The 113,661-nt window shown below is 40.1% G+C and overlaps 4 protein-coding genes across 9 annotated transcripts; 3 read left to right on the plus strand and 1 right to left on the minus strand.

Moving 5' to 3' along the window:
• The first annotated feature begins 6,344 nt into the window (after positions 1-6,344).
• LOC135465607 (calcium-responsive transactivator-like) lies at positions 6,345-27,507 on the plus strand. Its single transcript, XM_064742880.1, has 6 exons — positions 6,345-6,482; positions 11,639-11,715; positions 12,390-12,471; positions 15,097-15,223; positions 22,726-22,983; positions 23,351-27,507. Exons 1-6 carry the CDS (start codon positions 6,411-6,413, stop codon positions 24,103-24,105), a joined length of 1,371 nt encoding a protein of 456 aa, XP_064598950.1. The 5' UTR covers positions 6,345-6,410; the 3' UTR covers positions 24,106-27,507.
• Positions 27,508-44,944: 17,437 nt separating this feature from the next.
• On the minus strand, positions 44,945-47,496 carry LOC135465575 (turripeptide Lol9.1-like). Its single transcript, XM_064742827.1, has 3 exons — positions 47,364-47,496; positions 45,689-45,845; positions 44,945-45,045 (listed from the first exon to the last, which is right to left on the minus strand). The coding sequence occupies exons 1-3, from the start codon at positions 47,428-47,430 to the stop codon at positions 45,003-45,005; spliced, it is 267 nt and encodes an 88-aa protein (XP_064598897.1). The 5' UTR covers positions 47,431-47,496; the 3' UTR covers positions 44,945-45,002.
• Positions 47,497-49,240: 1,744 nt separating this feature from the next.
• Positions 49,241-57,165, plus strand: LOC135465898 (uncharacterized). Its single transcript, XM_064743269.1, has 6 exons — positions 49,241-49,364; positions 51,124-51,238; positions 53,188-53,322; positions 54,168-54,381; positions 54,888-55,118; positions 55,733-57,165. The coding sequence occupies exons 2-6, from the start codon at positions 51,128-51,130 to the stop codon at positions 55,834-55,836; spliced, it is 795 nt and encodes a 264-aa protein (XP_064599339.1). The 5' UTR covers positions 49,241-49,364; positions 51,124-51,127; the 3' UTR covers positions 55,837-57,165.
• Positions 57,166-63,744: 6,579 nt separating this feature from the next.
• LOC135465395 (Wilms tumor protein 1-interacting protein homolog) lies at positions 63,745-112,142 on the plus strand. Of its 6 annotated transcripts, none has more exons than XM_064742624.1 (9): positions 63,745-65,830; positions 88,102-88,203; positions 97,470-97,537; positions 98,540-98,602; positions 104,229-104,359; positions 105,601-105,646; positions 106,573-106,641; positions 107,407-107,437; positions 109,768-109,905. In XM_064742624.1, the coding sequence occupies exons 1-8, from the start codon at positions 64,054-64,056 to the stop codon at positions 107,422-107,424; spliced, it is 2,274 nt and encodes a 757-aa protein (XP_064598694.1). In that variant the 5' UTR covers positions 63,745-64,053; the 3' UTR covers positions 107,425-107,437; positions 109,768-109,905. The 6 variants fall into 6 exon arrangements, with proteins under 6 accessions (XP_064598694.1, XP_064598691.1, XP_064598693.1 ...); XM_064742623.1 differs by having other exon boundaries at positions 63,746-65,830; positions 105,601-105,652; positions 107,407-107,426; positions 109,768-109,908; XM_064742622.1 differs by having other exon boundaries at positions 63,746-65,830; positions 105,601-105,652.
• Positions 112,143-113,661: the final 1,519 nt, after the last annotated feature.

Here is a 113,661-nt window from a genome sequence, read left to right on the forward strand (position 1 = left end):
TGCTTGTTATCATTGTGGGTATCAACAACCTAATTCAGATTCAGAATACCTTTTTCCTTCTCCTATTCTTTTTAATATTCCCTTCTTAATGCAGGCTCAAAAAGTTAGTTTGCTTAAATTCACACCTGACAAAATTCCATTAATTAGAAAACTAAAATGTCCCCTGCACAAGAACGTGAACCTGTAGCATCTCGTATTGAAATACAGAAGATAACACACACGTAGAGATAAATATAACAGCACTATGGGTACAGTGTATTTATTGTTATCCAGCTAAACCTTAATTAATCTTAACCCATGCCTGTAAGCACTCATATACAATGATTATGGTAGCCTAATGTATTAAATCTTCTTACAACCACTTGTATAGAAACTGAACGTTCAGTTGTATTAAACGTATTAATTATCACAATTGCACCTGTTAGAATGAATGAATGAGTACTTGGGGTTTAAGGTCGTGCTTAGCAATTTTTCTGTCATATGACGACGAAGAGTCATTATATGTGAGGAGTATATATACTGTGTCTTCTTGTGGTCTTGGACAGTTAGCATGCTGCCAAAGTGATGCTGCCCCTGAAATATCATGCCAAAGACACCACACACGACACTTCACCTAGTCACATTATACTGACACCGGGCCAACCAGTCCTGTTTCCTTGCTCTACCATCTCAGTGCTGAGCACCAAGTGAGGCATGCAGCAGTATGCACCATTTTTAAAGTCTTTTGGTTTGATTCCAGTCTAACGACTTTGAGGCGGACGCTGTAACCATTAGGCCTCCAAGTGGCTCTGTTGGTTAGCTAGAGGAGCATCATGACCCAGGAGCCTCTCACCAATGCGGTCGCTGTGAGTTCAAGTCCAGCTCATGCTGGCTTCCTCTCCGGTGATAAGTGGGAAGGTCTGCCAGCAACCTGCAGATGATAGGGGGTTTTACCCGGGCTGTGCCCAGTTTCCTTTCACTATAATGCTGGCTGCCGTCGTCTAAGTGGAATATTCTTGAGTACGGCGTAAAATACCAACAAATAAAATAAATAAATTAGGCCAACAAAGCAATGTTTGATGAAACAGGAAAACACCCTCAAATAAAGTATAACCTGTTCCAATCTTACATCTCTCCCAAGTCAGCCATATTATTGATTTGGTGTAACACTTACAGTATTACAATTCTTCAAATTAATTAAGTTCATTTCATGTTACAAATGCAGTCTGCCTACTGTACATTCTTCTCATTCAAATTAGTTAGTGAATGTTTAACAGTCCCATAGTAAATCCAACCGATTCAACTTATGACTTGATGTTACATCCATGGTACATCAAACTGATTCAACTTATGACTTCATGTTACATCCATGGTACATCAAACTGATTCAACTTATGACTTCATGTTACATCCACAGTACATCAAACTCATTCAACTTATGGACTTGATGTTACATCCATGGTACATCAAACTGATTCAACTTATGACTTCATGTTACATCCACAGTACATCAAACTGATTCAACTTATGACTTCATGTTACATCCATGGTACATCAAACTGATTCAACTTATGACTTCATGTTACATCCACAGTACATCAAACTGATTCAACTTATGACTTCATGTTACATCCACAGTACATCAAACTCATTCAACTTATGACTTCATGTTACATCCATGGTACATCAAACTCATTCAACTTATGACTTCATGTTACATCCACAGTACATCAAACTGATTCAACTTATGACTGGATGTTACATCCATGGTACATCAAACTGATTCAACTTATGGCTTGATGTTACATCATGGTACATTAAACTGATTCAACTTATGGCTTGATGTTACATCCATGGTACATCAAACTGATTCAACTTATGACTTCATGTTACATCCACAGTACATCAAACTCATTCAACTTATGACTTCATGTTACATCCATGGTACATCAAACTCATTCAACTTATGACTTCATGTTACATCCACAGTACATCAAACTGATTCAACTTACGACTTCATGTTACATCCACAGTACATCAAACTGATTCAACTTATGACTTCATGTTACATCCACAGTACATCAAACTGATTCAACTTATGACTTCATGTTACATCCACAGTGCATCAAAAGATTCAACTTATGACTTGATGTTACATCCACAGTACATCAAATTGATTCAACTTATGACTTCATGTTACATCCACAGTACATCAAACTGATTCAACTTATGACTTCATGTTACATCCACAGTACATCATACTGATTCAACTTATGACTTGATGTTACATCCATGGTACATCAAACTGATTCAACTTATGACTTGATGTTACATCCAGGGTACATCAAACTGATTCAACACACTGACTTACTGTTGCTCCAAGAGTATATCCAACTGAATCAAATTATTGATTTGATGTGCAAACTTGAGAATCCCACTCAATCATCTTACTGTTTTAAATTTACACGTTAAGTATCCAGCGTCGTTAAACTTGAAAATCAAATTAAAAAAGTGAATGTTACACATGGAGTATTCAACTTTGTATTTTAATATTTAACCTTGAATATTGCTTTCATTAATCATACTGGTTTTGTGTATACTGTACAACTGGAATGTCCCAACAATAATTTAACATTAATTGAATGTGTAATTAATGCTGTACACAAACAGCATCTCATGTACAGGCACGTACATCTTTGTGATTTCATGTTGTTTCATGCTTTTGATATGCAATGCACATATTTACTGTAATTCCCCTGAAGTTTAGTATATACATGTATAAATGCATTTTCAGAACATGTAAAAACGTTAAAATAACACTTGCAGTTCTGATGCCAACAATAAGTCTTTCTGATAAGAAATTTAATAAAACTTCTTTTAGCCAGCCCTATTACATGTAGATAATGAATCGATCAGAATCAAGCAAAATGTGTGAATGATTTGAAAAATGCGAAACTTTAGGTGAAGGACAGTATATGCCATATAGGATAGATATGGTTTAGAATACTTGATAATATAACAGAAAATGTAATAAAAAAGAAAAGGGTGCTAAAGTCAGGTTAATTTAAAGCCTCTTGGCCTGGTTTTCCAAAACTGTATCAAGATTCAAGCTTGGTATGACCTTATGTATTACGAAGGGAGTGGTAGAAACATATTAGTCTGAATTAACTATCAATGCACTTGTGAAAAAAACTCCTGACATGATCAATCAACGTGAGAGCAGGTGTGCTAAGTGTGGTATTCATCTAATTCAAAGATTGAACATTTAAGATTTACAGTGCAGGTAAAGATTGACAGTGCATGCATAAAGATGGATTACAAGTCTCTGACAGAGTTAAAGCTGGCCCAACAGGTAAGGGGAGACTACTGTGTAAGGTTACAGTAGAGATGCCCTTAAACTGCACCTCACAGTCAGAGAATGTCACAGTAAAGCCGTCAGAGATTAGCTTTAATACAGATGTTTTTCACAAAAGAGGTTGTATCTATTTCCATACTTTTCAGACAAGAGGGTGTCAGGTACCTTGATTTTCACACAGAAGGGTCTCAGCCTCTCTGGTGCCTTGGGCTCCATATAAGAGGGTGTCAGGAACCATGAGTTTCACATAAGAGGGTGTGTCAGGTACCTTGAGTTTCACATAAGAGGGTGTGTCAGGTACCTTGAGTTTCACAAAAGAGGGTGTGTCAGGAACCTTGAGTTCCACAAAAGAGGGTGTGTCAGACACCTTGAGCTTCACACGAGAGGGTGTGTCAGGAGCCTTGAGTTCCACAAAAGAGGGTGTGTCAGGTACCTCGAGCTTCACATAAGAGGATGTGTAAGGTACCTTGAGTTTCACACAAGGGGGTGTGTCAGGTACCTTGAGTTTCACACAAGAGGGTGTGTCAGGAACCTTGAGTTCCACAACAGAGGGTGTGTCAGGTATCTTGAGCTTCACACAAGAGGATGTGTCAGGTACCTTGAGTTTCACACAAGAGGGTGTGTCAGGTAATTTCAGTTTCACACCAGAGGGCGTGTCAGGTAACTCGAGTTTCACACAAGACAGTGCGTAAGGTAGATTTACAGGTGTGACATCATAGTTTCAACCAGATTCCCATGCCATATCCATGAGTACTGGTATGGGGCAAACAATCGTACAAATAAATAACACAGCTTAATAGTAGCATTCATGTTTTCATTCTAGAAATGAATGTTTTCTATGATAAATGCACTGAACTGAATTTATTAAAATTTCAAACTAATGTGTCAGTTTAATCTTAGAAATCACACATATATGCATGCTAAATTGAATCCCATTACCCTCGACCGTTTCCATATTACATATAAAGAAGACGGTCAAAGAATATAAATCTCATGTTTTATTCCCTTTCGTGCGCATGCAAAACACTTGTTCGATGAGGTGCATAGAACGGACCAGTCTGTTATAAAATGGGACAATAATAGATAGATACTTAGAAGTAACAGAAGTAATGTCTGGCGATACTTCCGTCCGTCCTCGATAAAAGCTATTGTGATGTTATAATGTCACAGAAAGGTTATACATATGTAATCAGTATATGGCGAACAATTTGCAAATTTGTATTTTATATCCAGTGAATGCAACTACATCCCAGAAAGATTGAACACATACAATGCACTAACCAGTATGCTGCACATTATATGTAAGCAGTGTTCATTTCACTGTGAGAAATGTGTCATTGTTGAAAATTCAAGCAGACCAGTACAAACGAATGTTTCACCATTCAAAACATTTCACAGATTATTTTCAACAGCCGCATTTGCCATCAGTGTGATGTTCATTTGAACTGAAATCAGTGACTATACAGACTGATACCCCTTTTGTCCAGAAACAATGGTTTTGCCATGTGTGCATTTCGTTACATAGCCTGAGAGCTATGTGGGCCAATTCTGGTATAATGCTTAGCTACCTCCTCATTCTATTCTGATGCAGGCACGTTACATTTGTCCTGAATACACTTAAAGCACGGAAATTCTGATAGGTAAAATTCTACTATTATTCTACACCATTACCTTGAGACAATTGCAAATTCGCACCTCCTCAGTAAAATGGCTTTGTCTGTCAAAACTGACAGCCAGCTAGTGTCATGTAACAATAACTGTGAATAACATCACATGACTGGACAGGTTAAGCTAGTGACACCGGTGTTTCCATATTAGGAACAACCCAATTCCTTAGGTCATGATGTTGATATGGCATGTAGGTGTAAGTCACAACTGTGAATTATCTTGGATTTACTGGTCGTAAAGGCTACAGAATGTGGAAAAAAATTTGCAGAGGAACAGAGAATGTCTTGGTGAACACACTTTATTAGGGTTTTTCCCAGTTAATGCATGTAGTGGACCATTTTGCAAAGATTTTTGTTGTGCAGAGTTTAGCACTAGGCTCTCCGTGCTAAGGCTGTTCTTAAATACCGATATTTTAACCTGGAAGACTCCTAAGCTGTGATCTATGCCTAGCCCCATATTAAAAGATCACAGCTGAGATCCTTGGCTATGAAATAATGTTTCCTTGCAGCCTTATAGTTAATGAGGTGGACAAGGTAAAAACAAAGAAACAAAAAAACAAACAAAAAAAAAACATAAAGTAACCTGGTCCATCTTAGTGAATATACAACTGCCGCTAAACACCCATAATGGGAACATTATTTTTTAAATCGGAATGTTTTAAAGGCTGTCATTAGAGTAAACTTATGAGAACTGATTTTCTATAAAGAGGAGTTGACATACTTCTCCACGGTTTATCTAGATTTCCCACACAATGCTAAACATTACTTTTCCAAAGTTAAACGCATTCAAAACAGTGCGATTCTGCATGCGAAAACGTCGGATTTACATATACTTCAAGATCTGTTTATGCTTTCGCGGGTAAAAAAACTGGATGTGACACGTGCACATGTTGTGCTAAAATTCTGCAACAATCCGCAGTAACAAATAAAAAATATATCCCATTAGCTTATTTTCTTAAGTCAAGGAACGGCTTGATGTAGCAAAGGCAAATGTTTTTCCCTGTCAAATAACCTTGTTTTCTTCTCAACGCCTTCCATCCATCGTCCGACACCTGTCAAATAATAGACGGACTATTTTTCTCCTAGCTCAGCAAACGGACTCGTACATTGTTATGTAGAGTGTAAAAAGGATTGAGAGAAAGGTACTAGTCACGCGGTGTAGCATCCCACTCAAAATGTACCCTATAAATTTTAAAATTAACACAAACATCAAAAATGTAAGCCCGTAGATTTTGTAGTTTTCATTTCTGAACGAAATCAAATGGTTGTATAAATGCAGTGATAAAGCGAAAGGGGTTTAAAATTAACAACGGTAAATCTTCAGTGCGGACATCCAAAAACCACTTCCTGGCGGAAAACAGGAAAAAAAAGTGTGATAATAATACGCTTCGAAATTTATCGCGGAAAAGATGTCTATGGTTTTCGCGCCCCAAAACCAGAGGGGTAAAAACCCTCCTCCAAGTCACGCAACAATACAGAAGGTATGAGATAACATCCATTTGCCCTGATTTATTGAATGTAAAAGTGGCCGACTTATAAGCAGACAACCATTGTTGTTGTTGTTGATGCTACATGTTCACGTTTTCATCTTTCTCAGTGTGTGACAGTCTAGTTATCATGATTCTAGATGGGAGTTGGGCGGGTGAGGGGTAGCAATTCGGAATTTGGATTTATTAGATGATAGTTGTGTAAGTAGATCAGTATCTGAGTGTTGGAAGTGTGTCAGGGTATTGTGGGGAGCTTTTTCGTGATGATTTTTTGGATAAAATTTTTGGATGAAAACTGAATTGCAGTTGATATATGGGTAACAAGCCGAAGTAGTCAGCAGTGATTTTCACGATGAAGATGGCTAATAAGATGGCTTAATTGTGCCGACACGGGCTGAGTAAGTGGATTCAAGCCGTGTTGTACCGGCCCGGATAGCACAGTTGGTAGAGCGTCCGCTTCGGGACCGGTAGATCCAGGATCAATCCTTGGTCGAGTCACACCTAAGACTTTAAAAGAGGAAGTTGTAACTTCCTCGCTTGGCGTTCAGCATGAAGGGGATAGTGCAACGACTGGTTGACCCGTATCAGTATAATGGCTCGGGCGGGGCGGCTTACTTGCCTTCGGTAAGTCGTCTCAGTGATGCAGCACTAAATAAAAGAGCGGTGGAAATCCGTCCTGCAACAAGGAGGCACATTACACGTGCATGCACCCTAATGATTCCTTCGTCGTCATATGACTGAAAAATTGTTGAGTACGACGTTAAACCCCAAGCACTCACTCACTCACTCAAGCCGTGTTGCTTTCCAGACCTACAGTGTTTATACACAGACCGCCATCACAGAAGATTTGAGATCAAGCATCCTTTTAACACGTAATGCTAATCACATAACCATCTCTTTTCAACATCTTTATGGTCAGTCAGGCAGAATCAGGTCAGTCTGGCTGCCTCATTAAATCTGCATGTTGACCTGCATAACTCAAGCACAGAGCCCTGTCCGCTTAGCTTATGCAGTGTGATGTTATCGTATATTTACAATTTACAGATTCTTTGTATCACAAAAAACACAGCATACAGTGAAAAAAATACAGTGTATAGCAATCAAACTTCGCACATGTATCGGTTTTTATATAGGGAGCAGACAACTGTTTGGATTAATTACTGAATCTACGCTTTGAATTTACTATTTCTGATTTAAATTAGTTTAGTAATGGACGGGTGTATATCTCTGTGGGCCAAGAAATCATTGTGACAAATGGAAACTGATTCATGTAGATCTTAAATTTTGTACTAACAGGCTCAAATGGAAGATTTTTGCATCAAACCTATGTCATCAAAATATCCCCAGGAGTGCCCTCTTTTTAATTGGGCACGTATTGTTCTACTGATACATTGTTGCAACAGTAGAGGCACTTGCATTGTCAGACCTGTGCATTTTCCAAATACATACTGGGAAGTTCATATACAAAGACAAGGCTGATATTTCGCCCTAACACTGCATGCAACACAACATGATCTTGGCTCCCCACTGCCTGAAGTCTTAAGTGTTTTGCGGGCAATGTAAATTAGGGCAAATCTATTCAGTAATCTGAGGCGAGGCTCCCATGGGTGCTTACAACATAGCCAAGCATAAAGTGTACCTGTATGGACGATTTTCTAGTGCTTCTTTGTTTAACATAACAACCAACAACTGAACATTGATGGTTCCCCACTCTTTTATTATAATTATACATGTATTCTTTGTATCACAATTATAATTCTGATTCATGTAATTCATGTATTTCTGATCAGGATAATCCCTTTCTTTTTTGAAGACATGTAGGGCTTGTAACTGTTTCAGAATGTACCTCTAGTCTGAACAGCATAAGCCTCATGTCTGTATTTTACATGTTTATTTTTGATATAATGTTTGTTAGTTCCTTTCTTTTGTTTAGTATAGCAACCAACAACTGAACATGCATCACCATGGTTTATATCTGTTTTATTTTACATTTTGTGTCTCTTATCAGGATAATATACTTGTAAAAGTGTGTACCAACAAATAAAAATTAAACTTTATATGTATATGTATATTTCATACATACTTTCACGTTCACAAAATTACCGGTAGCTAAAGTGGAATTAAACTCAATACCAGGTTAAAGTCGACAAATAAAATATAAGTTAACTCCATCTAACCAGAAAAAAACAACTCAATTTTAAGTTTCTGGTTGTGAAGATTTGGACTTCTATGAATGCTTGGTACACCAGTGTACATTCCAGTCTCCAAGACCAAAATGTTGTCAATTTCAAGCCTATTCACCATTGTGACCCGTCAGACAGATGTGGCCCCATCTGTAAGGTCATCCCTGGCCTTCCTTACCTTCAGGTGTAGAAAAGGGGCTCCTTACCTTCAGGTGTAGAAAAGGCCCTCCTTACCTTCAGGTGTACAAAAGGCCCTCCTTACAGTACAAGTTCTGTCAAAAGGCTCAATGCCACAAAACCAATGAGAGCACACCAATAGTATGCCCTTATTGTTAATATGTCAACAATTAGTCATCTCAGAAGACGTCATGACGGCTAATCGCCTGCATGCCCAGCGCCAGATGCACGACCATCGACCAAGACCGCCATATTCGCCTCCTCAAATGGCAGATGTAGGCGGTACTGAAGTGTGGAATTTCCCAGACTGACCATTTACCATTTTATGTACGCTTCATCACTTATGGAAAAGTATTGCTAAGTGCCATTCCCCCCCCCCCCTCCCCCCGAAAAAAAAGCACTAGTGAAAGGAATTTGATAACGCAGTTAATTTTATCAAAATATTGTGTGTTGCATGTATATTTTTGTTCAGTATAAATGTAACAATTCAGCACGCAAACGTATTTCAGCAGTAGACTTTACTGATAATTGCCTGACATAAAGCTCCTGTAAAATGCAGTTGGAAGGTTTCCAAATGTCACACACATGGTATTTCATCATCCCATTTCAGAAGAGTTCCATATTCACTCAACAAAGTAACTGTGCAAGAGTTGTTCTTCCATTTTCGAATAGATACTATTTCTATTTATTTTCTATTCATTAAAGAACAGCTTATTGCCAATGAGCAGACAAAGATTGGTTATTCAAGACCCATCACTAAATAATATGTTTTCAAGGTCACTGAGGGAGGAAAGGTCAAAATGAAGGTTGGTAAGCTCACAGACGGGTGTGTCCACTTCAAGCATCAACGATTTCTGTGCATCTCCGTCTCATTGAGGTCACCAGACGAGCAAGGAATGCTTGCAGAATCTCCGCCAAAGTCCTGGTTAGGTCTCTAGCCATAGCGTCATCATTTTTTTGCTGGCGTCATTGCATTTGAATGTTCTTGTCTCCCGAGCCAAATGCGGGCCAATTTTGAAAATCCTCAGCATTCAAGTTATAGTCAACAATGAAAACAAGAGGAATACTGGCAACGCAGGCTTCAAGTCAGAATGGGAAAGGTGGAAGTGTGATTCATCACCAGTGTGGGCAGCATCCGACATGTATGTCTTTCCCACTTCAACCTTGCTTGATGATGATGTGTTGTCAACGATGGACATATTGCAGGACGACATGCGCGAAACTCACTCTCCTGCAGACGATTTCTTGCGGTGTGTCAAACGAATCCACCGATCTTGCGAAGGCGTCATTACTCATGGACGTCTGAGTGCAGACAATCCCTTGCATCCTGAAAACTTCTCTGGCACCAGGCAAGTGCTGCTATAGTGTTTCTGTGACAGTGCATCAGCCTCAAGACCTCCTGTTGCCTTAGTCCTGCAGCAAACAGACCAACTGCCTGTATCTCATTACCTTCATTTTATGTCAGTCTTGACACATTGACATAATGCCTTCATGACTGAATGGTTGAAGATTTGCAATGGCTTAAGTGTAAAGATCCAATGGCACACAAAACTGCCAAAAAAGAGTATGCACACTTGCAGGATCGCTAAATCTTCGCCACATGGCAAGTGTAATGCATATTTAATTATGTGAATGTGAGGTCACCTGTAATGGATATTAATGTAGGTATTCAAATTCTGCAAACCGTAATGCACAGTATTTTTTTTTTAACCAAGTATATTTTCCCGTCATTTTCAATTTGAAATCGGTCAGTGATAGATAAGATGTAAACACACTGGGAGTAAGGTTTTGGAACTACCACATGTTCAAACCTTGTTCTAACCTTGTTGTGACAAGCTAAAAAAAAAAGTAAAAGCTAGAGTGAAAAATAAGTGACTACGGGTTAAAAATATTTTCTTGAACATTCTCCTACTAGAAAAGATAGGTTGCATTGATGTAGTAAATGTTGCATGTCCTTAATAAACATTAGGTACACCTAATCATATCTGAAGACTTTGAAATCAGAAAATTTGACACTACCTGGCCTGAAGCTCAGTCTAAGAGTAGGTGAAGTACTGGACTGCACAGTGTGTGTATAATGTGGTGATAATACATCTAACATGGTGCTGGATGGGTTTTCATGTCTGGTGTCATCGGCATGGTGTTCCAGTAAGGCAGCACCATGAATATATCAGCATTGGACCTGGTCTCCTAGTGTGAGATAACATCATAATATGACCACAGTAACGTTGAAAAGACATTAAACCCCAATCAAACCATTTTACACGTGCGAACACACTTACTCGCTCACACAAGGCTGTGAAAACATTCTCTAAATAACGTGGGAGATAATGCAAAACTCTGCATCACGGCCTCGTAAGTCCAAAACCATGATTTTGTTGACGGTCACGGATTCAATTGATATATGCTGTTCACATTGTTCGGTTTTCTTACATGCTATAATTTTCGGACTATTATCAGCCGTACTTGTGTGAATATTGTCAGGTGTTGTTCATATCCATATGTCCCTATGCTGTCTTCCCATGTCATCTTTCACCTCATTGCTGCTTGCCGCTGCCTCATACAAGTGAGGAGCCCAATGTCCGTGGTCTGGAAATTATTGTGTAGTCAGAAGGAAAGCAACTTTTGTAAGTTCACATTAGTGTATACAGCAAAATTTGATGTAACGGATATGCATGTACGTGTACACTTGTTTATATTGTAGAGGTGTAGATTTTAATATTAGGAATATCATTTGTCTGCTTTTTCTTCAAAGAAGAAAATAACAAATATGTACGTTTTGTGTTTCAGTTGTTGGATGAAAACAGCCAGCTGATACAGGCAATCACTGATTATCAGAACAAAGGCAAGGCAGCAGAGTGTGTCCAGTAAGTTGAAACAGTGGGAACTGTTATGACAATCGCATTAACAATATATGTTCTCAACCTGATGGTATAATCAGGTAAACTCCTACTTCTCCATTGAATACTGTTTACACTATGATTGAAGTAGTTTATCATCACAATGATTGATTCAAAAATCTATTTCTTATTTGGGAGCCGGGGGACTCCATGGCTGAGAGGTTTAGCACACCAGCATGGAGCAATGACCCAGGAGCCTCTCATCAATGCAGTTGCAGTGAGTTAAAGTTCAGCTCATGCTGGCTTCCTCACTAACCATATGTGATGGTCATGGGTTCCCCTGGGCTCTGCCAAGTTCCTGCCATCATGTATGTAATGCTGGCGGCCGTCGTATAAGTGATATATTCTTGAGTGTGAATTAAAACACTAATTAAAAATAATAAATATTTTGAAGCCATTTGGCAATAGAAAACATCACTCGCTTAGTCAGCAGCTGATAAAGTGTATTTACTGGCCGTAACATTTCAGTCTGTCATCATTCGTGAGTTACCAACCTTTTAAGCCCAGAATGACAATGCTGATATATTTATGTATTAAGGCTCTTTGATTTAGGAGAATGTCTCGAAAAAAATGACTGTATGTGCCGCTGTTTGAATTACCTTCCTTGAATGTGCTTTTTTGTGTTTTTTTCCCTTTTTCAGATACCAGCAGGTTCTTCACAGAAACTTGGTTTATCTTGCAGCTATTGCAGATTCCAATCAAAATGTTCAGGCCCTGTTACCGGTAGGTTGATGCATGTAGCCAAGGATGTAGCCCCATGTAGCCAAGGATCTGGGCTATGATCTGTTAATGTGGGGTTAGGCATAGATCACAGCTCAGAAGTCTTCCAGGTTAAAATAGTGGTATTTAAAAACAGCTAAGTGCCCAAATACTCCGCGGCACAAAAATCCATGCAAAATGAACCAATAAATGCGTTTGCCGGACAAAACTCCAATAGATTGTGTTCATCAAGACATTGTCTGTCTGCCAATATTTTGCCATATATAAGGCCAGTAAATTCAAGATAGTTCAAGACTGACTTAAGCCCACATGTCAACTCGACATTGCGACCTAATAAATCGGGTTGTTGCTCAACATGCATGCATGGTTGACCTTTCAACACATCTGTTTTGATCAGCTGGCCGTCAGTTCTGAGAGACAGAAATCCATGTTACTGCGGAGGCGCTAATTTGCAGTTGTCTGAATGCTATTGAGCAGAATGACAGACCCCACAATTGTCGAAAATGCCAAATGTGCGAATGTCAAATTTATCTTCCACAACCGTTCCATACTAAATTTCACGGAAAGGTCAACCACTGCTGCGCATGTGTGCCTCGCAGAGCCAGATTTTAAAAACATGGCAGCACACGGCGACTTGCTAAATATGAACCTATTTTCTACTTTGGATAAGATTTGCAGGTGATGTAAAGGCAAGTAGAGATTGTGGCAAAATGTGTGTAAATATTTTAGCTTTCAGAATTGCCGTGCTATATGTGTATTCAGGATGAGTCTTAAGGCACATGAATCGGAATTGAACTAGGGGGAAGCATTATACTGGAATCGGGTCCACATAACTCTCAGGCTATGGGTGTCCATTAGTCCCTGTGTTTCAGTATGTATAAGTCGCCTTTAGACCGAGGTTTTGGACTAAGTCCCATGGAAAGAAATTCTCAAAATATATTACAAATCTGTTAAGCACATATAAAAACATTCTTATTAGAAATTCATGTAGTTATCCCATCTAGTGAGGTAGCAGCGGTTACATGTGAGCACACATTTAATGAGGTAGCAGGGGTTACATATGAGCAAACATCTAGTGAGGTAGCAGGGGTTACATGTGAGCAAACATCTAGCGAGGTAGCAGGGGTTACATGTGAGCAAACATCTAGCGAGGTAGCAGGGGTTACATGTGAGCAGAAATTTAATGGGGTAGCAGGGGTTACATGTGAGCAAACATCTAGTGAAGTAGCAGGGGTTACATGTGAGCAAACATCTAGCGAGGTAGCAGGGGTTACATGTGAACACATTTAATGAGGTAGCAGGGGTTACATGTGAGCAAACATCTAGTGAAGTAGCAGGGGTTACATGTGAGCACACATCTAGTGAGGTAGCAGGGATTACATGTGAGCACACATTTAATGAGGTAGCAGGGGTTACATGTGAGCACACATTTAATGAGGTAGCAGGGGTTACATATGAGCACACATTTAATGAGGTAGCAGGGGTTACATGTGAGCACACATTTAATGAGGTAGCAGGGGTTACATGTGAGCACACATTTAATGAAGCAGGGGTTACATGTGAGCAGACATCTAGTGAGGTAGCAGGGGTTACATACGAGCACACATTTAATGAGGTAGCAGGGGTTACATGTGAGCACACATTTAATGAGGTAGCAGGGGTTACATGTGAGCACACATTTAGTGAGGTAGCAGGGGTTACATGTGAGCACATATTTAATGAGGCAGGAGGGGTTACATGTGAGCACACATCTAGTGAGGTAGCAGGGGTTACATGTGAGCATACATCTAGTGAGGTAACAGGGGTTACATATGAGCACACATTTAATGAGGTAGCAGGGGTTACATGTGAGCACACATTTAATGAGGTAGCAGGGGTTACATGTGAGTACACATCTAGTGAGGTAGCAGGGGTTACATGTGAGCACACAAATAAGTTTGATCCATTATTTGATTTTTTTTTAATGCCTTTAAATTTTTCATGTATGATGGCGGTCAGTTTCATGGGTAGAAGGAACTGTAGTGCCTTAGATGAACCACTGACATTAGGCAAGTTATGGATGAACTTTCCCATAAATAGCTAATCTATGGGCTTGCACATCATATGTATGAAAGATCAGTGGCCCTCAGCAAGCAGCCCATTAAACTGCTTATTGTAACTAAAGGGCCCTTGAACCTGGGCCCTTTTTAAGAACAAAAAGTCTAAAAACTCCTTGTAAGAGCCTAGTAATTAGCCCACACCTCATGTGTGAGAGGGTGATAGTCCATGGGGGTGTTTCTCATGTTACTCTGATCACCATGATGACGCATACTGAAGGCATATGCCACCTTGGTATTTGAGACGGGCATAACGTTATGACCCCTTTGAGAAACAGCCCCCTGCTGCTGACCACTGAGCAAGGTTCCACTTCCCTTTGTCAGTTTGAATTTCTCTCAAGAATACAGCTGATTTCAGTGAGACAGATTATATGAATTTATTGTTTCAAACAATTACATGTATCATTTCCCTGTTTTTGTTGGTATATGACTTTATTGTGGCTACTGTGATTGGTGGTAAAGCTGTATTTCTTGGTTGACACTGCAACTGTGTCATTTTACTTACTGTACCTAATGAGTGTGTATGTTCCAGGCCCCAGGTCAGGTACCACCGTCAGGTCAGCCCCCGTCACAAGGTGGCCCAGGATTGCCTCCTGGATCAGGACCTGGTATGAATGCCATGAGAGGGCCAGTCTCAGCGTCAGGTCAGATGCCACCAGGTCAGTATCTGCCCTATCAAAGGTCAGGAGAAATCCGGCAGCAAAAGGCTTAGGTACATGTCATTCACTTTCTGGTGGACACTGAATGAGATGTTAACAACAGAGGTGTGTCAGTTGAGAATGTGTGGAAAATGTTCCAGCTTATTAGTTCACGGTACTTCAGGGACATGGAGGGGGCCTCCCTGGTTCAGTTGGTTAGCACGCTAACGCAGTGTAATGACCCAGGAGTCTCTCACCATTGCGGTCGCTGTGAGTTCAAGTCCAGCTCATGCTGGCTTCCTCTCCAGTTGTATGTGGGAAGGTCTACCAGCAATCTGCGGATGGCCGTGGGTTCCCCCCGGGCTCTGCCCGGTTTCCGCCCACCATAATGCTTGCCGCCATCGTATAAGTGAAACATTCTTGAGTACAACGTAAAACACCAATCAAATAAATAAATAAATTCAGGGACATGGAACATTACACAGTGTGTCCTGGTGGCCATAGAATCTGAATCAGATTGACAAATGGAACGAAACCGGTTCTCGCCATATTGTGGCATGTTGCTACATGAATGTTGCTGTCATAGAGTTAAGGAGGAAGGAATGGAGTAGTCTTACTGAAGTTTATGTGATGAAGAAGTAACATGCTCAAGGCTGTAGTACGACATGTACAGTTCTGAACTGCAACATGCATACAGCATACTTCTAGACTGTAACATGTACAATTCTTGGCTGTATCATATTCAGCTCTGTAGTGTAACATGTACAGTTCTGTACTGTAACATGCATACAGTGTACTTCCAGGCTGTAACCTGTACAATTCTTGGCTGTAACATGTTCAACACTCTAGTGTAACACGTACAGTTCTGTACTGCTAGTCATTGCGGGTGGTTGATGGAAGATACAAAGTATTGACGCAGTGAATAGTGCTATACACCCTTACCATCTAAATACCCTTCGACCAACCATGATAACAAATTTATCATCCCGAGAGCTTTAAAGATTTATGAAATTTGTGAAGGGATGAGTGGCTATTAGCTTCACAGACTCTCAATATCTCGACATCTGTTTATAGCTCACCTGAGCTGCAACATTACACATCCCTATTTGCATATAGATTGGTCCTGTGTCAGATTTTGAAGGAATGTGGAGCAGAAAACTTGTGATTAAAGTTGAATACTAGTCCACTAGGGCAAAAACAGATGTTAAATAGCAGTTACGACTAAATATTTACAGGGAAAACTTGCTGACATTCAAGCTGGTTTGATTCCTATATCAAAGGAGACGCCAGTTGTCATTTCTGGTTTATAACTATATTTAACAGAGCATGTCTGATGTGTAGTTAAACGCTGTTTGCTATGAAATGTGCTGTAACATGTGCAGCTCTTGGCTGTAACATGCACAGTTCTGTTGTGTAACGTGCAGTTCTTGGCTGTAACATACACAATCCTGTGTGTAACGTACAGTTCTTGGCTGTAACATACACAATTCTGTAGTGTAACTTGAACAGTTCTTGGCTTTAACATGCACAGTCCTGTGTGTAACATGTGCAGTTCTTGGCTGTAACATGCACAGTCCTGTAGTGTAACATGAACAGTGCGTGGCTGTAACATGTAAAGTCCTGTTGTGTAATGTTTTCAGTTCTTGGCTGTAACATGCACAATCCTGTTGTGTAACATGAACAATTGTTTTATGTAACATGTGCAGTTCTTTTCTGTAACATGCACAATCTTGTTGCGTAACATGTACATTCATTTTGTGTAACATGTGCAGTTCTTGGCTGTAACATGCACAATCCTGTGTGTAACATGCCCTGCTCTTGGCTGTAACATGCACAGTCCTGTTGTGAAACATGTACGGTTCTTGGCTATAACATGCACTGTCCTGCAGTGTAACATGTACAGTTCTTGGCTGTAACATGCACAGTCCTGTATTGTAACATGTACAGTTCTTGGCTGTAACATATACAAACCTGTTGTGTAACATGTGCAGTTCTTGGCTGTAACATGTACAGTTGGGTTGTGTAACATGTGCAGTTCTTGACTGTGACATGCTCATTTCTGTTGTGTAATATGCACAGTTCTGTTGTGTAATATGTACAGTTCTTAGCTGTAACATAAACAGTCCTGTATTGTAACGTACAGTTTTTGGCTGTAACATATACAAACCTGTTGTGTAACATGTGCAGTTCTTGGCTGTAACATGCGCAGTTCTGTTGTGTAACATGTGCAGTTCTTGACTGTAACATGCACAGTTCTGTTGTGTAATATGCACAGTTCTGTTGTGTAATATGCACAGTTCTTGGCTGTAACATGCACTGTCCTGTAGTGTAACATGTACAGTTCTTGGCTGTAACATGCACAATCCTGTTGTGTAACATGTGCAGTTCTTGGCTGTAACATGCACAGTCCTGCTATATAACATGTGCAGTTCTTGGCTGTAACATGCATTGTTGTGTTGTGTAACATGTTCAGTTCTTGGCTGTAACATGAACAATCCTGTTGTGTAACATGAACAATTGTTTTATGTAACATGTGCAGTTCTTTGCTGTAATGTGCACAATCTTGTTGCGTAACAATCCTGTAGTGTAATGTGTGCAGTTGTATTGTATACAGTGTACTTCTAGGCTGTAACATGTACAGTTCTTGGCTGTAACATGTACAGTCCTGTTGTATGTGCATAACATGTGCATTTCTCTACCATAACATACACACGGTATGCTCATACATGTCATGTAAACTGTAGTTTCAAACATTCATTCTCATCAGGGATACTGAATGTAAGCAGTGTAAAGACATGATTATTTTCACTATGGTCAGTCTTTACTTGTCTCTTAAATGTGTATATACAGTTGTTGGCTTGTAACTTGCACAGCTATGAGACCTGTTCTGTAAAGTGTGGGTAACTTTGCCACAGGTGCAGCTGTTGTGGCAACTTACAGTACACCAAACCCAGGATGCACGTGCAATTTTCACACCATTTTTAGCATGCCACTACCATTTACATGTACTTGTATCACTTGAGCATATGTTTCATGTACCGTAACAGTTACACAAGTTTGCGCACACTGTGTACAACAGGTCCATGAGCTATAACTTTCAAACCTATTTTCATGTGCCTAGTCCTAGACTTCAGCAAGCACAATTCTCCTCTCTTGTAATTAGTACGTGGAGGGTGGGTAGTCTGTACATTATAATGTTAACAAGCATAGATCTCCTCTCTTATAATTAGTATGTGGAGGGTTGGTAGTCTGTACATTATAATGGTAACAACCACAGTTCTCCTCTCTTATAATTAGTACGTGGAGGGTGGGTAGTCTGTACATTATAATGGTAACAACCACAGTTCTCCTCTCTTATAATGAATATGTGGAATGTGGGTAGTCTGTACATTATAATGTTAACAACCACAGTTCTCTTCTCTTATAATGAATATGTGGAATGTGGGTAGTCTGTACATTATAATGTTAACAACCACAGTTCTCTTCTCTTATAATGAATATGTGGAATGTGGGTAGTCTGTACATTATAATGTTAACAAGCACAGTTCCCCTCTCTTATAATGAATATGTGGAATGTGGGTAGTCTGTACATTATAATGTTAACAACCACAGTTCTCTTCTCTTATAATGAATATGTGGAATGTGGGTAGTCTGTACATTATAATGTTAACAACCACAGTTCTCTTCTCTTATAATGAATATGTGGAATGTGGGTAGTCTGTACATTATAATGTTAACAACCACAGTTCTCTTCTCTTATAATGAATATGTGGAATGTGGGTAGTCTGTACATTATAATGTTAACAAGCACAGTTCCCCTCTCTTATAATGAGGGTGGGTAGTCGGTATATTATAATGTTAACAACCACAGTTCTCTTCTCTTATAATGAATATGTGGAATGTGGGTAGTCTGTATATTATAATGTTAACAAGCACAGTTCTCCTCTCTTATAATGAGGGTGGGTAGTCTGTATATTATAATGTTAACAACCACAGTTCTCCTCTCTTATAATGAATATGTGGAATGTGGGTAGTCTGTACATTATAATGTTAACAACCACAGTTCTCTTCTCTTATAATGAATATGTGAAGGGTGGGTAGTCTGTATATTATAATGTTAACAAGCACAGTTCCCCTCTCTTATAATGAATATGTGGAATGTGGGTAGTCTGTATATTATAATGTTAACAAGCACAGTTCTCCTCTCTTATAATGAGGGTGGGTAGTCGGTATATTATAATGTTAACAAGCACAGCTCTCCTCTCTTATAATGAATATGTGGAATGTGGGTAGTCTATACATTATAATGTTATACCTGTGTGTAGCTTTGAACTAACCCCTGGCTTCTCTGTCGCAAGGTGGACAAATGACTAGTGCAGGCAGCACCCCTGGGAGTGGTAACAGCGGCACCCAGCCCAGCTATAACACCCTCTCGCCTGCCTCCTCCACCTCCACGCCCAGCAAACCTGGCCCCTCCCTGACGGGACCTTACCCCCGCGGTCCCATGCCCCAGCAGCAGCCCCAGGGCATGATGCCACAAGGTGCTGACCAGAGCCTTTTTAGGCTCTCACTCCGTGCATACTCATTGTGTAGAAGTAAATGTTCTAGGGTTGGTGCTTGTTGAATAGAACTACATCAAAAGGTGTTCTTGTGTCAGTGCTGGTTGTGTAGAACCACATGTATGTGTAGATGTTCTTGGTGTTAGTGCTTGCTGTGTAGAATTATGTCATTGTGTAGATGTTCTTAGTTTTAGTGCTTGTTGTGTGCAACTGCATGGAGATGGTTTTTAGTGTTCTTGGTGTGTAGAACTACATGTGCACATGCTTTTAGTGTTAGTGCTTGTTGTAGATTGGCTGCTAGTGCTTGGTGTTCGTTGTATATGTACACATACAGTGATGATGAGGATGATGATGATGATACATGTATTTAGCTTTCATCAGATTTTGATGGGCCCTATGTATGTCATGTACATGTACAATCTAGGTAATTGGGCAGGGAAAGTCTACATGTATATACATGTACAAAATACATATAGCCTGATTAGAGGCACTATCTGTCATTTGTAAACCAACAAACTTTTCATACATAATCAAATGTTCAGTTTGAATACAATGTTCACAACTTAAAAACTTCTGGCTCGAAACATTAAGTACAACGTTAAACCCCACTGCTACTCACTCACTCTGGCTTGAAACTATATTGCTGAACTGTTCATTGTCCAGGCTTCTTAAAAAAAAAGAAACTCTTAAATTGTGTCAGTTTTAAAAGAACATTGATAGTCTTCTAAAAAAAAACACCAGTCAATACACAGTGTAACCATCTGAAAAGAGGTTATTTTACATGAATACAGGGAGCACATTTTGTCCAGCATGCTTCTATTTCACCATCAGTTTGTGACCAGTCAGATTTTAACATTCATTGGTTCCACAATGCTTAAATTATTTCTGTTTGTGATATTTATAGGAAAAGAACACATGCACAAAAACTATTTTACTTTTTAAAGAGGTAAATAATAGATTTTGTGTTGCGCAGCATGCCAAATTTCAAGGGTTAGGCGTGACCGGTTGCCAACTATCACACTTTCATCTTCTTTTACCCTCCATGCTGTAGACATTTATATTTAGTTTCCTTCAGTATTTTGGGATTTTGCCCACAGTTAATTTGGATCATTGCCAACTAAGCATTAGTCTGGATTTTCCTGAAATGTTTTTCCAATAACTAGATGAAATGTGTAGCCTGTTGTTTGCTGTAGTTATATAGTGTGTGTTTGACAGTAGCTGTAGGTTGTGTTGCATGTTATCGTGGTACTAATGTATCATGGTGTATTCTGTAAAAGTTGGCTGCTGGGAGAATAGGGAGTCTGCTCTGGACTCCTGAATCATGCAGGAGATAGGTATGAAACTTTAGCTTATTGTACTAGAACAAAATGACACAAACTTAATGAAAAATAGGACATGTTTATTTATTTAAGTGGATGTTCTTTTCTAGATGGCTAAAACAAGGGTAGTGAAGCTGCCTACTCCATTTGCTTTGTTCTGTAAACTGGCAAGATACATGTAAACAGCATTGTGGCCATCAAATAACACATTCTGAAACTCTGTCCAATATTCCTTCACTTGGTTCAGTAACCATACCAAAACCCTGAGGGGTTTCTCCCAGGCACTTTTATATTCTCCTTCCATAAAACCGACTTTTATGTTGTTTGATAGAGCACATGTTTATCTTTGGATCCGTCCATTTAAATCTCAAAAGAGACAAAAAGTGTTTATGTTGAATGAAATCTACCACAATTTGAAATTTTAGGAACAGATTGTTTAAAAATTATGAAATTGCTAAAGCGTTATGATGAATGTATACGCTGGCTTAGGCTTACCGCAGTGTGGAGTATGATCAGATTGCTTGCTCTCGGTACAAGTTTGGGTGTTGTTACATGTGTTCGCATGAGTAGCTATAGTAGCTGTATGAAGCTCAGGGCCTCTGTGGCTGATATGGCCTCTCACCAATGTGGTCGCTATGAGTTCAAGTCCCGCTCATGCTAGCTTCCTTTCTGGTCGTAGATGGGAAGTTCTGCCAGCAATCTCCGGAAGGTTGTGGGTTTCCCCCTAGTTTCCCCGGGGTCTGCCTAGTTTCTTCCCACCATAATGCTGAAATATTCTTCAATATAGTGTAAAACACAAATCAAATAAATACATGAATAAAGAAACAATATAGCCCCAACATGGATTTGAAATTGTAAGTGCATACTGTATTTATCTTCCAAGTTTCTGGAATTTTAACAGCTATTTTATATGATAAGTATTAAAGTAATAAAACCAGTGGTTTTGTTTATACTTTAATGTAGTTTTGTTGTGTAACATTGTCAAGATATAAGGTTCAAATAAATAGTTACCATAACAACAGAAATCTTGGTACATTTCAGACTGTCATGTTTGCCAATAGTTATTGTTATCATAGCAACTGATGAACAGATTCTTTATTGTAGCTTATATCAATATGATACCATTGTATGAGTGAAATATTCTTGAGTGTAGCATAAAACAGCAATTAAATAAATAGATCAGTATGCAATGTGAAAATGAAATTTGTTAGTTGAGTGTGTGAATTTTAAGAAAGAGTTTCATTTGATGGCAGCAAATTGACGACCTGATGTAGTTAGAGAAGGGCCGTACCCTGGAAGCAACCTGGGGATGGTCATGGGTTTCCACCGGGCTCCGCCCGATTTCCTCGCACCACAATGCTGGTCGCCGTCATATATATGTGAAATATTCTTTAGTAGGGCATAAAACACCAGTGAGATAAATAAATAATTATAGAAGAGCCATAAAAGTGTCTTCTGTGCAAGAAAATGTGCATGAATTGTCTGATTATGAAACATAATGCAAACTTCAATGAGAAGGAAATGAATGTTCGTGCTCCTTATTTTGTTAAAGAGTATGACAAATCATTCCTTGAAAGTAATGGGAGACTGGGTGCTTTCGAAATTTTTAAATTTAAATTCGCATACATGTAATCCTTTTTCACAGGTCAGATGGGGTCACAGGGACCAAGCATGGGCAGTCAGCAGTACCCTATGCAACAACAACAACAGCAGCAGCAGCAAGGCCCTCCTGGGTATCAGTCAAACCAGCAGAACCCAATGATGTCACAACAACCACAGCAGATGATGTCCCAGAGTGGTCCCACCCCTATGATGTCTAATCAGGCGGGTAATCCCAGCAACCCCATGGTGGGCAGCAGACAGATGATGCCCCCCAACTCCTACAGACGGCCTCCAAATCAGGGTAAGATGTCATTAGTTAGAATCACTTGTATTTGCCATGAAAATTTTGAGGCAAGTTAAAGTGGTAGAATATTAATTGTTGCATTGAGGTATACATTTTTCTGGTAGAATATCATCCCATCTTACAAACAAATTTCAAAACACTTTCCTAAGCACTAAGCAAAGTGAGCACCTCACTCCTGAACTTAATTAAGGTCACTTCCTGAGACCCTCTGCAAAGCATGTGCAAAGCTGGGGAGTATTACCACGTTTTCAGTTTTGATAGGTGACCTACATGTAAGCTCAGCATTGTGGATGAGGTACTTGGTAGAAAAGTAAAGTGTTCCAGGATGCATTTTGTAAGACATAACCATATATGTGTGTTTCAGGAGGCCAGCAGTACAGCTCAGGACAGGGCCAGAACTTCCCTCAGCAGCAGTACAGTAATCAGGCCTTCAGCCAGGGACAGTCACACCAGGGGTTTCCTCCCCAACAGCCAAACTACAGTCAGGCGTCCAGCGGTATGCAGCCAAACCAGTATAATAACTACCAGAATCAGAGCTCACAACAACGCTTCAACCCCTACAACAGGCCTCAGGGCAGCATGGCTAATTCCATGGGGAACCAAATGGGTGGCCAGATGAGTGGACCAAACATACCAGGAGGTCAAATGTCAGGAGGTCAGATGCCAGGAAGTCAAATGCCAGGAGGTCAGATGCCAGGAGGTCAGATGCCAGGAGGCCAAATGTCGAGTAACCAAATGTCAAGTCAAATGTCTGGTAACCAGATGCAAGGAGGTCAAATGTCAAGTAATCAGATGTCCGGGAGCCAAATGTCAGGTAACCAAATGCCAGGTCAAATGTCAAGTAATCAGATGCCTGGAGGTCAAATGTCAGGAAGTCCTATGCCAGGAAATCAGATGGGTGGAGGACAGATGCCCAGTCAGATGCAAGGTCAAATGTCAGGAGGACAAATGTCAGGGGGTCAGATGTCAGGGTCTAATCAAATGAGTGGACCCCCAGGAAGTTCCTCTATGCCCCCTGGTGGCATCATGGGAAATCAGATGCCTCAAGGACCAATTGGCAATCAAATGTCTGGTGGACAGAACCAAGGCAACTATGGCTTCAACCAAAATCAATTCTAGACAATCTTTCTTGCAAATGTTGGGTATAGGGACCAAGTATTTTGATTGGAAACATGTTATGTGTGTGATGTTCAGTGGCCATACTGGACTGACAGAACTGGATGATGATTGCTCTGTTTCTCTCTGTGGCAGTGGCAAGTGCTCTTTGTATATTTGCTGTTTTATAAGTGCGCAGCTGTATGTCCGCTGTAGTAAAAATAGAATGGAGAAAAAAAAAACTGGTACGGTATGTCAACATTTGGGTGGGAGAGCATAGTAATCGGCTGAAGTTTTCTAACTTTCAGAGGCGAGTGACTGATATATACCAATTAAATGTATGTAGTTACATGTTTACTTGGATGTTTAAATTGTACAAAACAGTTTTTCAGTCATAAGACGAGGAGGAGTCATTCGGTGTATATGATAATACTCTTTTTTTTCTTGAGGAAGGGAGAGCCCATGCCACCAAAGTGCTGCCACCACTAAAGTGTTATATAAACACTAGACATGACAACCCACCTGGTCACGTTATATTGACACCGGGCAAACCAGTCCTGTTTCCTTGCTGTACAGGGTTTCTGCTAGATCAGTTTTGCATCTGGTAAACAGACCCACGACTCGTAAGATTTGGCACGAATTTTTGTTTCGCCAACTTGCTCATTGGAAGGCTCTGATACAACACAGGAATTTTAGTACAGACATTGTAAATTACACAATATCAAAAGACTCAAAACTGAAGGCTGAAAACCACCCTCTCGCTAACTCCCCACCCCCCTACCACCAACCCTCATACTAAAACGAACTCACAAATTTATTTTTTGGCAGAAACCCTGCTCTAACTTGTCAGAGGTGATCCCAAAGCGAGGCAGCAACGGGTACCATTTTTTAAGTCTTTGGTATGAAACAACCCAGATCAGTTAAATGACAAAGCACTTTTACATGTTTTTAGAGTTATTGAGTCTGGGGATATTGCTTTGGTTGGGTGGTATATGTCCATTGCCTTAACAAAGAAAGAACCAGATGATGATGTTTCTTGAGACTCCCAGGATACTGATTATGGTTGGTTTGGTGCTAGACATTAAACGATTTCACAAATTAAATAAGATATTTAGGTTTCTTGACATGGGTGGTTTGGTACTGCATGTTGATTACTCGACATATCTGCCAGTTTATAAATGGCAGTTTATAAATGACAAGATATTTAAGTTTCTTCAGAGTATGTGGATATTAATGAAGACTGTTCCATATGTTGATGACTTGACAAGAGACCACATGCTCAAATCTGTCTGTTCAGCTAGAGCTGCGAATATTGAGATCTGTCAGGTATGTATACTCAGCCTGACTTCCACCAGCCATAATGCTGACTGCCATCATACAAGTTGAAATATTTATGAGAATGGTGTTAAACCACAGTCAGGCATATCATCCCACCTGGCACCATCCTTTCGCTGTTATCCACCAGACCTCCGCATGATCCTACTACTGTACCCCGCTCTGTGGATATTTTGTATGCCAATCTGATGATTTCTTGTTCTATTTGTAGTTTGTCTGTGTGAAGTTAGCTTTGGCAGTTTGCTGTCGTAATAACTTCACAGACTTCCTCATTGGTTAATTCCGTCTACTCAAGTGTTGAACATTTAGCCAATAAAATCACATGTATGAATATAAATGGTATAAATGAAAATTTCCTGAGTATGGGAGAAATTACTGTTGAAGTTAATGAATAAATCCCCAGCTCACCCACCTAGCCTGGTAAATCCCGCCTTCGCAACAGTAGGACCCTTGTCTGAATTGAACCTTACAGATAGTTTCATAGTTAATCTTAGCTATGTTAGCCAGTGATATCTCCCTACACTTGTCGTCAATTACATATTAATTGTTGGTATAAAAAAAATAATACAAATTGCGTGATCATGTGAAACATCAAGTCTGCCGTGCACACTTGAGACAGATTATCTGATTGGCCACAGCAGCTCCTTGGCGCTTGATTGGTTGAAACATAACATGTATTTGAACCACCAAAGACACCAGAGCTACCACTGCATCCTCTGGTATAGCCAGAATGGGTACGTCACTGATTAGCAATCTTTAGTGAGACACTGACACATTGTACATAATCATTTCTCTGCTATATCCAGAATGGGTACGTCGCTGACCAGCAGTCTTTTGAGGCCAACACTGACACATTGTATATAACCATTCCATAAATTATTTGTCGGAATGTTCCTGGTCTATCATTGGGAATGTTACTTTTTCGCCGTTCTGGTGTTTTGTATATTTGAATACAACTTTTTTTTTTTTTGATATTTTGATAAGATGTATGAAATGCCAGATCAGTAGATGCATTTTTTCCTTGGTTGACGCTGTCGTTTAGCCTTGGTGCACGAGAAAACCTTTTACTGTGGTCTCCTGCTCATAAAACGAACATGAGCTTGGTTTCCGGTTTTTATCATATCAGCATTGAATGTCCACTATTTTGCATGAGCCTACGATGTCATAAAACATTGTTTTACATTTTGTAAGTCATCATTTCAGTAAAATGTTCAGTTTGTATATATATTTCTCATAAATGCAACATTTTGTAAGTGTTTCATGCACTTTCACTGCATTGATGTTTTCATGGATTGATGCGCGTGTGCGAATATGTACTGGATGTTTAAAAGAAATTAGAATATTTGATTGTTGGAAGACGCCTTACGTTGATATTTTTTGTGACTTGCTTTGACCACAGTGCAATTTGATTATCATTTCACCAGATAGAATGAATCTGACTTGTAAATTTTCAGCAAGGTGGTCTGCATCGCTTGGTGTATGTGTGACAGAAGAGTTACGGTTAGAAAGTGGCATTTTCTGCTTCTACATACACACACCTCTAAAGGGATGACAAGCCAGTGAATTGCTCATGATAGATACACGTAACTCCAGGGTTTCATACCACTCCCCTTGAAATATACCAGGTACCGTGTTTGACGTCGCGTTTGGATGATTTTTTTTTTTAAGCTAGGATGTTGTCCTGCTGGAAACATGTAAGTTTAAGTACAAAAAGCAATATTTTATGACCTTTATTTGGCTTTTCAATCCCTCTTCAATTTGTACTATCAGCCTGTATGTAGTTAAGACAAATTTGTTTTTTGTTTTGTTTTGGGGTTTTTTTTAGCTGGGGGAGGAGGGGGGAGTTAAAGAGCTACATAAATGACAAACTGTTCTTGTAAGTCTTTCCAATTGCTGATAAGATTTCTAAAAGTTGCGAGCACAGCGCTTGTGTTACATTTACGTTAAGGTGGCTATTTTTGAACATCGTCCTGGTTAGTATTTTTGTAATGACGCTGCACTTGTCAGTATTACTGGTTCTCTGTTAGTTTGACCGTGGTTCTGCTGCGATCAACCTTCTTAAGGGCCTGACCACAAATGTCTGAAAATAAATTGTTTGCCTTGTATGTTGTTGTTTTCTGTTGGGTTGATGCTGCAATGTCATGAGCCGATTGGCATGTACACGTACGTACCTGATAAAGCTGGGTGGATTCTTCCCGAATCTTCCGGTGTCCTTTTCCTGTAATTCCTGTGTCATTTTTATTCCGTAAAACACCAGCTTTCCTGTGGGCTCAATCATATTGTCCTGACCTATTACTCTCAATCGAACAAATAAATCTCCTCAGTCTTGGCGTCAAAACATTAGTATACCAGACGTCAGCCAAAATGGTCAGTCCAGTACAATAGTCAATATCAATATAGTCATTGCAAAGCTGTCAATATTATTAAAGACTTACAGTGTGATCAGAAATGCCTCTGATATGCAAACACGTTAAACACCACCCGTTGGTCATATTTGTCAACGGTGATGTGTAAAACACTCGGCACGTACGCGTCAAGCGCACGGCACACCTAGTCGTTACTGCTCACTTTCAAAACACAGATGTGTAACGTATTGCACACCTGTGATGTGAGGCGCGGACAGGGCCTCATCTCTTTAAAATTCGGTTTCAGAACTTTTATATATTTGATAGATATCACATTACCAGCCAGTTTCTCTTCATCATACGTTAAACCCCAAGCACTCACTCGTCTTCATCATATGCACTTTTTACAGCGTTATGTGGACAGTATGACAGTTTGGATTGTCCAGCACAACAGTGTGGCAGCTTGGATTATCCATTCAGACAGTGTGACAGTTTCGATTGTCCATCACGACAGTGTGACAGCTTGGATTGTCCATCACGACAGTGTGACAGCTTGGATTGTCCATCATGACAGTGTGACCGTTTGGATTGTCCATCACGACAGTGTGACAGCTTGAATTGTCTATTAGGACATTGTGACAGTTTGGATTATCCATCGCGACAGTTTGGATTATCTGTCACGACAGTATGATACTGGATTGTCCCGGACATGTGTGACAGCTTGGATTGTCCATCATGGCAGTGTGACAGCTTGGATTGTCCATCACGACGGTGTGACAGCTTGGGTTGTCCATCATGACAGTGTGACAGCTTAGATTGTCCATCACCACAGTTTGACAGCTTGGATTGTCCATCATGACAGTGTGACAGCTTGGATTTCCCATCTTCACATTGTTGCAGTTTGGACTGACCATAACGAAAGTTTGGATTGTCCAGCACGACATCCATGACAAGATGCATTTAAGAACCTTAAATAATTCCACAAGTGTTTATTTTTGTGTGCAGCTTGCGTTTCTAAGGCCTTATCATTAGTGCGATTTTGTCAGGGATCAGAATAAGATCATTTTGTTGAATTATTTTAATTCCTGGTGAGTATTTGGTCAATTCCATGGAACTTGTTCACTTATGCTCATTTTTAAACTTGTATCCTGCCATTTAAATCGCATACTGTCTGAAAGATAAGATCATTTGACTGATCTAGGAATATTTGGAAAAATAATTTTGAGGACAGTGCTGATTTCAAGAATTTCACTGAAATTTAAACACCAGATATTTGACACTTGTGCATATATTGTATTGCAACCATGTAGCTATTTGTTTTTACGCTTCTTGATCAAGTGTTTTGAGAAATCACAGAAAATTTGAAGGAGTTTTTTAATTTTATGATTTCGAAATTATTATGTAGCACCCGTCACATTTTGGATGAATTTCCTAAAATTTCCTAAAAAATATACATATACATAAATGTCTCTCTTTGTTTTCTTCTTTCAACTTGAAGAAAACATTTACACTGTGGGGTTACTTTTCTAATTTTTGTTAATTAAAATGGCTAATTAGCTACAAATTTCATGTGACGGGAGCTACATCATAATACGTAGTACCCGTCACAATCAGTACAATTAAGTGCAGAGACTGTATTAACTGATTTAGGCCTTGGGGGTGTGATCACAGGAAACTATTGCTTATTTCAATAGTGAATGTACCGATATAAATGTACAAAATGGAAATTCTGAATGTAATTAATTTCTGCTTTAACACGTTCAATTATCGTTTAATCTGTCCCAGATCACATGGTCTGTCCTATTCTGCGTGCTTGTCGCATAAGAAGCAAATTAGAATTTAATGTAAATATTAACAGCAGCTTAAAATAATTTCTTTTTGCTAATGACCATTTCAGGCACATGTATGCAATCTGAACATTTCGTGACAAGATCTTCAAGGCAGTGTTAATAGTTCACCTGTACCACATACCTCCACGGCGGCCATAGTTATCAATTCAAAAAGGAATTGATGATATGCTTTCTACATGTAGATTGTATTGACTGATTTAGGTCTCGGTGGTGTCATTAAAGGAAACTATTATCCATTAGTCGGACATTTAAATGCAAACAAGGCAGTAAAGAAAAAATTTGAGAACAATTTTCAAGTAAGAAAACATGTAGTAATGTGTATTCGATCAGGTTTAAAGATACTGTTATATGAAAAGAACAGATTACTCCATGTAAGCAAATCTGATCGCGACAAAAACATGCCCATAGAAGAAAACAACAACCTGTATTCAGCTTTCTAGGAAATTTGGCAAGAGCCATAGGGCTTTACAAGCCGGGGGAACATATTGTGGAAAGGCATGTTGCTTTACATGCACACTGAATTTCTGAGTTTGACTTGGTTTAGTTTTGCTCAATAGTGGAATGTTAACCGTCTGCCTTCCTTTCATGTGTCTTTTAAAGTTGTGATGACTTTTAAAGCAGAAATGCCTTGTTAAGCATGAACATACACAATAATCAGTAGATGCATTCTAACATAATGTAAAGTGATTGGTATTTCTCATGCATTACCCCTTCTCGTTAAACCCTTGGGTTTTGCGAGATTTTATCAACCCCTGAAAACTTCACACCAGCTTAAATGTAAATAACCTAATAATTCTCAAGTTATAGGAACAGCTAAGTCATTCTAAAAAAAAACATGTCTGTTGAGGATAACCCAACCAGTCTCCAAAAATGAGCCACACTCTAAATTTTTTATTCACCTTCCAATGAATTTTCTTTAAATGTTACTTTCTTTAAAATCTCTGTCTTTAATTTCATGCCTAATTTCATTAGCCAGTATAAAAAAAATCCCCCTACCGGCTGACCCTACTTTTATGATAGGGCTGTGTTAAGCCTAAAAAAGGAAATTTTTAAGGATACCATTAACTGTATACGTACACGGTAACTGTGAGAAGCACTCAGGTGCATGTATTATGGCAGAACAAACGTTCACACCGTTAACACCAGTCACATTTTGATAAAGGTCACCAATCAGTGAATAGGTTTAATATGGGTAGATGTATCGATAGAAGATCAATAAACATAAGTCAGTTAGTATTGGCTGTAACATATTCGTCTTTATTCTGGTATACTAAAAACTAAACAATAGGCCTATATGTCACAAATTCACTGGAACTTAGTACACTCTGTGCCCTGATGTATTAGGCCAAGTATTGGGTATATAGTGGAAGATGGCACAACTATTATCAACCTAATTCCCCATGTCAGACTAAGGTATTTCACCTACACACAGAGTGGGATAGACACAGTGACAGACACGTGATGATGCAAAAGTTCAGGCAACTAACATCATCACTCACGTTGAAATAATTACTTGAAACCAGTAAATGTCATTTATAAATGTACTGTCTGGTTCTTCTATTGCTTTTAAAATAAATTTAGGTGGCACAGTTTCAAGCATGTCGCACCCATTACAAGACCTGTAGCACCTGTCACGGAAATGGTTTTGATTCGACAGGGCTAATACTGTATCTGTATCTCTTAGTCTGCAGTGATGCATGAACAGTATTCACTCAACCAATCTTCAAGCCTAAAATTTGGGTTCAGTCTTAAATCAGAGGGATCAGTAAAGATGTCAAAGTCATCAGTGATTTTTGTATGTAGCACCCGTCACATTAGGCAAAACTAGCCTCTATTATGATCGGTTTATGTCTCCTAATAACTTTTGCCCTCTTGATATATTTCCCAGGATGATCATTTCTTGCTGTGTTAAGAATGGCAGTGTCCTTACGGTTTTTAACTGTTTATTTGATACCTGAATGAATAAAAAACAATCTGAATGTAGGACTCGTCACGTGGGATTGACCATATACAGAAAGCACGTGGAACAGTGTCCGCACATGTATTAAAGCTCTCAAAGAGGTCCAGACAGAGAATGGCGGGTTTTTCGATTTAACTGGTTTTGATAGTCTGTAGATTTTTTTTTTTTTTTGATTGATGTTTTACGCCGTACTCAAGAATATTTCACTTATACGACGGCGGCCAGCATTATGGTTGGTGGTAACCGGGCAGAGCGAGTGGGAAACCCATGACCATCCGCAGGTTGCTGCCAGACCTCCTCTGTAGAGGAGTAAATACTATGTACGATAGACTATGTCTGAATGTTAGGTCATAGTAATCTCACACAATCCACGATATTTCGAGTCCACATATCCATCATCCAATCCAAACTGTCCAAAATAGTGTCCCCCAGAGATGAGGTTCTTCTCACTGCCTCTGACTCTGTCTGGTTGTCCTCCGTGCCAGAATTTGCTGCTAAGAGGAATTGGTACTCCTGATAGCCACGCCCACTCTGAACCCAGCCTGTATGCTCCAAGCCAGTAGGACCCTAAGGCAGATGAGTGAATAAAGGTACTATAATGTTAAATATATGTCAAATATGATAAATACATTTAAGAAATACCTGTAAATATACGGCTATGTTGGAAAAAATACGTCACTTTAGTCTTTTGGCCAGAGTTTAAAAGGTCTTTCTATATATTTTGGAATCATGTGTCATGGGAAGCGTCCTTTTTAACAATTATCACCATTTTTATCTGCCTCTATCGATAGCAATCGAAATAAAGTTTTCCCATGTCTGGGTAATAAAGACCATGTGCTGAATATTTATACCGTCGTGGAAACACGTTTCGTATGAAAAAAAATAGCTTCGTATGTCAACTGCATGTGGGTAGCTCTTAGGGAATCTCCAGGTCTGAATGGTTAGCCTTCTAGCGCAGAACATTGTTCGCATAAATACGGTCGCCATAAGTCCCAGCGCATGCTGGCTTCTTCTCCGACCGTAGACCTACGTGGGAAGGTCTTGCAGCAACTTGCGGATGGTCCTGGTTTGCCCCCGGGCTCTGCTCGATTTCTTGTCACCATAATGCTGGCCGCCGTCGTACAATGGAAATATTTTGAATACGGCATAAAAGACTCATAAAATAAATAATAAAATAAAAGTTTTTAGTTTGTGTACAGTTAATCTCACGGACAATGCAGACTGTTACGATATGTTTTTGCACTCGGCACTGATAGTTGCGGAGTTGGCTACAGGTAGGCCTAACTCCCATCTCAAGCAATGCAGTTGCGAGAGTTACGATGTGAAATAGCCCCAAGTGTGTCGGACTGACGCTATAAGTAACATTTAACGCTGTTGACACACCCATCAAAACTCCCCGAGCGTAAATTCAACGACAACCGCGTACTTTCTGTAGCCTGTACTTAACTGACTTTTTGTGAAACTCGCCGAACCAAAAGGGTCTGTTCATGACAAATAATCACGTTTTCTTAGCCTTTAAAGTAACAGTTAGTGAGCCAGCCCCATCATGTTGCTACTACCAGCGACTGCTTCAGGGGCCTGATAGTTATGTAGAGCGTCCGCCTCGAAGTCTGAAGACCTGAGATCAAATCCGGGTCGGATCATACTAAAGACTGAAATAATGGCACTCGTTGCTGCCTCGCTTGGCACTCAGCATTGAAAGGTTAGAGCATGAAAGCAGGACTGGTTGGACCGGTGTCAGTATAATGTGGGGTGTCATGTCTGGTATCTTCGGTATGATATTTCAGTGGCGGCAGCATTTTGGCGGCATGGACTAGCCCTGCCACAAGGAGACACAGTGTATGTAGGCCTACACACACCTAATGCGCGTGTGAGCAGCGGTAAATGGCCCCTACCTAAAATCCGAAACATTTGTGGCTGTTCCACACTTAACTCTCGCAGCTACGTTGCTCGAAATGAGAGTTATCCCACTCTCCAATTATGTATGTATGTATGTATGTATGTATGTATGTATGTATGTATGTATGTATGTATGTATGTATGTATGTACGTATGTATGTACGTACGTACGTACGTATGTATGTATGTATGTACGTAACCTAATGGTATAAACGACTTTTCTTTGGGTTTGTGAGGACACTTGCGTTGACAACCGTGCTAGCGGAAACCTTTGTTGTTCTCATGGTTTACAGGCTAGGGTTGACATACCCATAAATTTCACCGCCGAGTAGGCCTATACCGTATAAAATACAAATCAAATACAAATACAGCGATGCCGGTTATCAAGCTGCCATTTCTGGTTTAAAATATTGGTATATTTGGAATCTGCATAAATGGCTTGAGCTCCAAAAACATACTGAAGCCTACTTGGTCAATTAATGTACAAAGTGACAAAAACGTCTTACTCAATTCATTTCCGATTGTTTCCTTCATGTACATGAACTTTTCGTCTGTGTCCAAAGAAATCAAATCCCCGCCCTTTTTCTGACATTCTTTCCTGCATTCTTCCCACAGACACTCCTCAGTTGTCTTCCAAAAACACAAATTCAGATTCTCAGCAAAGTGGAATCCCTCAATCTTTGGGCATTCTCCTGTGGTTAAGATAAAGGTTCCATTGTAAGTCCATATATCGGTACAGGGGCTTCCGTAGCTCAGTTGATTAGCGCCCAAGCGCAGCATAATGACACAGGAGCCTCTCACCAATGCGGTCGCTGTGAGTTCAAGTTCAGCTCATGCTGGCTTCCTCCCCGGACATGGGAAGATCTTGCAGCAACCTGCGGATAGTCGGGGGTTCCTCTGGGCTGCCTCGATTTCCTCCCATTATAGCGCTGGCCGCCGTCGTTTAATTGAAATATTCTTGACTACGGCGTAAAACACCAATCAAATAAAAAAAATTATGGGTACATGTACATATACATCGCATCATAAGTCTACATCAACATTTATTGCCTCTCTCTACCATTAATGGACCACCTAGAAGTAGCCAAATACAAATCAATGACTGTGTGCAAGAAACAGTCACCACGACGACGTACATTTACTTTAGTGTTTTCCTCAGCATATTCAAATCTAGCAAAAACATTTTACAAGAGCCCTTTAGGTGAGAAATATCTAGGAAAATTGTCTGCTTTCACTGTTCACTATGCACTTTAACCCCTAAATGTGAACGAAGGATCTGTGTTTAGCGACATAATGTAAGGTCTTTTCCGAATGAATACACATTTGGTGTATTTTCAGGCTCTAGTAGCAGCAGAATAGGCGATAGCAGACCGACTTTACTTGTTACGTGCCTTGGAAGTGTAATACGAAGTTTCAAGACTTGGGCATGTACGACGTCTTTGTCATTTGTTATGCTATGCTATGTATTTAGAACCTTTATAAATGTTTGCTTTAAATGGAACATACGAAACAAAGGCGTTTCCGAAAGGGATTATCCTATATTTACCTCTTATAGTTTGACTGTTTCTTGCAAAAAAACGAGGCCAGCGGTACATTAATTTGTACTATCACACATCAGTGGCCTTCAGGAGTTGAACACAATATACGTTACAAATTCAAGACAAGCTAAATTTATAACGTTTACTTTGGGTCAATAGTATATATGTAAAATTCCCTGATGCTGTTTATCAGCTTTATATATGTATCTCTAAAACACTTGTTAAAATTGGTAACAAAATTCATCATCGTACTCACTGTTTTTTACTTGATAACGTCCTCCATTAGACTTGGTGTAATGCAGTTTACTTGTATTAGTGCTGCGATCAAAATCGAATGAGGCACATTTTTCATCGCTACTGCAAAAAACCATGGCTTCTACGGCTGAGCGGCTTGGTACCTCCTCGTACATGGATCCAGCCAGCTGACTGGACGACCGCCTATGACTGGTGAATATTCTCTCCTGGTCATCCAAACAAAGGACATTGGTTTGTAAGAATAAAAAAAACACACACAGATATGGAGTCGCCATGTTCCTATCCTTTCCTTCTGCTTTTGTCAGATACTTCACCTGTTGTTTGCCATGTGATCAAGCATCATTCCCTTCTGTGAGGATTGACTGTTCAGGATGGTGTTTTTGGTTAGACAGAAGCTAGAAGCTGGAGAAACACAAAGTTCGCTGTTATCAGGAATTCGGGCTTCCGTGACCTTGGACTAATGTGTTCTTATCTGCCACACAGCGTTCAGTGCATTTGACATCAGCTAATGAATAAGTGAAGAAGAGTATAGAGCCATTTGGATGCAAAACAATACAAAAAAAGCGCTCACCAGCATGGTATTTATTTATTTATTTGACGCCGTACTGAAAAATAATGAACCGTCGTTGTGGTTTGACGTGAAATTCGTTGACAGAGATCGCCGTATTTACCAGTCAGTAAATAAAGGCGTGTGCATCCAATGTAAGGAAAGTTAATTGCCAAAGGTAATTTCCTCTGCCTGACCAAAACTCTCCAGCAGACCACGCTAGTATGCAAACATACATGTACTTCATTCGTCGAGAACATTTCCTTAAAATGCTGTACTTTTCACTGTTTTACAGGCTTATTCTGCTTCCAACTATATTGATTTTCATAGCTGGTTTTGACACTTTCCGACAAAGGGTACGTGGCTTCAAAATTTGTTCAGTAAAATAAAATATTATTGTTGATTGTCGATGACAAAATTGTTTCCACGTCTTAAGATAAATGCGACTGAAAGAGTAAAGGACATGCTTTGGTGTTCGCGGGACCAGTGTCAAAATCGCGCGTGATATTACCTGTGTCAAATTAAATTAATTTGTTCAATTTAACATTGTAGTATGCATTTTGAGTGATGCTAGAAAAAATGATGTTACTGCTGTTATTTAATGGACACATGCAGTACCCCCATTCCATCACCAAAATTATTCTGTTGTAACAACAGCACTTGTCTGTCATATATACAACAGAACAGTTTGTAAAATCCAAATTGTGACATATGTACGGAATAATTGGTGGGAAGCATTACACTGTAAAAATATGTACAGAATAATTGGCGGGAAACATTATATTGTAAAAACATGTGCGGTATAATTGGTGTGAAACATTACATTTGAAAAAACATTTACAGAATAACTGGTGAGAAGCATTACATATGGGAAAAGCCTTCATGCACGCACATTTGCTTGTTATTTGTTTTGTTGGTGACCTACATATGATATCAACCTTACAGTCAAGAGTTCAATCCCGAACCAGGGCAAGCCTACGCCTCCAAAAACTGGCAGTCGAGGTATACTCTGAAGTACTCGTAGACATACCGTCCACAGGGCGGGAATGGATGGTTGGGGCGATATTATCCGCTGTTTCTGTCTGGCGGTCATATGGGTCAAGCCATACACTGATACACTTCAGTGGGCGAAGTATGCAACTCACAACACAGGTCTTCGGCACCATACAACAAAATCCAAAATCAAATTCCCAAAGACCAGTTTCATTAATAAAATTTACATCACAATCTCTAATGTATATTTATCAGTTATAGAGAAGGTGGGAAGATGAAGGGAGACGTAGTCAACCGTTTCCAGTGATGCCAGAGAGACATACTTGTGGAATATCCAACATTACAGGTTCTATATAATAGGTCCTTCAGGTTATTAGCATGCACCATTGTATTTAATGGGAAAAAAAATAATGTTAAAACCTAGGCACCTCAATGCTCGTATACCAGCCATCAGTCACAGTGAGAGTTCCAGCTTCCAATCGGAAGATGTCCAAAACACCTAAAGGCTAAAAATAAACTATAAACGGGTATAAGACAAGGCGAGATAAACGCACGGGGTGTATCAGAGGAAAAGCTAAAGCTTACCAGCCCATATAGCTAGTGCGCTAAACTGACAAGAAGCCGGATTTCACCGACAAACGTATGACTATCACACCATTATCGCAGTTCTGGTTTCATTTTCCATGCTGTCGTCTTTTATATTACATATTCCCTTTGGAATTGGTGTTTTAGGTTGTTTTAGAATGAGTCTTATCATGATTTACAGAAGTTTTGACCTAGCCAATTTTCAGTCAAGTGCCTTAATAATCAAAGTGTGAAAATGAAACAGACGCGTTCGTCCATCGTTCACAGCTGTAGACGTAAGCCCATGTGACATCTTTCTCCTTTCATTCGGTAACTTTACTGTAGAATCTGCGAGTATATTAAACAGTTAAAACATCGCCAAAATTTAATCCCGAAAAGTTGAAAAGTAAACGGTCAATGCACCTAACGCTATGTGACAGCCGTCTTAACACATGACTGTATAATGACTTATAATTGAGGCTGAATTTACGGAAGGTAATGCATTATCGCAAACAGTAGTTACCAAAGACTTTGTAACGTATACATGGGAAGTAGGAACACTGACAAACATGTCATCAGGAACTCTCTGACAGAAAACATCTATGTTTTGTTACAAGCAGGATACTTGTAAAAGCGGGTACTATGCCTTTCCGCCCTAGAAGCCATGGTGGTTGGCAGTATCTGTGAAAAATGCGCCTCGTCATCATTTGAGAACTAAAACTTCTAAACTTCTATCAAGTCAGAGGCAGTGAATATTTAATGGTATTGTTATCTAGATTCTTCCAACTCTGACTGAAGCCGTCTTGTACTTTTACGAACTATGCTTACCGGTACACCAAAACCTAATCAGTTCAACTGACCCATGATAACAGAATAGATTATGTAATCATTACAAACTGTTCTGTTGTTACAACAGAATAATTTTGGTGGTGGAATGGGGTATTGCATGTGTTGTCCATTAAATAATATTATGTAGCAGTAACATCCTTTTTTCTAGTATCACTCAGGATGCATAATAGTTTACTCGGTCGAAAAAGTTACTGTGCATTAAATTTTGCAGAATTTTAAAAAACATTATAGTACTTAAATATTTTAACTTAATACTTAAGTACTTATCCTGCATTAATATTCTTATTGGCGACCTCGGAATACGCATTCTCGGTATAAATTACGCGTTATATGAAGCACACGTGACACTTTTGTCACATGGTGAATCTTGAACGACCCTACATGCTCAGATTTGCCTGTTTCGTGTGTCACTGGGGAGTCACACTTAAACCATAGCAAATGTTCATTCATTCACGCAGTCCTGAAAACAATTACGACGCCAAGATTGACGTTAAAGCGGCTGGTATCCTTGAAGCAAGATGAATGCAACAGGCGGTCGCGATCCGGGTTCATTTGCACAGAAACACTGTCCGACGCCAGAGAAGTTTCCAGGACGAAAGGGAAAGTCAGCGCTCTGGACGTCCTCTGGTAAAGATGTCTGCGCAAGGTCGGTGGATTCATGTGACACACCTCACAAACGACAAACAGCCGTAAAACGGCGGGTCACATGATGTGGGTAGGTTTCATGTTTCGGAACCGTACTTCCTTTGTTATTATTGACGGTAACTCGAATATTACAGGATACCCAGACCAGTTAGAGTATATAACGGCGCTGTACTGAGAACTACAAACCACTGGAGTTTTGACATTGATGATGATACTGGCGGTGGCAATGCATCGGCCACTTGTGAAATTCCTCTAAGTTAAGCCATGTCGTCATTCGGACACTTCATACTTGTGAATGGCAAGTAAGCCTGGTTTCTTATGAGGCCGTGCGGCAGAGCATTAAGCGTTATGTTATTATGACAATGTTTTCTCCGCTGTGTCTGTGCGAGTAAAGTGTAGTGGGTAAATGCCCGGATGCTCACGGTCTAGAATAGAAAACCGGCCACGGCTGTGTCCCATTGACTGACGTTCCCTCAGAGCATGTATTAATTTCTTTGCTGTCCTAAAGACTTTATAACTACCTTCTAGACTTCTAAGGATTGTAGCGAACATCCGTCATTGTTACTGGTAGCCTACATGTAAATGTTTTTATGGTCCACCAGAAAAGGATCGGTATTTACGGAGCCGCGGAAGTGACATAGTTTCATAATTCTTATTGCCATCGGACAAAAAAAAAAGAATAAAAAACTACTCTTCTATCGCACTTTTTCCCGAACTAGCTGAGTTAGTTTCTTTGTTCACTTCTTTTCGATGGCCAAGAAAAGGGGGATTAATTTACTAAAAAATGTTTCACTGGGGAAAGCATTACTTTCCCCGTGTTAGTGATCCATTCAGAAATGCCGCTATTTAGAACGCAGCATGCCCACTGGTTCACCAAGTCGAAGAAATCACTTTAACCCGAGTTATCCCCATGTTAGTCAGCCAATCACAAATGTTCTTTTAAACACTGTTTGTAGCCGCAAGTCTGTATTATTGGTGTAACAAATATCTCCCCTTAACTGATACCTCTCGCCACCTGTTGTGTGTGAGGCCTCACGTAATTTCTTTATTTACTTATTTGATTGGTGTTTTACGCCGTACTCAAGAATATTTCACTTATTCGACGGCGGCCAGCATTATGGTGGGTGGAAACCGGGCAGAACCCTGGGGGAAAACATGACCATCCGCAGGTTGCTGCAGACCTTCCGACGCCGGAGAGGACATCACGTAATCAGAACTGAATACAGCGTCCGATTCTCCCATAATCTTGTTATTCATATTTATTCGTTAATGGCAACAAACATATGTTCTGAATATGCTGCACGTGGAGGTGTTTCTTTATTTATACTCTTATTTATACTCTTTCATTTTACCTAAGTCGAGCGTTCTGCACCCTTACAGGCCTTGCCTGGCCCTGTTATTTTATTTGCGTTAGGCCTGAGTCAAAATACATATAAATAGTGTAATCCATCTCACAAAGGCGTATACCAACAATGGTACGGTATAAGTTCAGGATAATGAACGGTGCTCTCGGTCTTAAACAAGCGGTAGTACCACACAAGTAGTGCATGTCAATTTTTTATGGGAGGGGAGGAAGGGGAGTTAACCCTGGGTTATTCTTACGGGTGGTAGAAGATGGGCGGAGGCGGCGTAAAGGTAGGTGCGTCATTCCAAGTCGATAGTTTATTTTATATCCTAAACCTGTGATTATGTCGGTTTTACTAAACTGAGCCAATACATTCATGAAGTCACTCTGTTTCATACATATTACTCACAACACATTAAAAAGATTCCAAGTATCAAGTGCGACATTCACTCACCACTTGTAAACCATAAAGAGGCTTTCCAAGTCGATATTTGCAAGACACATTTCCAAAACGACATAAAATATTACTTTCCAAATAAACGTGAGTAACCTAGTGAAGTGTTAGATACAAGGTCTTGTGATAGCAAAGTCTTGAACGCCTTGACCATAGTCCCAGTCCCAAAACAAATTAATTATATTGTAGGCTACTTGCTGCAAAATTTAAGAAATTTAAGAGTGAAGGTTTTTTATTCAGTATCCTTTACACATTTATTTATTTATTTTTGGAAAACCTTGTGATGTTGACTGAAACTATCACATTTACCACAGAATCTAGCAAATGCAGGGCCCTTCGGTGTATTACTATATAAGGATAATTTAGAATTTTGTTCTATGAAGTTCTGAAAATTCATACACGTTAATGTATCACTGCCAACAGTGCATGCAAAACTGTACAAGAAATTACTTCAATCACAAGAATATTCACAAATGTCTCCGGAGACAGAGTGGCCACACTGGCAGCTGATCTCCGCCCCATTCAGATAGCTGGGGTCAAAGTAACCCCCCTCCTGTGAGAAGTGCGGCTGATCCTGTTCCTGACTTCAGCCAGTTGAATGTAAGAATGTCTCCATTTTACCACTTCAGTTCCAAAAACTCTAGCCGAAAGAATTCAATCGTCATCCTGCATTTGGCGAGGTATTCCTGGTTTTGGTACATGAGCTTCTTTGCAAATGGCAACGTGGTTGTTTACGGTTTGCCCTCGGGAACTGCCACCATATTCCATATAACGGAAATATTCTTTAGTACGGCGTAAAACACCAATCAAATAAATAAATAAATAAATGTATTAACTCAGTTTAGTAAAACTCACTTAATTTTAGTATACGATCATTTGATTAATTCAGGATATTGTGGGAATATATAGGTGCTTTACATTTGTTCATAATTCCAAATTTACACATTGTTTTTCAAAACGAAGGACCGGCCCCGATAGCACAGTTGGTAGAACATCCGCTTCGGGAGCGGTAGATCCAGGATCAGTCCTGGGTCAGTCCTGGGTCGAGTCATACCTATGCCTTAAAAGAGGAAGTTGTAACTTACTCGCTTGGCGTTCAGCATTGAGGGGATAGTAGGACACAGATCCCCATTACAACTTCCGTTTTTCGGTAGGGACGAAGGTAATTCTGTATATTTTAGGGTGTAAAGTCTTTTTTTACTGCCAGCCTGCCGTTTTTGGTGTACAGGTGCATGCTTGGTATCAAAATGATGGAAACTGTTCAAGCTTTGGGCAGGTACGAGTTTTAATGATGAAAGTTTGAAATTCTGGCCGAGAGGACACAAGGAGACAGTTGGTGATGAGGCTGCGAGTGACGTCCCCTTGGTGTTGCTAGGCACCCTTCCCAGCAGCCGGCATAGAAAGGTCCAGATTTTGACGCCCAACCTATGTCAAGATTTTTATGGTTTCTTTCTCACAGGCTGGGTCAGGTATGCACCAAAGCTTATTGGTCATGGAATGTTTGGGACTGAGCTACAGCGCTGAACGTTAACATTGTCGCTTATGGAAAACTAATGGGGGTCTGTGGCCAGTACAACGACTGGTTGACACATATCAGTATAATGGCTCGGACGGAGCGCCTTACCTGCCTTCGGTAAGGTATCTCAGTGAAGCAGCACTAGATAAAAGAGCGGTGGAAATTCGTCCTGCAACAAGGAGGCACATTACATGCACTCTAAGGATTCCTTCGTCGTCATATGACTGGAAAATTGTTAAGTCCGACGTTAAACCCGTCAAAATATTTTGATAATAAATGCAATGCCTTCGTGTCGCAATCATTTGATAATATATGTACTTAGCTCTCTGAAAGGAGAAGAGTCTAATGCATGTGTATGCACGTGTAGGCCTACACATGGTCTCCGCGGTTAGCCAAGGTTTCCTTGCGCTGTCCTTCGTTGAAAGTTGTTGACTACTTTTCTTTATATGAATCCCTTTTAATTTCCTACGTTATATGCTGTCTTAGTTCTTAGCCAGATATCACACTGTCTTCGCTGCTCTGCGTGATTTTACTCTCTGTGCTGTACATCTATAATTAAAATCGATGTTGTGTTTTAAACAATTGAAATCAGAATTTGATGTCCTTTTTGGGTGATGGCTGGCATATAGATGTCTGATTTGACGCCTAGCTTTAACTGCTGTCGTCTATATGTATATTTGGTGTAGTTCAGAAGAGAAGAGCGGTCAAATGAACTATCCGACTTCAGCACAGAGAGGTTCTTCCAGCGGTTTGTCCTGATCTCCACCATAGCGCTGCTAATTGCACTCTTAACCGCAAGAGCAAACATCAGGCTCTTGCGTCAGCAGAATGCTTAGTATGGTAATATGAGGTGGTATCTAGGAGAAAAATCGGGCTCTTTGTCAACAGAATACTTGTTCTGGTAATATGAAGTGGTATCTAGGAGACACATCGGGCTCTTTGTCAACAGAATGCTTAGCTCGGTAATATGAGGTGGTATCTAGGAGAAACATCACACTTTATCAACATCAGAATATCGAGTCTGGTAATATGAGGTGCTATCTACGAGAAACACCGGACCCTTTGTCAACAGAAGTACTTAGTTTGGTAATATGAGGTGGTTGTCTAGAAGAAACATAGATCACTTTGTCAACAGAGTACTTAGTTTGGTAACATGAGGTGTTTTTTTGGAGAAGCACCAGGCTTTTCATCAACAGAATGCTCATTCTGGTAATATGAGGTGATGTCCAGGAGAAATATCAACCTCTTTGTCAGGAAAGTATTTAATTTGGTCTCATGAGGTGGTGTCTGGGAGAAACATCCGACTCTTTGTCAACAGAATACTTATTCTGGTAATATGAGGTGGTATCCAGGAGAAGCACCAGGATTTTTATCCACATAATGTTAATGCTAATATGAGATCGTGCCCATGGGAAGCATCAGACTCTTTGTCAACAGAATGCTTTTTTTTTTGGTAATATGATGTGGCATTTAGGAAAAGCATCAGGGGCCGATTCCACAAAGCCATTTCTGACTTAAGCCAAAATTTAAACTTTTTCACAATGCTCAGTTTTTGGTGCTTGAAGTTGAAATATGGACACATTTTTCCAAGGATAATTTTGATGAGTTAGAAAAAGTTTTGATTTCTCAAGCCGAAAAATAAGCCTTAAGATGGTATTTCAAATTTTGACTTAAATCAGAAATGGATTTGTGGGAGCGGTCCCAGGCTCTTTTTGTCAACAGGATGTGTATTCTGGTAATATGAGGTGGTGTATATGAGAAACATCTGGCTCTTTTTTAACAAAATGATTAGAATGGTAATATGAGGTGGTGTCTAAGAGAAACATCGAGCCTATTGTCAACGGGTGACTTAGTTTGGTAATATGAGGTGGTGTCTAAGAGAAACATCGAGCCTATTGTTAACGGGTGACTTAGTTTGGTAATATGAGGTGGTGTCTAAGAGAAACATCGAGCCTATTGTCAACGGGTGACTTAGTTTGGTAATATGAGGTGGTGTCTAAGAGAAACATCGAGCCTATTGTCAACGGGTAACTGAGTTTGGTTATATGAGCAATCACACTTGCTTAATTCTTTTCGCAGCCGGCTTGACCCACATCCGTGTAATAAATTCATCTGTGTGAAGTAGTGGTCATCTTGAATTCTTTCATTTTATATATAAAGTCATGAGATAATGCAACATGATTACCTGACAGACATGCATATGTGACATTTTGGACGGTCAGTTTGGATATTGTATTTATTCAGTTGATTGTTGAATAATAGTGTGAAGAAGAATTTATCTTAAATGACATTGGTCAGGTTTTCGGGTGCGGGAGGCCGGGGCGCCCGGAGTAAACCACCGATCTACGTCAGGTATCTGACAAACCTCCTGACAAAGCCACGACCGAAACAGCGAGAGTTGAAGCTGAACGCGCGATCCCATTGGTCAAGGGCCAAGTGAGATCTGTAGCCATCCAAGCCTGCGAGGGTGTCCGGATGTTGTACAGTTTAAGACGTAAAGCAGGCCCGTTACCTGTCAGTGACAGCCGAAACTAGGCGTATTAAAACAGGCCGACTTACAGCTGTTAGTATAAGGCGTATACTGTGTTAAACTCAGATACCTATATGCTTACGATGATTGAAGACGCATGCGCAACATGTGAACCGAATAATAACAGCAGGCCATGCATTATGTAAAGCAGGTTTCATTCAAGAAAGGATATTATAATGTCTTCCTGTCTGAGATTTTAGCACAGCAGGAAATACGTTTGCTGTTTAAAAAAAGCTGTGTGTATTCCTTTCCTGTCTGACAGTAAACCACTTGTCCCTGATGACTGTTTGCTGACGTCAGCATTCACCCCAATGATCGACGCTTATCGGTTTTGACAGCCTGCAGAAGGAGAAACGGAGTGTGGTTAATTCTCCAAACGCCGTAAGGCTATAGGGTTTTTGTTGTTCATAGTTATAGTATGCCAACACGTGCACCTGCTTACACATGGGAAAGACGCTCGTGTGGCTTGTTGCACAGTTTAACGTTCGTTGAAGATCGCTTGTCTTCCACGTACATTGTGTGCATATGTGTACTTTTCACGTGGAAAAGTTCGTCAATAACTTGCCAAAGGTTGGTAACTTATCCTGAAAATGAACCAAATCGTCTTAGTGAGTTTGAAAATCTTACCAGTTTGGCGCAAAAACACTAAATAAATCACATTGCGAATATGAGATACTGTTGTCACATGACAGAAAATATAGTAGGCGTAAGATGTACTAAATAGTACGCCAAAATTGACAACCCTAGTGATACCGCCATCTGACGGGAAGTTAAACAAAGGGGTCAAGAATGGTTAACGTCGTAGTCAGGAATTTCTCAGTCATAGGGTGACGATCAGGTTTTGGGATGAAGGAACCAGAATGTTGAAGACTTGGCAGCTTTTAACAACAACAACAACAAAAATAATAAGAGTTGCCTTGTGTTGATCAGGGCATAGAACGGCTTTAGCTATCGTGAACATGGGAAATACAGCACGTCCTACCTGCAGGCCTGGGTCTCCATCTCACAGGTGTTGGCGTAGGTGACCCCATCATTGCCGCACACAGGGGAGAAGATCTGGGGACACGCCCTCAGACACAACCTCTCGTCAGTCTTCTCAAAGTGAACCACCCCCTCATCCTTATTCCCTGTCCCCAATCCTAAGGGTGAAATTAGTCACGTCCAGGTTTGTATGTACAGTTTATTATTCAAAAACAGCGAATGACACGGACGGTGACAGTTAGGCATTACATAATAGTCCATCAGTTATGACATCTTACAGATCATTCATCTATAAAGACCAGAAAAGTTCCATCGGTTGTGTACATAACTATATAATTTCATCTTTGTAAAACTGTATGCTGTCATCTATATGTTCATCGGCGGATGTGATTGTTTGGATGTTCTTGCTTTTTAGCCTCGCTTTTTAGCCTCGCTTTAAAGGTCAAGTGTGTTCCAAACCGAGATTTGTACAAATGGATCACCCCGTGACCATTTCTTGTAAGGTGCAACTTTTGTGGGCTGGCAAAATTCTTCTGTGGGTTCATTTAGGAGATATTCTGGTGATCACAGCTTTTAGTATAGCTTTTAGTATAGGGCTATAGTCATATTTACACCAAAACAATAATACCTCCTTGAGTGCTGACTTACATGTTCAGGCAAGGAGGGCCTACACCACACAACCTTATCACACAAAGTTGCAGTTTTGCTGCTCAAAATCGCCTCTCCTGTTATCCACAGCGTGAGAGCTTCAGGGGTCTAGGGGGTCACTGCAGGCTCTCACCTTTTCAGTGTGACAGTCATTCTCAGCGTGATTTTACCATTAGATACCGATGGTGTCATCCTACAGGGTATGACGTCATGTCTGAAGTCATAGGAATCGCATTACAGTGTCTAGCACTGTAAATATTCCTGCAGTGAGACTATAGCCTCGTACGAGATGATATGACTGAAATATCGGGTGTGCATAAAAAAATGGGCCGTACTTTGATACTCAATATCTCCAAAACCCTCTTACGTCAGCTTCTAAAAATTTACACACTCAAAAGCCATTATGTCCTAAGTAAACAGACCAAATTTCAATTTCATCCTTTAAGATTTCTGTTCATGGGACCAAAATCAAAATAGAGTCAAAAACGTATGTTCTGGTCATTTCAAAACGATGTTCTACCTTATTTTACTTCAAAAAGGTGATCACTTGGTCCTCCATTTTCTTGGTAGACGGCGCGCAAACGTCTCTTCCATGAACTGATTGAGTCCCGAATCTCCGCAGGAGTAATTTTTTTTCAGCAGTCCTTGATGCGTGCTTTTAGTTCATCCTCAGTGAATTTTTACCGTGCCACCCTCATAGGCCCCTGGCAGGTGATGCAATGTGGGTCACCGAAACGTGCGTTTTTGAGGCTATGTATTCATTTTAACCCTGTGTACAGACTACTCAAGCTATGGCCTTGAAAATTGGTCAGTATATTAACAAAACCATGCCACTTAAATGTCTAAAGTTTGAAAGCGCTTGAACAAAGTATAATGGAGTAATGCAGCATCAAAATACGCCACATTTTTTATGCACACCCGATATATAGAGCTAAAATCGACGTCAAACCTTAAGCAAGTGAACATAACCAACAGGCTATCATGTAAAACATGTTTGTAAGCCTGCCTTTCAAATACTGTTAACTTACCCACACAAAGAAGTAAAACCAGGGCTATAGGTCCGCGTAACAGAGTCTTCATCCTGATGTCACACATGGATTAGCAGTATGACTGTGTTGGTTTTTTTTGTTTCCTCACAGACGCTTATAATTTCAATGTCAGGTTTACCTGCGAGCTGTACCATGGGTTAGTTACCACATGTAGTGTTATTGGTCGTGAATTGTAAATATGACATTTTCTAGTAGCTGGTTGAATTTATTACGCTGATAACTGAACGATGTGTAGCCCCAGTACGCAAGGGTACCATGTGTATCTTACATGTACTCATAAAAGCATAAACCTATTTATACAACAAACGTTAACAGTATAGTTAGAAAGACCTATACACTTGAGTAGTGTAACTCGCTGATCACCGATTCCACAAAGCCATTTCTCACAATTTAAGTCACAATGCTTAGATTAAGACAATGCTAAGGTAAGAAAATTCGTCCGGTGCAAGGAGAGATGTGACCGGTTACTTTGGGCACTAAATTGAGCCCTCCCCCCACCCTCTCCCGAAAAATGACCATTGTTGCGTAAGTGAAACATTAGCGTAAAAAAGCTTACACAGGGTAAAGCAGATCTGACCAGTTTAGAAACAAGTCAGTCTTCGTGATCCTAAGCACTGAGGTGCTTGCCTTTTATTCGCCAGAACACACGAGGTACGAGTTCAGTCCAGAGGCAGGGAGTTTCTAGATTCCCTCACTCTCACTGTCTGTGGGGCTTTGGTAACAAGAAGCTCTGAGTCTCGCTCATGGCCGTTTGCGTAGTCTAACGTTTGTTGAAGACCACTTGTGAACGCGTGCACATCTGTACAGCCTGTGAGAAAGTTTGCCGCGTTAGTATTTTGCCAAAGGTCGAGGGTTTACGGTCCAGGACCTTACGGTTTCCTCCACCTATAAAGCTAACCATCATGGTATAAGTGAAACATTGTTGAGTACGCAGATAAATAACAAGGAAGTGAGAAATATGATTGTGATTTCCACGTTATCTACGTTTGAAGCCTGCGTATAGTTGATGATTGGACATCCCGGCTGTGCGCCTGCGATAACTTCGTCTGTCAATCCAGACTAACTGACTGGCTGATTGATTAATTACTTAACCCACTGATGCGCTGGTTCATTGGTTCTGTCAATGAAGAGTTCGGCGTGGCTCTGATTGGTTGATTGATTGGTGAAGTATTGCATTGCCGTGTGGAATTGCAGAAGTATTACTTCCACATTGCTAAATCATCGTTTGATTTGACTGTTGTAATCAATTATGGAAGACACTATTTAAGAATGTCAGCCAAGCATGTCAGCAAAACTTTGAAGGTCCTCAGGATATCTGTTAAGGTCATCTGAAATTTGGGAATCTTTAGACACCATTTGGCAATCTATCTCCTTTCTTAGTCGTATTTTCTATTATGTGAGTAAATATTTAATTTGGACTACATGCTGAAAGAGCCTTCAAATTATTTCAATAGACAGAAAGAGTTGTACCCCTTTGACTGTGCATCAGATAATATCTGGGATACGCCTGTATTGATATTTTGGGAAAACAGCGACCGTCGGTATTGACTCTGTGGAAACGGTTGAGCGCTTGATCTCTGTCTCACGCCACGGACTACATATGCTGTTCAGCGATACAGTACCGAAGTTTGGGATATATACTAGCATGAAAATCAAGAATAAACAGTTCAGTCTTGCTTTACTAAGGAGATTAACTACGTTGAAATGCGTATTAATCATGTCAGTGGAAATACCAGCATTCGGAGTTCCTCGCTTTAGGTATGTTGCGCGGAGGGATATGGGCAGCTAACAATGACAGCGGTGATAGCGCAGGCTCTCAGTACGGGTGACAACCCGTAGATACGCGTAAACACTAGGCGGCTCTCACTCTCTTACTCTTGTAAACTACGTACGTGTATATCACCCGCCGCACTTCTTTTTCGAGTACCTGGGAGCTAATTGGATATTGTTTTGCAGTCTCAGGTACCCAGTGGTTTTCAGGTGAGCTGTGATCACGTCATATATAGGCCTACATTAAGCAGGAAATACCTGATTATTTGGTAAGATACTTGTACAGTGCCCAAATAGGACCCCACCGACACCTGTGTGTATATCTATTTCGTGTGAAATTCTCCAAATAGTGCACTGCACCAGGTCGTCAGAGGTGACAACTGCTGTGTTACCACGAGGTCCTTAGCTTGAGACGACCACAGTCTACATTGGTGTGTAACAATAAGTAGATTCGTAACCTAACACACTAACCCTACTGTAACTGACACGACAACCATGCCTAACGGTCGCCAATAGCAACGAGGGAAGCCATGGCGCCCTTGTATACAACATGGCTGCCATCGGGATATTAATTCCATCCAGGCGCCGCCGTCTAGCTTAATTTTGTCGATAAATTATTGTATGTAGGCCTACTGCTCAAAGAAGTAAGTCTAACTAGAGGCTGTATAACATTTCACCAGTAAGACCGCGAGTTCGATTACGGTGGCTTTATAATGTGGTTTTGTTTGCATGCAAACTGAGCGTTACATAGACCTGCCCTAATACGCCTAATCAGTAACACTTAGTTATAAAGCTGGGGAATTATTGTTGTGATTTTCCCTACAGGAGAGCATTTACTTTTATCCCGTCAGCTGTATTATTACTAGTAATCGTATACAGGCATATATATAGTACTATTAACATTTGCTGCAAATTGTGTTTGAAATCATATTAACTTTTCCTTTTCTTTCTCCGCGTTTTAAGGATAAGGGGAAATTAGCATACTGAATATAACCACTGTTGTGGCCTAATAACATGCATTTCATAAATACATTTCTCGTGCTGTTATTCGGTTTGTCAAATATATTGAATGAAGTGTAGCATTTCACGTCCAAACAAAACATCCCGCTCTCAAATCGTCTTTATGTCAGTGACATAATGAACTGGCTAACTGTTTTCAGTGCGCATGATCGAAATTTCATCGCTGCGGGACAAACAAATCCACGTGACCGTGTTAAAGCATTATGACCCTCGGCAGTTCACAGCAAAATCCGTGTATTTTATTCCACTCTTTCTGACATCTGAAACTTTACATGGGTTCGAGGACAATTTCAAGTCGATAATTTTAAAAAATACATTTTAAGAAATTGGATTGGAATTGATTTCTGGTCTGTCGTCGAAGATTGTAATGTTGTTGAAACAAAGGACCACGTGCTTTTGTTTCTCCAACCTCTATGACACGTTACGCACACGCAGCCTGAGGCACCACTCCAATTGCACCACTGTTGGATTGCTGAGTACATTTGGAGTTGGATTACAACGATTCAGAAATATTTACAACATAATACGAATGTTACATTCGTAAAACCAGGGATTCTCATTGGTACACTCACACAAGAGTAGTTGCTGTCACTGGTTCGCCTGTGGCTTCAAGTCAGGAATTTTATCTGGACTTGCGCGATGGGCGGTGGTTTACTCGGGACAGTAGTTTACTCGGTGTGCTCCGATTTACTCGGTGCAATCAGGTTTACTCGGGCCGGTGGTTTACGCGGGGCGCTCTGGTTTACTCTGGGCGCTCCTGTTTCCTTCACCTATAAACCTGACCGCCGTCATATGAGTGAAAAATTCTTGAGTACAGTGTAAAATAACAATCAACTGATTAAAAAAAATAGAAGACCGTTATCTGCCAGACATATGAAGTTTCATTTGCAGAGATATTATTGTCAAACTAACAACTAGGTTACAGCTCAATTCCTCTATTTCCACACAGAACAATGTCACAAATGGTATGTACTTGTGGGGCGAACTCCAACTATCAGCAACAGCAGCAGAGTGGGACAGACCAACAGACCCAGCAGCGACAAAAGCGGCCTCCAAAACCAGTGGTAATTTACTTTTTCACCAAATATATTCAATGAGAAATTTCCAGGACTCTTTGGGATAAGTTGAAAAGAACGAAGCGGAAATTTGATGAAGTTGGGATCGGTGGGGATAAAAGGTGGTCGTATTTGTGGGTAGCTAAGCTACGCGGAAACCAGCGCATTTATAAAGATCGCTTTCGACTTTGTTTCCTAACTAAAACACGCAAAAGCTGTTAGGAATTTGTATTTATCTTGCGTTGCAATATCTTCCCCGATATGACTCTTTTATCCATGTATGCGTGTATATTTACGTGCTCATATACAGTTGGCAGAACAGCGATATGCCAAGAATGGGAAATAACTAACTTTTTTTAATAACATAAAGAGAGTTACAGTCTTTGCATAACTCCTACGTCAACGTCGTACGTGGGAAGGTCTGTGAACAACCTGTCGATAGTCCTGGGTTTCAGCTGAGCTCTGTCCTGTTTCCTTCCACTACAGTGGTGGCCGCCGTCGTATAAGTGAAATATTCTTGAGTGCGGCATAAAACTCCAATCGAAATAAATAAATAAATAAATAAATACGACGACTTATGCCCATCCTATTCATTACACAAATAGAAATTGCACATATGTAGGACATAAAGAGAAATTGCCTTCAATTTGTGCTTGTCGATGGTAATATGCATGTAAGAGGTTGCCTTTATTAATTTGGACGATCACAAACTTGATTCCGCTGGTATATGATTGGGCACTGAAGCCTTTTACTGTAAAGCAGATGCTGATCGGTCTACTGGATTCACGGTAAAGTTTATGTACACCTGTGACTGAGCGACCCTGGGCATGGTCCGGGTCAGGTGTACTGTGGTCAGCCAGCCAGACTGACCGGCCCGCCCCGCCATGACCTGTCCGCTCACTAGACTGCGGACATTCCAGGCATACCATCAGAGATTACCTTAACTGCGCTGGTGGCTGACCCTAGCAGTTGACCAGCACCTGTAAAGTTCTACCTTCATTAGCAGACAATGTACACACGGGTTTGTCCTTGATGAACGGCCGGTCACGCCGGACAAATAACGGTAGACAATGGTCACACGGCCAAAGTTGTCTTGACACCATAGGACCTCACTATAAATGTCCATACGCGCAGACGCACGCACCGCACGCCCTCTTTTAACATCAGAAACATTCCGCCGGTCTCTGCCCGGTTTCCTCCCACTATAATGCTGGCAACCGTCGTATAAGTGAAATATTCTTGTAAACGGCGTAAAACTTCAACTGATTAAATAAAATAAATAATATCAGAAACGCTTGTGCTGATGTTTGTGGATCTAAATTGTAAAAATCAACGTTACTGTTTCAAACTCCACCTATTTTAACGAGATATTGGAAGGTCTTTTATGCACACTCAGATCGAAACGCCCAAGGACATGTGTTCAGAAACATATTTCCGAGAGAAAGAGAAATAAAACACTGACAATGAACGAATGTGGATTATAAGCAAGAGAAATGTTTCTCTTGAATAATGTCTGAGAGAGAGGCTTTCTCTAACAGAGACCTCAAAATCTGCTTAACCATTCCCTGCAATCAGGTGCTATATCTCCGTTCGATTCTATGACAGCGGTTAGGTTGATGAGTATATCAGGCAGGTGAAGTATTCTAAAAAAAACACAGCATCTCGGCTGATTGTGGCCAAGTCTCATGACAGTAACAGTATATGGGGTTAATTGCTTTTGAACATAGAAGGTGCATGGGCCACCGGGGCCGAGTGGTTAACCTGCTGTCGCAGCATAATGACCCAGGAGCCTCTAACCAATGCGGTCGCTGTCACTCATACTGGTTTCCTGTCGTAGTTGAAATACCCTTGGGTAAGGCGAAAAAAGATACCGATCTATCAACAAATCGACATGTACGAATTGATATTGTTTTTATGTCTTAGTTTCCGTGTTATTGTTTTACCTCTGGCATGAACAGGTTGCCGCTAAGGATGAAGTTTACGCCTTCATCCGCGCCAGACGAGAGCACTACCCAGTGATGAAGAACTACATGGTGCGGGAGTCGAAGATTATTGAGAACTACAAGGGAACAATTGTCGGCCTAGCTGAAAAGGTATATTCTTACAGAGAAGACGTACATATTAAATATTGTGCTGGATTTTGGAACATTAAGCTGATGATATAACGTTATCAAATAACGGTCTGAGCTAGTACATAGAAGAGCATTTTCACGTTTAAATATGAGGTTATCTGGTATCAAAGGTGTTGCATTTGGTAATTTATAACTTTCTAGTTTCCCACGAGTATAATCTTCTTTTCTGTTTCTGAAAACAACTCCAGTTTTTGAAGTTGGGTAACTCTTGTCGAATTGACGACAGGGAAGATTCACCGCTGTTCACACGAGCATTAAATCTTCCCCTGCATAAACTGGCGTCAATCGTTTGATCTCTGTAATTAACTAACCTGTTGTGAGACTCGCGGAATCAAAAGGGTCCATGGCAATTACGTCTGTTCATGAAAAACATTTCCGAGCCTATACACCGTTTAGTGAGTTTTTTTTTAAGATGGCAGCCGCAGTACAGTATAAACGCAGACATTTTCTTTTGTGTTATTGCATTGGCCTATTTTTGGTCAGTCCAACATAAGATTAGATTAGTTAATTTGTAGGAACATGCGACTGACATCGATTTATGCTAGGGAAGGCTTAATGCCGTGTGAACAGCGGTAAATGTTCATTACCGTCAATTCCACACATTTGGGGCTCTTTCTCTGCGTAACTCTCGCAACTGCGTTCCTCGATAAGAGTTACCCCACTCTGCAACTAGAAGGTATGAACATCACCCCGCGGTGCTTCCTGCGACAATTTTCAACACTAAAATCTGTATTATACCCAGAAAGTGTAATCCCTAATCGCGATAATACTGTTAACAATGTTTTCATGTCTACTTTATCCGTAAGGTCTGTGTTCTGGAAGCCCCCTTAGGAGGGTCCAACTGGGTGTCCCCGACTACCGAGGACCCGAGATACTGTGTGCTGGTCATCCGCTTTGATAGCATGAGGAACGCCAACCTGTGGAGCTTCTCTGATCCTATCTTCAAGCAACAGGACTGTTTACCTCCAAATGAGATGATCGAGGGATTTATTGTGCCCATGAAGCACCTTCCACCAGATGGCTAGTACTTCACTAAGTCTTGTCTTTTGACTTCTTACACATCATAGATGTACGGTTAAAAGACGTCACAGGTCGGGTCATACCGAAGACTAGTACATTGTTATTCCTTATGGAACACGTTTTGCCATGTCATATTTATTCATTCTTTGCTTTTAATATTTATGTTATAAGCAACTAATCTACTATATTACAACGGCCTGGTTTTCTATACCTTATATTGAGATCGACCGCATTCCATGCTGGTTTGGCTTCAGCCAGTAGTCAGGGTGTTTCTCTGGGCACCTGTTGAAGGGCGGTGGTTTTCTCCATGCTCAAACCGATGTCCCCCACAGAACGTGTCTGCATGCCGTCGTAAAAATAAAGTCTTTATGGCGTTTAACCCCACTGAAATAAATAAATAAATGAAAAATTAGCTTTCCCCGTTCTTCTGTACCATATATGTAGTTACGCTGATGATCTACACAAGAGCCATAAGCAATGGACATGTGTCACTGTCTCGTCCACAGACTGTAAGACCTTCACCATGATGAACATCCGCAATGTGCGTGACGCCCAGGCTTTCCAGGAGTGTTACATCGACGAGGTGGTCCCACTACTGGACGACAACAACGTGGAACAAGGGGTCGTATCGACTGATGAAGTTCAGCCACTGCGCAGGTCCTGGGTTAAGAGAGGAGACTTCATCTTTGTACATCAGGCCAGACGACCAGACAGCTTGATTAATGTCTTCAACTCAGGTAACCTATAGACAAAAACGAGCATATACATAGACTTAGTTCAAACTTTGTGGACCGTTTTCCATGCTAAAGACATTAGATTGACATGACACTCCACCCATTCACGGTATAGCGATAATAGGTCCACCAGGATGGTATATCCCTCAACACCTAACATTACTTTAAAAAGCACCTGTACAAAGATTGCTAATTTAAAAGTAATATAGGCATACCTCCATCGGTAATGATCAGAAATCTCTTGAAATCGCTGTAACTGAACCTGGTTATTCATTTAAGATGAAAATATGAAAATATGCCAAATGTCCATTGCTCTCACGGATGACAATGTGATCAGTTTCAATACACCAACCCCCCATGATTTGGTTGCTGGGTGGGCACACACCTATGTAGGTATTAAAAGAATACAAGGTTTTACCTCAGTCATTATCGGAATGAAGTATCACTTCTATATGACACTATGACACTCGTCAATTTTTCTGTATACCATTAACATAACAGTTATTACAGATTTTGGCACTCGCCAATGTTTCTGTCAACCAAGCATCTTCGTCAGTATTGCTACAAATGTCGGCGCTCTATGATTCCTAATGCGATTTTCATTGTTAATGTTACAGAGGCTTACTCTCGCCTGCGTGCTGACCGGGAGAATTGGGCAGAGTGCGAAACCCTGATGTTCACCGTCAGCCGAGAGCCCTTCCGTTCTGCCAGAAGACGCTAGATGAAGACTACAAGTACCTAGCCAGACGCACAGCGACTTGTAAGTGAATTCAAGAGCTACCCTCTGGGGCCTCATTGGCAAAGTTTTCGTGACGTCGCCTTCGCATAACTACATTTCCGACATTTGTCAATACCACCATTTATGTTCCATGAGGTGAATGCTTGAGTTCAGTTACGATAGCAAACGTGTGACATAAGCGTTTGACAGGAACAGATAGTATATCTGACAAATGTACATTTCTTAATGTACAAAAATTACTGATACCTCAAAGTATTGTTTTGGTGAACCAACTGTAGTGTCGGGAGAAAAAAAAACCCACAGACGAAGGCACGTATATAGTATTATCAGGCGTACACGTGGTATTATAAAGGTAGAAGTATGATTAAACATTTCACACCTAGATACTTTGACAGTCTAGGCTGTTTAAATGATAAATTCATGGTAATCCTGTCTTTAGGGCTTGTATGCACAATAGAACCCGATTCATAACGTCCAAGAGGCGAGTATAACAAACTGCTCTTCCCTTAGGCCTACTGCGCATATTTTTACACTGATCCATGGGTGGATTACAGAATCTCTAGAGGTGGGTGGGTAATAGGAGATGAGGGGGTGAGGGGCTTTCTGTATTTGCATGTATATGTTGTTTTTATACTTTTTTGCTTCCCCTTTACGTAATCAAAACGAGAGTTGCTGTTGATCTGTGCTGATTGCTTCCGTATACAATCTTATAGGCCTATATTATTTTTCGTTATTATTTTTTGAAAGTCAAACTACATTCCATCTACATTCAGTGAGTTCAGGTGTGAAAAAAATACATATGTACGCATGTACCTAACAATACGCAATTATTAACATTTCCAAGATTTTGTTGTGAACATTTCATGCATGTGCATTGGAATTATTTCGCCGTTTGGTGGGACATTTACCTATCCGGCTTACAGGCCTATATTACCGACAACGTCGCTTCACCTCTTACGTAACGATTAACCTGTTCTTCATTCATCTGACTTAAGCCTTGATGCCATGACAGTTTTACATAATATGCTTGTTTATGTTGATGTATTCTTCATATATTTTAAACCACAGAGGTGGATTTATGAATTATGAAAAGCATGAAAAGTTTCCACTTTACAATCTACCTTAATTCTCTTCCAGACAATTATCCAAATGTCTATACATGTATGTTTCCTTCTTAGACCTCCAATAATGCATGATTATATACATATCGATCTGATCTAATTGATGTAGTACGATTGTATATCGCCGCCATCTTGTAGATAAGGGATAAATTATTCTTCTATTTTATGAATATATATAAATATAAAACTGCTTCAGTGGTTTCTTGTTGATAGTTCTATTTAAGACACGCTGTCGTCTCTTTACATCGTCCACCTGGGAGATCACCACGGGGTTGTGTCCCCTTTGCAATCAGGACCGTTGTGAGTTCATCATGATCTCGAGTTGTAGTGAATTAACATATTAACGAATGAGTTGGCGAACCTTGGTCTGGTGGTTACAGGCCTTCACTTTTTAATTGCAAGGGGACACGAGGTGTTCAACCTGGTGTTTGACAAGGACTCCCCTCCCTCAGAACTTGTTGGGATCGACAGCGCCCGTGTTGCCGTTGGTGCAGTCTGAAACTTTCGTCGAAGACCCGGGGGTGTAAGAAGTAAAGGAAAAGTGAAAGGGGAGGGCGGGGGGTGAGGGGCTTCAGGATCCGCCAAGGCACCAAGAGCTCTTGGACCCTAGGCGCGTACAAACGTGCTTCAAGAGTAAAAATATCTATCCTCAAGGCTGTGACGAAGAAGGCCTATACTGCACATTTTGGTACAAATTTAGTTGGGTCATGTGAGTCGTGAAATAATTACTCTAATGGGGCATGCGGATAAACTGAGCAATCTTTATTATACATTGCCAAGAGTACCCAGGCCTGCAGGCAGCGAGGAGAGGTGTTGGGGTCGCACATAGGCAGGTGGAACGACTATCCCAGTCAGTAATCAGCAAGAGTCATTCACCAAATCACAGAAATTCCTATCCAGCATTATGATAAAAACCTAGGTAAAGGCGATATTTATACTCTTACGTTCCTTGTGATAGAAAACATGCAGGCATGGCTTCATAAACTTTAGTATCGTTTGTAAGAATTATCGCCTTGCTGAAAATATCCCATAATATAGGGCGAATAAGAAGTCTTCCAGAGGAATTAATAGACGTGAGTTTTCACTCCGTTTGAATGCTGAGTTACATTGCGCAATTTCGCAGATTATAATATTTCAGATACCATGACGAAATGACGATAGGAACGCTTTTCCTCGAGGTTAAAATATCTGATCAATGAAATCACAGTGCGTTGATCTGTTTGAAGAAATTGAAAGAAATGTTGTAACATCCGATTCAAAAGTGTGAAGAGAGCAATGAACATTTACTGTTGTGTATTTTTTATATGGTTTGGTCGAAAGTGTGTGTTTCCTCCAATACCCCCCCCCCCCCCCCCCCGCTTTTGAAAATGCAAAGGCACACCCCGGTCCCTCTTTTCTACGCCACTGACCGCTTGTCATTACGCCCATAATATTCGCGGAGAATACCTCACCATGCTTCATTTCGTTACTGAGGTATTCCCATGGATGATATGAATGCAACTTGTCATTCACCAGTATGTCTGTACGTTTCTTGTTGCAAAGTTCGTCAGTAACTTGCCAAAGGTCGGTCGGTAGTTTACGCCAGGCACGATTGGATTGTCCTCATCCATAAAACTGCTCGCCATCATGAAAGTGAAAAAGTCTTGATTATTGTGTCGAAGAACAATCAGATCAGTGACTGAGTAGGAGTTCACGTTTACTGTGTAACTGTAGATGCTTTAGTAATGCTTTTTACCTATATGCTGTATATATAATATCCAAATCTGATTTAAGTATAGTATAAAGACTATCATAAGTTTCTGAACCGGAAAAATGGACAGTATTTGTAAATATATTATGACGTTGAACTACAATCAAATAAATAAATAAAATATGTGTGGTTCCAGTCGTGGTAAATTATACGCTGTATTGTTTGTCTGATTAATGCGTCCATGATGTGTTAAAGTGGAAGTTGTAGACATCACGCATGCCTTGGCCCTCTCCTATGCAGTTCCGTTTTACAACCTTGCTGTAATTGTTGTGATCAAATGGCAGCAGTAAACCATTTTCAACTCAAAGAGTTTTTCACATGCCAGCAAAGCGAAAGTACATATACATTTACCAATTGTCCGATTATAACGGTTTTATGATAATGCTTTTTATGAATGTGGATGTATGATGTCAACGCAAATATTAGTCATCTCACAAAAACACTTACAGGCTTAATCACTATCCCCACCCTAAGGCCTGTCTATTATGGCTTTTCTACTCGAGGAAATGAGACGTGCATAATGTACATGCTGGGTGAACCACACTTTAAATAATATTATGACACGTTTTAAAAATTAGAATATAAGAATTAATATATTACATGTATCTCAATGGAAGAGGCACATCCTTGTATATTTAATTCAGTTATTGGTTAAAATCAGAGCAGGTTATGATAAATGACCTCCGGTGCTGATACACAAGACGCTGCCAGGCTGCTGACACGCTTCAGCAAGTCAGGAGTATGCACGCGGACATGCACGCATGAGCTGAACACTAATTCCCCGGCTAATGAGCTCTGATTAATATTAGCATGGGAGGAAGCTCTCGATCTCCCCGATCAAGTGGTGAAGTAAGAAAGTTGGTCGTTTTCGGGCCTACTTCAGTATCCCCTTACCTGTAATCTAGCAGGGGTGTAGTACCCATACAAACTAGGTACATAGTCCACACATATACTAATGCCGTCATGTTAGCGTATTGTTACAACGAATATAAGCTGTCAAATGAAGTAAAATGTAGCGTAAATGTAGTAGATCAGCATAACTTAGTAGGCCTACGTATTGCGTTTTTACTGCCTCGTTATCCCACATGCATGCCATAGCTAAGACACAGTCTATGAAGCAGCCTGTATTAAAACTGTAAATGAGATATACACTATGCTCTTCGTATGTTAGGAAGCTGAACTTCTGTATCACACTGTATGCATGTCAATGATTTTTTTTTCAGAAAAATCTGAATGTATATGAAAAACAATGTTTAAAGATACAATTAAAGATGGAGCTTTTAATTCATTTGCACGAGAGGGACATCCTCCGTTGCCCACTGTGTTCTTCGTTAGGTTTAAACCAACGCCATTAATACTTTTTTATATAAATATTTCCTTGTCTGAAAGAAGGAAGCAGTTCATCACTATATTAACGATCACTGAAAACAATCGTTCACAGATAAAATATAAGTTCTAAGTGTAGAAACGACCATTAATTTGAATATTAATAAATATGCATAGGCGTACATCCCAAAGAACACGACACAAACTTATTGAGTATTGAGTATAAATAAGGCATGTCGGACCTATTTACTCCACTGTATTTGTACTACCAGTATCTTCTCTCTATAATGTGTTTGTTTCCGAGATATGATGTCAAAAACGAATCTCTATTTCTTCACAAGGCTGCATTACACACGACCTCAACCTCCACAACTGTCTATGATTTTGACACTAGTAAATATGACCTAATAATAAAATTATCAATCATCGGGCATAAACTACACAAGTATATATGTATAGATATACATGAAAACGATATAATTTTCCTTCTTCCAAACAAAAGGAAACATCCTTCTGTACGCAAAATGAGTAAAACAAGACGCCAGACACGCAAAATGGTTGCCCATCTACATTTGTATGCAATACATACTCCTTACAGCGAACGTGCTAAACGCTCGCTTTACATCACTGCCACCACCATGCTACACCTTTTGAGACTGCGACATACTTAAACTTGGTCAGACTTCGTAACTGTTGTCCTCACGCGGAAATATTTAATCAGCATTTATAAATAAAATTGTTTCTGGTGTTGATTAGAGTAATGTACATTAAATTAAATAAAGAGAATGCATGTGAATAAAGTAATACCGGAAACAAAGGCTGAGACAGTGTTTCTGAGTCTTCGGACACCACTGCCTGTGTCATCACCAAAACTCCAATGACCTCGACGCTGTTCAAGATTTTTGTACAAAACTAGATGGTGGTGGCAGTGATGTAGAGCGGACGCAGAGAGTGGCGCCTTCATTAACAGGAGTATGAGTGCAATTAGGAACCATTCCCGTCAAAAGTAAGTGGGGCATAAGCTGGGGTCCATTGTTCCTGCCCTTGCCCTGACGGTTTGTCGGCAGTAATTTATTACTCATGCATTGCAAGAGAGGAATGGTGTGTTCAGCTGGGACCCGAGCCTCCACTGGGCTTGAAAAGGTATCCCATGCACTAACAGCTTACGTTGTTGTTGAAAAGTCACGAAGGAGATGAATTATAAGAAATAATGTATGAAACTCTCATATAGTTGAACCATATTTTCAAAGAAAGAAAATCAAGGAAACTTCAGTCCAACCCCCCCCCCCCCAAAACATGGAATGTCATAAATTTAGGCTGCCCGGGAAAATTGCTCTTTAGTTGAATGTTGTTAACTTTAACTCCGTATAATCAAGAATTTTATCGATTAAATTCAACACTTTCAGCTGTATAGGGGGTGGAGATATAACACGCAGAGACAGGATAAACCAACCCCCCAGATTTAACCCCAGAGTGAGCTCAGTGTGTGTATTAACCATGTTGTTAGATGATATAATGCGTGATTGCTTTGTGAATAGACCGCTTATGGCACCTGGCAAGGCCCTTGGACGGTTGGTGGCGGCTGCATGTGAAGGAACGCAAAGCAAGGCCATTGGACGAGTGGAGATGGGTGCATCTGAGGGGTCACCTGGCAAGGCCCTTGGACGGTTGGTGGCGGGTGCATGTGAAGGGACGCAAGGCGATGCCATTGGACGATTGGTAGTGGGTGCATCTAAATTGAGGAGGCCCTTGTATGAGTGGTGGTGGGTGCATCTGAGGGGGTATACCAGGCAAGGCAATTGGACGAGTGGTGGTGGATATTTCTGAGGAGGTCCCAGGCACATCTCATTAATCAAGATTGCATTTCAAGTATAATTCACCAATTATCAGCAAGCATACAGGAATGCATAGTGGATAGTCTTCCGACATTTTTAGAAATCACATACTTCTGCAGTTGAAATAAAAAAAAATTACAAATAGCTTTGACAATAACAAGCGGTCGATGTACATATAGTTGGTTATTTATGTATTTATTTCATTGATGTTTTACCCCGTACTCAAGAATATTTCACTTTCACGATCGCGGCCTATTAATTTGTATTTACAACGTACTCAAGAATATTTCACTCATACGATGGTGACCATATGTTATGGTGGAAAGATACCGTACAGAGCCAGGAAGAAAAGCTAGAAATGCACGTTGCATTATATGTCGGGGCAAAATTTGATTCATGTTTTACGCCGTACTCAAGAATATTTCGCTTAGCCTATGCGACGGCGGCCAGCATTATGGTGGGAGCAAACTGGGCAATGGTTGCTGCCAGACATTCTTGGGTTAGCCTATATGTGAATGCAAATGGTTGTTTATGTATAGTGTACATATACAGACCGGTGCAAGATATCCAGCTCTTGCAAGGAGCTTATACACACAATGTCCCGGAAAATGCCCATAATAAGTACATGTATACGCCTATGCGAATGCTATTAATATTATTGCGCATGTGCATAGATATTATTAATTATACATTTCATAACGTGTATAATGCTTTCTTGTCAACTGCAAAATTTTTTCTGGCTTTTAAATACAACTAGTATAGGCTATTGTATAAAGACTCCTAGATACATAATGGCCTACATGTACATGTATATCACCTGTTATGCGAACACTTGTTCAACGCAGTTTAAAAGATGTTATTTGCACTTCGAACAGATTTGTGACCGCTTGTCAAAAAGTATTGAATTTCGGCATCAGGAGATTCTGGGTATGCGATCTTTTCAAAACATAACATTCCTGCAGTACTTAGTTCTTAGATATTCAGTTTTATAGATTCCGCGGGACATTCCAGCGCCTTTGTTACGCGGTAGCGCTCTCCCATAAAGCTTTCTCTGACTCGGCCTATTTGCCCTATCTGGTACCGTTACAACAAAGACGCCCGCGCGGCCACATGTTCAACAGGCAGTTAACAAAGGTTATAAATCTACAGTCCCTCGTCCACCAGACAGCGCTGGGTTGTTTTGTTATTATTATTTCAGCACAATAAATAGTTTATCGTTAAAGTTTTAAACACGCTGAGAGAGGTAACAGCTGACGTTTTCAAGATGCTTATTTCCACTTTCAATGAAAACTTTTTATGGTTATCAGTAAGTTAGGCCTAGGCCTGTATATTTGCCTGCTGTATAGGTTAGCCAGAACTAACTCAAACTTTGAAATACTGTATTTACGATATAGGCCTAAATACGTTTGTAAGAAGACAAAAGAAGATTGTTTATGTTTAATGTCGCATTGAACAGGAAACATTTTTAGTGTAAAATCGGGTGTATAGGCTACTACTTGGTAGGCGCTACATAGGCCTAGAGCTTAGATAAAAGCGCGTACAAATTATTTATGTAGGCCTATGCTCGAAGTCTTTCTTTGACGTCATTTGACAGGCTATCCTACCCTGTACAACTTTATTATGAGAGCATAAATAGGCACACGGTAAAGAAGTAGTGTTGGTCTGATAGGAAATGAAGACCGAACATAAAGCGATGAGTCATACGCCATATAGTATACAAGCACATGTAGGCCTACATATGTACGCGTAGATCTTCTGACGACCCCAGTTTGTGTTGTCTGACTGTCGGTGGAGATCGACTGGCGACCTCACTGAGCATGCTCAGCTTATTTCCGGCAACAAACTCGAATCACGACGCCTAGCAAAATAGTCCTGTGAGCGGAGCAGTAATCGTGGAGAGTTGATGTCGGCTTAACAGGCACTGTGGATGACTGTTTGAAAGTGCTTTAGTTATTGTGTTCGCGAGCCGTAAATGATTCCCTGCACCTGGAGTTTTGTCATCAGTTGACGTGGTGGCAAAAAAAGAGTTCTTCACTGGCGGCCACCTGGCTGGAGTATCTACGCTCATGCCGCCATTGTATTACATGAAAAGGGCTCCGAAGCCCTTCAACTAAAGGTATTTGTGGAATTCAGTGTTATTACGCTCCATGTCTGCGTCGGGGCGGTCATGGACCATTTTGGTGAGGTCTTGGATAACGATGTGAACCGTTTTTCCGAGGATCTAAGTCTTTTCGAAGTCCCGACGCCGAAATCTTACTGGCGAGAAGTGACAGCGAAGAAATCGGACACTTCGGCCGGGCTGGAGTTCAAGAACAAACAGAGTGTCTTTATGGCACAAGTCCAATCTCCGACACAAACGCAACAGAGGTATACGCCTAAGACAGTCTACAACCCAGGCTACTCCAGTACACTGGACAAAAGTACGGCACTGGCCGTGAATCCGAGCGGAATGCGCGACTCAAAGCCGCCTATCCCGATGGGGGGTGGGGGTACGGTGGGTATGAGCTCTGTGGGCAGACAGATACCCGTCCAACATCTTCAGTCTACGGGCAGCCACTCGGCCCAGGCCCCCACGCAACTCGTCAATGTTAGCTCCATGACGGACAGCAGGGGAATCGTTATTGGCCCTCCCAAGTATCCAGCAGGGAAAAATGTGCTATTGAATAATGCTGGGTATACCCAATCAGTCACTCACTCCGTCACACAGCATTATATATTAGGTGGTGGAATGAACAGTCCAAACCTGCCTAAAGCTGGCTCCAATTACTCAAGCCCACGCTCAAGTCTAGGAAGTGGAGGTGGGGATTCGAAGAGCTCTAGTCCAAGAACTAGTCTAGCTAACCCTCCGCCACCCCCTCCTTACGATCACAGGTATGGTGGTAGTCCAAGATCTAGCATAACTAGTCCACGCTCCAGTTTAAGTGCTGAATCAAAACATTCAAGCCCAAGAGCAAGTCTGACAGGTGTGCTATTTGACAAATTCCCAAGTCCTCGTACAAGCTATGCTGCTCAACCTGATATACACGTTCACATAGGACATCATGCTTCTCACAGCGGAATATCAAGTCTAGGGCCAAAACATGCTCAACCGACATCATTGCTGAGTGATAATCGTTTCAATGAACCTGCCCCTCCTCCCCCACCCCCATATCACACGGACATGAGGTTCCGCGCCCTCCCCGCACACACGCCCGCGAGTGTCAGTGTTGGGAATACCCACCTGGGGTCCAATCATATTCATACGTACTCTACCAGTTCTCAAGGACATCCGGTTTATACATCGGCACAGTATGTCGTGTCTCCAAATTCCACTGGCCTACAGAATAGCCAGAGCATACATGTACCCGCAAATTCGTCACTGGGTAACAGTAGTGTCCATATAAATTCTGCTGTCCTTAATTCACATGCGCCTATGAGTGGCCGATTACCCCTCCACTATGAGACCGTACCACCCAGGACAGGTGGCCCATCCGAGGCCGAGAAAAAACTTGCCGCTTTAACTCAACAACTTGAAGATGAAATGTGCATATCTCCAACGGCTAAGAAAGGGCCTGCTCCCATGCCCCCACAGGATGCGGGCATGAAACCACCCCCACCCTACCACGGGCCTCACAAAACTGAGCCTGTCCTTATGCATGGTGGTTACTCTCATGGAAACACAGCACAGTACTCCAGCCCTATCGTTCACACTTCTCAGCCTCACTTACAAAGCATGGGTGTGGCTAATAACGCTTATCCAGTTAGTTCTGCGTTTACGCCTCCAAATAGTGTCCAGCATGCGAATAGAAATGTGTCCTCCCCCAGCCCTACAGGACGACCACAACTAAATTACCATGTGACCCCGCCACCGGCGAAGGGACCTACAGAGGCAGAGAGAAAACTGGCGGCTCTTACTCAGCAGCTTGAGGATGAAATGGAAAACAATCCTCAGGGCGAATATTTTGGTAAGCTTAATTGTGTAATTGGCCATATTCATGTTAGATGTACATCGATAAGGTTCATGTGCATCGCAATAAGGTACAGGTATGTGTACATGTAGATCATTTGATGATTTATGTGTGGGATACATGCATAAGGTACATTTGATAATTTATGTGTATGATACATGCATGCCTAAAGTACATTTATGTGTTAGATACATGCGTAAGGTACAGTATATTTATGTGTAAGATGCATGCATGAGGTTCATTTATGTGTAGCCTACTTGCCTAGAGAACATTTATGTGTAGGATACATGCATAAGGTACATTTACAGGTATATGTAGGATACACTGTACATACCTGTAGTTGATTATGTGTAGGACACCTGGTTTATGGCATGTGAAATCACCCATGACCTCCTAGGCGACCATCTCCAATTTTCTTGAAATGTTAACTGGACCTACATGTACATGTACTTACATGTCTGATAAACACATGCTAAATCCTATATTTTTACTCCAAGTATTTTTCAAGTTATGCCCTTTTAAACCAGGAGGGTACGCTTCTTCTTTCTCTTACGGATGGCTTTTTGGTATTTTCTTGTATTAAGAGAGAAATACATGGTGTAACTCAGCTTTGCTTTTATGTACAAGGTTGAATTATTTCATTTGGGTCTCGGGCTCGTGAAAATATTGGTCTTCTCGACGAAATATCAGACTGCATACCCACTCAACATGCTGGTGTTAGTTATAGTATCTTTGACAAACTACAGCGTACAAGTGCATATCCATCATGTACATGTTACAAAGTGTTTTCCTCTCAGCATGTGATGTCAGCGATATCCAGTATGATTTAGTCAACTCCATCATCAGATCTTGTCCATTCCTGGATATATCTACATGTATGTGTCTTAAATCCTAACCGATTGAAGCCATCACTTGTTTGTTTGGGCTTCCATAGCCATGGGTATTAAATGTCTATAGACTTGTAATACACTAAACTGGGCGAGATGCCATGTTTTCCAACAGCCACTTTCCCCGTCTTTACAATGTTTTCTTCAAGTATAAAGGATGCTGTATTGGTACATGTACAGTAAGACATAAGAATTTTGCATTATTTCCACCAGTGATACTGTCTGGTATTGTCTGATGTCAGATGGGTTGAGCATTGTCTCCATGATGATCTCTATATGTGTACAGTGACTGTTGTTTAGAGGTACATGTATGTATACAAACAAACACTCTCTTCTTGTGCTAGCTCTGATGAGCCCATGCTTTTGGAACAATGTCAAATTGAGTCTTACGTAAATCCTCCTGGTATTTCATGAATGACAAACACTGCCCTAATCCATTCCACCCCAACCTTCATATTTCACCCCTGCTGCAGCGCAGTGTGGAGTCTTCCAGCCACAGATTACCTGTACACTGGATATTTGCTGCTTGAGTTCCCCTTCACCTCAAGTCACCAGACTAAAACATTTTCTGAAAGAGAGCTATTCTTTACATGTAGCTCTATATTTAATTAGTTTTGACATCCAACGTTATTTTAATTATTATGTGTGACAGTCAACTCCTTATTGCCAAAGCACTTCAGAGTTTTGTTGATCTTCTGAAAAAATAGGTATGAGCAAACAGCATGACCCTGAAGACTAATCCAGCTAGTGCATGTGTAATGCCTGGCTGGTAGCTGTTCATGTACATGTAGCTTTCACTTACCAGTTAAATCCAATGAACTGTAGCATAACATTGCCGTAATTTCTACTGGAATTTTTGACTGTTAATGAATTCAGTTGAGGTGCCTTTCACAAGGCGTTCACCAGACAGTCCTTTACGTGTATATGTATTATGTAATGTTCCCACATTGGTGCAAGTATTTGAGCATTTCTTCTTGCAACATTTTGACTGCTAACTGTCTGGTGAATACGGAAAGGTTGCCTTTCAGTTTTAATGTCTGTATCTGTAGTAACTTGTACATATTGCCAGAGTTCAATGCCAAGGCAACCCCTGTACAGTGTTGTTCGTCTAAGAGTAAGCTCAGAGAATGGAAAGTATGTGTACCATTACACTGTTACCAAAAAGGGTGCCATGCCTAACGTCTTTGGCATAATGCTTCTGCAGCTAGGTAGGATCGTAAATACGTTGGCATTGAACGTCTGGCAACAGAGAGGTGTAAATGTTGCACACCTATGCATGACTAAAAGGATGTTAAAATACTGTACATTAGGCCAGTTGGCTAGCATATGTGTACTACAAGATTTTAACAAAACTAGACTTGTACAAGTATGTATGTGACCATTGACTCAAAATTTTACCAACCACTGCAGTGTAAGTTGCTGTATTCTGAGATATTTATTGATCTTGGAAAAGTGGTTCGAGGTTTGTTTGGAATGACAGAGGATCTCCTAATGGAAAAAATGTGTGCACCAAAAAAAATAAAAACAGAACAAATTCATTTTCTCAGTGCAGCTCTCTTAAGGATTCATATGCTTAATTGTCTACTTTGTAAGCAACTACAGGTAGGAAGGAAATCCATTGTGAATCACGATGATACTGTGTATAGGAGTGGAGTCAGTTCTCCACCTTGTCTGACTCCTGTGTACAATACATGATGCTACAAATGAACAGGCCATGCCTTTAGCACAGACCCCGAGATCAGGCATTTCCGGTATTAAGTATATACACCTACATGTAGATAGCAAAGCTTTTTGTATGGAACTGTACTGGCAGTCTGTATGCATGTAGCTTCATCAAGGTCCACACAATCTCAAGTTGTCAATGAACACTGGACAAGAGAGACTCCTTTGTTACGAAATTTGGGTCATGAGTTGGTAACGAGACAGGGATATCTAGGCTCTGGCATACCACAAGTCTTAATCACTCAGCCCAGGTACATACATGTACATCAAATCAGAACATGGCCAGATACATGTAGTTCACAGTTCATGTTAATTACCTGATCCTTGGTTGTGCATTGTTTCTACTCCAGTTTTTATATAAATGTACATTGTACAGGGATTATTTGAAATGAAGCAACTTTAAGCATCAAACACTGCAGAATTTCTTACTTAGCTCTCAAGATAATTGGAACAGAGTTTATTAATTAGATTTCCTTCACCACTGAACTTCAACCCTGTTGGCTAATTCAAATGTGCTCTTGAGTATGCTGGTAAAACATCAATCATGTATCTGTCAATAGAACAAGACATACAAGTACTGTACAAAGAGCATTGGCAAAGATGAGCTCTTTACAGAAAAGAACACATTGTTACAATTTGCCACAATACATGTGCATGTATTTCTGACCCCTCTGAGAAGATTTAGCAGATTTTGATGTCTGTCATAGGCTTGGCATACACAAAACCTTAAGACCCAATTCAGTGGAACTGGACGGTTACGCTGAGTTTAAGCGCTCGTGTATGTGAAAATAACAACTTGACTCACTCCATTTGTTACGAGTAGGCCAGCTAAACTTAAAGTCATATGGCCATCAGCCACTGGGATCAAATCTGTACGACCAGATGAATTGAATTGGATGGCATCCTAAGGTCTTGTGTACCCCAAGGTTTAGTGTCCAATTTGAAGGCTGTTAATGATTTGTGCTACCTTTTTTTAATGCTTTTAAATTTTTTTCTAGCAGTGGTATAAATACATGTACATGCACCATTGCCTTTTTCAAGTCTTGTTTTATTTCTGGGCTGAGGCTATTCCCAAACAGGCCTTAACCAGTAAATGAGATTCAGTTTGAAAGCTGTCATACCTTTTTTTGCTTAGTAAGAGAGGAATATAGCCTCATTTAGTGTGGATTGGTTGTAATTGATAGACATTAAGGGGGCTAATCAAGAACATGACTGTATAGGCTAGTGGTGGATATTGTATATTATCAGGTCAGGGCTTTATCTTGGATGAAAGTTTTGGGCTTCAAAAATGATGTTCTAGAGGCCAGTTGGTTTGACATGGAAGTTTCATATATGTCATGTGTAGGCAATACAGAACCCTTTAACATACGTGTATGAGTCCTTTCAGGGACAATGGGAAACAAGATGTAACAATTACATGTGTCCATGTACTTTGAATTACTGAAAATCCTGTTCCTACTTTTCTAATTTGTTGTCTTCCTTTGTTTGGATGCCTAAACTACTAGTGACATGCAGACGATATGAACATGTATGGGGCCCAGAAGTGACCAACGTCAGGCCCTGGATGTACAGATATGTGTGTATTTATATATTATATGTAGCTGGCGGAAGCTTAAATAGTCTTCACATCTCCAGTACATACACAAAGAGTTCAAAATATCTGTATATGTACACGTATATGTAGGCTAATGTTGGAAGTTTAGAACATTGTTCTGTGGTCGTTTGGTTGGTATTAATTAATAAGTGTACAAAGCCTGAGGCAGTGACCTGATAGCTAGGCCTCTGTATCACTATCTAACTTATCAGGCATGTAAATGAGAGGTTTCTGTTTGAGTGGAATGCCAATGGATGCCAGGCGGACCTGCGGGTAATCTTATGCTTCATAAACTATGAGATGGCTCTACCATGAATACTGATGAACATGATCAGCCACTTTTACACCCTCTCACACAAGCACACAGGCAACAAGTTTACCTTAGGTACATGTAGTGGTTGACTTGTAGCTCTAGATGTGTGGTATTCAGTAGTTCTATTTGAATAGAATATAGTTAAAGACATACAGCATAAAGAATTCACACCTTGAATTTAAGTATTGTTAAGCACTGTATGTACATGTTGGACTACTGAAACATTTAACCCAAACAAAAATGCATAAAAACTGATATAAAATGATTACAGGTTAATGAAGCATTTCCGGCACTGGCGGTTGTGTTCATAATTAATGAAATTGGTGCTAACAGATACACTTACATGTATTTTCAGAATTGAAGAATGGCTAGTATTTTATGTCTAAGAAAGTGTTCCTTCAGAATTGAAAAATAGGAACCTGTGGACAACAACTGTTTCATAAAGATCAGTTTCAGTCGCCTAAATCTGACCCGAGACGAGAACAAGGCAAGGATGAATTTTGGTTTCCTACATGTACACACATACATGTACATCAGTATTAATCTGTATACATGTATTCTCTATATGTAATGTGTGAAAGGAATAAAAAAAAAATATTGGGCATTTCTTCAGAGATACCTTAGTATGTGTACATGTGGGTTGTGGGATTATATTGCACTATGCAGAAGATTTGTCCTGTATGTGAACACTATTTGCCCATATGGTTAGGAGGCACACTATATTTATACTACATAAAGCATGCATAGGCTTTGTTCCTTTTTGTTTCACATCTGTATGGGGAAGTTATTTAAAAGCGTTTTTTTGTGAGGTAAGTCATTAGTTAAATGTAAATCTGTAGATGGCAGCTATGTGTGGTATGTGGTCAGATGATTGAGTACACAATCTACATGCACTGGTCTGATGAGAAAACCAGCAATGCCACATGTATCTTCCACAAACTATACACATGTACATGTTTACACTGCATGTAAATACATGTACTAGCTTCACTATACCAGTTTACATGAGCATTTAACAATTTACAAAATTGTTTAACACCCATTCAATGTACATACAATAAAACATACATATTGTAATTGCTGTACCATAAAGTAAGTAAGAAATGTACCACAAATCGCATCATGTAAAGTGCCCATGGTGTAGATCCATGTGTAGTACCTATACTGTACATGAACACCATTCATTGTACATGTCTGCATTAACATAGTGTAGTGTTTACAGTCTTTGTGTTGAATTGCAGTAGTCTAAAGTAAAGCAATGATGTACTGTTGTCTGACATGCATTCTTCACAAACACCATCTGTGGAAATGTGTGCTGTATTCTTCACAACCTACCGTGTACAACCATAAATGTGCTGTATTCTTCACAACCTACCATGTACAACCATAAATGTGCTGTATTCTTCACAACCTACCATGTACGTGTACAACCATAAATGTGCTGCATTCTTCACATCCTAACGTGTACAGTGATAAATGTGCTGCATTCTTCACAACCTACGTGTACAACCATAAATGTGCTGTATTCTTCACAACCTATGTGTGCCATGTACTACTGTAAATGTGTGGTATTCTTCACAACCTACCATGTACATGTACAACAATAAATGTGCTGCATTCTTCACAACCTACTTGTACAACCATACATGTGCTGTATTCTTCACAACCTACGTGTGTCATGTACAACCATAAATGTGCGGTATTCTTCACAACCTACCATGTACAACCATAAATGTGCAGTATTCTTCAAAACTTAAGCTATATGTACTGTACATTAAAATGTCTTGAGTACGGCAAAACCAAATGGAACCAGAGTCAAAGACGGGGACTGATTGTTTATATATATTTGTACATGGACAGAGATGTATTTGTTTATGTAACAACACTTTGCTCATGTGTCTGGTGTTGTAGTGATCTTGTGTGAAAGACATCATTGTAATAAACAAACATTCCAACGCCCTCAAACACACTGTGGTGAACTCTGGAAATATGTATTACATAAATATTAAAATTGTGTGTTGTGTAGCAGATGCTGTAGCATGCACAGTGGCTGTTTACATGCACAACCTACATGTACAAACATACACCTGGCTTGTACTACCTGGAATTTACACAGTCATATATATCTAGGTGTTGCTCTGTATATGGCTATACTGTAAAAACTGACTAATGAAAGGTGTTACAGTCATGTTCGCATCATGTACATTGAACAGCTATGCTCATTATAAAAGATAGAGTACATGGACATGTGTGTATGAATAATGTTTGTTTAAAATATTGAGTTCAGGTCAGCGTGTTGGTGTGAGAAGCAGTAAGCTTGAGAAGAGTTAATACCAGCACCAGTGGCGAGTATGTGATTGTTGTAGGTCACATGGCGGGTCTGCTCGTCGTGGATCAGTGAGGATTGCAACTTTCCAGTCAAGTTAGTCTTAATACCTGGCGATAATTGTAGACACAGGAGCACAAAGGGAAAGGTGAAAATCTTGATGTAACCTTTCACTAGAATAAAGCGGGTGTGCTGTGAACTGACACACAGTCATGTTTGCCTACAAGGGAGTGGGGCTGTAAAGGCAGATGAGTTTGAGGCAGGGAACAAGAGGCTGTGAAGCTAAGGGCTGCCTGCTCAGGTCTGGGCAAGGGGGATACTTTGTGGAGGTGTAGGGTTACCCCCTGCCCCATCCCTCTATCTCTCCCCATCCCCCTGCAGCAGTACATCTATATGGGAACAGACTTTTCTACCACAGCATCTCACAGTAAGTGGCTGAGAACTCAGTAGGCCAGTCACAAGGTGTATGATGTATGGGGCTGATAGATGGAACAGATCTGCAACAGTTTACTATGCACCACAACTCTACATTTTACAGGTTATGCTCCTGGTGTGTATATGTTGTGTATATGTTATATCCTCCCCCCACACCCAGTCTACATACATGTACATACATACATACATAGGTACATACAAATGCACTTGTAACATTGCAAGTATTAATGTGCAGTACCCACAATACTTGACAACGCTTCACCTCGTTTCTGTTAGTCAGAACGTTATGAAGTATTAAACAAATATTCATGGGTTGTACACATACATGTTTACACTGATATTTTGCTCAGTACAACATATGGGCTTTCTTGATATTCATCACTTCATTTTCTATTTGTTTTATATACATATGTGGCAGTGTGCATACAATATATTTCTACAGATCTAAAATTAAACTTCAGCACTCCTAAACTTCCTGGTCAGTGTTGTATATACAGGGTATGTGATTGAGAAATGGTAAGATATGTAAATACAGCACAGGTTACTATTGGAGTAAATGCAGGCTAACGTCAATGACTCGTAATACATGTGCCTTTTAATCCTTGTTACATTCTGTGGACTGTACATACATGTATTACTGTAATGAGGTGCATGCTGGGTGATGTATGTGTGCAGCTGTACATGTATGCGCAGTTTGCTGTAGATGTGATATGTACATGTACACATAGCCTAACAGTTCAGTTAGGAACAAGTTATATACAGTTATAGATGTCTGCGGCGTCCATATTCTGTGTGCTACATACCAATGTATACACACAGGCCAACAGATCAGCTGGGAACAATTCAGTTACATATACATACACATGTAACCAGAATTGTTTTGCACATCTGCAGTGTCCCCTTTCTGATGCAGAACAAGATCTGTTTGAAAATGTGCTGGACCTTCAGAGACTGTTCAAGTATATAAACACAAATTATAGACGCTCTTATCATGTCAAGCTTTCTCAAGTACGATTTTTCATTTGTTTGCTGCAGCTATTTCATACCTGATTTCATATTCCTGTTTTACCTGTCCAGTATGAACTTCAAACAAACAAACAAATACAAGAAGCAGAGAAGCAAACCTGTCTTTTCAATAACACAGAAACTGTACCCATGCACTAAGCACTTGTAGTGTACATTGTGTTTGCTCAACTCTTTTCATTAAATGTGAAGAGAAAAAAAATTAATGAAAGAATGTTTGAGGGAACATTTTCTTATTATAATAAACTTTTTAAATCAAATTTGTCTATGTATAGCCATGACTTGACAGCTGTGTAAACTTCTGTTTGGCATTTGAGAAATGTGGGAATTTGTTAATGGCTTAGTGTGTCATGCCAACCTCTCACTGCATTATATAACAGCTTACATACCACTATCCTAATGTCCTGTAAAGTGGTCCATGCCATGACACAGTGGATGAGCTGTAGTGTGACACTGTGTACATGTACATAACAGCTTACATACCACTGCCCTCATGTCCTGTGAAGTGGTTCGTGCCATGCCACTGTGTACATGTATATAACAGCTTACATTCCACTATCCTAATGTCTTGTGAAGTGGTCCATGCCATGACACAGTGGATGAGCTGTAGTGTGACACTGTGTATATGTATATAACAGCTTACATACCACTGCCCTCATGTCCTGTGAAGTGGTTCGTGCCATGACACAGTGGATGAGCTGTAGTGTGACACTGTGTACATGTATATAACAGCTTACATACCACTGCCCTCATGTCCTGTGAAGTGGTTCGTGCCATGACACAGTGGATGAGCTGTAGTGTGACACTGTGTACATGTATATAACAACTTACATACCACTGTCCTCATGTCCTGTGAAGTGGTCCATGCCATGACACAGTGGATGAGCTGTAGTGTGACACTGTGTACATGTATATAACAACTTACATACCACTGTCCTCATGTCCTGTGAAGTGGTCCATGCCATGACACAGTGGATGAGCTGTAGTGTGACACTGTCTACATGTATATAACAACTTACATACCACTGCCCTCATGTCCTGTGAAGTGGTTCGTGCCATGACACAGTGAATGAGCTGTAGTGTGATACTGTGTACATGTATATAACAACTTACATACCACTGTCCTCATGTCCTGTGAAGTGGTCCATGCCATGACACAGTGAATGAGCTGTAGTGTGATACTGTGTACATGTACATAACAGCTTACATACCATTATCCTAATGTCCTGTGAAGTGGTCCATGCCATGACACAGTGGATGAGCTGTAGTGTGATACTGTGTACATGTATATAACAACTTACATACCACTGCCCTCATGTCCTGTGAAGTGGTCCGTGCCATGACACAGTGGATGAGCTGTAGTGTGACACTGTGTACATGTATATAACAACTTACATACCACTGCCCTCATGTCCTGTGAAGTGGTCCATGTCATGACACAGTGAATGAGCTGTAGTGTGACACTGTGTACATGTATATAACAACTTACATACCACTGCTCTCATGTCCTGTGAAGTGGTCCATGTCATGACACAGTGAATGAGCTGTAGTGTGACACTGTGTACATGTATATAACAACTTACATACCACTGCCCTCATGTCCTGTGAAGTGGTCCATGCCATGACACAGTGGATGAGCTGTAGTGTGACACTGTGTACATGTATATAACAACTTACATACCACTGTCCTCATGTCCTGTGAAGTGGTCCATGCCATGACACAGTGAATGAGCTGTAGTGTGATACTGTGTGCATGTATATAATAGCTTACATACCACTACCTTCATGTCCTGTGAAGTGGTCCGTGCCATGACACAGTGGATGAGCTGTAGTGTGACACTGTGTACGTGTATATAACAGCTTACATACCACTATCCTCATGTCCTGTGAAGTGGTTCATGCCATGACACAGTGGATGAGCTGTAGTGTGACACTGTGTACATGTATATAATAGCTTACATACCACTATCCCCATGTCCTGTGAAGTGGTTCGTGCCATGACACAGTGAATGAGCTGTAGTGTGATACTGTGTACATGTATATAACAACTTACATACCACTGTCCTCATGTCCTGTGAAGTGGTCCATGCCATGACACAGTGGATGAGCTGTAGTGTGACACTGTGTACATGTATATAACAACTTACATACCACTGCCCTCATGTCCTGTGAAGTGGTCCGTGCCATGACACAGTGGATGAGCTGTAGTGTGACACTGTGTACATGTATATAACAGCTTACATACCACTGCCCTCATGTCCTGTGAAGTGGTCCATGCCATGACACAGTGGATGAGCTGTAGTGTGACACTGTGTACATGTATATAACAACTTACATACCACTGCCCTCATGTCCTGTGAAGTGGTTCGTGCCATGACACAGTGGATGAGCTGTAGTGTGACACTGTGTACATGTATATAACAACTTACATACCACTATCCTCATGTCCTGTGAAGTGGTCCATGCCATGACACAGTGGATGAGCTGTAGTGTGACACTGTCTACATGTATATAATAGCTTACATACCACTGCCCTCATGTCCTGTGAAGTGGTTCGTGCCATGACACAGTGGATGAGCTGTAGTGTGACACTGTGTACATGTATATAACAGCTTACATACCACTATCCTCATGTCCTGTGAAGTGGTCCATGCCATGACACAGTGGATGAGCTGTAGTGTGACACTGTGTACGTGTATATAACAGCTTACATACCACTGCCCTCATGTCCTGTGAAGTGGTTCGTGCCATGACACAGTGGATGAGCTGTAGTGTGACACTGTGTACATGTATATAACAGCTTACATACCACTATTCTCATTATAACAATTTAGGTGTATATAACAACTTAGGTACATGTACCACTATCCTTGTTTTCTGTTAAGTTACCACTGTCCATTCCTCATGTCCTGTGAAGTTTTAGTGTAATGTGTGGTTGTTTTAGAGAACAAATGGTGTACAATGTATACATACATGCATACATTAATCCATGTACACGTATAGTTAGAATAGTTTGTATTTCCATGAGATATGTAAGGAGACAGCAAGGTTGACTTTAAGCTTGTTCTCTGACATTGTTTAATCTACCACCAAGCATACGGTATAAACATGTGTGAATGGTTTTAATGAAGCTGTCATGTTGTTACAATTAGTAAACCAATTTTTGTTGAATATACCTATACATATACATGTACTCTACTCACTTACATGTAACTGATTTTTACCTGAATTTACAGTGCCACATGCAAGGACTTTAATGCATGTATTTTCTGTCTGTTAGTTATAGACTATATTTTGTTGTACATTTTGTATCAAAGAACAACTTTTACATATATATTTTGTGTATACAGGTAGCTGTGTTGGTTAAGTTGTTATGCCTGGGTTACTCACTTCCTTTGTGCGTTGTGAATGTGTGTCTGATATCACCTCATGTATATACGTGTACCTGTGCATCTACAGGGTTATGTGATAGTGATCAGGACTGTGATAGGCACCCTGGCCAGGCTGACAAAGAAAAGGGCAGCTTCCCCAGAGCTTTGTCCCCCAGCTACTATCTCCTGTGGCATTCTATAGATGTGAATCACTCTTCTACACGCCCAGACCCTCCTCTGATAGCAAGGTGGATCTATCCACTGATCCTACCCCTACCGGCCCACAGTGTACATGTACTGTAGGTGAAATTATAAACCCATGATTCACTGCCTTTTATTGTTACTATAATCTTTATAATGGAGGGCTCACATCATCTTCATGGGAATAGTGTGTTGTATTCTGAATAACTTTTTGGGGGCATCAAAGAAGGTGATCATCACAAGTCTGCTTGAAGTTTACTGGTGAAAAGTGTTGAAGAAAAGTGTTGAAGAAAGGCTTGCTAAAAACCTGTAACGTACCAACATTGGCTTTTGAACCACTCAAAGCTTTCCTATATGACTCGTTCAGCGCATAAAGCAGAGTGAATTGTAGGTCTATGTGTAAACTCTTTGATCTGACTGCACTTAACCTTTCATCCTTCTATATACATGCATATACTTGAGATGTCTTTTGGGTAACAAATGGGCCTACACCTACGTCCCCATTAGCGTGCCCACTATAAAGTGTACTGCAGTGTACAGTACCTTGAATTGTTTTGGTGTTCATGCATTATTCTCCATGTATTCTGACATGACCAATCTGTATCTATTTTTACAAATTTACCTTCATGGGTTGTTAGGTGGATGACAAATTGTCAACTTATGTGCATACATGTATATAGGTCATTCTGAGATGATTTGAAAATCAGAGAGACCAAAACATATTTGTTTGAATCTGATTGGTAATAACTAAAACTGTGACTAACTTTGTAAAGGTAAATTTTAAGCTTTGCCATGTTTTGCCATTTTGTTGCGTTTGGGACTTGATACTTTTCCAGATTTTGTATCAGAAGGTTATTTTGTATTGAAACTTTGTACATGGCTTCAGTGAAACATTTTACAGAATGTTGGACTGATTTATGTATGATGGGTTCAAATTTAGAGGTGGATGAACACAAAGTGTACCACCAACCTTGGTTAGGATCATGTACCTGACAAACCTCCTGACTTGAAAGCCCCAGCTAATGCAGCCAGTACTTGATTCAAACACGTGACTTAGTACATGTACATGTATTGGGCGTTACCGAATCAGTTGTATGCATTTTATGATGTTGATACATGTACATGATTTTGCCACTGATTTACATGTACATGTATTTCTCAGATGTGTCTGTGTAAGTCTTCTGTTTCTGAGGCAGGCCTACATGTACATGTAACTTTTTGCTCTGGAGACCTGTTTCTGTGGTTTCCCTGTGATCTGTGTGGGATGTGGTATAACTTACCCAGGTCACTTATTTATACCCGCTGAGGTGTACACTGTTATTAGGTAGCAGCAGCTGTGTTATGATCACTGACAAGATAAACAGGACAGTAGCTTTTTGACACCGCTACATTTACAGTCTACATGTACATGTATGTGGTGAGCTGTATGGATTTGTAAGAACAAGTAAATATATATACTACATGTGTCCAATAGCCCATGTTCTACATGTATTATATGTAAATTAATGTTTCATAAGTTACACAGTTTAAAATTTTTGAGCTTGTATTGATTACTCATGTGCTCTGTCTGGTTTATCCTGTGCTCTGCGTGGTATCCCCTGTTCTCTGGTTTATCCTGTGATCTGTGTGGTATCCCCTGTTCTCTGTCTGGTTTATCCTGTGATCTGTGTGGTGTCCACTGTTCTCTGTCTGGTTTATTCTGTGCTCTGCGTGGTATCCCCTGTTTCTCTGTCTGGTTTATCCTGTGATCTGTGTGGTATCCCCTGTTCTCTGTCTGGTTTATCCTGTGATCTGTGTGGTATCCACTGTTCTCTGTCTGGTTTATCCTGTGCTCTGCGTGGTATCCCCTGTTCTCTGTCTGGTTTATCCTGTGCTCTGCGTGGTATCCCCTGTTCTCTGTCTGGTTTATCTTGTGCTCTGTGTGGTATCCACTGTTCTCTGTCTGGTTTATTCTGTGTTCTGCGTGGTATCCCCTGTTTCTCTGTCTGGTTTATCCTGTGATCTGTGTGGTATCCCCTGTTCTCTGTCTGGTTTATCCTGTGCTCTGCGTGGTATCCCCTGTTCTCTGTCTGGTTTATCCTGTGCTCTGTGTGGTATCCACTGTTCTCTGTCTGGTTTATCCTGTGCTCTGCATGGTATCCCCTGTTCTCTGTGTGGTTTATCCTGTGCTCTGCGTGGTATCCCCTGTTCTCTGTCTGGTATCCCCTGTTCTCTGTCTGGTTTATCTTGTGCTCTGTGTGGTATCCACTGTTCTCTGTCTGGTTTATTCTGTGATCTGCGTGGTATCCCCTGTTTCTCTGTCTGGTTTATCCTGTGATCTGCGTGGTATCCCCTGTTCTCTGTCTGGTTTCCCATGTGATCTGTCTGTTTTCCCCTGTGCTCTGTCTTGTTCCTTCTGGACTCTGTTTTCCCATGCGATCTGTCTAGTTTACCATGCGGTATGCCTAGTTGTGATGTGTCTGGTTTCCCCCTTGCGCTGTCAAGTTGTTATGTAATGTTCTGTTACATGTGCAGCACACGTCATCTGCAGTGTTTTATCCAGATCATAGGTACATATATTTGCATTCGGGTGTAATTTGCATGTGTAACAGTGTAATTATGGAAGAAGAACATACATGTACAGTATGTATGGTGTATGGTATGGTAACAGTCCTCGTAGTCTGCATGAGTTTTTAAAATTCTGCTGTTCTCTGCTTTATTTGGACACACGTGGATGACCATTTAGATGACCATGCAGCCCATTGTGCCTCTTGTACTGTGCCGCATTACACACAGATACATGTACATGGTAAGCAGCTATCAAACAGATTCCCTAGAGTTTTACTGTTTTATGTTGAGGAAACATATACAGTGAGTCACAGGCCTATTTCTGTAGTTTTGTGTACCTTAAATGACCCTAAATTTTGTCCACGACTAACTTGCCCATTTTTCCTGATCCTCACACTTCTGTTGATTTTAGAAAGGTGTTTTGAGGTTTGCTTGAAACACAGGATGATATTCTACTGGAAAATTTAAATTTCAGCACTAAGAATGATATTTTGTGACATTTATTTGCCTCTAAAAATGTACTTACGTGTGTGTGGACGAAATTTTAGGTCATTAAAGGTAGTTCAGGAGAGCATGTAGGTAAGATTTTGAAAGGGCAGAAGTTGTGCAATGCTTCTATTTTTATGACGGGCTATCTCTTAGGCATTTGTAAGAATAACTATAGCCTCAGTGTTGTTTTCTAATCAGAAGTCATTAAAACTGGCTAAATGTCAGACAATGATGCATTCCACACATAGAGGTATCCAGGATGGGGATAAGAGAGGCTTGTGCCCATATACATAGTACATGTCCATACACATGTCCATACACAGATCATGTACAGTAGACATGCATGCACATGGATGCCTGGTTATAGTGCTAGTTAGGTCTTTACTGACCAGAATACTGTTGTACCCTAGCCAGTGTCTTGGTGAAGTGAAATTCTCCTTCGACTTGGATGAAATTATGAATACGGTCAACAAAATAATGTACCTATACTTGCAGTGGATATTGTTTTCTGGTTAGCTGTGTCTGTCAACATGTCTCTAGTCTTATGTATAGCCAGATGTTCTTGTAAATCCGAGAAGTTTTGACTCGTGATATAGATATACCGTTCTTGGGTTTATTAACACGCCAGAAGTTGGGTTTATTAGCGTTATACATGAAGTTGCGTATCCATAAGGATCATAGTATTAGCCTATTTCCTCGCCAACTTCTAAATGCCACTGATAGCAGTCAAAGATCTACATGTACACTTGTAAATAAGGAAAGACTAATCATATAAAGAGAAGAAACAAGACTTATAAAGGAGCAATTACCATAGGGTTATACATGTAGGTCTTTGTACAATCTCCTCAATCAACATACATGTATAGTGACCATTACGGCATTCACTCTTCACATGTCCTTGATATGAAATACCTTGCTAGAAAAATAAAAAGGTGAAAATTCTTCATTAAAGTTGCATTGGCACTTATTGAATGTTGTAAATGTATACATATGTGTGTGATTGTGTAATGGTCCTGGTGCGGAGAAGAGCGTTGTGGTAAGGTTTGGTTCAGGTAGACAAAGTGGTCAGTCAGGGTATGGTATTCTCTGTCTGCCACATGTCGCTCATGCTCACCAACTCCTACTCACTGCACTGGTTCACCCAGCAGGGATATATGTGTGTTTGTACCACTGTATATCTTATTGAATTTATAATCTGCCTTTTCTTGGTCGATCTCCCGGAGGTGCCGCCTCTAAGGGACAGTGTCGTTTAGGGCAGATGTTGTCGCGCTTCGCCACACAGGTATGCGATTCTAATCGCCTCTGCCAAGCTAATATCCTTTCAGTCCAGTTGAAAGGTGTTTTTTTCTGTGTGGTATCAATTAGTGATTGGCTGTCTTTGTCCTGGCATGGGTGAAGCACATATCATGAGATGTGTGGTCAGAGGTGGAGGTGGCCAGGAGCAAGTGTTCACACTGTCTGTTTGTAAAGACTCTCCGTGTGTGGCATCGATCAGTTTAAAGTGATAAACTTACACTTCATTCTTCCAGGCTTGAACACGTCTCTGTCTGTGTAGAGAGGTCGAGCCTTTCCAACTTGAGCCTTGTACATCATACAATTATTATATACATGTGCAGTCCGTGTTGTATTTATGCACCTTGGCTTCATAACTTTCTGTATGTACATGTAATCTGAAAATTTCATCCTGAAAATGTTTTTGCATAGGCTAAAAAAAAAAAAGACAAACTACACAAAATACTTATGTAGTCCTCAGTAGCTTGGGACAGGAAAGATTCCCTGGTTCCAAATGTTCCTTTGGAGGATGTCAGTCCTCGGTCTAAATCATACATCTTTGACATGTGGCTGTGATGAGATTAAGCCACACTGAAATCATGGTATTGAGTCTGTACATATACATGGGTTCTCTGCTGTTTTTTCTGTCACTCTGACATAAATTTAGGGTGTTTTAAAGACAGTGGAACACTGCATATAGTTCAACTCATGGTCGGCCTCAGATCATGCCTTACATTGTGGTTTTTTGGTCACCAGTGCCTTGTAGCTGTCCTGTTAAAAGTGTTACTCACTTCAGTTCTCTAAATTCTGGTATGTTACATGTGTTGCTCGCTTTAGATCAGGGAATTCTGGTGCACTTATAGTATAATTTATTTTCCAGTAAGTTGTTCTACACTATTTGTCGTTAGCTTCCATTAACGTTTGAAAATCTGCTGGCATCCCAGGTGAAAACTTTTACGTGAGTTTCTTCCTGTATAATGAGTTTGTTTTGAGTAGTTTATCTGCCATAAATGTCACTACAGTTAAACACTTAAAGTAATTGGCAAGCCATTAAACCTGGTAGAGGTTAGCCTAAACTAGGACCAGAGGGTGACCTATCTATAGGCCCATGACAAGGTTTAATTAAAATCCCAGAAAATTTCCTGGGTAATATCTAGTTTACACAAGCTCTCATTAAATAGTTTGAGGCTCAAGTGTTCCATGGACTGGTGTGTTGAGGGAAATAGACAGTAAATCGTCTGAACAGGGCACCTGCCACACAGACTTTACAGATATATGCCCTCACAGAAACTGTTTACACCTGCTGTATACATACATGTACATTGCCAGAATTTGTAAGGAATCACAAGTTTGGACCAGTTTGGAGTATTCCTAATCCAATTAGCCCTAGATTTCTACAATAAATTTCATGGTGTCTACAAATTTTAACGCAGATACTTATTGTTTGTTTGTATACCATGTACATGTACATGAAGGTGATGGAGAGGTGATACAAACACCGTGATGACAAATACCGTGTTGACAAATAAGCTGTGTTATGGACAGTTTTTAAACTTGTTGTGGATGCATCCAAAGTATGCCACTTAGTAGTGGATCTCTGCAGCTTTGGAAGGAAATTTTATGGGTTGTACAGATTCTAGTCCTATATAGATAGTTTTCATATACATGTACATATGTTCATTTTACAAGAGGAGGTTTGTGGGCAATCATATGGTGATGACACGAATAAACTGTGCAAGTGACAACATCAATTATTTTATTTCAATCTATTTACACCTCTAGCAGACTTCTACAAAAGTGATTGTGTGTACATATGTACATGTATTGGTAATATTCTTGCACTATGATTATTAATTTTATTTGATTAATGCTTTACTCTGTACTCAAGAATATCTCACTTTAATATACGAAGGTGGCCAGCATTATGCTGGGAGGAAACTGGACAGAATCAGAGGGTGGGGGTGGGGGTGGGGGGTGGGGGGGAACCCACAACCCACAACCACCAGCTGGTAGCTGGCAGAATCTTGTGCTATGTACATCTAATAGGGTTGTATAACATACATGTAATAATGTTGTACAATGTACATATATATGCAGTAGTGTTGCATAATGTACATGTAATAATGTTGTACAATTTACATATATATGCAGTAGTGTTGTATAATGTACATGTAATAATGTTGTACAATGTACATATATATTCAGTAATGTTGTATAATGTACATGTAATAATGTTATACAATGTACAGTATGTATATGTGCAATAGAGTTATATAATGTGCATGTAATAATGTTGTACAATGTACATATGTACATGTATGCATTAGTGTTGTATAATGTACATGTAATAATGTTGCACAATGTACATATATATGTAATAGTGTTGTATAATGTACATGTAATAATGTTGTACAATTTACATAAATATGCAGTAGTGTTGTGTAATGTACATTGTAAAAGTAGCCTTGAAACCTTACATGTAGATACAGTGGTAGTTGTCCATTGAACTACTGTACATGTACATGTACCATATGGCTGGGCCATCTGCTGGTAATAGGCTTTCTGTATGGAATCTTACAAATTCCAGAAGTAGAGGAAGGGTTTACCACAATTGTTCCCATGCAGATTGCCTCCGTTAGGAGCAGGAGGGAAGTTTAGAGGTGGGATGTGTAGGGGTGGGAAATGCTGAGTAGTGTCACTGTAACAGCCTGACCATCTCTGGACTGTATTAAGGCAGGGGAGGTGGAAGGGGAATGGACAGCAGGAAGCTATTTAAAGGAATCATTTCTTAGTGTTAGGGTATAATAAACATTCACTTGTCAAGGTTACTGGAGCACATGAAGGTTTGGAGTTGGAATATGGAAATGGGTACATACATGTACATCCACAGTAGATGTTGGCGGTTTGTATGGATACTAAATGAACATGTACCGATATGTATTGGCCTGCTCTGAAACCCAGCATTTCACTTTTCACACCTGCCTGTAGATCCTTCATAAAGCAGACCTGTGTCATTAGATCAAATTATGGCCGTCGCATTAGGGGTAATATCATTGAATAAGTGTGGGAATGCTAAACCCTCTATTGTGTATGGTGTCCATGCACCCAGTGATAAAACCACTCATCATCGGCTTCTGATAGCCAGTCTTTTCCAGGCCTAGAGAGTGGAACAATTACTGCAAGTCAAAAACTTCACATCTTCTATGGCCCTTTTTTTTCTTTTGTTCCTTTTTGTAGAACTAGGGTTTAATTAGCCGATGTATTGTAAGTCATGAACTCTAGACTAACATTATTATTTGGGATAAAGTACACAGTGCTGTGGGACAACAAGAGGTGCCTTTGTCCCTGTTTACCATGTCTTGTTCTCAGCCTCCATCCTTTCATACAACTACATCATTGGTTGATGTTATCTACTGCTCAGCTCGGCCACATCACACAGAAAACTCCACATGTACAATGTAGGTCAGATCTGTTTTTGTGAATCATATAAATAACTTGTTAGATAGTGGTGGTTGCATACCATCTGAGTAGATGGATGGCTGTATGGTGCAGAGGAGTAGGGTCCACTCTCTTTGTGGTCGGGGGTCTTCTGAGCTAAAATTACATGGATGTCATTTGTCTGAGATAGTCCATTGAATGTGGGAAATCCCAGGATATATCCAGTGTCGCAAGTTCAGCAAACTTATCATGCAGATCTCCACGTGTACTTGCTCCATTGCAGGTATTTTCCAACTTCTCATGAAGCCCTTACAAAATTTTTACTTCCTTGTTCATGTACATTTTTTCATTTGATCGATGGTTACGGCCATACTTGTAAATCTTTCTCCTGTGCATTGGTGGCCAGTTCTTAAAGCTGAATGAAACCAAGAACAGAGGGGAAAAACAAGCAACCTTATCACTGGATAGAAAGCAATCTGAGCAAACTTCATGTAAGACCATGTAGAGCCCATCAATCATGCCAAGAATGGGATTGAACCCTCCTCTCAGGTGACCTAGGCAAACTGAAACACCTTAACCATACCTGTCATTACGACCTACATGTGTTTCATCTTACACACATTTGATCATAGGCTGTGCTACATCATAACCTGAAAGTACATTTTCAGTGTCCACCATAATGAGAACACTGTCATACTAGACATGTACAAATGGTGTGGCGTTGAGCACGTGCATGTAGATACAACAGGGCTGAATATGGTTACATGGACATTGTACAAGACATGTATTTGCCTCATAAATGAACTTTTTTGGACAAAAGCTTAGGTCGTTTACCATAGTTGGCATGGTCATACTTGTTCATCAGAAAGGTCTGTGAACATGTAGAATCTAGATTTATGTTGTTCTTTAATCCCACTAACGGTTAGACAGTCAGCTGTTAAGACATGCACATGTTGTTTTACCAATTGGAAGACAGGTAGACAGTGTTGTTGTTGTATAATGCATGCAAACACTGTGTATTTGCCCCCTGTCAGGAGTCTACCTAGATAGCCACTCAGCATTTACAGAGGGCCTCCTTCAAGTGGACTTCTGAAGTGTGATATATGCCTGGAATTCTCATACTTTTTGTAGTGGTTAAAATTGTAAATGTGCTACACCTGTCAACTGAATTGAGATACAAGTAGGTCGCCTTGGAAAGGGTCTCTTATCATTGACCTTATTCATAAGTGTCTTCATTTAAGCTACTTTTGAGCTGACATTTTTAACAGTGTATGTTTTAACAGTGTACCTTTGACAGGGGCAATTTATTTAAGGGGAGACATGTATTTATATGCATGTACAGCAAAATGACATGGAATTTTTAGGGGATATTATTTGGACTTGTTACACATAGGGCTTGTTACTTATGTGATGCATAGGACTTTAAATGTACCGATATGTGATCTTGATTTCAAAGACTTCTCACAAGGAATGCATTATTAAGTATACTCGATGTGTTTGTAAATTAAGTATATGCTACACACATGCAGGTTTCTGGTGTTGTGGCTTTTTTTTTCCCATTTGGTGCTCTTTGACTATGTTGTGTATACTTTTGTCAATTTTGTCTTGTCTGCCTATACATGGGTTTTAGTTGTCGGCTATGGTTGTTAGCGTTGCACTAGGACAAAGGGTGTAACAGAGTATTACCCCACCGTGTTGTATTAGTCAGTGTCGAAGTACTTAACCTCTGTGTTGTAAATACGAAATGTGTACATAAGAATGTAGAGCGGACGGAAGTACTTGGGCACGGTGTGCAGAGCAGGAAATCAAAACTACTGGGCATGTGATCACAACCTGTGTTTATATCCAGCGTACTGTGTCACATTGGCAATGAAGTTTGGGTTTGTGTACATGTATCTATGTTTAGTCTGAATCACATCCACTGCTGACTTTATTTGTACATGAATAATAGTTTCTGAACTTTTCGTCTGGCTCCTCGTGTCATCCTTGTGGCCAGGTTTTCTATAGGAACTGAGACTGTATTGTAGCATTTAATTCCTAATGTCTGCTGGTGCATCAGGCATTTGTGTCCTCTTATATTTTTAGAAGTGTAACCAGTGTTCTATCAACCTCTGGATTTGTACAGGAAGTCTCTGGAGTGAAAGATGGAAACTCAGTCTCAGTGTAATATCATAGGATGTATAGCTTTAATATAATGTTCATTTCTTGTATTCTTACATGAATGTTTATACTGTTCATATGTTTTGTGCATTTTTGTTCAGGTACATGTACATGTACAGACTTTCAGTGGTATTACAGTAATTTACTCCAGAATTGTGGGGTTTTTTTGTTGTTTTTATTTATTTATTTTTTTTGAAAACATGGTATTTGACTGTTGTGAGGTTCACTTAAAGGACTTCTCTTGCTTGATGTATTCCAGGCTTTAACCCGACTTATCTCCACATATGTTTATGCCATTGTTAATGATCTGCCTTTCTAGTGTGTTACAACAACAGAGAAGTCTTGACACTTTGTTTACAATAGACACCTAAATAACCTAGTAGCGGGTCAGCCGGGCTAAAACTTGTGTGTTGTGTACCTACATTGTTTTGATAGGAGTGCGATCTCTGCGCATATGACTTGCTAACATGTGGTTGTTGTGTACTTGCAGGTCAGTGCTACACGTGTGGGGAGAAGGTGACTGGGGCCAGCGAGGCCTGCCAGGCCATGGCGAATCTCTACCATACAAAGTGCTTTGTCTGTTGTTCTTGTGGTGAGTTAACTTTTCTTTTCTTCCTCCTATTCGCAAACCATAATCATCACAAAATTACTTATAAGAACTTGATCTGTTCCAGCCTGTTCTTACCTGATTATTTTCACACTTTGATGTGGCAGTGAGTTAAGGTTAGGTGTGGAACTGTTACACCCTGCAGGGTTAAGACCTAAGTTCACCTTCCCTGGACCCCCAGAAAGCAAGGCTCACTCCCTTAAGGACATCTGGTATTGTCTTACTCTACTGTTTCCAGCATCCGTTTCTTTTAGTATACAGGTATAATGCCAGATGTAAAGTGTTCCATTATGTAGAGTGATGTGAAATCTAAAGTGCTACATGTACTTCAGTCCCAAGAAAGGTCAGGCTGAAATATTAAACTGATATGAAGGCAGGGCTTTATATTCCTCTAATTTTGGCATGGTCAGTGTTGAGCACAAAGACCGAAAATTCCCCAGAATAGCAGAGATTCAGGGAAATTGGACGATAATCGACAGAGAGGCAAGCGTTTTTTTTCAACATCACAGCTCTCAATGTATTTAAAACAAAAGATGGAAATAAGCTCTTTCGTTCCTGAAAAGGCACATAGTTGTGGGCCATATTTATTTCTGCAGTGTCTTTGATAAAACACAGATTAAAAGAAACCCTGTATCCTCATGCCAATAAACCAGAACATTATTGTGACCTTTATCCTCTGACAGCAATGTTTTATTGATAATGTTGTGAACTATTACTGCATTAGTGAAGCTTAATGGAGCTGTCTTTGTTAAAATCCATGTCAATAACTTCATGTACCATCTCCTGGTTTAACTTCAGAGGAAACAGCCTAACTCTGAAGAGTTTATCGTGCTTATGTGTTGTTGTTGTACTGAGCTCGTACATTGTCGCTCTGTTTCGTCAGTCTCGGCAACTGGTGCCTTTCCCAACTATTATTCTCTACATTTGAAATCACGTGTGCTTCGTCATTCCCAACCTGTCATACAATGTACAAATTATGCTTTCAAAATACGAAAGACACAATGAAATGCTTTCAAATGACAATCAGTACGGCACATTTCTTAATTATTTAGTTGTTGATTTCTCAGATATAATATATTATTTTAAGTTGAGCTTAAGTTGGGCGGAATTTTTGGGGGCACAGCGTGATTTTGGGGGAATATAAAGGCCTAGAATATAACTAGAACTACGATTCAAAAAAAAAATGAATAATGATATGACGTGTAATATAATGTATGATATAATGATATGACGTGTAATATAATGTATGATATAATGATATGACGTGTAATATAATGTATGATATAATGATATGACGTATAATATAATGTATGATATAATGATATGACGTATAATATAATGTATGATATAATGATATGACGTGTAATATAATGTATGATATAATGATATGACGTGTAATATAATTTATGATATAATGATATGACATATAATATAATGTATGATATAATGATATGACGTATAATATAATATATGATATAATGATATGACCTATAATATAATGTATGATATAATGATATGACGTATAATATAATGTATGATATAATTATATGACGTGTAATATAATGTATGATATGATGATATGACGTGTAATATAATGTATGATATAATGATGTGACGTGTCCTCCAAAATAAAATCTTCGGCAGTTTCCGTAAAATTTTCCTGATGTGACGTCAAGATATTCCCCGTGTGACGATGAATCAGGCAGATATGACTTTGAGTAAGGCAGTTATGCTGGAATGACATCATGAGCGTTTGGATTCACATACATGGAGCTGTGAGGTTATAATGAGTTAAATACATCATTCGCCATGATAGGACTGGAAAATTGCTGATGTGGCGTTAAGCCATAATCATTCATTCCCTCTTGGGTCATTTCCAGACAATTTGTGTGATTAGATGTGAATGTATTCCTAATTGGACTAGCTCCTTTGTTCCCAGATGGATTTGTGAGAGGATATCATTTCGGAAAATTTGCGACAGTTGCAGAAAATATACGGTAAATAGAGCAGGTATTAAGAGATATAAAATATGTCTCTAAGAGGAAGTTTTTTCATTCGTTTGGCATAACCTTTTTCATTTTCTTGAAACCATTGCACCAGGACAATAATGCTGATGACATATGATCTGTATTCTCTTTTGATCCATCAGCTTTTTTGAGCATTTGCTCAGGACTCTCTGTAAGCTGATGAGCCTCAACTGGTGTGTACACATGGCTTATACGTGTAGAAATTTCATTATAAAATAAATAAATAATAAAAAAATATGCCCAGCATTCACATTCCATTAATTTGTTGGAGAACAAAGCTAATTGGCCTAGAGGATTGAGCAAAACGAGTTCTGTTATCACTGTGTTTTGCCTGCACACTTATCTGCAGGGCAGGAAGTTCTATATCTGACAGCAGTATATGTACATGTGGTCCTGTTGAAGCAGATAGACAGAGATGGTGGTCAGGTCTGCTGTCTCTCTTCACTCTCTCCACAAGACACATGCTCTTCATGAATCTTTCTCCTGTTATGAAAACTTTTGCCTTTTAGATTTTATTGATAATGCCATCAGTTCACTGCGCTTTTGTCCTTAAATTAAATTTCATGTGTTATAAATGGTTGAGTGATAGTTCTATAGGGAGGAACTCTATATTGAAGAAGCTTGTCCTTGGGCAAGTGGCGAGAAGCCCTGTATTTTGTCTGTTTTGGGGTTATCAAATGATACAAGTGATGATATCTTAATTTTCAATTTTTTGTGGTTGTGTGTGCATTTTGACAGGCCGTGTGAAACATTGTTGTTATGCATGTTCCTGTACAAGTATGTTGGTACTTGCTGTGTATCTATTGGAGCCATTAGAAGCTGATGATAGCTTAATGCTACTAAAGCAATATAGCAGCTATAGTGTTAAAATCTGTCATGTAAAATGGTTTGTAAAGGAATTTTCGATAATTCAGAATTTATACAGGTACATGCATATACACTTTTTTGTACTGTACAAACACACTGTGCACAGTGTGTTAGTGTGTTTTAGGACAGAGGTGTTTTCATTACAGATGTTGTTGTAGTAGCATCTCTACTTGGGTGAACTTTTAACCCAATTTTAATATGATCATCAGTAATTTTCAAAAATGGGGGCCTCCGTGGCTCAGTTGATTAGCACGCTAGCATAGTGTAATGACCCAGGAGTCTCTCACCAATGCGGTCGCTGTGAGTTCAAGTCCAGCTCATGCTGACTTCCTCTCCGGCCGTATGTGGGAAGGTCTGCCATCAACCTTCGGATGGTCATGGGTTTGCCGCGGGGACTGCCCGGTTTCCACATACCATAATGCTGGCCGCCGTCGTATAAGTGAAATATTCTTGAGTACGGCGTAAAACATCAATCAAATAAATAAATAAATCAAATAAATTTTCAAAAAGCTGAAAAGCCCGCCCGCTAATATAAAGTATATATCAGATGAAAGACCATTAAAAACTTGTCCATGAAAATAGTTCAATTTTTTTTTTTTTTAGATTTTTTCTAACCGAGTAAAATGGTTTTAAAACAGCAGAATCTCTAAGGTGATCTGTAATGATCCAGAGGGTATCATTAATGTTACATTCATATTATTTCCTTGAACTAGTTTGTTTAAAGGTACGTTCGGTTTGTGCATTTGTTGATCGAGTTGTGTATACATTTAAAACGATGAAATCCAAAGCTCCAAATGCACATTCTTGGGTTGAAGAAATTCTGAAACAATAATTCCAGCTATTTTAGTTGACAATTTTTAATAGGCTTTCTGCTAACATATGCTCCATGTTAGTGTTTTCTCTGCCTTTAAGGCAAAATGCATAGCAACAAAATATTTCACAGTTAAGAATGTCTTTTATATGTACGTAACATGGCCACACTTTGGTACTGCAGAATACTGTAAACATAATTACTAACACTCTCTGACTAGTCACCTTGTCATCATCAACACATAATGCTGATCTATGGCCTCCATTTTTACCTGACACCCACTTGGTAATCAACTGTTTGTGCCAGGTTTGTATGCTGGTTATCAAAGGAAGTTACCTGTCACCTGGAACAGGTTTGGTCATTCTGTATTAGACTACAAATGTACATGGACTTGCATGGTATGTGTGGATGTTATCATGATGGGGCCATCTCACTTTGATCCCAGAATACACCAGCCCAATTTTTTCACAAACCAATACAATAGAAAACTTGTTTTGTGTAATCATTATAAACGGGTCTTTGTTAGAGAGGCTGAGGGGTCAAGGGTCAGACTGAAATGGATTAGTCTATCTTGCCGACACATCCCATGCTGTCTCAGGTATACATGTAGGTGTAAATGATGTACAAGGTAAGGGAGAGAGTGGTGGTTGTATGGGGTGGGGAGATCAGTAAGATAATGACCTGTTACACCCACAACACAACAGTATGTCTCATCACACAGCCAACATGTGGCTTACACCTGTATCACTCGGTAATTTAAAGGTAACAGAAAGTCTAGAGATCCAGGTACATGTACATACTTGTGGTGTGTGTCACATGATATCGATGTAACATGGTGCATCCTGATCATTGTGCTGTTATGTTTGTCACATGGTGATATTGTGTCATACAGTGCAGCCTGATCTTTGTGCTGTTATGTTTGTCACATGGTGATATTGTGTCACATGATGATATCGTTTCGCGCAGTGCAGCCTGATCATTGTGCTGTTATGTTTGTCACATGGTGATATTGTGTCATACAGTGCAGCCTGATCATTGTGCTGTTATGTTTGTCACATGGTGATATTGTGTCACATGATGATATCGTGTCACGCAGTGCAGCCTGATCATTGTGCTGTTATGTTTGTCACATGGTGATATCGTGTCACACAGTGCAGCCTGATCATTGTGCTGTTATGTTTGTCACATGATGATATCGTGTCACACAGTGCAGCCTGATCATTGTGCTGTTATGTTTGTCACATGGTGATATCGTGTCACGCAGTGCAGCCTGATCATTGTGCTGTTATGTTTGTCACATGGTGATATCATGTCACACAGTGCAGCCTGATCATTGTGCTGTTATGTTTGTCACATGGTGATATCGTGTCACACAGTGCAGCCTGATCATTGTGCTGTTATGTTTGTCACATGGTGATATCGTGTCACACAGTGCAGCCTGATCATTGTGCTGTTATGTTTGTCACATGGTGATATCGTGTCACACAGTGCAGCCTGATCATTGTGCTGTTATGTTTGTCACATGCTGATATGGTGTCACACAGTGCAGCATGATCATTGTGCTGTTATGTTTGTCACATGATGATATGGTGTCACGCAGTGCAGCCTGATCATTGTGCTGTTATGTTTGTCACATGGTGATATCGTGTCACACAGTGCAGCCTGATCATTGTGCTGTTATGTTTGTCACATGGTGATATTGTGTCACACAGTGCAGCGTGATCATTGTGCTGTTATGTTTGTCACATGATGATATCATGTCACACAGTGCAGCCTGATCATTGTGCTGTTATGTTTGTCACATGGTGATATCGTGTCACACAGTGCACCCTGTTATATTTGTCACATGAAATACGCTACATATCCTGACAAATAGAGGCTGGTAATATATGTGGTGAAATATACTGATCAAATATATTCATATTAGAACTGGTTATATTAATGCCTTGCACCCATGGACGCATAAACATGACCGGCATCATAGAAGTGGAAAACTAAGTACAGTGTTGAGCACAGATCAAAGAAATACATTCGTGTACAGGTTTTTTCGTTCTGAGTTTAGCATGTATTCCATCAAACTAGTGTGAAATAATAGGACAAAAAACACTTTGTGCAACATGATCTTAGATTAGTAGCTTTTGGAGAATACCTGTCACATTATTTCTCAGTAGTTAGGTGAAGCCTCTCCAGATCCACATGTACATGTGCTCCATCAAAGAACAAGCAAACAGAATTTGTCTGAAACACCTCTAAACCTGACTGGTCTCAATATGATTAGTTCTGTGGTCTGTCGCTTAGCACTTGTGCAACAGCAGGATACCTGAGGTGTGTTTGTTCTCCTGCTCTATGGCTCTGTTAACATATGTACAACAGGAGGTTACCTGAGTCTACTAGCTAAGTACTGCACACTACAGCTGTGTTTGTTCTCCTGCTCTGTGGCTCTGTTAACATATGTACAACAGGAGGTTACCTGAGTCTACTAGCTAAGTACTGCACACTACAGTTGTGTTTGTTCTCCTGCTCTGTGGCTCTGTTAACATATGTACAACAGGAGGTTACCTTAGTCTACTAGCTAAGTACTGCACACTACAGTTGTGTTTGTTCTCCTGCTCTGTGGCTCTGTTAACATATGTACAACAGGAGGTTACCTTAGTCTACTAGCTAAGTACTGCACACTACAGTTGTGTTTGTTCTCCTGCTCTGTGGCTCTGTTAACATATGTACAACAGGAGGTTACCTTAGTCTACTAGCTAAGTACTGCACACTACAGTTGTGTTTGTTCTCCTGCTCTGTGGCTCTGTTAACATATGTACAACAGGAGGTTACCTTAGTCTACTAGCTAAGTACTGCACGCTACAGTTGTGTTAGTGCTCCTGCTCTGTGGCTCTGTTAACATATGTACAACAGGAGGTTACCTGAGTCTACTAGCTAAGTACTGCACACTACAGTTGTGTTTGTTCACCTGCTCTGTGGCTCTGTTAACATATGTACAACAGGAGGTTACCTGAGTCTACTAGCTAAGTACTGCACACTACAGTTGTGTTTGTTCTCCTGCTCTGTGGCTCTGTTAACATATGTACAACAGGAGGTTACCTTAGTCTACTAGCTAAGTACTGCACACTACAGTTGTGTTTGTTCTCCTGCTCTGTGGCTCTGTTAACATATGTACAACAGGAGGTTACCTGAGTCTACTAGCTAAGTACTGCACACTACAGTTGTGTTAGTGCTCCTGCTCTGCTTCTGGCTGAAGCAAGCCTGAAAAGTTCTGAATACCTGACCTTGATAAACTGAACTGATCAAATCAAATGCGAAGGCTGGCTTGTTATGGCATATTATAATTATCCACATTCCTGTCATATCTGTGGAATGTCTGATGAGTTACATAATTTACATGCATGGCTGGCCTGCATCACATGCTGTAAGCTAAGGAACCTTTTGTCAGCAGCTTGTAAAAACGTAAGCTTACTGTTGTCCAGCGGAAAATTACAATTAACTACATGTTTGTATTCCCAGAAATGATTGCTGAGAAACCTGTAGTGTTGATTGAATTGTTGTCTTCTTTCTGCATAGATGTACTGTACATGTATATTTTATACATGTGCTGATCTAACAACACAAGAACATACCTGTAGGGTTTGAATGTGAGGTGTTCATCTTACATGTACATGTACGTCGACATAAATTTGTATGAGAAAATATGGGTTGTTATCAGAACTTATCAGTCTACTCAGCATTAAATCATTTTTGAGATCTTTGTTTTGAAGGAGTTAATCACATGTGTGGGCCTGTAGTGAATGATAATGACCAGATGAGCTACTGCTACATATACAGTCTATGTGTTTAGATTCCGTAAGGCCTGTGATACTGTAATGTAGACTGTCATACAGACACACGGACACAATACCTGTGTGCGCACAGTGTATGTTTATGGTACACTTTGTGACATCTTCTGTACTAACTTCTGAATTTAGTTTTGTCAGGAGATATGACTGTTGATCTGATAAGTCAACACTTTCATTGATCCATTAACCGCAAGGTATTCTAGATACCGTAATGTATTTTAGTAAACTCAACCGATAAATTTCCATTGTCAACCCTTTGGTGACTGGAGGTTTTAAAGATGGAGCTGGGCAAAGTTTTCTGTACTGGATTTAAAGCTAATGCACCGCATTTCCTTTAGGTGACTCATAAGTAAACCTCAGAAGTAGAACAACTTATTTGCTGATTGGTAAATATCTGTGGTACCTGGCCGCAATAGGTCTAACTTTCCTCCCAGCAATTTTAAGGCAGTTAGGGTACTTATGAAGTGCATATATGCTCTGCTTATGAACAAGTGCATGTACTGTATTTGACATAAAATTTCTGTCTTTAAAAGTTACTCATTTTTCCTGATTCTTGGAGATCTGTTGATGCTAGATAGATTATTTTGATGTTATTTGGAATGTAGTAAGATATTTGTAAAACTGTAAGTTTTGGCACCAAAAGTTAATATTTGTTCAGGTTTACTGTATTCTGTCTAAAAATTCGAGTTGAGGGGTGAATTATTAGGGCATGTACAAATAATTTGGGGCACATTGGGCTCCAGAGTGTGTTCACTCAGCCATGGCCTCATGGGTCAGGCTGTTGTCTGGAGGGGAGGGTAGAACCCTGTGTAGTCAGGCTCATGTCAAGTTGCTCTCTAGCTGAAGCATACATCTCCTATCTATAGCAAATATACCTGACCTATTGCTGATGTAGGTAAATGGGCATCAGATAAGACACATGTTAATATATGACTTTCTCTGGGAAGCTTGTTTAACTGATTTCATCTCTTGCACACATGTGATTGTGCAAGTTTATGCGCATGTATATTCATGATTGTGGAAGATTCTGTTGATATTGTTTTCAAACATCTGTCTTTTGTATTACAGTACATGTACATGTAAATTTAGATTTAGGAGATTTTTAAAGAATGTATTATGAAGTACAGTATTTACGTGTTAAATTCCAATGCCTTCTGAGAACCTATACATGTATTCAGATCCATGTAAAGGCTTTCTTATCACCTGTAAATGTGCAACATGTACAGTGTTTGGTTTGTCATGGAACTAGCCAGGCACTGTGTAACCTGTATAGATCTAGTATTGTCATTAAGAGGCTCCATGATGGACTTACTGAAGGAGTTCTTTTATCTTCTGGAGACTCCTTGTGTTAAGATTATCATGTATAGCCCCAGTAAGTAAGTGAAATATGTACATTTTGGCTATTTTGGAAGTGTAATTGATTAAGCTATCTAAATAGACATTTTCCAAAATTCAAACCCTGCCTGCCTTTTTGTGACGTACTTCGTATCTTACAGTTATTTTATTCCTCTTCAAAATTTGGCAAATTTTGACATGTCACCTTTAAGTGAAATATGTTTTGTGTTTTTGCTTACACATATAATTCATTGAACCTAATGTATTATAGGAGACAAGCACTTTCTTTCAGGTAATGGATTACAAATCATGTCTGAGGCAGCTCAACTCTTATATGCATTACATGTATTATGTGCTTTATCTTTCCAGGGCGGACGTTGCGAGGAAAGGCTTTTTACAATGTTCATGGGAAGGTTTACTGTGAAGAAGATTATTTGGTAAATACATAGGTGTTGTGTATGCTTCTCCCCTGCCTGTTTGTATACGTGTCTGCATGTGTTTCTGTTTCACATGACCTATGAGGTCATGGGTTCAAATCCAGCTTTCACTGTTTCAGTTCCACTTACTGCTTCAGTAAGTCGGTACCTGGCGAAGGGATGTGGTATATATGTCAGGGGGAAATTATAAGTACATATGTAAGAATGCAGCAGAACTTCAAAGGCAGGTGAAATGTGGCAAGAGAGGCTTGTTTTATGAATGTTGAGCCAGTGAAGGCCATTATTAATACACAGTGTAAGTTGCTAAGAGCCTGGTATCACATAAGCTGAATGATGGTTCAACTATGCATATACACTTTTTTCAACCAATGTTGAGACCTGTATTACCTTGAAGCAAAACCGGCACTCTGACATCTTTTATCAAATTCTTTTCCCATTTTCTGCAAGATTTGTGCAATCCGATATGTGATCTGTCTTTTACATGTATCTGGATATAAACCTTGGTTATTGGTTTACCAATATGTATGTACGTGAATGTTGTTGGTAATGGATCATTTCCTGTTGTTTCTTTTTGACATAAAGATTACCGTTATTATACTGGTGAGAAGCAGCCTTATATTTCAGGCCATAGTTGTAGGTCTGTTGTGAGATTTTCTTTCATAAATAGAGTGTAACAAATACACTGTAATGTATCATTGACTTAAAATACTACGTGTGACTTCTGTCGAATGCTTATAAAGTAAAAACACCGGGCGGGGGTAGCGGCCGGAGGAATGGTGTACTTTCTCAGACGGATTAACCACAACTCTCAGGTCCTTGATCATGGTTACATTAAGCTCTTACTGTTTCGGCTAATTTCAAGTCAGAAAGTTTGTCAGGTATGTGCTGAAGGCTAGTGGTTTATTCCGGGCACTTTGGTTTCATCCACTCGTAAACCTGACCACCATTGTATAGATTGTCAATGAGTCCAGTCAAATAAATACATAACTTCTGTTGTTTCAGTACTCTGGTTTCCAGCAGACGGCAGAGAAGTGTGTGGTGTGCGGACATCTGATCATGGAGATGGTGAGTTACTGCCTCTACCTAACCATAGTACTCTAATTTGGGATTTACATGTAAAATTTCTTGGTCTAGAGGTACTGAGGATGGCGCCTTAACTTCACCAAGACCACCCTGGGTTTTAAACCTACGACTTCAAGAGTGAGATTCTTAGTTGCCAGCACTTGATCTGAACTGTCTGAACCCTGTGGTCAAGAGGTAGGTTACCAGAAATATGGGTGCTGCTTGACCAATACACTTTACAGACAAGATGCATTACATACAAGCCTGTAAATGAGCAGGAGGACAAGGACTATGTCCTCCAGGCCTCGGGATCATCAAGCGTTTTTAGACTTTAGTCAAATCTTCAAATCACTTTAAATTTGTTATTTCTTACGTATCAAGGTCAAAATAGGTAACATAAATTTTGGGTAAGTTATTGTTAAACAAATTTCAGCTAAAATAATGGAAAAGAACTTACGAAGTTAAATAACTGTAAGTTTGGCTTAAGTTTAAGATCACTTCGTGATGCCAGGGCACGAAGTAGTATTTTGACAGAGATCAACTCTTTGGTACTGCAAAGAATGGCCATGTAAATATATGCAGTACATAACTTTGTGACCAAAATGCCAACCCCCAGAGACAACTGGTGGTAGAAGAGGCAGTTGTTCACCATCAAACCCATCATCAAACTGAAGTGCTTTATGTTTGCCATCTTGTTCCTGGTCCTCATTCCAGAGCATTCAGGTTACATTTAGTCACATGTATCCATATATATGTATACTCCAACATTCCTCGTTACCCAACATCCTCACAGTGACTTAGCCAGAAAAAAGGCTGACTCAACACACCCCAAAAAGTTGTGTGAAAAATTGGAAGTTTTGTTTGTTTTTGATTTGTCTTCCGGATCATGGTTCCACGACACTATAATAAACTTGTATGTATTGTAATAAGTCTTTCTCCAAGGAGTGCTCCTGATAGCATGGCATGTTTGTAAACAGACATCTTTGTTATTGTTTACTTCCGTGTAAACAGTATGTAATGAGTGTCATAAACTACAGTGTTTGAATCTGCTTCCTTCGTACTCTCAGTGTTGTCGATGGATGACTATACAAAGCCTAGGGGGAGCAGCTACAGCTAGTTCCCTAGCCTTGAGTCATTTCCTGGCCACTTCTGTCAAAACCACATTCTCCCCTGGAATAAAAAAAATATGAATATATATTATCAGTACAAAAAAACCCAAGCAACTGGTGTTATGGTATGAATCAAGCCTATGACACGTGTCACAATTTTAGATTTTTCAATCCTAAACATTCCGCTTGAGGAGACAATTAGAATGACGTTACTATGGTTTTTTGGACTGGTTCGTCCTAAGGGAGTGTTCCTTTGTCATTGCAATGTTCTGGGTTTTGTCACATTTTGTATATCTTTTTTTCACACTCTCTCTCTCTTTAGTATTCTTTTGTTTCTGTGCTGTACTAGAAATTATTGAGTGACACGCCCCATTTATTTAGTGACATTTACGCCCAACCGTTTGCCACAAATTGAACTTGTCATCAGAGAAAGTTGACAGACCCAGTGCTGATTTAATCTGATGAAAACTTGAATTAACAGGTCAAAGAGTAGACAATTTCATTTGCTTCTTGAGTCCAGAACAACCAAGCCTAAGGCACTTTCAAATCTAGTAATAGATTTATAATATGTGTGAATGGGAGTCTTTTGATTTATGATGAAGGATTGGTGAAAATTTTTTTGTAATACATCTGTAATTAAAAGTTAGTTGAGGTTCCTCAGTTTTGGCTTATTTATAGAGCAGGTGTTCTTTTTTGTAGAGGAAATTGTTGTGGTATTTTTTTGTTGTTAAAGCCCATTAGTTCAGTTGCTGTACCAAATATATGTAGCTACCCATGACCATCAATAACTTTGTGTGCTGCAGCAATCCTAGTAGACAATACTATTACTCCTCCCCAGGGGCTGCTAGGTGTGGAGGTGCCCTTGTCTATTTCTCTGTTCATCGACAATTACTCTGAAATGCAATTATGATATGTCCACAAAATTATAGGGACATTTTCCAGTAACAACATGGACTCGCCTTGCCATAAGAGGACACAGTATTTACACACGCACACTGAATGACTCGTCTTCATGGTCATTATTTATAAGTACAACTTAAAACTCAAACATGTTAAATGTATACTACATTCATACTGGATATCTTTTACAAACCTATGGTACACATATCTTGTTTATTTGTTTGTTTTGTGGATTAATGTCACTGTCAGCAATATTGCGCTCATTTTACCTACAGTTTACAGTGAAACATGTTTGAGCTGTGAATGCAATAAGTAAATCTAACTGTTACTCAGATAAGAGTTTGTAATGAATCAGTTTTATGATTCATAATTCATACACAGCAATCACTGTCATATATTTTGACAGATGTGATGTGTAAGATGTTTTAAAAGGTTAAGTAATTAAGTGTGGAGCTTCAGGCAAAGGCTGCTCTAAATTCTGAGAAGTGAAGGAAGATAACATTTGTTCAGGTTATGAGTGAATGTTTGGTGTAAATAGTTTAGGGAAGATTAGCAGAAATGGGTACATGTACATCCCCAGTATGTATATGTATCCTCGTGCCCCTGGGTGCGTGGTGAGAAAGGGAAGGACAGTAGCATTAGGTTCTGAGTGAACATTTGGTGTAAATAGTGTAGGGGAGCTTACATCCCCAGTATGTATATGTATCCTCGTGCCCCTCGGTGCGTGGTGAGAAAGGGAAGGACAGTAGCATTGGTTCTGGGGTGAACATTTGGTGTAAATAGTGTAGGGGAGCTTACATCCCCAGTATGTATATGTATCCTCGTGCCCCTGGGTGCGTGGTGAGAAAGGGAAGGACAGTAGCATTGGTTCTGAGTGAACATTTGGTGTAAATAGTGTAGGGAAGCTTACATCCCCAGTATGTATATGTATCCTCGTGCCCCTGGGTGCGTGGTGAGAAAGGGAAGGACAGTAGCATTGGTTCTGAGTGAACATTTGGTGTAAATAGTGTAGGGAAGCTTACATCCCCAGTATGTATATGTATCCTCGTGCCCCTGGGTGCGTGGTGAGAAAGGGAAGGACAGTAGCATTGGTTCTGAGTGAACATTTGGTGTAAATAGTGTAGGGAAGCTTACATCCCCAGTATGTATATGTATCCTCGTGCCCCTGGGTGCGTGGTGAGAAAGGGAAGGACAGTAGCATTAGGTTCTGAGTGAACATTTGGTGTAAATAGTGTAGGGAAGCTTACATCCCCAGTATGTATATGTATCCTCGTGCCCCTCGGTGCGTGGTGAGAAAGGGAAGGACAGTAGCATTGGTTCTGGGGTGAACATTTGGTGTAAATAGTGTAGGGAAGCTTACATCCCCAGTATGTATATGTATCCTCGTGCCCCTGGGTGCGTGGTGAGAAAGGGAAGGACAGTAGCATTGGTTCTGAGTGAACATTTGGTGTAAATAGTGTAGGGAAGCTTACATCCCCAGTATGTATATGTATCCTCGTGCCCCTGGGTGCGTGGTGAGAAAGGGAAGGACAGTAGCATTGGTTCTGAGTGAACATTTGGTGTAAATAGTGTAGGGGAGCTTACATCCCCAGTATGTATATGTATCCTCGTGCCCCTCGGTGCGTGGTGAGAAAGGGAAGGACAGTAGCATTGGTTCTGGGGTGAACATTTGGTGTAAATAGTGTAGGGAAGCTTACATCCCCAGTATGTATATGTATCCTCGTGCCCCTGGGTGCGTGGTGAGAAAGGGAAGGACAGTAGCATTGGTTCTGGGGTGAACATTTGGTGTAAATAGTGTAGGGGAGCTTACATCCCCAGTATGTATATGTATCCTCGTGCCCCTGGGTGCGTGGTGAGAAAGGGAAGGACAGTAGCATTAGGTTCTGAGTGAACATTTGGTGTAAATAGTGTAGGGGAGCTTACATCCCCAGTATGTATATGTATCCTCGTGCCCCTCGGTGCGTGGTGAGAAAGGGAAGGACAGTAGCATTGGTTCTGGGGTGAACATTTGGTGTAAATAGTGTAGGGAAGCTTACATCCCCAGTATGTATATGTATCCTCGTGCCCCTGGGTGTGTGGTGAGAAAGGGAAGGACAGTAGCATTAGGTTCTGAGTGAACATTTGGTGTAAATAGTGTAGGGAAGCTTACATCCCCAGTATGTATATGTATCCTCGTGCCCCTGGGTGCGTGGTGAGAAAGGGAAGGACAGTAGCATTGGTTCTGGGGTGAACATTTGGTGTAAATAGTGTAGGGAAGCTTACATCCCCAGTATGTATATGTATCCTCGTGCCCCTGGGTGCGTGGTGAGAAAGGGAAGGACAGTAGCATTGGTTCTGAGTGAACATTTGGTGTAAATAGTGTAGGGAAGCTTACATCCCCAGTATGTATATGTATCCTCGTGCCCCTGGGTGCTTTGTGTTACATTCTGCTCAGACTCTCAAACCTTGAAGCTCAGCTCACAGCGTGTTTGTCACCCAGAAATAATATATTCTCACTAGCCTTAGGGGAACTTTTTCATGCAGTTCGCTGTTGTAAGAAAGATAATCTGTTTAATTGAAAACATGCAAATGTGGGGCCCCAAGGCATTGTACCTGTAGACAAAAAATGAAGTCCGCCAACTCCTGCAGGCTTGGGTGAACTTGGTACACATAACTTAATTTCTCGTCACGCCATGAACCAGTGAGCTTACTTTATAGAAACAGTGTGCATCCAGGCTAGAATCTTGAGGCTAGTCTGGGGTACCAGGTGATGTGATTTATATTGTGTGTGTTAAAGCAGCTTGGTACAATATACCTAGCCCATAAAAGACTGCACCGGCTTGACATGATTTTTAGAAGAAAAACTGTGATTTTAAAGATACTGAAAGTTGATATTTCAGCATGTACATAGAAATTAGGACTTCTCAACAACATTTTTGGTTAGCTCAGAAATAATCATGTGTACATCTACCTTGTCATGTAGTTTTGAAAATAGGCTGCTGTATACATGTTGTGTTGGAATAGGCTGCTGTATACATGTAGTGTTGAAATAGGCTGCTGTATACATATGGTGTTGAAATAGGCTGCTGTATACATATGGTGTTGAAATAGGCTGCTGTATACATGTGTTGAAATAGGCTGCTGTATACATGTTGTGTTGAAATTGGCTACTGTATATATGTTGTGTTGAAATAGGCTGCTGTACACGTGTTGAAATAGGCTGCTGTATAATGTAGTATTTAAATAAGCTGCTCTGTGCATGTAGTGTTGCAGCCAAAATGGTGTCAGTTTTATCAAATTTTGATACAGCAACCATGAGTTGTATTCAGATAATTGTCCAATTTTCCTGAGGTGTTCATTTAGTCACACTTGACTGCATTTCACTATATATCTATCACTAGCTGACTTACTGAATGGTTGATTGATGTTTAATGCTTACTCCAGAATATTTCTCTTCAACACATAATGATCATTAGTTTTAACAATTGAGTAAAGCTGATTGGCTGGTGTTAAGACCCACTTTCCCACTTATGACACTCACATATTATTTCCCTAATGAGTTAGCCAGGTGATGTAGAACATCATGAACACCACAGATAGGGTACAGCCTCTTTAATGAAAACGTTTATTGACTGTTTCAGATTCTGCAGGCAATGGGCAAGTCATATCACCCGGGCTGTTTTCGGTGTTGTGTTTGTAATGAATGTCTGGATGGTGTCCCCTTCACCATAGATGTGGATAACAAGATTTACTGTGTGGCTGATTACCACAGGTGAGTCTAAGCTGAGTGTTACTGGCTAGCAAGATTTCAAACCCAGAACCTGCAAAACAGTGAATTGGCATAACTCTAAGGAAGTTCTTTTCTCTTCTGTAAGAATTATACAGGGATTACAGCTTTCTGAAGAAGAAAGTGTTGACCAAGACAATATGTTATGATTTGACAAAAAATGTTTATTAATATGTATATTTTATTCAAATTAGTTAAAACTTTAGCTGAAGAAATTGCATATATCTCTGATATTTATTTATTTGATTGGTGTTTTCTGCTGTACTCAAGAATATTTTAGCATTATTGTCTGACTAAACCTGTGACCATCCCCAGGTTGCTGACAGACCTTCCCATGTACCCTGTTCTCTGATTGATGAAGATCTATAACTCAGTCAAAAATGAACTATGCAGGAAAACCTTAATAACTGTACCTGTAATTGATGCTGAAGTATTACTTTAACAATTGCCATGAGTGGCAATAGTTTACATGTTGATATCAAACTAAATTAACCTGGCTCGTTTGTTTTTCACCCTGCATGGTATCAGGCTTGTGTAAGTACTTACTTTACTCAGATGTTCTTCACATGTTGTCATGTTGTCTTTTTGAACCATTTTTTTTCTTGTCAGTTGACATTCTAGAAAAAGACTATACTTGTGGCTTTAGCAAGCATTGAACGTGATTTCTCTCTCATATTTAAAACAGTGATGCTTTTATCATGCTGTAACATAAATACCAGATACCTTTTTGTTATAGGATATTGTACTGTCCTGTGCAGCATTTATAGCGCATATCTTCACTAGGTTTCGGCCCAGCATGTACTTGAATATAAAAGCAAGTAAATCAGAAAGAAAAAAGAAACATATTAGGCATGAAGTTTCTTCATGAGGCACATTCAGTGATGTAGGCATGTATGAAAGACCAGTTTTATGGTCCAGTTCTGTGATCTCAGAGTTGTAATTACTGGTAACTGTCTATTATTGTGTAGTATGTGATGTCCATGTACATGTTTGTGTCGTGGACTGTATTGCTATTCCATGTTTACTTTTGATTTCTTGTGGGTCACCTTTTGCTTTTTTTTCTGGGACAAGCATAATATTCACTTTTTTCACATCATACTAATAATGCCGTTTAATGTCATGAACTTAATATTTGTTGACAGTTTGTGTGTGGTATTTGATAAATTTTGCTCATGGTCCTGGTGTACTGGAACTTTCACTTCTGTTTTGTTTTTTTCTCCTTGCAGAGTCTATGCTCCCAAGTGTGCGGCCTGCGGTCAAGCTATTACTCCGGTAGAGGTAATTTCTGACTCTCCCGCCAGATAAAGAGAGGCACTCAAGTCTTCTATCTCTAAATTCTCCCTAATCCAACCCCATGTATATACCTTGACACTGGCTATAGTCACCTGCACGGTTGTAGCAGATGTTGTCATGACCAAGCATCCTTATGTCCTCCTCAGGTCACGACTGGTACTAACATTTCTGTACCCAGCTGCCTTTTTATGCATGGTTATATATGTGTAGTTACGGTTCAGCTATTTTGTACCCATGTATTTATTTGGCCCATTTTCCCCACCGTTTTTTAGTTGAATTATTCAGGTTACTCTTCAACTCTTTATTTCTGTGGTGAACACATTTGTCCACATTTATGTGTATCTTATTTGAGCCTTGTGATATTATTTCTTATCAACACTGCTTACAATGCTGTAACCAGTTTATGTACTTAACCTGTCCCCTCACTGCCCCCCACAGCAACTCTGCTTGCTCATTTTTTGCCTGAGGATTGTTGTATACCGTTGTTGTCCTTGTGTTAAATGTGTAATATCAAACTGTGGTGCTGGTGCTTATCCCCCTTATTTTGCATGTAATTGTTAACGCCACAACAGAGCTGAGGTTTCTAGAGAAGCTTAAAAAAAAAGACATAAAGAAAGAAAAAATAGGATTCTCTGATAATACTTAATAATTTACTCTCATTCATTAACTCCTGAAATGTCGCTTTAAATACTTGACACAGTTATTGTACTATTGCATGAAGGCACTTTTAAAAGACTCAATTTTATGATAGTGTCAAAACAATCTGATGTATACTGTTTGGCATGACCGCCCAGGTTTAGTGACAAGCATGGAAGGTGGTTAACTACACCTGACAAAACCTCAGCTCTGTTGGTACGTGGAGCTACAGTTCAGCACTACAGAGTTGTCTCCCTTGTCTCTTGCAGGGTACAGAGGAAACCGTTCGCGTGGTGTCGATGGACAAGGACTTCCATGTGGATTGTTATCATTGTGAGGTAAGGGCAGGTAACTCCACATGTGCTAATACAGATTATGTGGGACATGAAGTATTTTTGTATTCTGTAATGAAACTAGCTGTAGTGCACCCAGGTGATATGAGTGATAAAGTTTCTCGAGGTTTAAAAAAAGGTATTGTATAGGGTGACATTATTCTGCTTATCATTTAAATGGTTATACCTTCCAAAGTTATTCCCTGTCATTGGATTGGTTTTGTATACTTTATTCCACATATCTGCTACAATGGGGAACACAATTATAAATATACATGAATCGGAAACCCAACTATAAACCCAAGCTTAAAGTACAAGTAAACTTCAAAAATATGCCCTAAAGGATATTTTAACCCTGTTTCAAATGTTAGGCAGGGATGAAGATTGTTAAGTTGAATTATACTTTGATTCAGATAGTGCCATTCTTTCTACTTAAAGTACAAATAGCACAGATAAGCTAGATTTGTTTTAAGAAATGTGCCTTGTGGAAATGTTCACCTAGGGCTGAGGGGAGCATGCATGCCCACAGCTTACAGGGCAGGGGTGTACACAGACATGGCTGGCAACTGTGGTTTGGTCAAGGACAACTAAAGTACTCGTTGTTGTAATGTCAGTGCTCTGTGCTTCTCCACTCACCTTTATATAAACAACAAAGTGGAATTCATAAACAAAGTAGGGCAGCCATCCAGGGGGAGATAACCCACAGCTAATACTAACACCTTTGTCTGTTTGGGTAAACCTATGGTGTTGTCTTTTCTTTTGCCTTGGCAGATAGTGGGAAAAAGATGAGAGTAAGATCCAGGTTAATACAAATCCTTGTATGTTTTGCGGAGCTCTGATTGTGCAGGGTTTACTTCACGCATGGGCTATACACGATTGTCCTAGACTGCTATCTGACTTGAGGCATGGAAGAATACACTAACTGCTCAGGGAACATTCCATTCTTAACTACAGATGGGCCTGGCTTGCTATATGCTTTATTTTGGCTTCAATTAATTTACATTTCTGTTTTCAGTTTGATTCTTATCTCCTTTTCCTGGCATGTTATTTGAACATGTTTGAAGGAATTAACTAATTTAGACTTCTGTTTTTTTTTGTTTTTTGTTTTTTTTTCTTCATTGATTCATTGGTTTATTTCATGCCCATCTTAAAGTAAAAGATTGCTTATACTCATGATATGAGTACATGTTTATATTTGTCGAATCAAGTAATTGACCTCTTATACAATTGCTACAAGGCAATAACCAAGAGACCTGTTACAAATTTTAAAACTTTTGGTGGGATGATAAAGGTCAGTGAATTTACTATGGCGTTTTTCACTTCTGGTTGAAGGATCACCATTGCTGGTACTATACGTTGGGAACTTTTCAACAGATGTATCTTAGTTGTTCTGTTTGGTGGAAGAGGACACTGTAGAGATAAGACTTAATTGGACCTGTCCTGCCCTGCTCTTTTTAATGAGATTGGGTGTGTTCCACTTCAATCTGTCTAATTTTCTGTGTATGTACATTCCAGAGATATAGTTCCTTGTACATATAATTTTCATTGATTCTGTCATTTTAAACACCTAAATTAATAGTAAATTTATACCGGTATTTAAAAAAACTAATACAATTACTGGTGATTAGTAAGCTTCAAGTACATGTATGGATGCTGGTTATTGGAACTACATCAAATTACAAACCGTAACATCTGTAGTCTTTGGTGGTATGCTGGTAGCATTACCAGCGTACAGTTGCCATGGTAGTTATAAGCAGGCAGTGCCACAAGGCAATAGTGAGATGAGCTTCGTATGAGTTAGACAAGCATATGCTGTCACCAGGCAGTCTGCTCACAAATAGTAGTGCATCTGTCAGACGCTTCAAGTCTTGATTTATAGGCCTAAAGAAACACCTGCTCTTAGCCTGTTCACTGAACCCTCCGTGACTAGAGAGGTCAAACCTTGGAGCCTGTCAGAATCATCGTTTCAGTACATAAATGAATGAAGGAGTGGACTTCACTCTCCTAAATATGGGAGCAAGATTTTGATAGGCTAGGAGGAGATATTTCTTCAGGTCTACTTTATAGTGACGCGTCAGTACAGGCAGATGATAATAGGTCTGACGTATTGCATTTCACTTAAAGTTTCCTCTGTGACTGTTATTCTCCATTCTTTTGATTCTCAGAAGGTGTTTTCAGGTTTGTTTAGAAGGTAAAATGATACATTTCTATCATAGTGGAAGTTTCAGCACCAAGAGAAATATTTCATGACATTTTTTGTGCCTTTGGGTTAATTGTAAGAGCAAACAGAGTAGCTTACATTACTGAGATGTCAGGATTTAGTGCGATTCTGAACAAAGCTTTATCTGATTAACCACTGGTCAGTAGTTTATGGTCATGCCGTGATGGTTGATATTGACACACACATACGCTTCTGCCAGCAAGTCCTAATGTTATATCTGGCTAAATCATGCATACGGAATCTTACTGCACTGTTGTTGCTACGCTAGCTTTGTAACGGATGTGTCCATCAAGTCCCCTCAGTACAGAGTGCCCCAGAGTCCCAGCATTTAGCGGCTGCTGTGAAATACCATGGCTGTCCACAGCTCCTTTAGTGCAGCCGTATTTGTAAGGATTTTTGTGGACCAGCTGAAACCCCTGTAACAGATGTCTTGCGAAAAAAAATGTTGACACTGATTCAATTTGAATTGTTCATGTAGACAGCTATAATGCATGGAAAAATAAATTTGTCTAATCCAGACTGCACATCTAACAAAGAACACTGCATGTCATACATGTACATCCTGACAACATTATTCGTCTCACTCTGTTTGAGGGGAAATTGTCAACTAAGAATATTCCAACATTTAATCGTAAACCTTTGTTTTGTTGCATTTAAATTTAACAAACAAATGTGTCTGTGGCATATCACAGGCAGATCTACATCTTCAAAGTAGGAGCTACATACTATCATGGGCTACATATTCAGTTTAAACTAGAAAGGATATGTTACAATTTATGATGCATAAATGACTGAAATGTAGAAAGAGAAAGGAGAATTTGTCATTGATGTGTATGTTCCATTTCCGTCTATACTTTTTTCCTGCATGTGTTTTGGGATTAGACTGATGATGTTTTTGTTGTATTTGTCAGGACTGTGGCCTACAGCTGACAGATGAGCCAGACAAACGCTGCTATCCTCTTGACAACCACCTGCTCTGCCACCGCTGCCACATCAAGGAGCTCAACAGACAGTTTCCTAATGAGCAGTTTTACCTGGACCCCATGACGTACAACATCCAGAGTCGCAGTGACAGCACAAGGAATTCTGGCCCAACCCACGTGGCCCTGGCCTCTCTGCATGGCCCATACATTCCCCCAGCCTCCTCCTCTTACGACCATCCCCAGCAGACTCAGCCCCTCGGCCACCCCAATGGGAACGGGGTGGCATCCCCGGATCATGAGGCAGGGTACAACTCTCAGCTGTACAATCACAGCCCCTACATGACACCCTCAGGGGCCACACTGCCACGCTATCAGATCACGGACTTATAGCAATGACAGTCAAGGCTTAGGCATCCAGCTCCACCCCCTCAGGGTCCTGAGCCTTAACTGGTCACCGTAGTGCTCCATGTCTGTCTCATGAAGGCCCACCTCCATACCCCAACCTTTGGCCCTCGTGGAGTTCTGCCTCCATACCCCAAGCCCTGCCTATCGTGGAGGTCCGCCTCCATACCCCAAGCCCTGCCTGTCGTGGAGGTCCGCCTCCATACCCCAAGCCCTGCCCATCATGGAGGTCTTCCTCCATATGCCAAGCCCTGTTCCTCATGAAGGTCTGCCTCTGTACCCCAAGTAATACCCCATCCCAGTTCCCAGCTGCGCTGTAGGTGGGGATGTTTTCATATATCCATTGTACATTAGCTTTCATATGCCATCCCCAAGGGAAGCCAAACCAGTTATAATGCCATTTATTATGCCTTGATCAGCATTTTATACTACAATGCCTGCTAACATGGTTGTCGCATTACTGTCCTTATTTAATGTCGAGTATTTCAGTAATCTTTGAGTCTTGTGTATAGATATGACACGTCATCTTTCTGATTGTGATTTGTCTGGTGAGGAATTTTGTTTTTGAGAAACTCTCACCGTTGTTTATGTACAGTGAGAAATTCTCACTTATGTCTGTTGAGAAATTATCAAGGTAGTATATGGATATCAGCTTGCTCTGCATCTGTATTCAACAAGTGTAAATTGGTGTACCTCATGAGAATATAGTTTTTGGCTTTGAATGTCAGTGACATATTCTTGTTATTTTGATTGGTGGAAAAGAAATTATGTGATAATAAGCCATTGGCAGTGAAACATGAAACATTAAAACATTTGTACAAATTTATGTACATCATTGTTTTCATGTATTTGATGAGTTACAGTATACTGTATATTTTTACCCTAGCTAAGGATTGAAACCTCAAGGGGACCTCCTTGACCAGCACACCAACGTGGGAATGACCCAGGAGCCTCTCACCAATGCGGTCGCTGTGAGTTCCTGATGGCTTTCTCCCCGGCCGTACGTGGGAAGGTTTGCCAGCAACCTGAGGATGGTCATGGGTTTCTGTCGGGCTCTGCCCATTTTCCTCCTGCCATAATGCCAGCCGCCATCGTATAAGTGAAATATTCTTGAGTACAGCGTAAAACACCAATCAAATAGATAAACCTCAACTTTGTTGAAAATAAATTTATTAGATTAGATTTGGATGAATGTTAGCACTAGCCAGGCATTCGTCATATGATCTGTCTTATCTTCCTGCCAGTGTACAGGATTATTGCGTTGTTTCGTAATGTGCTTTGCTGTGAATGTCTGAGGAGTTGACCGCTATTACTGAGCTATACCTAATGAATTATGTTTCATTCAGTTAAAACTGTAAAGCTAAAAAATTTTTTTTTGCGATTGGCTGATAAATTGTAGTGCCTTAACATACATTTCACATTTTGTCTTCTCTGGTTTTCACCTGGTAACTGTTTAGCAGATTCTCTGCAGTTTTGACAGCATGTTTTTAATAGAATGGTTTTATACTCTCATGTAGACAGTTTTTATTCATGCACTGGGCTGGATTCTCCAGATATTTTGATCAAGATTTAATATTTTGTCTTGTTTTATACACATATCCCTATATTTGTTCAAAGATCTGAAAAAAGATGCCTGTGTAGTGTATTGATCAAAATCTGTCCAAGTCAACACTCGGCTTGGGTTGCTTATTTCTTGTGCTATTTCTTGGTAATGTAACTTAATACTCAGTTCAGTAATATTGTTGGATTATTCATGCAGTTTACATGTACATGAGCAGCTTTCCTCTGATGATATTTATATCTTCAGTTAGGCTCTGAACTACATGAATGGTGGCTTTTCTAAATATACTTGTGAAAGAATGGATTGACTGTTAATGCATGGCATCGTGATCATTGGGGACAAGAGATGTGATAGTTATATACATACTGTATGTGTGTGTATAAATATATATATATGTATATCGATGTGTAAGTGTGAAAGAGAATTTTACCTGTCAGTACTCTGTGCTTGAATGGGGTAACACTGACTCACCTGTGTGTATGTATATATGTCCAGGTACATCCAGGTGGCGTTCAGTGTAAATGTACAGTTACAGGTTAGCAGTTTGTGTCTAATGTAAATAGAGGGCCTATAGAACATGTAATATAGTAGAGATGTGTATCTCCATAATAATCTAATTATTTACCTATAACTAAGCATTTGTGTCTGATAACGTCCACTGTGACCATTCTGTGAGGGTTACTGTGCTGAGGGAAGCTTTCTGGATTTGTACTGCATGTGTACCAGTATGGCAGTACAAATAACTTGCAGCCTTCCAACTTACTTAGGGTACATATTGCTATATTATATATATATAATGGTTTTTTCCTCTTTTATGGTTCTTCGTGCTGGTGTTAATTTTTTTTTCTGTTTTGGCAATCATGACTTATTTATTGTTAAGTTAAGAAGTAAATTTTGAACATACATGTATGTACTAAGTGTACGTATGTATGATGTGTTGTAGGGTACATCTTGTTATAACTGTTCTTTATGAAGGCTTAGCTTATCTCCACAGCTCTGTTACCCTCAGTCTGTCCAGTGTTTCCAGTAAGGCTCCAGTAGGCCTGGACGTCCGAAATGATGACGCTCTTATTTCTTGGTCATCGTAAGCTCAATCTATGCAAATTCTGACAGGGTTGTTCTGAGCTGTGGGGGAGTGTGTTAGGTTGTTATAGTGTTTGTGATATCAGTACGGCACTGTCATACAGATGTGCGTGCAAGTGTGGTAGTGAAGCGAGGACAAGTGTGCCACTGTAGTCACTCTGTGTAATAAACAGTGAAATGGTGAAGAAAAGACAGCTGTGGTTATATTTTACTTTCGTCGTGCAAAACATGCCAAACACCAATTCCTCAGCCTTCTTGCATATGAAAGAGCAACTTTCAGTACAATTTAAGCATGTTTAGTTTTGACTTTGATTGGATTGGTCAGTTTCAGGGATTTGCAAAAAGGTATAATTTTATCAGTCTACACAGAATGATGCCATCAGAATATGCTCGAATAAACACCCTGCAAACAGGGGAAAAGGTTGAGAAATTACAGTTACTGTTGTGTCCATACTGCTCACACACAAGGTGTGTTCAGTCCTTGTACAGATGGGAGCGGTGCTGTGGCCCAAGGGTTACATGTGCTTGGTTTTCAATCGTGGCACACAAGGTGCAAGTTCAAAATAGGTTTCAGACAAGGAATTTGTAGATTCCACTGCTGTCAGTGCTTTCTTGTAGCTTAAACTCCATTCAAGACCACTTGTCTTCAGCCAATATGGTTAGTATATCTGTACTTCAAAAGTGGAAAAATTCATCAGTAGCTTAACAAAGGCCTGTGTTTTTCCTTGGGCAATTTGGCTTCCTCCACCCATCATGCTGACTGCCATTGTACAAGTAAAACATTCTTGAGTATGTTATGAAACAATTTTGTACATAAATTGGATAGGATATTTCGA

Source organism: Liolophura sinensis, chromosome 5 (genome assembly GCF_032854445.1).
Source record: "Liolophura sinensis isolate JHLJ2023 chromosome 5, CUHK_Ljap_v2, whole genome shotgun sequence".
NCBI classification, from domain to species: domain Eukaryota; kingdom Metazoa; phylum Mollusca; class Polyplacophora; order Chitonida; family Chitonidae; genus Liolophura; species Liolophura sinensis.

Coding starts and splice junctions, on each gene's coding strand:
- LOC135465607 (XM_064742880.1), top strand. CDS start 6,411: ATGTCTATGGTTTTCGCGCCCCAAAACCAGAGGGGTAAAAACCCTCCT. Junction 6,483..11,638: donor GTCACGCAACAATACAGAAG/GTATGAGATAAC, acceptor TTTGTGTTTCAG/TTGTTGGATGAAAACAGCCA. Junction 12,472..15,096: donor ATGTTCAGGCCCTGTTACCG/GTAGGTTGATGC, acceptor TGTATGTTCCAG/GCCCCAGGTCAGGTACCACC.
- LOC135465575 (XM_064742827.1), bottom strand. CDS start 47,430: ATGTGTGACATCAGGATGAAGACTCTGTTACGCGGACCTATAGCCCTG. Junction 45,846..47,363: donor GGTTTTACTTCTTTGTGTGG/GTAAGTTAACAG, acceptor TTTCACCCTTAG/GATTGGGGACAGGGAATAAG. Junction 45,046..45,688: donor ATGGAGACCCAGGCCTGCAG/GTAGGACGTGCT, acceptor CTCCTTCTGCAG/GCTGTCAAAACCGATAAGCG.
- LOC135465898 (XM_064743269.1), top strand. CDS start 51,128: ATGTCACAAATGGTATGTACTTGTGGGGCGAACTCCAACTATCAGCAA. Junction 54,382..54,887: donor GAAGCACCTTCCACCAGATG/GCTAGTACTTCA, acceptor TCTCGTCCACAG/ACTGTAAGACCTTCACCATG. Junction 55,119..55,732: donor GATTAATGTCTTCAACTCAG/GTAACCTATAGA, acceptor TTAATGTTACAG/AGGCTTACTCTCGCCTGCGT.
- LOC135465395 (XM_064742620.1), top strand. CDS start 64,054: ATGGACCATTTTGGTGAGGTCTTGGATAACGATGTGAACCGTTTTTCC. Junction 88,204..97,469: donor CTTTGTCTGTTGTTCTTGTG/GTGAGTTAACTT, acceptor TTATCTTTCCAG/GGCGGACGTTGCGAGGAAAG. Junction 104,360..105,600: donor TGTGTGGCTGATTACCACAG/GTGAGTCTAAGC, acceptor TTCTCCTTGCAG/AGTCTATGCTCCCAAGTGTG.